The following is a 144,179-nucleotide window of genomic DNA, read 5'->3' as shown; positions in this document are numbered from 1 at the left end:
ACATCAGTGCAACATTATCACAGTGGTTTTCAGTCCTTGTCAGACTGCTGGTGTGAAAGTCTAACTAAGTTTAAAGGTCTCTCCAGGGAAAGAAATATGCTTTATCCTACATTTGCCACCCAAATTTTCCCAACGTGTCACGAGATTCACAAGGAAACCTGCTTCCTCCTTTGAAAATCTGGACACTTTTGTGCATTTCACCCTATCTTATCATTTTTCTATCTGCGGCAGCACAGTCCCTTCAGCAGCAGCAGCACCCAGCCCAGACTTGGTTTCTCTGCTCTGGCTGGGCCATGCACAGATATCAACTACGATCAAACCCATAAGAAATTTAGGCTGCAGATAATACTCACTGCGAAGTATGTTTCCTCCTCAATGCCTTGGTCAGCCTTTACAGGACCCTGGACATGTGTGTGTTGACATGGAGGAGCTGATTCTGGCCCTCTACCAGTACCTACATGCTGTGTCATGGCCACATGCAGTTAAAGAGCCAGCCCAGGTCTTCTCTAAGCTAGGAGCAGAATAAGGCCCCATTTGCAGCACTGAGGGAGGTCCCCATTCCCTCAGACAGTAAGAGAAAGCTGTGTTTTAGGAGGGGGTATCTACAGGTTTCAGCACTAGGCAGTCTCCAGCATTCAGGAAAACACAGAGAGGGAAGAAGAGCCTACTGAAATTAGCTTCTGCCCTGGAAAAAGGAGAGAGTCTTGTACTACTTTCCTCCCCTTACCAGAAACATTTGTCCAGAGTCCGCATTTCTTTCAACCCTGTTGTGCTTCTCAGCAGACAGGGTAATTTGACCCAGAGGATTTTGGCTATCTAAGCTATACTTAATCATTTGGCCCCATTACATCACCACAAAACAGTTCAAAATAGAGGACTCCTTTTAATAGATTTCTTGTTTCAGCTAACAAAAATTATTCAAACTTTGTTTTTAGCTGAGCTTATTAATGCAGGACTGTTTTTAAGTTATAGTAATTGTCAATAAAGTCTTTTATAGCAGATTTAACTCAGCATATTTTAGATCTTGCCAATTTGAGACAGTTCCATAAAAAGAACAGCAATGTTACAGAGTGATAACTCAAAAATGGAAAAAAAGAATTATTTAGCATAAAAGGAATTATTTAGCATAGTAAAAGGAAGTATAACTAGGAGTAATGGGAGGAAATTAATAAAAGGAATATATCAGTAGGGGAAAAAGAAAAACCTGACTGTAAGTCAGTGAGTTAACTAATATGAAAATCTCTAGAGAGCAAAAAGTGCCCCACTGCTGAGCAATTTTGAAATAACTGGCCAAAACATTACCGAATAAGTATATAGGCTGGAAACAATTCTGCACGAGTACAGACAGAAGACTAGGTTACCCTTCTGTCCTATACTTCTGAATTTTATGAAAGTGAACAAGTAAATTGATCTTTCTGATTGACAAATCTAGTGAAATTCAGAATCCCAGCTGCTGAGATGTAATTGCACAGCTTTTATCTTTGCCAACACTAGAAGAGACAAAAAAAAACAAACCCAAACCAAAACCAAACAAAACCAAAACCTCAAATGAAGACAAAAAAAGTAACTTTTTTGTACTTTTTTAAGTTGAGCATTTATTTTGCTGGTCTGAGTGATTAGTTATATTTGATGGTTTAGTTATCTAGCAATAATTTGTTCCTTTACTGACATTAAGACAATAAAAATTATGTGCACTAAAAGAATGCTGCTTAACAACTTAAACAGTTATTTATTTTAGTAAACATTTTTAACTGCAGCATAAAACAGAAAAGCTAAAATGCTCCTATATATACCTCAGAGTCATATCAAATACAATCACTTCAGAAAGTTCAGAATCAAACCTAACAACCTTCTGAAAACTGCTTTGCACAACACTACCAAATGCATTATGTTTATTTAACAGAATTTAATTGAGACAACACTAATGTATTTGTGGGTTTTAAATAACATTAAGTAATTTTTTTTTTTAACATGCACACAGTTTTCAAGCTAATAGCGAGTTTGCATACATGAAGCAAGGTATACCATACCTTTTAGACTGCGATAGCTGTTCAATAAAAAAGTATTAGACTGTTCTGATGTTGAGTCTTTCTGGAGAGCACAAAACTTTTGAGCTATTCAAAGACTGCTTTGATAAAGCAGGTAACTTATGTAGTAGTCCTTTGAAAAAATTAATTGTGTGATTGAAAATACAAAATAAAAAAAAAATAAATGGTTTCTGTTATGACTATCACACGTTTTGAAATAAAGATATACAATAATCAGCAGACTTGGGCTTAGTATTATTACATGTGAAAACATTGCAACAATTTTTTAAAACATTGCTATAATTTTTAACTAGCTCATACCTCATTCAGAATTTAAAAGAGATCTTTTTTTCTTTAGTTATTAAGTCTTATCTTAACCCACAAATTTACAACACCACACCGTAAATCCTTGCATCAAATTATTTTTTGAGTGCATCTGCTGACACACAGTTGATTTCAGTCTGATCTACAATGAAAACAGGGATCACAACAGCAATTTTGGCAGACTCGGACCAAAAAATGTTAACCTGCACAGCTGTACTTTTGTAGGATTAAACATGTTTCAGTTTACTTTTGTTGTTGTTTTGGCTTGGCATGGGCATATTGCAGGTCTGGTGGGGTTTGCATATGTTTTTTATTGTTTTTATTATGCAAGTTCAATTGCTTATACTAAACCCTTTGTTCACCATATATTTGCACTGATATGTGCTCAATTTTTAAGAATCAGAAACTGCATTTCTAGTTACAACAGAGAAATTAAAAAACAAATGCTTACAGAGCGCCTCTATAAACCAGAAATACTTATATTATACAAATATTGATGTTACTATTTAGTAGTTTTAAATAGCATAATTTACCATGTAAAATTATGTTTTATAGTGCGATTAATATTGCTAAAAGATTAATGCATTGATTGATATTGGAGTTTTCAGGATTCTGATTTTTTTCATTAAAAGTATGCTGCACATCAGGTCTCTTCAAACATGTAAAATTAGGAAATGGATTTTTAGATCTTCTTGGGTGTTATTTCATTTAATATAGAACATCAAAATACTCTAAGCTTTGCATGTAAACATACAGCTAAATAAACAAGTTACAAAGCTTGGGGGGGGAGGGGGGGGGAATCTATCCAACTTTAAATAAGCTCATGTGGTTTGAGATTAGTGTATTTTTTGCTAGGTATGAAATGGAAAGGTTTCTTAACCCAGCCATCCCTAACAATGTTGACAATTTTCAGGCTATAAAGAAACTGGAGTAACTAAAAAAACTTCCGTCATATTGCAACAAGAAGCTTATGATTGATTCATAAAAATATTTAAATTATTATCGTTTTGTATTTAAAATCTAATTCAGATATGTTTGAGAATTTCAGAAAAATTAACTTCACAAAAAAAAATAATACTGAGGTTTAAATTAAGCACTCATCAGAAATGGTTCACTGCAATGTTTGTTTTACATAATGCTGTGACTCACCATTTAATATATCAACAAATTCACTTGTGTAAAAATTGTGGAGAATGAAGTCAAAGTTAAAGGTACACTTGAAACAGACACTCTTTTGTGTCTAGGTGTCATGATATGCTAACAAGAATAGTGTGTTTGTACACTTTTGTATAAATTTCAATATCCATTCACCACTTCTGCCTATAGGTAATCAGTATGTGTGGAGATAGATAAAGTGTATTCTTATATGGATAGTGCTATTACAGTCACCACAATGCCTAATTCAATAAGACACAAAAATATTCAAAGAAAGAATTAACTCTTTGAAGAACCTGCTTCCTAAAAAATATTAGTGCGTGCACTCCATTACGGCATGCTTTAAATTCAATACTTTATCACTTCAGTTATATTCACCCAATAAAAAAACAGTGCAATGTAACTCTAGAAGCTGATCTTTTTTATATTTGATTTTTTTTTTCTACTGTTTGAAATATCATACCTTCAAAACTGAGGTAACTTGTAACAATCACACCATAAAATTAGGCAAGGAAATATTAGCTAATATTATACACATTTAATTTTAAATATTTATCTATCTATCTGGAGCTAAAAATTGCATTTTTAAATACCTCATTTTAATAATACAATTTAACTATAATAAAGTAATTTCAGAAATTAAGTGTTCCATAAAGAATCTTTCCTTCGGCATTTACAAAAAAGCCAATATTGTAATATTTCTCCAACTTTCTCTCTTTCAGTTTATTTTCTTAGTTTGGTTCTGTTCACTTCCCTTTGTTTTTTGATTTCCTGCACTCTCTTTATTTTATCACAAGTACTTTATAAAGGTCAGATATATAAGCCATGTATTCTAATTCTCTTAATTTCTACTTTAGGTACATGGGAAAAATCATATTATCACAAGTAATGTCCTTCTTTACACTTCAGCAAAAACAAAAAGCTGTCTCAATAAGGTACTGTTTCAGTACCTAACCCCTACCTAAGAAGGTAGATAAAGGGATCTTTTACAAGACAGTGCTGTCACTCAATGGCACATGAGCTACTGAAAACAGTGAAAGAGTAAGACTAGAAAGCAAAGTGTTAGGACTTTATCTCTTTTCTCTTTCTTGAGATCTACAGCTTATTAGAATTGTTTGATAACAAAGACTAAGTTTTACCCAAGAAAATAAAAGGCATCACAAATGTTTGCAGTCAGCTACAGCAGCTCTGCTGTGCAAAAAAGAATGAACTCCAAATCTAATTTATTTGTGTATGCTATTTTGTACCTTATCTGTAGATATAAGACACAATTTTCCCATTTGATTATGGTTTGTTTTTTTTCTCACATGTAAGTAAAGTCTTTATTAACAATGCAGAATTTTGAGACTAAGCTTGTACCTTTTCTGTAGTACTATAAGATTCAGAAGGCGAACTGCATGCTCATTCTAACAAGGCAATATAATAGGGATGGAGGGGAGAAGCAGTTTGAAGTCTATAGGAAGTTTACCATAAAATTTACATGGTCCATAAAATATAAGTAGCCACCATTTTGCTGTAATCCCAGAGCAGCAGCGAAATGGTGGTACAGAAGAAAACTGTCCTATCAGACACATTTTATCATTGCTTCTATCCATCACCACCTTCTTTCGCTAGCATGATTATCATTTACCTTTCTACTTCTTACAAGCAACACCCTAATTTTAGATTAAAAATTGATAGTATAGTAAATAGTTAAGGTGTAATTATCAAACTAAGACTGCAGACTACAGCAAGTCTTCCCCCCCCCCCCCCACCTTCAAACTGCAAAAAAGTACAGTATAATGTTTCTATCGCACAGTGATGAACACATCTCTTGGAAGTGCTACTGTATGAAAGCTGTATCCTAGAGGTAGAACACATGGTATGGAATATGGCTGATGCATTGGTCAGTATGGTATTTTAATTATTATGTTATGAAATATATGTAACAATCAAAGGACCAATATGGCTTAAATTATTTGGTTTTGATTGTAATGTACAGTGTTGCATTTTGTGAAATGTTTTATGTTTAAGTGAATACACATATTAGCATGCTCGGTTTTGAAATGTGTGTTAAAGCATTGCTAAGCAATGCCATCCTTTTTTCATTAATGCATGCTTCTTAGAAGGCATAGAAAGGAGTGCCTACTGGTACATCAAGAGAGAAAAAGTATTCATAGATTAGTGCAGGTGTATTCTGTGATACTGTGCTGTACATACTAAAAGAATTTGTAAAGTTTATCCTGTAATCTCTATAGAAGCACATGTGCTATAAGCTTTATTAACTAACTCTTAAATTTATAAATTTGTCATAAACCAGAAAAGCAATTACTGTAACATATTTTCTAATATTATGTTTGGTGCTTGCTGTTATAAATATGTAATGAAGTTAAAATGGATGACATTTTCAAATACGGTATGTCATAGGAAAAAAATGTTCCTACTTTTCAGATACCAGTTTAATATTCTAGATTACAATATCATATTTTAACTAATAAATCACATAACAAAAAAAAAAGTGTAGGTAATTTAACTGATAATGGATAGCAAATTTAAAGATTTTTGGAAAACTTTTTGAAAACATCCTAAAAGATGTAAAATGTGTTTGTACAAATTTGCAATTATGTACAAGTAAAACAAATGGCCTCTTAAGTACTCCCATTCTTTTCCGATTCAAAGCAAAGAGTATTTAGGTAACACTGCCACCTATTGCTTAAACATGATAGTTACTAAAATCTCTTGCAGTTTTTTTTTTTGTCACTCGTCTTTGCTGTTTTGACTACTACGCTTTCATTATTGCTAATAACTGAAAGAGACTTTCATATTCAAGGATGCTTAACAACTAATAAATGTCTGTCTTCAGTACTATGGCTATAATTTTTCAGGAATTAATGGAAACTTAACAAAAGAACATTTCAATAGCTATGTAAGTAAATTCCTAAAAATATGCTAAAAAAAGAAAAAAATCATTTTAAATATAAAATCCTTCCAGAAGGTGAACAAAAGTAGATTTTTCAAGCTATAGAATCAGAAATGTTGTAAAATCTAACTTATTGAGTAGATAAAAAGTGTTTAATGTCATCCAAAATAGCATTATTTTTGCTGACATTCTGCAAGTGGCCAAGCAAGTACTCAAATTATAAACTTAAATCTGCAGGTCTTTTAAGAACAAAGACATAAAAACATAGAAATAAGTTAGTATAAGATCAAACCAAATCAAACCAAACAAAAAATTACTAATTCCACATAGGAGCAAAAAACCATACCATCAGAATAATCTTTGCAAGCCTGGGGGAAAAAAAAAAATGTTTTCACTTCCTAAAAAAAAAAAAAAGTGAGAAACAGATATTTGACTACTAAATAAAGACAGTCATGAATCAATCAGTAAGATAACTGTTTTAAGGTAAAATGACAGCAGTTATATAAACTTATATAAGTACAACCTAGGCTCATTTACAGTGATACAGAAAGATTACTTATTTGAGAAGAAAATTTATTGTTGAAAGGCTTCTTTTTTATCCTCATATTCAGTCTGTATCTATAAAATAAGTTGACTTGACTTATTCACTATAAGGAAGTACCTGTATATTGTATAAAATCCCTTATATTTTCTTGTATAATTAGAAGAAATACTACAAATCCATTGTGCTTGCATCTAAAAATGTTCACAACCACTACACAGAATGTTGACATTCACCTTATCCTAAAATATCTCATTATGAGTCGAGTTGTATTTCTAAGATTTGTGAAATCATGAGAAAGAAGGTTGCATTCAAGAAGAGGAAAACTAGAAATAAAAAAAAAAAGAAAAAAGTGTGAGGTTTTTGTTTCATTTTGTTTTTCTTAACTAAATGCAGTATTTTAATTTTCAAAGTATTTAAAATATCCAAGGTAGCAGAGAGAATTTTAGGGGGGTTTTATAATAGCATTAGGAATCTATAAGAAGGCTAAATTTCTTATTATTTGGTATATTTTTTCTAGAAAGTAAGCACATACTTTCTGAAACAGAATTCAGAAACAGCATATAAGCAAAAACTATTCATGCAGTTAGACTCCCAATCTTTTTTCCCACTCATACGGTTTTACCCGATGATATTTTTAACCATTTCCTTGCCTCTAGAATGTTACCTCTCCAAACAGTCAGTTACCACAGCCAAATAGTGTATAGAGCTAATGTCAGAAAATGAATGAGTCCAAACAAATAGCTACACACCTATTTTTATATTTTCTGGTTTAATTCTTATTTCTACACTCTCAAGTCCAACAGCAATACAAGATTCTTGCACTGATGTAAAGTTGAAAAAAAAAACCCTGAACTTTTTTACCTCATTTTAAAAAAATGAATTTTCAACATCTGGAAATGTTATGTATTAAAGGAAAAATTTGGATACTTTTCAGATTTCATTAAATGTTAATGTACCTAAAACAATTTGGCACCAGAGTATTCAACCTTAAATTCACTCAGTACAGTATTATGAATTATTAGTGACCTAATTGGTAAACATTGATTTGTAATGTAATTACTTGTTTAATGCACCATTTTATGTAAATATCAGACCAAGACCTAAAAGTCTGATACTGTAAATAGATTTTCCTTGATGAAATACACCACTTGTTGCATACACTTACATAAGAAAATATCTGTTTGTTTTTTCCTTTAACAAACTTTCTTTTGGAAATTATAATATGTTTCCTAAACAGTTTGTGACAGCAAAATTTTCCAGGTACGTTTCCCCTGCCTCTTTTACTACCTAAATTCTGACATACCAAGACACAAATTCTATATAGGATAGAAAAAAAAAAAGTTTTAACTTAAAAGAATATTCAAAGAGAACAAACAGGAATATATTAAATCAAGAGTATGAAACCTAGGAGTGGGAGGGAATACAATGCACTGTTTAAAATCCAAAACATACAGAAGTAGCACATGAATGATTTGTTAATTTGTATCTCCAAAATACAATTCACACTTGCATTAAAACAATATTTTCTGTAGGTAATCTAAAAATCAGTACAGTTTTGTTCTGTTCTATATAGGGAGATAAATAGATAGGCACACACACACTGAAATGCTTCTGAAATGCTGGTGTGCTTTGCCTGTTAACATTTGCATGCTAAAATATACTGATTTCAGACAAAGGTACAACTTAATGCAAGGAATACATATAGCATAGGTGAAAAGCAGTATCTTCCTTGGTTATCTGCTATAGTAGACTACACACCTCATGTTAGAATGTATGTTAAAATGCAAATATGGTTATACTTCAATAGTTAGCATCATCATTACTTTTATATCTTGGCTTTACTAGATCATTGCTTTAAATGAGCATCACAAACCCAGTGGAGCTTTAGTCTCTACATTACATTTTCTTCATTATCATTTTCAATTTTTTCTTTTTCAATTTTTTTTTTTTTGCATGTCATCATTTTAATGTAAATCTTTTTCTTTTCAATAAAAAGAAATGATTAAGTAATCCTGCTTTTTGCATGATTAAAGATGACGGATAAGCTTGGGTGGATAAAAATCAAGACTCCTAACAGAATCTGTGCACCTCACATGACAGAATTCTTCCAGCTTGTTCAGTGCTAATGACAGGAAAAATTAGCATGTCTGTGAGTTGCCAAAAAAAGAATAAAAAGCTACCTTTGAGGACCTAGTCATATCTCTAAATTTTAAACAGTTGTTTTCCATAATTTTCTGCAATAAGCTCTGATGAATTGTTTTGAAACAGATTGATAGAAAAATCTTTGTTTAGAGCAATAATAGATGTTCATTAAATCTATCAGTGACTACTCCTGTGTTGTTTAATCACTACCTTTGTATCAAATGTAACACATTTAGAAAATAAAACACAAGGAATACAAGGATTGCTGAATACAGTACAAATCCAATGAAAAACAATGACATTTTTATTAGACAGACAGATATGACTCAGTTTTAAAGAACAGGAAAAACCTCGAAACTGCTGATTTTTACCAGTGCCTCCATTTTTTCAAGAGCCCTATGCAATATGTGTCCATCCTTTTCTGACTGAGACAAGAAAATTAGAAAGGGGATATTACAATACAGCACATACATACTGCTATCGCCTCTAGACATATGACCCAAAATTATACTGAGAAGTCTCCCTCTGACCTCCTGCTAACTAGCCTCTTGTGATTAATTCAGCATGTCCTTGAAAGTATCTGCTAGAGATCCTTGTTTTCTTAATTTAAGAGTTTCTGAAGCCCACCTATAGGTTCACTGAGGGTTTCTTTGTTTATTTACCTTTTTTTTTTCATCAGACGTAAGGCATTAATCTGTGAGCTGAGGTCTGCAGTAACAGGAAAGCACCACCTGCCTAAGCATTCGAGAAAAAGGACCTTAAATACCACAACATTTCCTGACCTAAGTTTCGTAGACATCTGTATCATGGTAACACTGCATTTCCCTTCTTTGACAGACGAAATTACTATTCTTTGATTCCTACCCCCCTCCCCCCCCCTTTTTTCTGATTATGTTCTGGATGGCAAAATTTGGGCCACAAAATGCTAATTTCTAACCTAACACCATGACAGCAATCACAGCCATCACAAGGATGGAATAAAGAGAGCAATCTAACATCCAGGGATATGAATTTCTGATCAGTGGCTGGCAGACTGCCGTGAAAGCTTACAGTAATCCCATTGGACAGCTAGGGTTGATGAAGCCTGGGAACAGGCAGCCACAATGTAGGTAGTTCACAATTGCAAGCATTTGTCCATAATTTAAAGCTATATGAGAAGTGGAGAGTATTCATCTGAACAACAAGCTGTAATTTAACTAGAGTAACATTTACACAGTTTTTAACCCATTATGTCCACCTCTTCTTACACTGACATTCCCTCTCTTTAATGCCTGTTGTAAACAAAAATCCTGCACATCAAATTAACATATATGTTTAGCATTTGCACAGCTCAGAATAATTTGTCAAGTTTAACTTTTAGTGTGCATTTGGCAGAAAATAACGTATTCTTAAATCCAAAGTCCTGACCATGTAAAATCTTACCGAAGCAAGAGGTAACCCCTGAAGTCAAGGGGCCCAGTCCTGCCACACCATCTTGCACGGAGTAAAATCTAATTTATAGACTGATCACGTGATTAAGGTCCTTTTCAAAGCAATAATGCCTCAATCATCCAGTGACATTCCCACCAGAAGAAAACTAGCCCCTGTTGAAGTTGAGAGGATCTGCAAATGGCAGATGCTAACAGTCTTTGAGCTCTGCCAGACGAAGGGGTTTCTTTATCAGGCCTTTAAACTGTAGCCTGAATTGTAAAATGTTGCATTGTGCTCAAAAGCCTTGAAATGCACCTTTCCACAGAACCCAGGTGCATTCCTCCTCCCTCTCCCAAATTCATCCTTCATTAATTGTCATTCGTCTGTTTTGTCACAAAGCCTTTGCTGCATGCATAGTGCTGCTGCCAAGATTTACAAGGCCCAGACAAGATGCTGAAGCTGTTCCCAGTGAAGATGTGTCTACCCAGACACGGGAGCACAGTGGCAACTAATGACACATAAAAGTAGGCAGGCAAAACTGCCACTGCTGCACACAGAGAGCACAGCACAACCATGAGTAAAGATTATCAGAGAAATGATAGAAATGTGAGAGAGACACACTTGCAAACATTTTCTGATTTCCTGTGGAAGCTGCACAGCAAAAGAGAGATTCACTTTCACAATAACCCCAGAAGCCATGGAAGGAGAGAAGCTGGACCCTTCAGCAAGCATAGAGACCCTTGCCAGTGAACAAAATGGGGCAAGTTTCCAGAAACATTTCACACTTATAAATTACTATTAATATGCACAGAAACAGTAAAAAAATAAAATATGCTAAGAAAACGCCAACTGCAACTGAAAATGTTAACACACAAAGAGCAACAATCCCAGGATCTGTCTATGAAGCTCAAAGAAAAAGTTATATTTGTCTTGGTTGTTTGTTAGAGACAGATGGTGCTTCAGGTTTAGTGCAATACTCCACAGCATTCTGAAAGAGAGGAAAATATCATTGCAGTGATATTGTGGAGAGACTGTGGAGGTTTTAGACACAGAACTCACTTTTTAAGGATTTCATCTGTTTTGGAAATTCAGCTGATTTGTGAGCTGGTTCTAAAAGGGAAAAGGGGAGGAGAAGTGGTGAAATTACTACTGTAGCCACCTGCAAATATTTATGTCCAAAATACAATAACTGGAGAGTGAGCTGTGTTTTGCTCTTTTCTTTGTTCTTTCTTTTGTTCTTCCCTCAGTCCTTTTTGCTGCTCTCCCCCTCCTTCCTCTTTCTGACTAGTTTCCTCTTCATAGCCCTTTGGTGTGTTTTCTTTCCAAATTAAATTTTCACTCCCATTTGTAAATATTGAATCTCCTTCCATCTGTTCCCTTTTTTTTTTTGCAGTCTTTAAATACATTCCCTGTTTTCTTATTCCAGTCATTTTTCTTTCTTCTCTTTTTAAGCTGTTCTCATCCTTCTTTGTGACCTTTTTCTTCCCCCATTCTTTCATGATCATCTCCAATTCATGTGTCTGAGACAGACTTTCAATAGTTTTCTCTCCTGTCAGCATCGTTCAATGAAATATATGTACAGCAGCTCTCTGATTTGAAAGTTGGGTCCTGTTAGCTTGTTAACGGAAGCACTTAACTGTAATGCAGGCATATTACTCATGATAGTACAGGATAAGAGGGTGAAGGAGATGGACACTAGTCCATGCTCATCCTGAGAGCAGAGGGTTCACACTGCATTATCCTCCACATGCTGAGCAGACCTTTAGGGACTAAGGAGAGGCAATCTTGCTATATAACGGCAAATTACAACTGTTTTCCATACTTCTCATTACTTCTAAGAATCACTTTCTCATGTGATTGTCCAACAGGCTTAACTGTGCACTTTAAGGAGTGTGCCTCAGAAAGTATGAGATATCAAAAGGAAATGTATGAAGGTGTGCTGGATAAATACATCGATCAGAATGGCACTACAGATTCCAAACAGTCTAGGAATGACTGTGTTGTCCCTTATAAAACATAATAGAAGATTTCAAAACTACCATCAACAGATCTGCATGCAATCTCATATTTGTTTCTTCCACTCTACCACACAACACAGAGTCAACAGTCAAGCTTTGAAGAAGCAGTGTGGGCGTGAGGGAAAACTATAGAGACTAAGTAAGTGCAAGACAGGACTGCTAAGAGTGGACTCAAAACAACATTCAGAGCTTGTTTTTTTTGGTGGTTTTTTTTTTTTTTTTTCCTGCAAGTGACTTAGTGGTTCCTGAAAGAGGATTTCCATTTTATGTTATTTGCATAATGTTTTAGATTTCTCTAGGTGCAGTTCACCTGCCTTTGGGCATGGCTTCATGAGCTCCTTCCCAATTCCACTGTGACTGGAGGATGCATCTATTAGCTGTTTAAGGAGAAAAAATAACAGACATTTGTTGGAACAGCTTCCACTTCCACAGTGTAACTACAAGTAGATCACCAAGTAGCTTATTATCGTCAAATAGTTCATGCAATTTATCACAAAAATGTTTGTATATACATACTGGATGACGATGAATATTTGATGATTGCATGAATAACAAATATGCATATACAGGCACACATATATGACAAAAAATCTGAATTACAGTATGTATAAAATCTGTAAAATTAAGCTAGGAATTGCAAAGCCGTTTCCAAGATCCAACGTATCATCCCTGATAACAATCCAAGGGAGCTGCTGGCACAGAAGACTCAGGCATGTTTCTGCACAGACACAAGAAGAAATGGGAAAAGCAGATAAAGGCTCAGACATTTCAACAGCTATATCCAGCAGTGATACCTATTTTCTTTGAAACTTTCCGTAAGTGTTAGAGTCTTAGTTCTCTCTCTGTTTAATGGGGAAGATAATACTCCCTATCCATTCCTCACAGCTATGTTGTCAGCCAAGATTCATTCACACTTGTTTAACGTAGTGATGGAATAAATATAAATGTTTAGATAAATACAGAAAGAAATATAGAAAAGACTGCTAAACACACATGTAAAATGTCATCCCCCAAAAAATCTGCATGGCTAACTTTTGGAATTAATGAGTGGGGACAAGTGGGGTTGAATGGCTGTTTGAACCCAACCCAAATCACAGCGGTTGCTATTGGCAACCACTGTAACATATGTCTGCTATTAACCTCCCAAATGCCTACAAATCTGAAGAAAGTGTAACATTCAAAGACTGTGCTTTTCCATTAATTACACAAAGTCCTAACATGAAAAGCAAGTTTTGATCTGATACTTTTGCCTTTCTCACCAGATGTTTTTTTCCATTGATTCTAACTTTAAAACATTCCGTAAAAGTATGCATGCAGAATATGAAATTTTAAAAGCCATTTCGGAAACAACTGAGCAAGAATACTTGCTCTACTTTGGATTCTTCTATCACTCCATTAAAGAAAAATTTTCTACATATTAACAAACAGCTTCTTCTTCAAAGCATTCCACAAAATAAGAAAGGTAAAAAAAACAACAAAGGTATCTTGCCTCAGATTACACAACCTTTCTTCTAGCCTGATGGTGGATCAATTCATTGGGGAAAAAAAAAATCAATTTAATAGCATTCCTTTTAATCAGGGTTTCAGATTATCATACAGTATTCTGTATTTTGTCTATTTTACTGGAGAAACCACTACCACAATCTTTCCTGTCTTTTACAACTTCCCTTTTCAGTACTGATATTGTAGTTGGCTTCCAATTATTTTAAGCGTGACAAAATTTCTAGCAAAAATTACTATAAGGCAAAATGCAGGGGCTAAAAATTTGTGAACACTCTCAATGTGATTCCAAGGCAGTTTCAGTGGATACAGATAAACTGAAACGAATAGTGTACACTGAATCATGCCCACCATGATGTCCACATGTATTTCTAAGTACAAAATTATCAGTTTCCTTAAGTACACATTTTAGCCTCCTTTCCATACAGGAAGTTTAATTCTTTCACATGTATTTTTGGTCTGCAATTCAAATACCACAGCTGCAGACCTTTTTATCAACGGCATACTTCTTTAATAAACACAGAATAAATACAGAGTTGATTTATCAAATAAATGTATACAAGGATGAATGATTGTATGTATCCATATGATGTATGTACACATAATATATAATAAAACATGAAGAAAAAATCATCTATACATCCACAACATGAACCCAATTTTTACAACACCCCATAGTGCTTTCAAATGTTTCTGGTTGTGTAAGGGCTTTTCAAGAACAATATATATCTATTTTTTTTTTAATTCATAAACCAAATAGTTTCCTTTACAACAGTTTTATTTCTTTTAAAATGATATCTGACTTGCTAATTCATGTCATCATTTAATTCAAATTTAGCCACCCATAAGTGACACCTTTACATGTTTGTAAAGCCCTACAAACCACAAACGTCACTCAGAGAAAGAGATAGAGAAGAGGAAGATAGAGGTTTATATACATCTTAGGAAAGGAACATTTCATCGCAAAACAGAAAATTTGCTGAAGCCACTGATAAAGCTGAAACACTAAATTCTTGTACAGTGTGTTTTATGCCTTAGTTCTTCAAGGTATGGTCAAGAACTCTATGTAGAAAATTCTGTTACAAACTGTACTATTATGCAATATCCTACAATCCTGCACCTGTTTTCTCCCTGTGTGCCATTTCTTTGACATCTGGGAAAGTAAAATAAAGCTGATAATATTAGCAGAATCAGTTGCATAATGATGCAGTTATCACCCATGTTAAGAAAATGCATTTTATTCCTGTTCTAGGTCAAGTCATTATGAAAATTTGTACACTTGACTAACAGAATAATTTGTAGAATGATGTTTGCCCTGGCATTTTGCTATCACAGTACCTCTAAAAGCCTGTTAAACTTCACAATTATATTTCAGTTCCTGGGTGCCACCGGACAGGTCATGAGAAGCAGACAAGTGAACAGTATTTCGTATTTCAACACTTGCAAAGAAAGTGTTCCCGAAGCTGTTGTCTCCTTTGTAGGTGTTCAAATGACTTTTCAACAGTGGATTGGCACAAAGTAATGGTCAATAACAGCAGTTTGCTGTAGGGCAGCCTTCCACTCTGTCACCATGGTTTCCAGAGCTGAGAGCCCCTTAAAAGTAATTTTCAGCAAATGGGACAAAATAAGGAATTGGATGTAAATATTCATTGTCCAGTATGTTAAATCCAATGCCAGAGATTCCACAACTGTACTTTACATCTGAGACCAGCATGGATATCCTGTCTTGTACTTTAAGTTTAAATAAGGACCATGAAAATGTTCAGCGTTTTACATTATTAAATGGTATCTAGAATGTTATTGTACATTATTATACACAAAATACAGGAATGTCACAGTTGACTAAATTCCTATCAATTATGAACTTAATTTTTACACACATTTAATACTTATCTCATTTCAGACTTTTCTATACTAAGAAATTTTCTTTTAAAGAAAAATGGTTTATACAGTTCACTTCCTGCCATAATCAAGGTCTTTCTAACCTGATATCTGAAGGTTATGCTTCAGTGAATAATTCAGTAGGTTAGTGAAACTGTGGCAGCAAAGAAAGTGCTAATCTTAGATGGAAGCTGTGAGGGATATTAAGAAACAATTGCAAAAAGTGACATATTTAATAGAGAAAGATTACTCTGTGCTACATCTATTTAATTTGAATTGAATAAATTTTGCCAGTATTTTATGAGATGCAGTCTGCAAATTATGTGAAACTTCATCGTGTCACTGAAGTCTAGAGGAAAGAATAAGGAGGTTTTTTCCCCCTCAACTATTTTATGAGTATTCTGATTTTTGAGAACTTCTCACTCTTTCAAAAGAAATTTCAAAGGAATTGGAGAATCATTCACTGCAGGACTTTATTAATTTGAATTAAGAAAAGAAAGGGTAGTAATAAGTAATAGTACTGAAAGATAAATAACAAGAGGTGATAGAAGAATTTTATGTAATGAGACTTCTTGAAATAACTGAATTCCTTCTGGACTGTGACTGAGTGAGACCAAATATGTTCTCAAGCTTTCAGGGAAAATTTAGTTTATCTAGTTGAGACAAGTCTGAATGTATAAGAAATTCAAGTGTGAAAAATGATAGGGCACAGTTTTGCCCTTAATCACTAAACAGATCCTTAATGCAAATCCAGTCCTGACAATATTTAAGTCTATGATCATATGATACCTTGTATGAGTAAGTGGAATAGAAATATTTTGCTAATATTAAAAATACTAACCTCACCCTATGTTGTTGTAGAGATAGAAATTATGAAAAAAAAATCAAAAAACTGCTCTTCTGTCTCTTCCAAGAAAACATTTATATTTTTTCCTTTCTATTACTGATTTTATTCTATTACTGATTTTATTCTATAATCTACCAAAGTATTAACAAATTAACAAATTATCCTGGGTCCTAAACCCAGGACACAGGGATATCTTCTTGACATATTCTTTCAATAATTTGCAACATCTAGTGAAAGATAACCAAAGTTTTAATGAGAGGATGGTGAGAAGAGAAGAAAATAAAATCATTTCTGCACACCAAGAAACATGTTGAGAAGGCAAAAAGATTCAAATTACTGTACAAAAAAAGGGGGGGGGGGTAACAAATGCACCATATGAATGTCTGTATTATTGAAGTTTATAATTTCACTTATATATTGAGTCTGCATTTTACTAATTATAGCATAAAAAGTAAGTCCTTGCCTGACAGTTTGGTCAGAAAACTCACTTTCCAGGAATTTCGAACTTTGTCCCTGCACCACCACCACCTCACCCCAAGTTATTCTGCTGTTCAATGCAAATAGCCTGAAAGATATAGATTTATTATGGATTTTTTTTTCTGAGGACAGCAACTTTTTCTTTTTTTTTAAAGTATTTTGTTTTTAAGTAGATGATAGACAAACAGAAAATAACTCTTGAATACTTTGGAAAGGTGCCAACCATACAACTAGCAATACATTTTGAAGTTAGGTTTTGCAAACTGTTGATCCTGAATGCGGATTGTTTCATATCTTCTTTTTTTCTAAGTAGTCACATTATTCAAAACTGAGAGGAGACAATAACTCCTTTCCCTACATGCCTTTCCCTTCCAAATGCAAGAATGGCAAAACCGTTAGAATTCCATACTACAGGCAAAATTGTTCTCTCTGATCTGCATGGTAGATTCAATATTCCCAATAGGAATTCTGTGCTATGTGAATAAAGAGACAAATTTCACTAATATTATGAAACATAATAATTTTAATATGCATGCAGTGGTACTGTTAACACTAGAATTTCTACTTTACCCATTCATAACACCCTTTGTCTGCTCCAAACAGGCAGAAAGGACAGAAACACATATTTATAGTGCATTTCAAACAAAAAAATCTCTTGTATGCATGATTAACCTTATACTGAACAAACTCATATATGAGCAGAAATGGAAATAGGATATGGAGCATTTCACCTCTATTGTAGGTTACTAGATCAAGTCTGGTTCAGGTCACTGGTAACCTAAAGATATTACAGCCTAATGGCAAGTTTGTGACCCACGTGAAATGAGCTGGAATTATTATATTCATGGAAATTCATTTCTGTATCACAAAAAAATCCCTACAGAAAACATACAGGACAAGCAACCTTCCTGGTAACATTAACTGCAAATAGTAGCTGCTGAATTGTATTAGTGATCGGACTATCTTTTCACTTCAAATGGTGGTCATACGAGAAAGCTGCAGTGAGAAAGCAGTTGAAGTGCAGGGAAGACAGAGAAAGAGGCAGAGAGGGGATGCTGTGTTTGTCTATGTACCGTCTGATATGTGTACAAAGAGAAGACTTCAGTCTCAAGGCCTGTCAGTTCAGCACCTTTCACAAGTACAAAATGTCATGTACTACACACTGATGAAATAAAAGACAAAGGTGTCAAAGGAACCATTACACTATATTCTAGCAATGATCAGAGGATCAACAGCTTTCCTTCTAGATTGACACTATGTTAAACTGCCAGCATACTCGGCCTGAACCTCTTCCTATCTAGACTACTTTATAACATGGGTGGAACCTAGTTTATCACAATAGCCTCACACTCTGCAAAGCAGAAGAGAAAGAAAAAATATATTTATTTCCCTTCTAGGTTATCTTTTGGCTATTTTTCTATGAGTGATATGGCTGCATACACTCACATGTATTTGGAAGCTTACTGTTTCTTCTGTTACCAAAAATAAAGGGTATATATTTGCTCACAATACAGATGCAATAAATAATCACAGTAGGTACAGTAGCACATTGCACTGAGAAGGCTGCTGATAGCTGGGGAAACGTTTGAAAATACCATCGTTTCAACTTTGCATTGTCCTGAATATTTGGCTCACAATGTATTTCTTGCATGAGCAGACTCTTCTGCAAGTAAAGGTAATTATGAAAGAGCTCTCTACCTCAGCTATCATAAATTGTGATAGCCTCAGAGATACCAGAATGTATTGCCCTCTGATCTATTCCACCCACAGTAGCTAGCATGCTAAGAATTCTCTGAAAAAACAGACATTTGAAAGATACTCCTACAGTGCTTCTGACCAGAAATGTCAGAAATTACTTGGTGTGACTTTCCGAACTGATACTCCAATTTGAAACCTCTGGATTGATAACTGAACTTAAATAATCAGTGTGAAAGAAAGAATTTTTTTTTTATTACAGTGGCCTTCACAACCATAACTGCTGCAGCAGCCGTGTCCATTTGTCAAGTTAGATTGCCACATCCAGTTAAAATTAGATTAAAAAGCTCTAAAAAGTTTAGATACTTGCCTTCCTTACAAATGTTTTTACTAGTTCGCAAACTTCCAAAAGCTTTGATTATTCAATGAATGTAGGCTAATTGCCTACAGGTCTCCCTGTATTACACTACTTACATAAATACAGTTCTTAGTCTTCAAAGAGTAGTGAGTTAGCTTTTACAGGACCTAAAGTAAAATAATATGTAGCTTATTCTTTCCCAGATGCACCTTTTTCCTGGCAGGAGATTTCCCCAATTCATTCCAGAAGCACAGCTATAATGCACAGCTATAATGATGGTTGACTGCTGCATGGAGCCTCCTGCTGCTGACCAGCACATGTTCCTGGTGGAACGACAGCTTCCCAGCCTCATGAGGGGTTACTACTCTTAGACTCATGTCTTAAGATAGGCAACCTAAAAGGTTGTTCAATTTTAATAGGAAGGAAGGAAGGAAGGAAGGAAGGAAGGAAGGAAGGAAGGAAGGAAGGAAGGAAGGAAGGAAGGAAGGAAGGAAGGAAGGAAGGAAGGAAGGAAGGAAGGAAGGAAGGAAGGAAGGAAGGAAGGAAGGAAGGAAGGAAGGAAAAAGAGAAGGAAAAGGAGTCTTGTCATTCCTACTACATCACCTTACCATGGAGAGATTTTCATCCTTTATTATGTTTGTATGCAGAAGATATTTATTTCTTTATCTAAAATTAATATTCAGAATCAACATGCATTGGAGAATGAGTGCACAGAAGCAGTGACAGTGACATCTGAACTGTTCACATAGCCTACCGTAGTCTTATTAGTAATTTACTTAGTCACACCAGGACAGTCTCAGCTTCACAGATTTCTTCATGACTGGTCATTTTTGTGGGGGCTCAAGTAGCTTTTCCAAAATTTTTCTCCCATTTTCTGCAGTTCTTTCAGCCATTATCCTGCAGGAAAAAGGCTTTAAAAACCTCTTACTTTTTCTTAAGCTTACAGGATAGTGTAAAGTAAAAGAAGAAAAGGACAGAGGCACTTTACTGTTGAAAAACGGTCATTTTAGAAGTCCTTCTGTGCTTCCTACTTTAGTCTGACCTACAGAAGTTCATCAACTTTGCCTGAACTTTAAAAAAAATGTCTAGAAAGAACCATGGAGATTGGAATGGATAGTTCTGATATGTACAATACTTGGTGCTAAATTCTAGCTGTTGCCATATGCAAAGAGCTGCAGTCCCAGTAACAGTTCGGAAGAGAAACATGTAAGTAGAAACACAACCCTCTGTCTCTAGACCAAAGGTGATCAGATATATTTATATTCTGACCTCTTAAATAAGAAATAAATGTTCAAGATTTGCCACCTAGACATGAATTGGCATGTGCAATGAAAATTGGACTTTTTCCACCTTAGACTACGACCATTCTGTATTGCAGGCTGGAGACACCCACCAGTACCACCTCACCACACACTATCATTGCCATTGCCTAAAAAGTGCTGCTGGTTCATCAACCCCTCAGATCTCAATGCTAAAGTGCAAAGAAGGAACCTCTGATACCTCACTGGCATCCTTGAATCACAGAATTTAAATATTTTTTCAAATGAGATGTCAAAAATCACCCAGTCTCTTTCTGAGAATGTCAAATTACCAGCCTCATGTAAGATCCAGCATCAGAAGAGGAATAGTATGGTTTACGCAGGGTCTAAACTACAGAGGACTTGATTAGTCAGAAGTACATCTCACATTTAATCACGAAACAAATGGGAAGCTAGTGCAATCTCTGGGGAATAGATGTTGATGCTGCTCCCACTAACCAGGTACATTACTACTTGTTGAACCCCAAGACTCCTAAAGGGCCTCATTGCAGCCAAGCAAGCCAGAGGTAGCAAATGTTTAGATAATGCCAAAAGATCTTCACCTGAAAGAAAATTTTGCCAGTCCTGAGTCTGAGATGGAAAGGAAATGACATGCTTGGCTAGTTCAAGTATCCCACAAACAACTAAAGTCTAAAAGGGCACCCATCATTGTGAATCTGTGTAACATGACACAGATGCTTCTGTTCAAATAATGGTAAACCTGAATCTGCTTCTGTCAACCTTAAGGGCAAGAACACTTGTACATCTGCCACACCTGACTTTTTATCATTTTTTCTACCTTTCAGTGACCCCCATAGTGGGTCTTGACCCTTTAAAAAGAGGACATGATAACTAGATGCTAAAGACTGGTGTGAGGGTGTTGAGCTCCTACTTCAATAAGCTGTCCAAGAGGAACACACACACACAAAAGGAGCTTTCTGAAAGTTAAGCACTGTCCTGTCTCAGGTTTTGGTACTGAACACTGGACCCACTGAGGTTTGCATAGAAGACAGTCAAATCCTTAGTCTCCGCCTGTTTCTGAATAATGTACTGACATTATGTATATACTAGGCATCAGTCTGTGCTTTACCAATTCATTCATGAGAGTAACTGTGAAGATGTAGCTTTTTTTCCCCCCCCTTTTATATACACACACCTAAGAATGCAGAAATATACACACATGCACGCATATAAACAAATAAGTGCAGGTACACAGTCACATCAAAATTCACAGTGAGGCTCACAATCAAACAGAGCATTTGCAAATGCTTAAAATGTAACATGCAGGCTAACTAGACATACAACAAAAGACTTCTGAACCTTTATCAAATACAAATTAACAGGAATACATTTGAATTGTTAAGACGAACATTGCCTTTCAAATGGGTATTCCCTACTTAGCATAAAGACTGGAAAAATACTGTTGCAGCTCCACCTAGTGGAAAAGAGGGGGGAATACAGCGCCAAGCACAGCCAGGGGGGCAGCAGGGGACCGATCCCTCGGGGAAGGCGAGACCAGGGTCTAACGGGGGCAGCGGGGAGGGCTCCCGAAGGGGCTGCGGTACCAGCCCCGCTCTCTGAAACCGTGGGCTGCTCGCACCCGCGTCTGTGCAAGGACCGGTCTGTCTCAATCACACAAAACGCTCTGTTGTGGAGACGAAAGATGAGAGGCTGTTTGCTTTCGTTTATTTATCAGGTGATGCTGCTTTGTCAGAAAACAGCACTCTTTAATACTGGCAGAATCATCTATCAAAATAAAAGATCAAGCTGCGAAAAAATAGATATGTTTTTAACACAAAGCAGTCTGAATTTTCATATAGGTTCAGAATTTTCCTCTGACCTGTGCCAGATTAAAGGTAAGGGTATTTACTGTGTATAACCTTTATCACAGCATTCATGTGTGCTTCTGTAAGACATTTGATTGCAGCAGAGCTCTTTCCAAATATTAATGTGTCACTATTGTATAAGTAGCTAGACACGAGTGAATCCAGGGGATGGTTAATGTGTTTCAGGTTTTTTTACCTCTGCCTGACATTCCCAAACTGACAAAATATGAGCATCATTATGTCATACAAATGCATCATCTCACCATGGCAGGACCGACTTTAGGAACTCTAGAACTATAGGCAAGAAAAAACAGAACCAAACCAAACCCCCAAACCCTTTCGATCCATATAGGTGTTATGCTCCATATCAGTTTTCTTTCCTGAAAGGCAGTGAACACAATGAATGCTTTCAGCTGAAACCCTTGATTTACTTTATTTTTATTATTTACTTTTCAAACGTTTTCTAACTGTTTCTTTCACAAGCAGTCTGTGTTTCATTGTGGCCCATTAAAAGCATTCATCTTCTAAAAAGTCATAGCACTCTGTTAAGGCCTACTGTGTAAGCAACATGTTTTGCTTCTGTATTTTGACCAAGTTGCTTCCCTATCCAGTTTCTCTGCTCCACATGTGACAGCCAGAACTGACCTCACATTTCACAGGGCTCTAAACTGCTGGTGCTAAAGACTAGGGCTTGAATAGACAACGCTCCAGCCCTGCTGCCAGAAAGGCAATCTGACACTGATCTGTTTCCCCCTACTAGAGGAGGCGATATAAAAGAGATCTGCAAAAAGAAGAGATATTAATGGACAACTGACTGCAAATGAGTAGGGCTATACTGCTTCTGCTTAACTTAGCATATCCATAGATTAATTTAAAGCAGTAGTATAAATAATCTCATCATACAAATAATTTCATTAATTCCCAAATATGTAGTATACGTTCTGCACAGTAAAGAGAATAATTGCAATTTTGTGCAGGTTCTTACAAAAATGCTTGGTACTGTATGGGGTAAAATGAAAAGAAAAAAAACCTTACTGCATGCGGTTTAAATAGCAAAAATATTTCAGATGTTGAAATTCAGGCTTGCAAATATTCCTGTTGCAGCTAATGGGACAGTTCACAGACCTTAAATCAGTATATTAGTATATATTTGCAGAACTGTGGCTCCACAAAAGCAACAGAAGGAAGGGATCTATCCACCAGAGTGATTTACTTCAATATTTGTGTCTATTCTAGTTTGTTTCTCCAGAGAATGTAAATATTTTTTTCCCAAAGAAGAAACCTGAAAGGTGCATAATGATTTCACTAAATTCACGTTAACTATACAGGGTAATTTAAGCAGAAAACATAAAGGCCAAACACTGTACACAGTAATTAAGCTCAATATTACAGGGCTGTACTGTAATAATTACAGCCAGCATTGCATGCGCACTCTGATAATTCACTTAAATTGCCTTCAGAACATGCCAAGAAAATCTCCTTTACCCAGACAGCAAAAAGATTGGGAAAAAAAAAAAGAGAGAAAGAAAAGCAAATTTGTACTTTTCATTTTGAAACCTCTCATTTTTTATTTCCCTATCTTGTCTCTTCTGGGGGAAAAAAAAAGAAAACAACCTCAACAAAAAATCCCACCAAAAAAACAAAACAAAACAAAACCCACCAAAAAACAACAAACAAAAAAAAACAAAAAAGCAAGCCCTAAACATAAACAGAGCTTTTGCTGCTGTCTTTCTACTAAAGCTTTTAAATTTAAGGAATAATAGATGCCTGTCTAGACAACCCTAAAATTGTTTTAGTTACTGATGTATGGATGACTGATAAATGTCATCTTTTCTGCCTGCAGTGCATTTTGCATCCAGTCTAGTGACATTTGTCTATAGCTGACCTGAGTCTGCATTTTTCATTTGCATTAAGTATTTAAATTTTACAACTCCAGAGCTTCAGGATTCACTGTTTACTGGAAAATACAATAGCATTCCCTCCTCCCCCCTCCACTCCAAAGGAGGGATGCTTTCTTTGCTTGTCACATGGCTATTTTTAATTAAACCAGCAGGGAAGATTCTAATCAGACAAAGGCAATGGAATTTGCTTCATACCTTTCCAAGTGAAATAATTATTAATTCCCTAGTTTCACATTTCTCATACAGATAAAATGAAATATGTAGCATGAGTAGTGATAGGAGGTTTTTAAGTATGGAGAGTTTTTTTTAAACAATGCAAAAAATATTCAGGTATTTTATGGTAAATGACAGTTACATGGAGATGTAAGAAGAAATTAATAGGTTTACCAGTTGCTTTTAAAATATGCTTTAATGTCTTAAAGTCTTTAGGCATGTAATTGCAAGATGGTGGAATTACCTCATATAGAGATTTCCATTGCAAAACAGATCTCTGTATTTTTACACAATTCTGCTAAGAAATGTTTGTTGCTGACTGCTTTGTAGTACATATGGTTCCAATATTTTACTGTGTGTGAACCATATTCGCCAAGCCATCATTGCTCAAACAAGGCATGCTTTTTGAACCCTTTTCATTATAAACATTCAACAACATTTTTTCATTGCAGGATTTTCTTACCAGTACTTTCACAAGTGTTACCAAGGTGAAGGCTGGAGGAACTGCCTTACTTTTTGTTGAACCACAGAAAGGCTTGGGTGAAAATATCAGAAACCTAAAGCACATGCCCAACTTTACATACATGAATAGTACCATTAAGGCCAATGGATTTGCATGTTTTCCATTAAGGGTACACATAAGTAGTCCACAATAGACTTTTTGTTCTACTAATAGTAATACATCTGGGTATCTACCCTACTACAAAAGCCTTGGGCAAACATTTTGTCTCACTGACTGATATCAATACAGTTCCTCGCAGCTTTGTGAAAGTCTCACTCCTACATACCATTTTCTTTTACAGAATTATGAAAAGGTTTCCCTTTGGTGTAAGCCTATCAAGACTTTTCAGCTTCTAAAAGGAAAGGCAACTATTTTTCCTGTGCCTTCCCTACATTTAGCAGAAGTGCATCAGTGTAAGACAGAAGCAGGGACAGAAGCACCTATTTTAGCCAAATCTCATCCTACCTTGAAGGACACTCCCTGTAGTTTCCTTGGTCTAGACAAATTTTGTCTTGGAAGTTTTTTTGTCAAACTATATCTCATTTGCTCTCCATTCTGCAGAGCTGGCTTTAATATTTTCACTTCTCCAGCACAAATTGACACAGAAACCCATCAACCATCAAGTACCCCCGCAGTCACAGCTGGAGTGGGAAGAAGAGTTTGGGGCATGTATCTTTCCATAAACCACTGTTGCTAAAAATACAGTTAGATCCTAGAAAACAGAGCTAAGTGGAAATGATTGTTGTACATTTTTAACGAGCATAGGGAGTAGAATTTTAAAGTGGGACTTTTCACCAGATGTAGTCACATAAGCCCTCCAAAAGGGTTCTTTTGAAATCAAGAAAACATATGCTCTGAGCTCAGAGGAAGTTGTAGCAAAAGGAAAACAGAAAACAGTTAACCTCCACCTTGTATATAAATCAGTGCAACAGATGTAAAAGTAAGTGTACATTTGGAACCTACTGACCCAGAACACCAGCACTGAACCTTTGTTTTCTCTCCTCTCCTGTACAACTTCATCCTGTGACTTTTGCTCACAAGGCACAGAAGACAGAGTAGTTTTGGTCTTTTGCAAGATTCACTGAGAGAAACATTTCTGCCTTGCTTCTAAGGTACCTCTTTTCCTCAGGAGAGGTGAGGAAAGGTGGCATCGTAAGACAATATCCAGTATTCAGGCAATCTAAGCCATCTGGTATTCTTAAATGCAGGATCAGGTATTGCTGGACCTGAAGGTGAAAAAAAATAAATAAAACAAAGAAACCTCCAAAATAACCCCAGTAACTACAAACCACTCTAGGATTGGCCTAAGTAGTCTCATCAACATTCAGCAGCAGTAAGATAGAAAAGAGGAGAAAAAAAAAACACCCCACAGAAGCATGGGAAAAAGGAAAGATAAAAGGAGTCCCGTATGAAGAAAAATGTGTTATTTCTTAACTGAGCTGTGGATTAGGAGGAGGAAAGAGGCTCTGACATGGCCTGCAGCTCTTTGTTTATAAGAACATCCTTCCAGTGATCTGAACCAACATCAGATGGGAGCACAAAACTACTCTTCATCTGTTTTCAGCATTCTGCCTCCTATGCAAACTTAGGGAGATACTAAGTGCACATTTGTGTGAAAAGGCTTGTTATCAAAGGCTAGGAAGAGATTTTATTTCAACACTTCATGCAGGATCTTTAAAATCAATGCTAGGAAACACACCAGAGGTTTTCAGACCCCTCTGGAGTGAAGCTCTCATCCTCAGCTTGCAGATACTATATACATCAAGGTCCTAATCCTGTAGTTAAGCCTCTGTGAGCTGCCCTTTGCAGTCCATCCCAGCTTCAGGAATGCAGAGACCTATAGAAAGATGAACAGCACAGCAAGAAAAGGTCAGACATTGATTTGGTTTCTAAAGCAGGAGGTCTGCATAGAAAACAAAACAAAACAAACACCCACCCCTTAAAAATACACATATAATTTTTTTTATATATAAGTACTTACGCATACACATTCTATTCAACAGAAAATTGGAACAGTTCTTTCAAACCTTCATTTATTTCCTTTCACTAAGAAGCTCTTCTCAAAACCTGATTTCCTTTTTAACGGACTAAGTAGCCGTTTTTCTTTGAGAATCTGATACACCCTACATTGCAAACTAAAACTTTTTCATTTGAAAATATTTGAAAATTGTCTTCCTATGACATAAAAATTATCACTCTGTGAGAGCAGACCCTTATCAGAAGGCTTAGATTTTAAGGTCCAGCTTGTATTTGATGGAAAAAATCATTACTAGAGAACAGTTTTGTTCAAATGAAAGTACCCGTGTTGCTTTAAGGATCTGGTTTTATATCACTGGCACAGGCTGAAAATCCTTCTTCTGAAACCACCTGCTTTACATCAATGCAAAACTAGTCCAAATTTGACTATTCAAACTTTTTCAGGAGAAATGGAACAAATATGTGTCCTTCTACAGAGGGCAGATTATTTTTTCCTTGGGGATTTCTGTTGTTCTGACTGCTGAAGGAGACAATTACTAGGAGTGTCCTCTATAAATCTCTCTGTTTATCATTTTTAGTTTATTTGTTTATTTTTAGCTACCCTTCTATCTCACTGGCCTTTGTAATAACAATAGGATATGCTTGACACCTGCAGGGAGATTCTTCATGAATTTCTGCATACCATGCATCCATTTATGTATATAATGCGGCATTTAAATACAGACATAATGCCATGCTATATTGGAGAAGATTGCATCCACCAAATATTTGCCTAGGAGAGATAGGAGGCTACATAGATGGAAGTTTGGAAATGACATTAAACGGACAGGTTGCAAATTGCTTGATCAATACAGAAGAGCAATGGAGAGAAGAAGCTGAAAAAGTCTATATCCTTTAGGGATAAGGAGGAATATGGGTCAGTGATGAGAATTCAATTGCCATAATAAAAGAGATGGAAATGAAAAAGCACAACTTTCATGCAGGGGCAATAATTGCCTTTGACTCCAATGGCTAGTGCTCAAAATAAAAAACAAAGCTATAAAAGCAGAAAAATAATATGAAAAATAATAATGAACATTTGGGTCCCACTGTGTGTGACTGCTCTCTCTGTGCCTATTTTCTACCTCTGCAAATCTTTTCCTGTGCTCAAACACATTTCTGGAGCTGGCCCACACAGTTTTTATAACCTGCTTCTAACAGTGCTAATATTTAGTACACATCTGCCTTCAACTATTGTTTACATTCAGGGATCTTCAACGGCTGTGCAAATGGCATGGATTAGTTATCCTCTGTTTGCAAATCAGGAAACTGAAACCTACAGTAAATTCACATGGTTCTATGGGAACCAGTGTCAGGGAGAGCAACCTGCTGCGGGATCCACTGTCAAGCTATCTTCAACCCCTCTCTCTAGTGGACAGCCAAGTCGCTATCATCAGATATGAAGGAGGGTTTTCTGCCCTTAGTTCTGATGGGTGAAGGACTGCCCTGGCAAGCTGTAAGGCTTCACACAATCTCTATCTCCATCTAGGGCTGAATGTCCTCACCATTCCCTGCCATTTCACACCATTAGCTGTATCATTCAATATAGGCTTTCATGCAGCATGGTCTTTTCAGCAAAAGCAGTGAAAATGTTAGAGTTCTAGCTGGAACCATGACTTAGCTTTGTATCTTTTAATTCCTAGATCCAGACAGTATTCTTTTCTTCCAGAGAAATTCATATGCATCACACACACTCAACTCCATGCATCACACACACTCAACTCCATGGCTATGACACCTCTTTGTCTTCAAGAGTGTGTCTTTCCTGCCACTGTATGAAACAGACATATAAAGTGCGAGTCTTAATTCTCACCATAAGAGACTGCTGGTATAGACTCCATTACAGTACAGCATCAGTCACAACCTTTATCATGCTCATCATAACAAATTCATAACTTACTTTGTGGACTAAAATTAGCTGAGTCTAGGTTCTTCCTAAAATGAAATTTTTTAGCCTGTAAAAGTTTTTCAATGATTCCCAAGTGTTAGTAGAGAGACTTATAAAGAGGGAAAAAAAAGAAAAAAGAAGACATATAGAATCATAGAATTATAGAATCATAGAATAGTTAGGGTTGGAAAGGACCTTAAGTTCATTAAGTTCCAACCCCCCTACCACCGGCAGGGACACCTCACACTAAACTATGTCACTCAAAGCTCTGTCCAACCAGGCCTTGAGCACCACCAGGGATGGAGCATTCACAGCTTCCTTAGGAAACATATTCCAGTGCCTCACCACCCTCACAGTAAAGAATTTCCTCCTTATATCCAATCTAAACTTCCCCTGTTTAAGTTTGAACCCATTGCCCCTTGTCGTACCATTATAGTCCCCTCAGCAGCCTTATAGGCCCCCTTCAGATACTGGAAGGCTGCTATGAGGTCTCCACGCAGCCTTCTCTTCTCCAGGCTGAACAGCCCCAACTTTCTCAGCCTGTCTTCATACAGGAGGTGCTCCAGTCCCCTGATCATCCTCGTGGCCCTCCTCTGGACTTGTTTCAACAGTTCCATGTCCTTTTTATGTTGAGGACACCAGAACTGCACACAGTACTCCAAGTGAGGTCTCATGAAAGCAGAGTAGAGGGGCCAGATCACCTCCTTCGACCCGCTGGTCAAATCAATATAAATCTATATAAATATAAATCTAAATGTTAAAGAAATTGAGAAACAAAATAGTTCCCAAGAAAAGCTGAATTTTGGCCTAAGTGAGGAACAGCTTATAGATTAGTTCTCAAACTTCACTTAGAAGAAATACAATAAATTTTTGTTAGCTTTTAAAACTGTAAACTGGTCACATCTGGGGGAGGGATGTGTGCACATTTAAAAAAGCTTATAATGCATAAAATTTTCACACTAATGTATCCTCTGTATTACCTTATAAAAGATGATAAAGGATGCTATACTGAATGAAATTCTCCAGCCTCAGGTGACATCACTGTAGTAATTTTTTTCCTTACTATAAATCTCCTCCTTTCCAAAAGATGCAGTTAGGTTTTTCCATAAAGCTTTAAGATGTATTTTTTATGTGAAACTAGTGACTTTGGAGTTCCCACTTTCAAAAATCCTGAAAGAGGTCAAAAAAATTAAAGTTCTTAGAGGTTGTTTGGAGATTTTGCATAGTTCGGTCAGGGAAAAGTTTCTGGTTTGGGCTAATTCTCAGTTGTCTTTTACCTCTTATCATCAAATCTGTTTCATCATGAAAAGCAAGAGGCATATAAAGTGCTGTTGAGTTGGAAGATGTTTACAATAATTTTGCACTGATGTGTACAGCTTAATGAAGTTTAGTGCAATAGGGAACCAGTCCCCTATCTTTAGCTGCAACAGCCCCTGACAAGGTGTGTGATTGTCATAGTTTAACCCCAGCCAACAGCTCAGTACCTTGCAGCTTTTCCCCTCCCCCTTGCCCTGGTGGATTAGAAGGAGAATCAGAAAAAAGGTAACATCCATAGGTTTAAATAAAACCAGTTTAATACTTGGAATAAAGGAAATAATAAAGGAAATAATAATGGAAATAATGGAAATAATAATACAATTAAAATAATAAAATAAAAAGGAACAGGAGAAAGGAATGGGACCCACGAAAACAACCAAAAAACCACAAGAGATGCACAATATAATCACTCACCACCTGCTGACCAACACCCAGCCTGACCCAAGCAGTAATCAGTCCTTTACAGATAACTCCATGCAGTTTATATACTGGGCATGATGTGCTGTGGTATGGAATACCCCGTTGGCTAGTTCAGGTCAGGTGTCCTCTCTCTGCTTCCTCCAAGCTTCTTGTGCCCCTCCTCACTGGCAGAGCATGAGAGACTGAAAAGTCTACTGAGCAACTACTAAAACATCAGTGTGTTATCAGCATTATTCTCAGACTAAATCCAAAACACAGCACTGTATCTGCTGCTAGGAAGAAAATCTACTGTATCCCAGCTGAAACCAGGACTAGCATCCACCCTTTATTCCATAACATTTACATCATGGTAAATGATGGTATATTTATATATGAAAATATATATATATATATATATATGAAGGTCCTATACTTTCCAACACATCACACTTAAGCACCATCAGCTTTCTTGTCCTTTTACGTATATATGCACACACACATATGCAAATATTACTGCTTTAGTCTATGGATCATCCCTATAAAAGTATGTTCAGTTTATGTATTCCACAGCTTTGGGCTGTCATGATAGTCCTTCAGGGCAGGAAAGTTGGTGTGTGATGTTGGATTGTTGCATTCTGAAGGCTGTTCTGGCTCCATCAGCACTGAACTTGCCCAGTTTCATCAAAGTTCATTCTTTATTAATCTGTATTACCCTTGTTATGACATCACAACAGGAGGTGATAATATACAGTGTTATACAGTAATTAATATAATAAGGTTTAATTCATTGGCTATTCTGACACAATTAAAATACCCTTGAGGTCCACACCTAACTTTCCCATCTGTCCACATTAACCACCATTAGCTAAGTGCACTCAGGTCCTTGAGCGAAAGTAGTCCTACAAATAGGTTTGCTTTGCCTGTGACAGGCATAACCCAGACTGTTTCCCCTAGCACATTTTTAATGTGCACTACAGTACATAAAAGTTTTGATTGGGAAGGGCCAGCTCAAATGGCAGATCCCTTAGTGCTGACTAACAAAGTGGCTTTCCTAAACATGCATCCCAAAGTTTAAAGGTCTCATCACCCATTGCTCTCAGTGTAGCATAAAACTGCCCTTTATTTTGGACTTTAAAAAAGCAAGTATGGAAGTCAAGTGGCTCTAATCAGCCAGAAAATAAGATTCCCTAATAAAACTATACTTTTTTGGCATTATTACTTCCACAGTTTTGTTTCCTATTTGAAGCTAGTCACGAGCATCTCCCTGTGGCTTTAATTTGTACTTGAACCATTTCTGCCTGCTAGTAGCACATTCCAGTTTGTAGCAGTCCAAGAAAACTAAAAGCCTAATTACAGGGACTTCAAAATCTCACACATATTACTTTCATCACCAATATATGCTCAGCTTTTTTAGGGAGGATTTATTTCTGTTGGTATTTTTATGGGATAATATCAGCCTTGTTTCTCTCCCCTCAGTTTAACAGGAGATTCAAGAGGCTTTACTTTCACCTCCCCAAAATATGGGAAAATCAAGTTGTTTGCTCCAGCAAAGGAGGATGTGTTAGTGCTGTGACAGTAAAGTCAATGGAAAGCTTAACACCGGCTCCAGCAGGGTCTGGATTCCACATCTTAACCAATCTGCATTTTACCTCTGTCTAGGTTCTTAAATATTCTTGACAGCATTGCATGGTAACTAGCAAAACCCTCGAGTAGCATTTAAAAGAAGTAAGATTTGATTATATTTTGTTCAGTGAGAACTATGCAGCCTTCGTACAACTCAAATACAAGTTAATGTCACTTTGCAGAAAAAGAAGGAAACCAGATCATTCGAATTACAAGATTGTTGATGGATTAATTTGTGACAGAAGAAAGTGAAAGTTAGGTGGTGACAGGGGGATTAGTTAACAAGATGCAGTAAGAATGCTAGGAGAACTGCTTTTGCTTTACAAATACACTAGACCTTTTGAAGATATTTCTAGCATGACAGATAAAGGGAATGTAGCTGCATTATATATTTAAATTTTCCAAAGGCATTTGAAAAGATATTGTACAAATGGCTTATTTTGAAAATAAAAGGCCATATGATGAGGAGGAAGCTGCAAAATGAATTTAACTGTAAGAAGAAAGGAGCAGACGAAAGGAATAATGAATATAATACACTTAAAGTGGAAGGTATTCTCCTGAGAAGTATCACAGAGCTCTGCAGGCTTAAACCAGGGCACCTGTACCTTGTTATTTAATCTATGTAATGCTTTGCTTATAGACTTTTATTTTATTGAATTGATAGAAATACTTTACAGGAATGTTGATGTAAAAATATTTTTTTACGTTATTTATAGTATTTATATTATATTTAAAGTATGAAGCTCCTTCCTTGATACCACAGAGATGGAAGAAAAGATTAACAAAGGCATTAGTATCACAAAGCCAGTATGTTATTGGTTTCATTGCTACAGAAATCTTTTCCCCTTCCATACACAGAAATTACTTTTCTGGAGTACCGTCAGAGCTCATCCAAAAACATGGAATCTACAGGAAAGCAGTGCCTAATGAAGTCCATAAACCAGAGGTGTTTCTTCTCAATTAATTTATTTCAGCCTTTGTGAATCACTGGCTCACTATCTTCATCCACTACTCTACTTCGTTATTAGATATCCATGCATGGAATTTCCATGGTCCTAGTGACCTTGTTCCTGCAATTTTAAAATTACACATGTAGGATGGGAAAAACACCAATATCCCATTTTTATAGACAAGGAAAAAGAGACAGAAAAACACATAAAGGGTCTGTCCCTTAAAAGTGACATGAAGTATTACAAAATGTAAGCCATCACCTAATGAATCCTCAGTCATTAACCCTCTGTGACAGTCATGAACCTAAACCAATTTGCCCTTTTGGAAATAAAATGACAGAAAGCACATAGAGTAAACCGAAGTCTAAAGCACTCATACCGAAGCAGGAAATCTGCCGGAAATCTGCAGGAATCAAGTTCTGCCACTGCTGGAGCTAGACCAAGAGTATTCAGCACATCTCTGTCAGTTTCCATGTCAGCACCTTAAGTTTTAAAATACTTTGCTTTCCAGTGAAGTGTAAATTTCTCTTATTGGAGTTACTCTGTCCTTTATAAATTATTTAGTAAGAAACAAGGGAGTGTCTCTATAATCCAGCAGTTTTCATCTATCACATAGAAGGTCTTGTGTTAGCAGCCGTGAGAAAAGCAGAACAGGGATCTGAATCCAGTTTTACCCATCCCAGGGAGTGATCTTCGCACTTACTCACTCTTGTGCTGGATGCATAAGTCAAAAATATTGCTCAAGAAACATCTGTTTCAGGTAAGTGTTTCATTAGTTCTAATTCTAAGGAACATGTCTGTTCAGGGCAAGTGTTAGCTCTCACGAGCCTCTGACCACATTTACCTACATGTCCTTGGACAGTGCTACTGAGGATGGTACCTAATAGCTATATAAAGCCTATTTTGAGAAACCCGAGAACTACTGGGGCCAAGACACACAGGATCAAAAATGGAGAAACTGAACCCATTGCTCCTAAGTCTGTAGCCTGTGTATGAGACCTTCGATTGCTAAAATGGAAAATGAGAGAGCATATTATAGTATTTCCTGTGATTGGTCAAAATGCAGTTTGTTTCCTGCCACCTCAAAATTCTGGTATTTCACCATCTTTTCACATTTGCTAGGTAATTTGGTTTCCTTCATAGTCATAGATTTGAAGAAAATGCTATGATTTACTGAACAACATAACGAAGTTGGGTTATTGGTAGCACTTGTAAAGAAGGACATTTCAAAGGCAATTGAATCTGGTTTCCTAAGTGGTCTGGAATTTCCAACTTAAATGCCATCTTGTTCTTCCAAGCCATGTTGCTGCAGGTGAGATCAGCAGAGGTGATTAAATTCTCTGGCACCTGATCTAATGGAAAAACCTTATTGACTTCAACAAAGCTGAGGCAGACATTAATTTAATACAAGGAAGTTCTTGCCAACTCAGTTCAGAAAAATCGTTCTATGCAAGCTCGAATTTAAACTCCTGCTTAATTATTCTCAAATCAAATATTTCATGCAGATATGAAGAAATTTCTCGGAAGAAAAATTGAACCTACAGTAAATTTTGAGTATGTCAAATATTAAGATCTACTGCTTGCTTAGGGCATCTGGACTTCAGTTCTTCTCCAACACGAATCATATAACTTCTTTTTTGTTATATCAGGGCATCTGCAAAATCCTGTGGAGGACAAGAAATTATGGAAGCACATTGGCTCAGAAGTTAAAAGAAAAAATTTGCTAAGAGTGATTGTGACTTCTAACGAACCTTGGACTGGTTTTTATTTTACATCTGGGACAAGATATACTGTCACTTTGGGTTCTAAAAAATTTCTGAATTTCACCTTGAAAATTCATTAATTAACAGAACTCCATGAAGACATGCTTCAATTTGTACTGTACCTTCAAATAAATATGCTTGTACCTGAGAGAAAGAGAAAACATACATGAGGTCCACAGTGAGCTTTTAACCATGTGTTCAAATGGCTGTTTCCTGTGGCCTTTAGGGGTCAACAGTGGTTGTGGTTTTGTTTTTTTCCCATTTTGGGTTGCCGGCTCTAGATTTAATGACCTTGGGCATGACATGAATTTTAATTGCCTGTTAGAGTGCACTGACATCTTAGGAAGGGAACCCAAAAAGCAAGACTATCAAAGCTCTCTTGTAACAAACTGCAAATGTGCACTAAAAAACAGGATGTGAATCAGCTTTATCAGCTTTTATTTTGGAATATGGGAAGTATACTAGGTACAGAATAGTTTTGTTATTAAGGAAAATGTTAATTACTGAATAGCAATAGAAATAGGATAGGTTAATTTTCGAATCAGTACAGATGCAAAATTGTTGATGTTGGCTTATTGCTACATGGAGGTGTTAGATGTCAGATCCTATTGATTTCATCTTAGATGTCTTAATTAGTCAATCCTATTGATTTTGATGAGTATGTCACAGAAAGTAATTACATTCAGCATAGTCATTTTCTATTTTAACATCTCTTCTCCTTCAAAAAGCAGACTTTTAAATGGCTAAAGGCACTGATACCAAGAAGGCAGCCAGATTATTTGGTTTAAGAATCAAACTAGACTCCTAAGACCACTTATCATTGCTTTGACAGTTTTTGAAACAGACCACCAGAGCTACAGTCAAAACTGTCAAAAAAAGTTGTGTTTCAATACCATTTCTTCCCCAAGGCCTGATTACAGTTTGGTATTCTTAACTTACTCATTGAATTTTCCCTCAAGTAGTCTTCGTGACTGAAAATTGTTGAGTTGTTCCATCAGATTAGCAAGAAGTGCTTGTTCTAGTATAGTACAGCAATGACAACAAAGCTCAACCTGTGTTATGTCACTTCATTCACTTTTCACTTCTTTTCATTTCTGTATTTCATCTCTGACAAGAACTTCTCTATGTCTTTGTATGATCAAAGTTAGGAAAGTTAGTTTTTGGTACACTGAATATGGATCAAAGAGTCTTTTTATCTAAAAATCTTGCATTTGTTTAAAATCAATATACAAATTTTATAAAACATTTCAGTTTAGCACAATCTCAAGTGCTGTTTGGGTAATTATTTAATTTATAATTAATCACATTTTACAGACAGAAGAAACCAAATAAAGTTTTAATTAAAAAAAAATGCTAGCTACACTTGAATGTATGTATATTTATAAAAATTATGAAAGTTCTCCAGAAAACATTTCTTTAGCTGCTTATATTTTTTACTGAGTTCACCCTAAAGTATTCTGGTTAAGGCCAGTTGTATATCAGTGGCTTTCCAATGTGAATACCAAAAGCAGGTCCGGAGTTTTAGGAGTTTAGTAGAATATTTTAGGGGTTAGAAACACTAATTTTGGAAGAAGAATTGTACTGAGATTATGAATATATATTTGAAATAAAAACCAGCAGCCTGATGTCATGAAGTTTTATTACAAAAATGGAGTCCAGTTTCAGAGGAAATTTCAGACTTAAAAACATTCCATGCCCATTCCTAAATTCCTTTTTTCCCTCACAATGTTGAGACTGGGGAAAGTAAAACAGAATATAAAATAGGCATGTAAGAATCAGAGAAATTTTTTTTTTACAGATTGACTCACTGTTTCGTTCATAGCCATGAGGCTCCTCTGATCAATCCTTGGAGCCTCATTGAAATAAAATCTTGTCCTTTCCTATTAGTCTGGAATTATCACTGATGAACTGTAAGGCTACTTGAGGTACTCTTCTTGCAGTATTACATGCTTGTTTTGAGAAGTAAAGGGCAAAACAGTCTAAAAAGATTCCCCGTAGCTTATATCCAGGACATTGTGATCTTGTGAACATGTCCCTGCTTTCACAGAAAAATAATACCACTTTTTCAAATAATTTATACGGAAGAATGACTTGATGGTGCTTCATGGAGAAATTACCAACACTAGAAGAAGAAACCCTGCATTAAAACCTTCTTAGTTGAGGGTATATTCTGGTCCTTTAAGAGGGTAATAGGTGGTTCCTATTGTGGTACTGAATGAATATTCTGGGAATCATGGAGTCTACAATATCTGCCAAGACAATGAACATCCTGTAAAGCATGCTGGACCAGTTTGATATCAGCAGTAATTGTCTGACTATGTAAACCTGTGCCATGTCTATTATAATAAATACTGGCTTATCATAATATCAAGACTGATTTTCTGAAGTATAAACTTATAACTTCATTGTTCAAGCATCATTCATTGCTGTGTTTGAATGTGGTGTGTTACACAATTATACTACTATTTTATTTTATTATAAAATTGGCAATTCCCTGGCATGGCATATTCTGTAATCTACTTTCTCTAGTATGTATATTTCCCTCTTAAAACCAGATGTTTTCTGGTTTTCAGACCTTCTGAGCACCTGCTGCTTTCACTGGTGTGAGCAGGACTGGTACAAGAAGTACGAGTCCCTCAGTGTCTCAAATATAAGGAAACAAACAAACAAACAAAACAACCCTGAGAATACCTATTGGCATTCAGTTCTGACAGAAATCTACAGGAAGTGTTTTGAGGGAAATTTTGTATTTTAATAATCTATAGCTTTGTTTTATGACACTTTTTCTGAAGGCCATTTTTGAATCTTGCTACATTCATACTCTGTTCCTGTATCAGCTTTTTCTTCCTTGAGATGCCAAATCTTACCCTTTCTTTTCATACCTTCAATGTTCAGATTGCTCCCCAAAGTCCAACTTGTGGAAACTGGCCATGAAATTCAATGGTATAATAAAGGAATTCTCAGTGAGCTTTGTGGCTACTATTTTAATAGTCTTTACATCTACTTTTTATTCAGGTGCACAGGTGTAATATGGTCACTTACATCTTTATAGATACTGTATTTATAAAGATACTGTATTGATAGTGTGCAAAATCTAATAAGAAATAAAGGAATTTTTGCATTTTAATATACCCTCCTGAATATCAAGAGTATTGTTTTATACCTATATCTACAATGAACAGTGTTATAGAAATGGAAGATCTCTTACTGCAAAATGACTAGGCCAGAAATAGCTTTCTGTCTATTACCCCCTGAGTTCCTTTAGGATCACGCTCACAAATTTGAATCTAGCTCAATGTGCAAATTAGGGTGATGGGCTATAGTGTGCTGAAATTTTATGATTGTGAGGGAATAAAACCTAATGTTTTCATGTGGTACAGTAAGCTGGATTTTCCCTAGAAGAAAGACACATTTATCTTATTTCGGATATCTAAGTTTGGGTATACATTAGATGCAAAATGGTACTGGTCCATGCAGAGACCAGTTTCTTCCTAAAGGTAGTGAAACAGTTGGAATAATTCAATATTCATGGAATGTTGTATAATTGATAGAGAATCAAGAAGCTGAACTTGCTAAAAAATCCTAAAACATTGTGCCGGTCTTTATGTGCATCTGACAGTCGATCAACATAATATTAAAATATATAAAAGTATAATTCGTGTGTATGAATAGTATTCTTATGGTTTATTTAAATAAATTCAGAAATACATATCTAAAATAAACAAATGTCTAAATTTTTTTAAATAGAACTTTTCTATAAAAATAATTCTGAAGGGTTTGAACATCAATATACATCAGAGTTCAGTTCTTTCTAGTAATATGAATTTGGTTTTATTTCTCTTTTAGATTGCTTTTGTCCCACTAAAGTGAATTGCAGCTGTGGGTTATTTCCTGTGTTGATGTGTATGACGGTTTTGTGTTAGAAATATGCATCTCAGTTTCATATTCATCTTCTATACAAATCTCTGGCCCATGGATTTCTTATGAAACATTTTGGTTGAAACCTAAAAAATTAGGTTATTAATATCCATCTGACATGGTTTCATGAATAAGACAAAGATCAAAAGCATCGAATTTAAAAAATCTCTATTTTATCTTTGGTCAGAAAGTTACTATGGAAAATAGGGGTTGTCAAAGGTGATACCGAACTAATGAGCAAAGTCAGAGACAAAATACTGCAAAACTGCAGGCAGGGGCTATGTGGACTTGCCTAATTATTGCAATCGCATGCATTTTTTAAAAATATATTTAAGAAAATCTGAAGTAGGGAAGACTGTGCCTTACATTAGGGCTCTGCCAAGTCCTTGGCTCCATCATGGTCTGACACTCCATGGCCACTGTACTGCCACAGCCCCCTCAGGGGGCTATTGGACCCCAATAGCTGCTGGCCATCAAGACAGGACACTAAGGAGTATACTAAGACCTAGAGATGAAAAGTGGATATCACATGGAAGTGGAAAATGGTGAAAAACATGTTTACAATAAAAATATCCCGCTTTAATGGCCAGTTCCTCTTTTCCCTCAAGGAAAACTCTTTTTTTGTTTTATTGCCATACGTTCCAAAGATAATAATTACATCTTCCTTCTCCTCTGCTCCTATTTTCGCATCACCAAGAAACACGAGCAGTGTTTTTTTACTTGTACTTTTAACTGTGCTGAAATTCACTTATTCATTCCTATTGCTCTCTTTTGTTTCTTACAGAGAGAAAGCCTGTTTACTACCTTCACCCTTATAACTTTTGTATTACTTAACAGACTAAAAAGTTTTTTTGGAAGACCAAATGTAAAACTTTCTCTTTTTATTATTTTGTTAATATGCTCAGGAGAACTCTCTATATAAAGGTCTGATTCATCAGATCACTTAATCCCAAATTTAAATCTTTCTGAAACACAAAATTAGATGGGTGTTCTTCAAGGTGTAATTTTCTTTTATGAAAGTGATGTGAGTTATAATAAAATGAAAGGACCATCAAACTGCTTCACCTTCTGTGTTGGGTTTTTTTTTAATTCTCTGTGCCTGAGAAGATCAATATACCTGTAAATTTCAATATCATTTTATACAGTTTATTCAGAAGAAAGACATATATTGTCTATCAGTTGCATAAGACCTAATACAAAGAACAACAAATTTTCTTGGTTATAGTTCAAGCATCTGCATGTCAGTACATTAAGCTGATTGACCTCAATGTGTTTATCTCTCAGTTGCTGTGATCCTTATTTTGCCTTGGTCGCCTCTTTGAGTAACACGTACAGACTAGGGTTGTGAAGTCTTTTGGCACTGATAGCATAATGATCTCCATCCTTTAGAGGAGGAATGAGCAATCTGTGGCCTGTGCTGTTCCCCAAGGCATGTACACTCCCGTGAACTCTGGAGGGTCAGATGGGCTTTTCCACTGGGAGGGAGAGGGGCCAAGGTCTGAAGCACAGTCTCACACTGAAACCCACAGTCTCACACTGAAGTTCACAGTGATGCTGGTGGAGTGCATGAGACCAAATACGTTATTACACATATCTAGCTCTAATTCACTGTCCCTTGAAGATCTGACTGGAAATAAAAATGTTTCCTAGGCATAGAGAATACGACAAGCCTGTAATGTTTAGGAGACGAGTAAATTATTGGCACGGAGGTGTTATTGGTTTGTCAGTGTACCAGCCCTGGAGACACACTGGCTCCTGATAACTTCCTTTCCTGATGTCTTTGTATTGCCACAAGTGACAGAATCATAATGATGCTCTGCTTCCACTAAACGCTTGCCCTTTTAATTTTTTCATGGGCAATTTGGCTTTATATATGTCATATCAGCTGTCCCAACTCCTCTCTAAATAGAAAATAAAATAATTAAATTAATAAAAATAAAAAACCAAACCCAAACACATAAAAACCCCAAATCCTTCATCCAACTCAAAGCCAAATCCCAAATCCAGAACTGTTCAGTGTTCATGAAGCTTCACGTCAGACCCTGAGTAGGGCCCTACGTACCCAATCAGTTCTTTCTTCAAGGCTAAAAATTGAACTTCCTTTATGAAGAAAGAGTAGAGGAAGATGCTAGGGCATAATGGAAATGCATTTCTACTTAGCTCCTGGAGGCTTTCTGTCTAGTTGCTTCAATAAGTGTCCACTTAGTTCTGGACAATCGTTAGGTGACAGAGCAGCAGTCTCCCTGCAATCTAAGATTTATAGAAGGCTAGTTTAGTGGTACCACACTTTATCACCATTTGGGGCACCAATACAAGCCTATGCTCTGGGAAAAGATAAGTGGAAAGAAAAGGATGTGTGTCAAACTTTTTATGGCACAGATGAATACATCTAAAGATGGAGTGCCCAAATATAAAGAATCATAGAATCATAGAATGGTTAGGGTTGGGAAGCACCTTAAGATCATCTAGTCTCAATCCCACTGCCATGGGCAGGGGTGCCTTATAGTAGACCATGTCACCCAAGTCTCTGTCCAGCCTGACCTTGAACACTGCCAGGGATGGAGCAATTACCACTTCTTTGGGCAATCCATTCCTGTGCCTCACCACCCACACAGTAAAGAACTTCTTCCTTATAGCCAACCTGAACTTCCCCTGTTTAAGTTTAGAAGCCATTACCCCTTCTCCTATCGCTGCAATCCCTGATGAAGAAGTGTTTCAAGATGCATTAACTACTACTGAAAAAGAAAAAAAAGTAAGGACAGAAGGGATTCTTTCAGTCATTACATACAGGAAATAACAAGCCCACTAGTCAATATTTGTTGCAGTGATTTGGCAGGGATGATTTAAATCACTTTCTTATTCCTTTTTTATCTCATCTTTCAAGTATTCTGGGGTTTAACAAATAATTATGAAGAAGGTAGTATACTGTTGTCTGCTATTTTTTCTATTACTAGCATGAACCAAGGCATTTGAACAACTAATTCACTGGGGAGTATTGTTCCTGGTTTGTGCTAAGTTCTGGTTTCTGCCCATTTGAATTGGTACCCTAAAGCATTTTGTAGTTTTATTGTTTGAAAAAAATCAGCTGCAGCACTATATTTACCTGATCACTCTCACACAGGACATTCAATCAGTAGAATTCATTCTGCAGCTACTTGATTATATTTTGGCAGTGGCAGTCAATTACACAATGACAATTGCCAGGACACGGGAACAAAACTGCATTCCCTAACAGGGAGGTCAAATGATATTTCAGCTGGTAAGTAGTAGAAGCTCAATTAGTACATGAATCATTTAAAACCAAATTGAACACCAAGTCGATAACATTCTTTTGGGAGTAATCTTGTGCTTGCTGAGGGACCTGTCTACTTAGCAAGGTAACCTCAGGGTTGCTCTAACCTGTGCCTGAGGGCTGGCCCTGCACACAGCAGCCCCAGGATGAGGAGAGGGCTTAGGTTAGAGCTCTTCCTCCCCAGACTGGACTGTGCACTTAGCCATCGTACCTAGAGATCTGGACCATGCACCAGTAATCTATTCGTTAGTCACTTCTTCACTATCCAGCAGCTTAAATCAAATGCCATGGGAACATGAAAATGAAACTATTTCTTTTAATATAATTGCAAAGGCTTTCTTTTTATTTTTTTCTCTTTTATTCCCCCCATAACTTTTGAACTGGCAGAACAAGTGCAACTGGGGTGTTAACACCAAGCTGGGACCAATTGCAGCCATCACTGCTCCAGCATGGGTCCTTTCTACATGTTCAGTCCTTCAGGAGCAGACTGCTCCAGTGTGGGTCCCCTGTGGGGTCACAAGTCCTGCGTCAAAACTGCTCCAGTGTGGGCTCCTTTCTTCACAGGGTGACAGGTCCTGCCAGGAGCCTGCTCCAGTGCAGGTTTCCCACAGGGTCACAACCTCCTTCAGGCATCCCTCTGCTCCAGGGTGGGGTCCTCCACGGGCTGCAGGTGGAATCTGCTCTACCATGGACCTCAATGGGCTGCAGGGGCACAGCCTGTCTCAGCATGAACTGCACCACAGGCTGCAGGGGAACACCTGCTCCAATGCCTGGAGCACCTCCTCCCCTGCTGCACTGACCTCGGTATCTGCAGAGCTGTTCCTCTCATATTCTCACTCCTCTCTCCAGCTGCAACTTCTCCAGCACGGTCTTTTTCCCTCTTTTTAAATATGTTATCCCAGTGGCACTACCATTGTCACTGATTGGCTCAGCCTTTGCCAGTGGTGGGCCATGCTGTAGCTGGATGGCACTGGCTCTATCAGGCATGAAGGAAGCTTCTCACAGCTTCTCACAGAAGGTGTAGTTCCCCCACTCTCCAAATTTTGCCATGCAGACCTAATATATGCCTGTCCTGCAGCATAGGTGAAGAATACCTAGTTAGCACAAACATACATGGAAATGCTATCTCGGATCCAAAGGCGGTTTGGCCATATCAGTGTATTATACCTTCAAGCTGAATGTTGTGCTTGCAGTAAGATAGCTGGCATGCCAGTGAGAGTTCAGAGGTGGCTCAGAGGCCACAATAACATCCTGCATCATTGAATATAGAGAAACAAAGAGGAGCTGAGGTCCCAGCTGCTGTCCTCAAAATTCTTCTCTGCCTAACACCAAGGTACCATAAAAAAGCTCTTACATTTTTACTTACATATACAGCCAGAAGCATCTTAACCTCCATAGGTCTGAACTGGATCAAGTGTCCTCATGGAGTCAAGAAAACGGGTGAAGAAAGAGGCAACCTCCTATTCTGCCATTTAGTTGCTAGCTCAGTGGTTAGCACACTTGTGAATTCTCACATTGTGGATATCTGGACTAGGAATGCTTAACTTTCTGGCTTACTGCCCACTGCTCAAATTCTCAGTCTTGATTTAGGGACTCTGTCCTTACCCTGCTTGGAGACATACTTTAAATGATAACCATGGCAGTTAGTAAGCTAAACGATGAGTTCCCTGTGTTATCCAGTAGGAAATATAGACAAGAGGTTTCATGCTTGTTGCTAAGTGGGTGTTTGCTTAAAGAGACTGGGTATCTCTAGTCAGGATGGATCCATTCCCAGGGCTGGGTGTTTGAGATAAGTCAGTCCCTTGAGCCAGGAGAGATTCTGTAGATGCAAAATTGGGCTGAGGCTTCCCCAGGGGAAAATATATCACCGCTACTATAAAGATCTCAGCTTACTCTTTTCAGTGATTTATATACTGCTAGTGTATAAACCTTTTTGTCCCTCTATGAACTGTAAATGGTAGCTACATTTTTTTCAGATATGACAGTCTTATGCAGTAGGCTATTTTTTTTCCATTAGAACACATGCCATTAAATCCATTATCCTTTCTAGTTTCTCTGTCAGTGCAATTTGTCTCTTTGCTTTGCTACAGTTAATGCCAATATTAATTAATTTTACCTTTAATTCATACCTCATATATTTTTTTAAAGTAAATGTAGAGCTTGTAATGAGCTGGACTGACAGATTTTTAGATCACAAGCACAGATCCTCAAAGATACATGGGCACTTAATTACTATTTAGTTACCCAATTTCCATTGCTTTCAGTAGTAGTTAGGTGCAAAAATACCTTGGAAAATTGGTGTTGAAGTTTAGATTCATGTATTAGCTACAGCGTAAAGTTCTCATTGCTAGAACCATTTTGAGGGGTACTGTGTCTAAAGGTGTTAGAACATGTAGCAGGCTCTCATAGTCCATCCAGCCATCAATATTACTTCAAGTATGTGAGTATAACTCTACTTGTGAGCATAGCTTTGCAATAGGACAAAAGTTTCTACACGGCTGGTGCCTGAGCAGTCAGTTCCACCAACACTTCATATGGAGGTGGACAGAGTTACTTCCTTCCTTCAAAACCAATGTCCAGGTATGTAAATCAGAATTTTCCATCTGTGATTAATTTGTATTCAAAATTACAAGGAGGACATAGAGGACATTTAGCTTGATCTGCATTTTGTCTTCTTACATTGTTTCCTGTGTACAGGAGAGAGAGCATTCATTCTGCTGATAGTAGTTGTGTCTTTTAAAATACTGTGGTTGAAGCAACAACAAATACTGCAGCACTGCAGTATTTTCCATTCTGCAGGATGGTATGCAGCGGCATGTGGCCTTATCCCTAAACAGCACAGAGTGCAATCACATTTAAGCATAAGCTCCAGTGAAGTCAGCCATGACTGAAGTTAAGCACTGCTTAAGTGATCTGTTGGATTGGGTCAGAGTGCTAAGCATTTTTTCAGATTATATCTCAAATGTCTTAGCAGCCTGAGGACATCTACCTCATGCTCTGAAGCTGTTTACTCTTACACACCGGGTTACACTAGTGAGTGATATTCAGATACTCTTACTTTATATATGAGCAGAGATAACAGAACCCTTTATTTATGCATCAGAGTTTGAAAAGCAAGCTATTCTCTTTCACAAAATTTTTCTTCCATCATCATTTAAACTATGATGTACCTCAATGTTTTGTACTGTGTCATAATATTGCTGTATATATTGTAAATATTGTAAATATTGCTGTAATATTTGTAATATAACAAAAGCAAAATGCCCAGTGCATGAATAAAAATCATTCCAACGGAGCAACAGCTTTAGTGGAGTCTGAGTTGTCTTTATTCCACAGAAAAAGAAGCTGAAGTTAACTCCCTTCAAGTAACAGGGTGATGTAGCCCTACAGACATGCTGGAGCAGGCACTCTGCTGCTCTCTTCTTGCATTTGGGGTCATCTGCACCACTTAGCCTCATTACCACGGGGGACATGAGTCACGTGGGACTGAGCAAGCACTCTCAGTTGTATTCCTCATCACCTGAAATGAAAGAATATTAAAGGAGCTTGACACTCTACTACAAAGGTCAACAAATAACTCTCAGTGTCTCCATATATAAAGCAAATGGCAGTGGACAATGGGCACAGCTTTGTCTCCTCTGCTGGTTGTAGGTTAAAACAAAGTGACAGGAAATAATGAGGTTTAAATTGGTGAATTGGCTTGTGTGTACTGAGGATTAACCTGTAATACACATTGCACCCAAATTACAGAACTTCACAGAAGGGCAACTTTAAAGCATTGTAGCAGACACTCTGACTGCAATGATAGCTCATTTACAGAAATACTGGTGTTCTACGTGACTGTCCTTCCATCACATGGTGAACTTAGATTATAATCTTAAACCACCTTGTAGTAAAATAGAGTGGTAATAGAAGATGAACACTGCTTAAAGATGATTTTAGTAAGGTGAGTGGTAGAGAAAGCTATGATCTGGTCGAAATGTTACATTTTTACTAATACTTCAGGATCAGTATTTATGAATGAAACAAAGCACAAAGAGGCAAAGCACTTTGTGGACTATGCACTTGTGCTTTTTTTTTAAAAAAAGAATGGGATGAATTAACTGTGCTGTTTGCATCCTTCCAAACACTGCCCATAACAATCCAGAAGTAGATTGCACAGAGAAAATGAGTGGAGTCATATGGACCTTTCTGTCACCATATATCTCCCTGTGACGTGATGAAGTACCATGCAGTCGCTAACATATTCAGAGGTTATAAATGGCCAGTACTGAGTACAGCAGCAGCAAGTAACAGAAATGACAGGATGTTCTGCATCCTCCTAATTCTGCTGCTATTTCCTCTTGCTCTTTCTAGTTATTCTAGCATGTACCTTTTTTTGCCCCAGGAATCTTAGCCAGAGCTCACATGAAATGGGGCTAGCAGTGTGACAGCACAAGTGCTATACGCTTGATGAGTTCAAGTATTCTTAGTCACAGGATTCAATATAAATTAAGCTGTAAATAAATAAGTACTCTTACTCTGGGAGAGATAAGATTCAGGTGAGAGAGGGGACAGAACAATACAATTAATAGTTATTACACTAAACAACCTTTATCACCAGCAAATTATATTACTAGTATTGAAGACAGTAATTTGAGCAAATAGTTCAATACACATGCTTTAGTTAAAGTAGGTCCCATGAGTCTATTTAGTGTGCTGATAGAGGTGTATCCTTTGGGTCTGATAGTTCCTACTGATTTGGGGTTTTTTTGACCTTTTAACAGCTTCATTCACCACCCTCACTCCCTCCAACGAGAAAGAGCATGAAGATGACACCTGACATAGCATGGTCAATTCCAAGCATTTAAAATTTGAAAAGAGCAATCAAAATACCAGCAATATTGACTTGTATAAAAAAATCAATAAGCTGAATTATTTCCAAATCAAAATAATATGTCTTCTGATTTTTCTGCATGTAAGTTTCAGTGTTTGATGAGATTGTCTGTTAACCATGATGTCTTGAAGCTTGCTCTAACCATGACAAAAGAAAGATTCCTATTCACATACTCATATACCTCCAGAAGCTGAGACACTGCAAAAGGCAATAGTGCTGTGCTAGTTCCTTGGCTGACTGCCCTTCTGTGCTCATCAAGCTTTCTTGAATCTATCCTCTCTAATAGGGTACACTCAAGTTTAACAACACTTTATTTTTTAAGGGATTTTTTTACCACTTTATCCCTATCTTCAAAGTGAAAATTTCTCCGTAAGCACGTTTGCTTACCTGAAAGCTGCAGCAGTACCTTCCTCATGGTCAGGGAGATATGTATTAGTTTCCTGCCCTCTAGAAGGACTCCATCCCTATTTTCATTATCAAATTATTTGTTGCTTAATGAACAGTACCTCAGGCTGTCAATCTCTGAAAGAGGCACAATGTCACAGGGACAGAATATCTGCCTCTATGTATTTAATCACACAATGCAATTTTAATCAACCTGCAAAAAAGCCTGCATTAAAATAGAGGACGGATCATGCTACAGTTAAATTGTGATTTTGCTGTTGAGATAAAAATTGGATATTAATGGTCATGTTGCAAAAGAAAAGTGCACTTCACAGTACATAAATTAAATATATAAAGTTTGTTATTTTATAATACATCTGTCTGCATATTTTAGAGTATTGTTCTGTTTTATTACATTTCTGATCAAGTCTAATGCTCATTAAAAAATCTAATATGACAATGAAAAATTTTATATGGAAAATCCTTGTCCTCTATTACAATTGCTATCTGCTCCACTTTTTGGAAACCACAGCAAATTAGTCTTGGGCCATGGTAATCTTAATTATATCTTGGAATAGATGATGTTGGAAATATATTGAATAAACTCTTTTGGTGAGATTGCCTTTGCCTCTTAATTCAAAATCTCTATGTTCATATGCTTACATTATTTAAATTACAAAAGGCAGGCATCTGAAGAATGGGATGCTTTGTTGGGCAGTCATATTCATAAAAATTCAGTCAATTGTGAGGGGGTCAAAAAAACAGCAGGGAAAAAACTGCTTGCTGATCAAAACGTAACATAAGCTGCACCATTTTGTTTAGGCAGCAAAATGCATTGACTAAACCTGAAAGTTTTATATGATCTCAAAACTGTGTTTCTATGAATCTGGCATACTTTCAGTGAGATAGCAGTTGTAACCCAGTTACTTTCTTTTAAAAAAGACATTAAATAGGGGCCATTCTAGAAAGTGACTCAAGCAATTCTGCAGATCAAGTGGCTGAGAAGGTGATAGACGAGAACATCCCAGCTCCAACATTTTTTTTCCTCCAAAGTTGCATCAAACTGAAATGTTGCCTCTGTACCCAACTATAAACTTGACCAAATTTTTATCTCTTCTCAGCCTGTAAGAAGTACAAAATAAAGCATAAGTAATCATAATGTATCAACTGGTACTACCACTTTGTAAGGTGACTGACTGCAGGCACCATAGCATTCACTGGGCCCTTGCTGTCCTTCAGTATTCCCAGAATGAGGGAACTTCCAGAGCTGCTTCAGGAAAAGTGGTCGGGACATGTGCACATCTAGTGCAGGTGATACAACTGGCAGGTTCAGCTGTGCCACATACAACAAAACATGATGATAAAAAAGGGATTGGTGACAGTAAGCACTGCCATGGGCTACACAAAGGGTCCTATTTCACTCCATGGCATTATGTTGTGAACTGCTCACGAAAAAACAAAAATTAACCAACTGCTCCAACTTCATCTGCTGTTTACAGCGTACAGGTGATATACTGGACACAAACCAAACCATATTGAGTAAAGCTGTTTAATCTTGCACCACCTCCACTGCAGCCGTTCTTAGAATCTTTTCATGAAATTGACAGTGTTATCAGATTTTTACAGGTCTTCTTTAGTTCCTTCTTTTGCTAAATCCCCTTCAAAGACTGTAGAACATCTTATTCTATACTCTATTAAAAAATTTTTACCTAACCAATTACTGTCTTCTTAACTTCTTAAGGTAATTTCACTCCCAGAGACACATCTCCCTGTGCAATCTTTGTCACTATGCTTCCTTGAAGACATTCAGATTCTAAAACATCAACTGCTTTCTCTTTGGTCAACTTAATAACAAACTGGCAGAGGGGCTTACATGGGAGTCCAAACCCCACAGAACCACTGAGCCTAATCAGACATTTGAGGTTCAAAAGTGTTCAACTCTTGCTACGATAAGACTCAAAGAGACCAGCCAGTGCTATTCAGATCTAAGTCAAAGACATTTTAAGTGTGGATTTCTAGCCCTTCTCTAATCTTGGAGCCGTGACTAAGCTTTAGAGGAAATTACACGCAATCAGACTGGCTAAAGGAAAACCTTCAACATTTGCTGCTGTTTACCTGATGGAGCACACCTCATCACATTAGGCATCACTGACATTCACCTCTGCAAAAAAAAAAAAAAGTGGTGTCAGGCCCCAAATCATTGGGTAATTAAGAGCTCTGTGCTGGTGCAAAGCTGCGCCATCACAATGTGACCTGGAGCAGCTATCATATCAGGCACTGTTAGTGAGGAAGGAACAACCTGCTCAGCCCCACCAGTAAATCTAGTCTTGATGTGACATCTGCACTTGGTTCAGATGAACTACCAGATAATGTCAGTAGGAATCATAACTCCACCACAAATTAAGGAACAGAGATCATTGTCATAAGAATGAATTTTAGGCATAGCATGCTTGCTCCCCCATAGTGGTGAGATTTATGCCCATCCTGTTTAGTGGCAATTAAGAGGTATTCTGCTGTTCAAAGACAATGCCTCTTGCATTTTGTGAAAGAAAATTGAGGTTCTCTTTCCCTGTGTAAGTCTTGATATTTCATTTCTCTCTTTAAGTTTCTTAGCCTTTAATAGTAATTTTTAGTTTATAATTTATAATATAATTTTAATTATAATATAATATTATAATTTATTTTATAATTTTGATTAGAAATTAGGCATGCATTTTAATTTTTATGAAAGATATTTTTGAAAATATATTTCCTGCAATTCATCAGGAATTTACCTTTACTCTTTTCTGTAATAAAATTTAGATTTTTACTTCAGAGGGTGGTTCATTTACACATAGACTTTTCAAATAATGATAATATTTGGTTATGCCATAAGACAATAAGGAAACAGAAGTAAGCAGAGATGACTGATTTCAATCTTGATGACAACTATGTTCTTTTTCTTTTTATATTACAAAAACAACAGAAGAGAGGGAAACAATTGTGTTGTTAATGCAATTACTTTAAATTTGAGGGTAAACTATGTTTTTAATTTCTTTTTGTTTTTTTTCCTATGGAGAATAAAGGGAAAGAAGAAAGCTAATAGCTCTACATCAGGGACAATATGAAAAATTTAGACATCTTCAAATCAATACAGAAGATTTTTGAAAACCTTACTGTAAAATCTGGAGCTAAATATTCTCTTACTATATACTTTAGCATAAGTAGCACAAATATCTGAGCTGACCAACTAGAAATGGTGTTATAATGACATTAAAGATTTTAGTCACAGACTGACATACATCCTTGAGGTAAAAATAAAACTGCCAGGAATACAAATATTAACCAAGAGCTGTAACAGATTTTCTTATATTCTGAGAATGCTAAATTTTTTCTCACAGAAGGCTCCTGGAGCTCATTAAATACCTTCACTCACATTCAAAATTCCTTACTTGGGAGGAATTTTGTATGGTAATTAGAACTGAAACTTAATACATCCATCTTGCTCTTTAAAATATACACTCATGATTCACCCTCTGGAGCTGTTTGTAAAGATGATTTATGGAAATCATTTAAAAAAAGTCCGTTAGCACTTCATGCCATTGAAGATGCAGGGGGAATTCCATGTTTTCTCCATTGTAGGCTGAAAAAAAAACCCAAATCTCTTCTGTTCCTTAAAATCATAAATTTCCTTCACCCAAATCAGCATTTACAACTAAAGGGCAAAGAAATCCTTTATCTAAAGTAATCAGCCACAGACACAAGTTCCTCAGAGGAACCTAAAGATCTCCAGCATTCAGAACTGGAGCTTCTTCCTCCCATGGAAACTTTGCCCTGCAGCTCTGCACTCCAGAGTAGAGTATACATGAGCATGTGATCAAAAGCAAACAGCCCAAGTCACTGTATTATTACCACCACCTGATCAAAAACCCCCAACTCTCCCCTATTTGGAATCTGCTCAAAGGAGGCATAAAACTGATCATAATCCTGAGGAGATACTGCTTATCTTCAAAATAATGTATCTGAAAAAAAGTCTTTCTGAATTTTTCAAAGTCTTTATCTACAAAATAAATAACCGCATAGATGCAACTAAATTAGCCTAAACAACAATGCACTAGAACAATGAAAGGGAGTGATTTGTTAAGGTATCCCTGTCTAGTGAAAAAAAAAAAAAGCTGTGAAACATGTGCTTCATTTTAAACACAGATGGAATTAAGCATGTGCTTCAGTTCTTTTCTGAGTCAGAACTAAAAGCTGTAGCTATGTAATACTTTGCCACATTACAGTAGAATCAACTAAAATGTTGCCATCTTGTTTTTTCATATGAATTCAATATCCTTCTCGAGCAGGGGGCTCCTGTGACAACCTCCAGAGGTCCCTTCCAACCTCAGCCATTCTGTGATGCTGTGAATACTGTAGAGATGAAAGCATGCTACAGTTTTGTATTTATTCATAGCATAAACAATACAAAGAATTGTCATTGTTTATGTAAATAGTTGAAAAAAAATGCCAAAAGAAAAATGTGTCATTTGGATCATTCATATTTCTTTATTTAGCTTTGATGGGAAACAGTCTAATTGAAATATTTCCAACAACCATTTAAATTCCAAATGTTCAACACAAAAACTTGGTATCAGATCTCAAACATATAAAGTTACATCTCATTATAATTTAATATTTAACAGAGCTAATCACTTCTGATTTTTCATAATTAGGTTTACAAAAATAATGTTACATTTATAAAATAAATCAGCTTTTCCCAATAAATTACAGTGGTGTTCTTATTCAAAAATGTAATATATCGTACAAAATAGATAACTTTTTGTCAGATGAAATACTAAAGCATATTTTCATCCAGTACATTTTGGCAGTGTGTGAAAACATTTTATTGTACTTTAGATCTAAAGTACAGTGTTAAAATGAAACCTATTAAGCTATTTATTCACAGTGCTTATATTAAGCAAGAATGGCCAACCTGCAGACTACTTTTTATTTCCAGTTAAATGTTTTTGGTCAGGCCAATACTGTCATGTTTATGCAACTGACTTAATTAATTTGACCTCGTAAAGTCCTGCAGATCCATCTTGAGTCCAACACTCTTTCTATGACAAGTCAATTTTTGAACTGCTTAGCATCTCTCATGCATGATTTACCTTTGTGTTTCCCCACAGAGTTTTGGTGGCCAACTTGTAAAAATAGCACAGTAAAGATTCCCCTAAAGTTAATGGCAAAATTTTGGTACTCTATTCTGTCAGAAAAACTCATACTAAAAGGGACTTGTAAAAAGAGAAATGCACTGATAAAAAATAAACACTAAACAACAAAAAGAAAAACACTCTAAAAAGCAAAAGGTGAAGATTAAGAGCTACTATCCGCAAACTTTACAAAAGCAACTATTTTAAAATAACAAAGAAACACAGCATCTACCCGGTGGTAGGTATATTCTCACTGAAGCCTTTTGAATGTTAAGGTCAGCTCAGCATTTACTGCATTGCATTCCCTGCCTGCAAAAACATATCTGAAGAATCACATCAGTTTGAGCAACTTTTAAAAGCCAGAGGTTTAACTACACCATCTTTGGATGCTTTGATTTATGCAGGTGTCTGGTTCAGGATGACCAACATCTCACCTTGAAGAATTTCTGACTCCACTATGTTTTCTCTTTGCAATAGTTCAGCAAACTGCAACATTTTACTCTGTTTTTCTGTATTTCTCTTACATAACTTCTGAGAAGAAAGTCTACTTTAAAAGCATTAAAGGAAAATCATTGCTGTCTGGAATAAATAAAATGTGCAAAGTGGTGATTTTCTTATGACATCACTATTGTATAAGCAACGGGTCACTTCATATATCATAATAGATTATTTTCACAAATTGTAAATAAGTTGTTACATGCCCAAGTAAGCATGTGTCACAAAGCTCCCTTTGTGCAGATCCACAGAGGGTCCAAATCTAGGTGGGTTATTATAGACTCCAGACACAAAACTTAGTTAATGTTGGATTCCCCTAGACTGAAAAAGGAGGAAGAGGAGGAGAAGGGAGCTTGTCATAGTAAATCAATTCATCCCAAGCTTCTGAAAGCTCTTCAAAATCCAGAGGACGAGTATTTGGTGCACTGGCTGTCTTCTGTCTTGAAATACCATGGTTCAAGCCAGGAACATCTGGAGCTGAACTCAGGCACATTGCCACTTGAGTTAGCAAACTCTCCCAGAGCTACCACATAACTACAACTTTTTTTGTAGTTGGATCCTGGAGTGATTGCTGAAACATTCATTCACCAGCTAGTTAGGCAAATAAACACAATGACCACATTGACACTAGGTAAATTAAACAGTACAAAGTCTATACTCCAGCCCTGAGGTCAAGTGACATGGTCTGGCCATATTCCTAGTTATACTTTCTGTGCCCCACATGAGAGGTGGCCATATCCAAAGCACATGGTGAGAAGTCCCTCAACTGGACCTGTTCCCAACGTGTGCCCAGAAATTGCTACAGAGAATACTAGTTTGTCTTGACCAAAAAGCATACCAGTCCTTGTTCTCATCTATATCTAGCAACATATATGCTAGCACCCATGCCTCAGCACTGTCCAATTGACCGATATAGACATTACTGTGGATACAAATTTTAAGAACTCCTCAAATATATTTGCCCATGGTATGCCCTCTGATTCATACAAACATGTAAGCAGGGAGGATTCAACTCTTCTTTTGGAATTCTACTTGAAAGCAAATCAAAACTTTTTTGTTAATGAGGTCGGTATTTCTGTCCATTAAATATTTTCTCCATTTTATTTGAGGCATGTCCTTTGGTTGGTAGCCTACTGTTTTACTGTTATTGGAATCTTGGATTTTTGCCTGATTAACCCTCTTCTTAATATCTACAATTCACAGCTAAATAAGCATTAACCAATTCTGTCACAGTGAAAATATTATATACATATCTAAACCAATAATATTAAGACAACTAAAACAAGAAATAAAAAACTAATCTGTGCAGTTACAAGTTCTAAAAATAATATCAACCTCTATACATATTTGTCAGACTGCAGTGTCCACAGTTAAAGTTGTATGCAGCAGTCAGAACAGTGAGTATTACTTTCCAAATCATGAGGTGTTTTAAAAAACACCTACAGTAGTGGCTGCTGAGGAATTACTTCCTTTATAATCCTGAGTTTTTAAATGTGCAAGTGTCCTACCAATTTATCTAGTGCATAGGAAGGCAGGAAGGCAGGCAGGCAGGAAGAAGGAAGGAAGGGAAGGCAGGCAGGCAAGCAGGCAGGCAGGAAGAAGGAAGGAAGGGAGGAAGGGAGGAAGGGTGGGAGGGAGGGAGGGCGGGCAGGAGGAAGAAGGAAGGAAGGAAGGAGGACAGACAAGGAAGGAAGGAGGACAGACAAGGAAGGAAGGACAAGTAAGGCAGAAACAGAAACATTATCACAATGGTTTTTGTTTCAAAATTGATTGTGGTGCAATAACTGAAGTCTGATTTGCAGACATTTTATATTCTTGCCCAGACCCTTGAGGAGGGGAAGGTAATGGAGTTTCTGGAGTTGCTGAAAAAGAATACAGAAAGAATTAGGGTTTTATATTCTGGCCCACTCGGAATACACATATACATACCACTGCAAAGAAATGAAGTTCTGTTACATTTGGCAGGCTGTGGAAATAGGATACTTTAATTATCATAATTTTTTGTTTATTAAAAATTGTGCATGTGAAAACAATGATATATCAGGATGGTGCTGATTTTTTAAAAGTAGATTAGATTCAGGTCAAAATGTCTTACTTAACACTGTTTATATACGTACATTTTTAATATGAAATTATTTTAATTCAGGAATGTTGATGAAATAACTCTATGAGCACTGACAGGCCATCATTCTAATTAATATTTTTAAATATAGAAGTGAAATATTATGACAGAAGGTTAACTTGCAATTACTTACAAATCTGTTCCGTATGTACAGGAGCAGACATGGAACTTATAAGGATAGTTTGGCCTGTTAATGGATCTTGGGCTAAGTGAGGATGTATTGGATGATGTAGATGACTGGCATCATTAGAAGTACCTACAAAAATAACATGAGCATATAACAATTCAAAAGAGCATGTCATTGCAGAGACTTTTACTTCAGTAATTACATTTCTGCAGACTAAATATTTTGATTGGCAATTTGAATAACTGCTTCTGGGTATTCATTAAACAATTTAACAATACTTCAACCATATTAAGTACTGTGTTTATTTGCACTGTTTTGATGGTATTAACAGTAGATTTCCTGAAATATTTGTAAGGATGCTTCCTTCTACCTACAGAATTGAATGTCTAGATATCCATCAATGATTGAGAAGTGCACAGCATAATCTGAGGCTGGAAGACTGAGTTAACAAGATGAGCAGCCAAGTCAAGAAGGCTTCAGCTAACAATTACATGACCCAAAGCTCAGCCAGCAAGGCAGTGGTCGAAGTGCTTGCTCACATCATGATTCCCTCAACATCCCAGTAGGCTAAATTCAATATAATATGACATGTACAAAGTGGTGAATTTAACAAGTTGTTTGCTTACCTCCCAGTAACATTTCTTGAAGCAAACTGTCTATTTTAACAATTCCAAAGAGTTTAACCAGTTGTATTTGCTCAATCATTTGCCAAGTGATGCTCTGGAGTGTAGGCAGTAGAAGCAGAAGTTCTCCAAATCTTCCTCGGGAGTCATACTGATGGTCATTAATATAATCCTCTAAACTGATTTGGACTTGGAACCTCATGTTCTTAATCTTCATTGGATTACTCAGGCCTTTTGCATCTGAAAAAAATGACAAAATCTTAAAGTCAGGCCAGATTATTATTTGGGAGGAGCACTTCACTATTTTTCATTTTATTCTTTTTCATCCATAGGTAACATGAGCAGATGCTACATCAACAAAAACTACTTTCAATATAATCACATGTAAAATAATTATGAGACATATTTTCAAAAAGATACCTGGATCAAAAAACACGATCGCTTTCAAGCAAGCATACTCATTGTCATCTATATGAATTTCCTGGAAGGGTCGGACTAATTCATCTAGAATCCGATTTGCCACTCGGCTGATCTCTACTTCGGTACTGTTGCGATGGATTATGTAATTGTTGCCTTAAAGAGAAAGAATACCAACACATGGATTGATATAAAGACTTTAATGTAATGTAGCAGATGAAGCCCATTTTCAAAATACATTTCATTTTGCTTAATCATTTTTTTCTTTTAGTATGTATCATACAAACCTGTTCTTTGTAAACAGAGTATGTGTGCAAAATACAGCTGTCACCCAGAAATAATTTGTGCATGTAAATATACCAACTTGTAAAGATTCTGATTAGTCCACAGCTCTGATGTCCATATTTGAATGCACAAGTATGGAGCAAGTCAGCCTTTATCTTTTCATAGTAGATAAATATAATGGCAAACTGATCTTAAAATTTCTCCTTTCTCCATTAAAATAATGTTGAATGATCAGGATTTGTCAGTGGACAAAGAAGTCATCTTCCAGAGGAAGCATCAGAAATGCTTCTTTTGCCAACAGATGCATCTGTAATTCCTAATCAAATTTAAAAGCACGTTAAAATTTTCAGTAAAGAATGAATTTGCCCTGCTCTTTTAATTTTAAATTACCATTTTGGAGAAGTCTCAATCATGGCATCTTAATTCACCTTCTGGCCAGAAATCATCTAACATAAGAGGTGAATACACTGTGAAAGCCACAGAGCTTCCAAAAGCCGTCAAACAATTTTTGAAAGAAAAGCTGATGCTTGTATAACAAGAGATCTATGCCAAAGTAACTCGTAAGCTTTACAGATATCTGCCTCTAAGTATTAGAACCTAGCCTTGGTGCCCCAAATTGTTTCTTCTTTTGGTATAAATGCTGATGCTCGTGACACTGACTATAATTTTCTAGTTATTATGTTATCAGTATTTCCCTTATTACTTACTAATCCCAATAAAACTACAAACATTTAATTCCTGTATTTATGGTCAGTAAAGGTGCATCTAGAGAAAAAAACTAGGTCAAGAAAGTAATTTGTATAGTTTTTAACTTGAAAGGATTGCTGATGAAAGTATTATCTCCAGATATTGCTTGTCCTTTTAATGTTATGATATGAATAAAAATAAAGTAAAGCTGATTTAGAGCTATAAGAAGGCAGGCCCAAAGAGGAAGGAGAAAAAATAGCAGAAAAATTCCTTTTATCAAGGAAGAAAGCAGTTTGAGTCTATATTCCATGTAGTCTTGCCTCACATAAAAAAACCTGTCCAAGAAGACTTACACATTTTCTCACAAAACAGCCCAGGTGCTGCACATGTTTCATGATGCCATTTTTGGGAAGGTGTACTTCAGCATGGCAGAGTGCTGTGTCAAGCAATGCTAACAAATGCCTCATCATGTCACTATGCACACAGTCAAACATCTTCCTGTTACTGTAACTCTCTGTTGTGTGAACGAAGGGAAGACGTTTCCACCATGTGATGATGTCCACTTCCCTAATAGCCATAGTCTCTTTAAATAATTCAGTGATCGAGCCATTTCAAGTGACCAAGAATATGCAGGCATGACTCCTCACCATGTCATGGATGCACCCATCTCCCACATGGCAGGGGACAGCAGGCGTGCTGTTTGCATGATGGCCACATGGCAATTGTCATGGCAGAAGTGAGAGGGCTCTTGGAAAAACGAGTTGCAAGGAACAGGCTATCCAATTTTTTCTAGCTTGTAGGGTTTCTCTGACTATGTCTGAAGGGCTCTTGAGAATGCTCCAGATAAATGGCTTTTATGAAGACTGAAATTAATACATCACCACAGGTTGGCTGCTCCTCTCTTAAGCAAAGGTGTTTTATGTTGTTTGGCAGGTTCATTGGTTGTTTTGATTTGTACTGTGGCGTATTTTATGGGACAAAGATGCAGAAAAGATAATAATGTAAGGAGACAATTTGGCATGAACTCCCTTAAATTATGGTTTCTGGTATCCAATAAACCTTTAGACATAGTAACTCACAGGAAACTATCCACCTGCTTTAGCTGGAATGAGGCATGTGACATTATGTCATTAATAGCTATTTAGCATTCACAGAATGCATTGCTTTGATTGTGCCAGAACAGCTGTTCCACTTTAAGTGATTACATGGTTGCTAATGTACTATAACATAATCATTATTAATTAAAACAAAACCCAATATTTACCTAAAAGTAAAATGTCCTTATATGCCATGGACCGTTTTGCTGCCCCAAGCAACAGGTGCTCCCCAGCATGTGCTCTTAGCAAGGCAACCTCAAGGAAAGAACAGGAGACTCATTAGATGATAAAGCAGTAAATTCCAACAAGGGCAAAAGAAATAAGGATGCCTATTATCGTAAGCATATTAAGCTGCAGGTATATGTTTAAGACTGTTAAGATTCTGATGTAAATTGTAAGTGAACATAAAAACCCTAACACTGAGCTTTAAGCAACCTGGTCTAATGGAAGTTGTCCTTGACCATGGCAGAGGGGTTGGAACTAGATGACCTTTAAGATCCCTTTTCACCCAAACTGTTCTGTGATTCTCTGTATTGTTGCACACTATAATTAAATTGTCAGCCTCTGTCACTTGTAGCATTTGGTCTATATTTTAAACCTACAGCTCTGCAAAATACTTCTCAATACAATGCTTGTATTTATTTTCTAGTGAATTTCCCAATGATTATTCCCTTAACAAAATTTTCTCTGGAATTTTAAGTTGACACTAAAGACTCTGATGGGCTTGAATGAACCGTTACAGTAAATTTGACAGTATCTATATATGTATATATGTATAGATATGTATAGATATAGATATATATAGATATATATAGTAATGAAACTATATGTTTCATTTTTCTCACCTTGAATAAAAAAATTATGCAGCACTTAAAAGAGCTTTTTCTCCAGCAAAGACAGATACGCTAAAACATCCACTACTGTCAGCAAAGAAGAAACCTGATTCATACAAGGAAGGCACTTACTTAAAAATGTCGTCATTAGTTTACTCTTTGTCACCTATTTACTTTCCTCTGTTTTTAATGCCTCTGTGAAACTTCAGCACTGGTCTCTGTTTCCTCAATGAACTCTTCTCTTGGCAAGTAATTTTTTTCTTCTGAATCCAAGCCAATACTTTATGAGTGATGTAAAGGCACACAGCATCTAGGAGTACTTAATGTGTTAAAGACTTTTCAGGCTCTCAGTAGAATTAACTTATCTGAGCTGGCCTGGTCTATGGTTTGTAACTCAGGCTGATTCCCAGATCAGGAATAATTTTTTCAAACCAGATGTTTAGTTATTTTATAACTAAATGCACAATGACCCTTAGAAAGAGGCTATCACAAATGAAGAAGCGTAATTTGTTTTAACTCCCAATACCTCTGTGACTACACTTCCAAGGTATGTAAGGTTCAGCAGTACTTCTCAGTGCTCTCCAAGCACTGCACAGGTGTTTTCAGCCTCTCTTTCAAAGCTGTTGCTTATTTGTTTGCTGTTTATTTGTTTTTAATTTAAATACAGACAGGAACTTTTTAATGAGGTCTGATCCCTTCTCTTTTCCTTCATGGCATCTTAACAATAAAACCAGCAATATTTTTGCTTGCCTTTGTTGCCCTTGAGAACACTAAGCTCATATTATGGTGGGTCTCCTGTGGCCTGAAACACCTTCATATTCCTGAGGAAAAGTACATGAGGAATGACTCAGTTTGAGTCTCAAACACAAGGATAACCTAAACTTCCTTTCAGGATTTTGTTCAAGAGACTGAAAGGGCAAAAAGAGAAATGAGACTATTTCACTTCAAAGAGATGTTTTCAAGCTGAATCAGATTTTGGTGGACTGGAATCAAGAGATCCTGAACCATGAATTAACCTCCTGCCCAGGCAGCTGGTGAGAGAACCGCAACATGAAAACACTGGTTCTGAGTGTGCAAGCACAACTTACTCTGAAGCCCTGTGTTATATTAGGATACGTTAGAGATGAGATGATAGATGAGACCTGTCATAAAAACTCTTAAGAATTTTCAAGGTTTGATGCTTTTTTCTTCTGTAGTCATTATATACAACATATATGAAATATTATTTTCTATTGATATCAGTATGATTGGCATGTGTTTGAGATTCTAATGACTTTTATACTTTGCAAATAGAGAAGATCTACTTCAAACTAAATTACATGCTGTCTTAAGCCATATTACAATGAAAGGTGGACATAAACACTTTGCAAAGCATGCAAAGCATGCAAAGCATGTCTTCTTTTATAAGTTTGGGTTGGTTTTTTTTTGATTTTTGCATGCATGTTGCTATCTGTGCCTCCAAAAGAATACAAAAAATGCAAAACACTGAAAGACATACTGTTTTTCTGCTTTTCTTAATGTGATGGACCCACATAAACTTCATCTGGGTTTTTTCTTAATATTTTGTGGTGTTGCCATTTTAAAACTTAAAAAAAAAAATTAAGATGGTGGGTTTACCATGCATCTCTATTTGATCAGACAAAAAAATGAGTGTGTAATCATAATGTTTAAATATCACAGAAATAACAGAACAATAATTAAAGTTCTCTCTTTGGTCTCTTCTTATACCTGGTCATCCAGTGGTAATTCACAGAAGCCTGGAATATATTTAGCCCATTCCACCAGGACCAAAAGTTGTTGCTTCATAGATTCACAGACATCACTAATACCAGCAATTTTCTTAACATTTATATCAGTGCTAGCACCGGGACTGGAGATTGAGATCTAGCCATAGTGAGAGGAAAAAAATTTACAATGTTAAATTTCATATAATTGCATTTTCACTGGTTAAGAGCATATTTAAGAAAAAATCACAGCAGTAATCATGCATACCCTTGAGAAGTTCCTTGACCATATAGTCTATTTGTCTGCATGTAAATTATACAATTTCACTTCTATTACCAGTGTGTATTACAATATATTAAAAATTACACTATTCATATCATAATATCTTCTCATTCAAAAATACTATTTTAAAGTATGCCAAAGTCCTTACTATTTGTACGGGGAAGGTGGGGTTTTTTTATTCCTTTGAAATGGTTGATATTTACTTCAGAAAAAAAAAAAAAAGAAAGAGCTCATAGGTCCATGCAGCAACATTAAGGGCAAAGAAAGAAAGAGACAAAGGGGTATCATGTTCTTCTAGTGAAAAGGTAAGTATCATTAAGTTTAGAAGGTAAAACAGGGGGATTTTAGTGCCTGGAGGAGAATGGTTTGTAATGATAAAGCAACAGTATAGGCAGAGGCCTGAGAACATTTCAGACTAAATGTAAAGGATATGAGTGTGCATTAGACCACCTGCAGTGAACAGTGTTCTGTGAAATAAGAAGAGAGCAGTATCTTTCTGGGCCTGAAGCTGAGGCACTTTCACATAATCACTGAGCCAAATCCTGAAATTCTTAATGTCTTTGCAAGGAAATGAACAAAACTGAGCTTGTATTTTCAGTCAGGCAGGAAAGACAACTTAAGATAAAACCAAGTTTGAGAATAAAGGTAAAAGTTTATATCTGCTATCATACCAGGATAAAAAAGAAAAAGATACCAGAAGAAGACAAAGATGAGGAAGAAAAAAAAAGAAGAAAAAGCAAGAAAAAGAAAAAGAAGAAAAAAAGAAAACAAAAAAGAAAAAAGAAAAAAAAAAGAAAAAGGAATATAAACCAAAAAAGATAAAAAATGAAAAAGAAAAAAGAAAAAGGAAAAGAAGACAAAGAAAATTCCAGGATTGTGGGTGCTACTTGGGTTGCCTCCTACCAAATCCCCTTAATTCACAGATCCATATTAAATCTCCCAGTGGGATTTGTGGTGAAACACCATTATCCTTCAGTGTTCAAATGGAGTTGTACTTCTTGAGCTAAAGCTCATTGCTTCCTACATAATTTAGTAGTCTAAAACACTGAAAACAGCTTAGATATCAATGGCAGCTAACCAGCTGAACACTAGTTCTCAGGGAAATACAGCAGCTAGGCCAGTGAAAAAATCCTCAGACACAAAATTCAAAGGCTGTCATGTAGGGAAAAGGTGAGAGGTATTGTCTTTTTGTAGACAGCACATTCGTGAAATCCTTGATGTAACCATGAGCCCATTTCTGGTGTGTTCCACAGATTGAAACAGCAATTGAAAATACTAAGTGTCATTCAGGTGAGAGCTACCAGAATGATTCAGTCTAGAAAACCATCAGTACAGAAAGACAGTAAAGAAATCCAACATATTTCATAAATTTCCAGAAGAGTACAAGTACTTACACAAAGAAGAGCTCTGATAGCAAGAGGCATTCTGATCTACCAGAAAAAGATACCACCATGCACCAACTAGAAATTAATTCAAGAAGCAAAACAGGCAGATCGCTTAGCTGTTACACTTAGTAAATCATGAACTTAATACATTGTCCTTCATTTAATATCTTTTAACCAAAGCTATGCATCTTTATAAATTGCATGCTATAGAACAAACTATAGAATCTGCTGAAATTGCTTAGTGAGCTGCTAGGGATTCATGTGATGACTCCCATGGAGAACATTATGAACTCCTAGGGTTGCATCTCCTTACAAGAATATGAAGCTATAGATTTCTTTTTCTATTTCTCTATTGCTTTAACCTCCTTGTCATTTCAGGGGTGCAACACTGGAGTCTCTGATTTCATAGAATCATGAACTAGCCCAGGTTGGAAGGGACCTCAAAACATCACCTCATTGAAGCTTTTTTTGTAAGAGAAGCCTATATGAGATTATCTAGCACCCTGTCCAATCACATCCTGAAAATCTCCAGTAATGGAGACTTCACCACGTCCCTGGAAAGGTTGTTCTAGTGTTTGATTGTTCTCACTGCAGAAAATTTTTTTCTTACATGAAGATGAAATGTCTCCTGGTGCAACTTGTACCCATTAATGACCTGATGAACATGATGATGTAACACTATATCCCTATTGTCCTGAGAGCCAACAGACACACATGCTTTTACTCCTACAAGAGTCCAGCGTGCCTCTCTCATATTCACATAATCCTAGAAAATCCTGGGTCTGAACAAGAAAATTTATAGTCAGATATGTTCCCCCTAGAAGGGATCTTCAGAGACAAAATAATTCATTTTCCTAATTTCAAGATGATTTTTTTTAAAAGGGATGAATGCCACCTTCTTCCTCATTTCACAGCTGATTTGTGACACTACTACACCTTCCAAGTCTCTCCTCAGGACTGAACTCATCCTACAGACTGATCTGATCAAGAATAAAACGAGGATCTAAAGTCTTTACTTTTCCATCATGCTAATGTAACCTCTTGGTCTTTAAGGCCATATACAAAGAGTGTATCTTTGTATATGCTTGGCATAGTAGGAACTATTCTCTCCCACTACAATATACCAAATAATAATAAGTAGAATAATCTTGTGTGCATACGCAAGATGATGTTTTAGGCCACGAATATACCATCTGAAAAGAACTTGGTGGCAGCAAGAGCTGAGGATGTGATTCTGTTTAAGACAGCTTTTATTCCTGTATTGGATATACCAGTTGGACATGATTAAGGACTAACTCAAACAAGCACAATAAGCAAGTTCAAAGAATTACTAAGGAGGCAAAGATAAGTATATTTTTCAGATTTCATAGGTATGAAGGTAGGAAGATCCATTACATTCACCTAGTCTGCCCAGACATGAAATATGTGCCAAAGACTATCACCCAGTAATTCCTGCATCAATTCTTTACAGACAGTTCCACCCTAAGCAAGATGCTGATAAAGGATGAGATTATAAAACATTTGGGGATGTATAAATCAGTCAGCATGAAATCGTAAAGGTGGCAGTTAAATTCTATGTAAGTAAGTAAGAGGTGCAAGAATGCAGAATCAATGACCATGACTTATCTGAGGCGCAGAAAAGGACTGGAGACTGTTCCATTCAGCAATTGATTGGACAGGGAAAAAAAAAAAAAAAAGAAAAGAAAAAGAAAATTAAGTAATTAAGTTCAGATGAGATAAAATTTAAAAGTGAGATGTGAATAGACTTTGCAGTTGGAGCACTTCTGTTTGAAATATTTATCATGTCTAAGGATATTAAAAATGGGATTTTCAAAAGAATCTAAGGAAGTGAGTGTCCACACCCCTTGGAATGTAATGGATTTGGACAATTTTTTCCCTAATGTTTTATGGGAAAGCCAGCCTCAAGGATAGCTAGATGCCACCAGCTGCCTGAGACAGCAAGTGATTTAAAAGCAGTAAGAACCATAAAGCTTTATTAAGAAAGGTGCCTAGGACATATTGTCCTCGACAAAGTAGAACTTTTTTCTTACTGACTTTAAGAACGTATTCTATTACCGATTCTTTCATTGGGAAGAGAAAGCTGGATACATCTTGGAAGTAGAAAATAAGTAGTTTTAATGATTACATTTAAGACAGTAAGAAAGTGAAAAGTACTTAACTTTCCAAAAAATGATCTTTAAACATTTAAACATAAACATTTAAACATTTAAACATAAAGTCATTAAACAATTTGATCTCAGTACCTGACGGGAGAGTGTCTCAGCTTGTGACAGTGTGCTAATAGAGGGGATGTTGCAGCCATCAAAAGTGTTTCTTCTTGTACTTATCCTGTCCCGTTCATTTTGTACAGCTGGAAAAGAATAATCATCTCATTTATTGACTTTTAGACATTGACACACAATATAATTTCATAATTTTACTAAATAACTATAAGAATTGAAAGGTGTGACATTCAAGAAACCCCTTTGTTTAGCTCTAAGTAATGAGGAAGGGTGAGAATACAAGATTATGGTCTTTATCTGGCCAGTTGGTCTATACAAACTATGTATAACTAATTGTAAATAGATATTGAATTATCAGAACTTTCGTGACCAGCTGTATTATAGAAAAACCTCTTTCTTCCTTTGAACTTGAACACATGCTGTCAGTTTTGTTATTTTAAACATTTTTTTTATTTTAAACAATTTGACCTGCTCAACAGGTCAAGTTGTACACCGACACCACTGACAAAATGTCTCAGTCAGAGGACTGGACTGAGGTATGTCCATCATATTTGAGAAATCATGGCAGTCAGATGAAATTCCCGATGACTGGGAAAAGGGTAATATAACCCCCATCTTCAAGAAGGGGAAAATGGATGACCCAGGGAACTACAGACCAGTCAATTTCACCTCTGTGCCTGGCAAAATCTTGGAGAAGATTCTAGTGTAAAGCATGCTAAGGTAAACGAAAAACAACAAGGTGCTTGGTGACAGCCAGCATGGCTTCACTAAGGGGAAGTCTTGACTGACCAATTTGGCGGCCTTCTATGGTGGGGCTACAGAACTGATGGACAGGGATAGAGCAGTTGATGTCATTTACCTGGACTTGTGCAAAGTGTTCAACACTGTCCCACACAACATCCTTGTCTCTAAATTGGAGAGACATCAATTTGATGGATGGACCACTCAGTAGATAAAAAACTGGCTGGATGGCCGCATGCAAGGAGTTGTGGTCAATGGCTCAATGTCCAGTTGGAGACCAGTAATGAGTGGTGTCCCTCAGGGATCAGTGTTGGGACTGGTCTTGTTTAACATCTTTGCCAGTGACATGGACAGTGGGATTGAGTGCACCCTCAGCAAGTCTGCCGATGACACCAAATTCAGAGCAGCCCTACGGAGAAAGACTTGGGGGTGTTGGTTAACATGAGCCGGCAGTGCGCGCTTGCAGCCCAGAAAGCCAACCATATCCTGGGCTGCATCAAAAGGAGCGTGACCAGCAGGTCGAAGGAGGTGATCCTGCCCCTCTACTCTGCTCTCGTGAGACCTCACCTGGAGTATTGTGTACAGTTCTGGTATCCTCAACATTAAAAGGACATGGAACTGTTGGAACAAGTCCAGAGGAGGGCCACGAGGATGATCAGGGGACTGGCGCACCTCCCGTATGAAGACAGGCTGAGAAAGCTGAGGCTGTTCAGCCTGGAGAAGAGAAGGCTGCATGGAGACCTCATAGCAGCCTTCCAGTATCTGAAGGGGGCCTATAGGGATGCTGGGGAGAGACTCCTCATTAGGGACTGTACTGGTAGGACAAGGGGTAACAAGTTAAAACTTAAAGAGGGGAAGTTTAGATTGGATATAAGGAAGAAGTCCTTTGCTGTAAGGGTGGTGAGGCACTGGAATGGGTTTCCCAAAGAAGTTGTGAATGCCCCATCCCTGGCAGTGTTCAAGGCCCGGTTGGACAGAGCCTTGAGTGATATGGTTTAGTCTGAGGTGTCCCTGCCCATGGTAGTGGGGTTGGAAGTTGATGATCTTAAGGTTGTTTCCAGCCCTAACTATTCTATGATTCTATCCTATGTATCATGAAGTCTGAAAGCTCTAATCCTGCTCTCCTGTGAGAACCCCTGAAACACGAATGAATCATGAAACTAAGCCATTAGTAAGATAATTTTCAAACATAAATCTCATCCTCCTCCTCAGTGACACTACATTCTTAACCAGTTTACAGAAGATTAACTAAATAATAAAACCAAATAAATGAAAAAAAAGGCACCAAAAAAGTTTCAGGCCAATAAGTTTTGTCTCGTGGGGTCCAAAAAACAATGCAGTTGAAAGGGCTTTGGATAAGGAATCCTTTAGCAGCACACACAGGGCTTATGACGCAACAAGGCCAACTTTTGTACTGAAGGAAGAATTAAAAAATTAAAGTATCGATCAGATTTTTTAAAAATCTAGATCAAGTCCAAGTTTAGGCCAAGGAGAAAAGAAAAAAAAAAAAAAAGAATTGCGATGATCAAATCTTTTTATTGCACAAGGAATCTCATGATCTTTTAAGAGCAGCAGCTTTATTTCCAAAGATGTTTGCTATTTTGTGAGAAACAATCTGCATTACAGAATTTAGGAGCAGTACCAAAAGCTTCAATAAAAACGAAAGAAAAAAATCTATTCACTTAATAGTTTTCAGGGTTTATCCCAACAATGCACATAGTTTATTCCAGAGGTGTACTAAGTTTTTGCCAAGGACACTCATTGATGTGCCTTTTATTGAGGTCACAGTAAGAAATGTTGTGCAGTGATAAACACAAAGCAGTAAATGTTCATGAAGACAGAAAACAAAAAATATAACCTTTTTCAAAAGAATGGAAGAAAACCCTATTCACTGAGTTTCAGCAGCTTAAGTACTACATAGGTAATTAAAATAAGTTTGGGCCTGATTAGCATTAGAAAAAATAGTCAGCTCCTCTGACAATCACTGGTAAAGTGCTGGAGCACTTTAAGAATCATAGGGAAATGCTTGTTTTCTCCCGCATATGTATAATTTTGGATTATTAGACTGCATTGTCTGTCTTGCTAAAGCTTTTTTGTCAGTTCAGGCTAAAATTGCCTTAAACAGAGACTCCATGAGGAAGGGGGGATATTTGCTCAAAAGGGGCTTGCATAGCTAAAGCTTTTCTCACCTTTGTCCTGAAGAAACCCATTTGCTAGAAACAAGCTGAGAAACTACCATAAAGACTCTGCTACACTTACACTATGAGACATCCACTGATGGTGTGGAGAGGTATATAACAACACACAAGCAGTAAAATTTACAGTTCAGTGTTTTAAATTATTTTAGCACTGGGAAGCCTTAAATAAACATGGCTTGGATGGAATGAAAAACTAAATTTATATAGGTAGTGAGACCAGAGGAGGCTGTGTGGAGTATATTAGGTTAAAAGTTTTGTGCAGGATACATCTTCACTTCATAAACAAGAGTCAGCAACATGCCTTATGGCAATGTCAGTTAATATCAGTGATTATTTCTCTGGTTTTGGGCTCCCCAGGACATGGGGAAAGTGAGCAGTGTCCAGCTGAGGGCTATGGAGATGTAACTCACAAGGTACACAAGAGAGAAGCATCTTTGCTTATATAGAAAAGCAAGGACCAAGACAAGAGGCAGGGAGTCTTAATTTCTGTAGTTTACAGGAAATGGGGCCGTTTGAGAGGAGAGGTTCTTCTTAGATGCACAGTGAAAGAAACAGAGGCAATGCGCACTACCCTAATTGCAGTAAAACACATTCTAATCACAAGGAAAAAAGGGTGGTCAAGCACTGGAAAAAGTTGCTGGGAGAAGTTGTGGAATGTCTCCTCTCAAATGAGGGCATAAATCTCGCTGGACAGGGTCCCAACCTACTTGCTTGAATCTAGAAGTTAGACTTAAATGGGGGCTAGAGTAAATTACTTCCGGATGTCCCTTCTGAGCTAAACTATTCTTTAATCCTGGGGCTTGAAAGTCTCTGACGCTTTGCATTTTGCAAAACTCTTAAAGCTGCTGTGGACACACAGGTTTCCCCTTTTCTTCATTTCAGATTGATAATACAATATGTTACTGGTTTTAATGGACCAAATTCCAAAAGGCTAAACTGTATTCAAGAGATTCACAAGCATTAGCAAATGCATTTCATGCATAGGCAGCGTAACACTGTTTAAACTATCCTCATCCAGCTGCAAGGAGAAAATACATTTTACCTCACACCAAAACTTGATCACTAGCAAAGCAGTGCTATAGTATCAATATAAAAGAGCATTAAGAAACAGCTTCCTTTTACTTAGGGAAGCTATGTATAGACAAAAAAATATTATAGACTAGTTACAGCACACGAGAACTGCACACTCACATCGCAGACTGGCCTTCAGGCAGATACACCATGCGCCAAACAGGTAGCAAATTTCGGGATGAACCATTTTTGAGTGCTTATTTGAACCAGATCAGGACGTCTTTTGACTCTATATCGTAATTGCCACTGAAGCAACAGACCCAACAACCTGATACAAAAATCCTCTGATACTCCTACTGCCTTTCTTTCCCTATTGCTCTGCTCCTGTGGTCAACTGGTTCTTCTACTTTGACAGAAGGATCACTGTGACATTGGCAAGTAACAATCTTCCCATATTAAGTCCTAGTGAGATCATAAAAATTTTTAATTAATGTGGATAATTCACTGTCAGCTGCCCCTACTGTTCTCACCACCACTTTTTTGCTTCCCCTGGCTTTAATTGCTTCAAACATTTAAATTTAAGGGAATAACCAGTAAATTTGCATTACTTCAACTCGGTAGAAGCAAAATCCCAGACACAGATTTTTATGATTCAAATCTGGTAAAAATTAAAATCTCACACTTTGAACTTTTCCAGGAGATGGCTCACCACTTAGAAATCAATGAATCTTGGTGCCAGGATTCACAGGTTAAACAGCTGCAAATTCATTTTAAACCCATATATTTGCTAATGCTCAGTGGTGAAAATTAGATGATGCATATTTCACCTCAATACAAGAGCATTTTTCCATCATGAAGTCATTATAGCAGACTTTCCACTGAATTTTTTGCTGGAGTTTTTTAGAATTTCTATTTCATTTTAAAACTAATTCAGGTTATTTCTCTTTTTATATCAAATAATAAATTACTCCATTACCTTCTTTTTTCATTCCTGCTCGAAAACACTTTTTTAAACGACAATATCTGCATTGATTCCTTTTGTCCTTGTCAACAATACATTGCCGGTTAAATCTATCAGAGACAAAAAGAGGTAAACGTATAAAGCATTAATAAAGCAGCATCCTGATTATGAAGAGGAAAAACTAACTAGTCTCGCCTATCATAAAAATGTCTACAAAAACAACTTTCTTCTTCTGTTGTTTTTATTTTTTTTATTAATTATTTTTGAGGGATATTTCATATCTGCTTTGTTTGAAGGAATATACATATATGTATAGACACTTATATGCATTGGAATGGGAAAGCATGGAAGATTTTGGAGTTACATATGTGCATTATTTACACTTCAGCTTATTTGTGAGATGTGTCAGTAACTGGCTGCATCAAATGGTGGTGGTGGAAAAAGGGAGGAGAAACTACAAATCGAAAAAAGAAAGGACCATCAAAGAAGATGCCAAGCATGGCTGGCATGGAAGAACCCTAGCCTAAACAGGAAGTATTAAACTAATGCTAATATTAAACAATGAAGGAAAAGTGTGGCAAACAACATTTCTAGTTACAAGTAATTCTTACAAAAAGTTTTCTCCTATAGTGATTTTCTGAACTCTCAGAGGTGTCTGTATATTTTGTGGACAGCTTAAAACTGATATATTATGGACTTGTGCATGAACAGAGCAATTTGTCAGACATAGTGCACAGACCTGTAGTGTGATAATTTGGGCAGCCAGACACCCAGAAATTAGCAGATAGCCATTCAGACTGACAGGGGGGCCATCTCAACAGACATCTGGAATGTGTAATATTGTCTTGAATAAAAGACATTTTTTTCCCATTATAAGATCATAAGAATATACCATAAAACACATGTTCATCAAAAATGCTGGTTAGAATTCAATGAGGAATTAATGAAAATACCCTGACATAGTTCTGAGAAGTCTGAAAGTAATATTTGCTTAAATTCATTAATTTAGTGTCTCTAGATGAACTTTTGAATTACCTGCATGTATAGACATGATTTTTCCGTATACTGCGCCTAAAGAACCCCTTGCATCCATCACAGCTTGAAGCACCATAATGTTTTCCAGTCGCTCGGTCTCCACATATTGCGCAGAGACTACTGACCCCATTGTCAGTGGCATTCATGTTGACAGTGTCTCCTGAACTGTCTGAGGGAGGTAAGAGCAACATATGTAGTTATGGAAAGTACTTTCAACAACCACCCTATGAAAATTTGTACTTAAATGGAGGCGCTTTTTTTTTGCCTTTTCTAATTGCTGCTTATTATTTATATAACACATTATATATGATTACATCTGGTTCCTGTCCAGATCAACACTTTCAGAGTTACAGAGATGTTAACAGAGTTTATGAAGTTCAAAATAGCAAGTAATTTTCTTGATCTCTTTCCAAATGAAAGGGGTTAAAGTGTAACTCTGCATGCATATATGTTCTTTGCTAACATGAAGAGGAACTTTGGCACAAAGCAGTGTTAGCTAGTTAGCTGGCAAAGATCTCTTGCATCGGTTCTTATAGGAGCTGGCAATAACTGGCAACTATCATACAAAAGCACATAGAATCATAGAATAGGTAGGGTTAAAAAGGATCTTAAGATCATCTAGTTCCAACATCACTGCAATGGGCAGGGACAGTCATGACAGCAAATAAACAAACAAAAAAAAAAGACAAGACTTTTTTTGGCACAATACTTGATGAACAAAGATTGCATGTTAAGACAACTAAGCGTTATTTCCTTGTACAAATTTTCCAAAGGAACATTGGTGCAGACTTTACTTGCATAAAAGAATATTAGCTATGTGATTAACAGTTAGTCACTGAATATTGTAAACAGTACTGAAGAAATTCACCTGAAATCAAACCAGACATATCTATTCTCCTTTGAGTCACACTGCTGAACTGATTTGTTCAAGGAAATAATTACAAAATAGCTTTTACTGTTATGCTTCTGGTTTTACAAAAGAAAAGCTGTTTGTATCATGCCCTAAATATTTGCAATTTTTCTGTCAGTGAGAGGAAAGAGTGCCATGTTAATTAGTTACTCAAACATGCATTCAAAAGTCAAGTACATGAGTTCAGGAACAGTGGACAGCTCAAAAAATAAAACTGTTCACACTGATACATACTATTATTCAAAAAGTACTACATCCAACTGAAATATATTATTATGCAAATATATTATAAAATGTTCATTGTGTCCCAAAAACCTTATAATTTAAACAGAATTCTTTAGACAAAGAGAGGAGAAAACACAATTTTTTTCTATTTTACAAAAACATAATTGGTAGGAATTATATTCAATATTGACTAAATACAAATGAAAAAGGTAAGAATTCAGTTCTGTAAATATTTTATTTTAAACCTATATTTTGTCATGACTAGAAAATTAATTTTAAAAATGGATTAGAGAATTACTTTAGCTAGAACAATATAAACCCTTTCTTTTGGAGTTTTGAAATTTCGATTCATAATGATACAGCAGAATAATTAAAAATACAATATGTAAATTTAATGGTGAAATATTTCATAACAATGTAAGTTGGGTGTATGTGTTAGGATATGTTTCTCCTTTTTGGCATTATTCAAAACAAAACATTTGGGAAATTCACATGATTTTTCAAAATTCTTTGACTTCAACAGCACTGCATAATCTGTCTGAATGTAGCTTTTTAAACTTCTCTGAATGTTAGTAATTAATTTAGGTAGCTAAAAAAGACACAAAGGAAAGTTCATAAGAGACAGCTTTCAGTTCCAGATTAGCACTGCAACTGCAAGACAATGTCTGTATAATTCTATAAGAAAATACTTAAGGTAAACTCAAAAGGAAACTCTAAACAGGAAAAGGCTATACCTAATAACTAATAAATAAAGTATTCACTTACAGTGAATAATCACCAACATCTGATGTAAAACAGCATAACCTCCCTAATCTGCTTTCACATTTTATGTACCATTAACAGATCTAGTCAGCAAAAAAACCCAAACAAATGACCATTGAATTCATCCATATTAGAACCAAAAGCAGAGAAATCATCTAAAAGTTGCATAATCATTGTCGACAGCTTCGGAATCACTTCAGGCATAAAGGTCTGTTTTCTCTTCCTGAATCAATAATCAAACCTATCTTTCTGTTTACTAAGCTTGCTCTAAAGTGACATCAGAAATTCAGATAAAACTTCAAGCCCAACAATAAAAACAACTTAGAACTTACTTAGGTTCTAATTTAGGCAGTAATATGTGGAAACGCAGAAGCTAAATATTTTTCCTCAAAATCAATAAATATTTGCTCTGCCTTTAAAAAATACCTATTACAGTAGGTCTATGAGTTATACTTTATGATACAATAAAACAATTTTTAAGTATGTTAGAAGATTTGGAAAGCCATTTTAGAGTAGCTTAATTTTCCTGATACTTTTCTTCACTTTAGTAGACTGGTATTTCTTTTTTTGTTGTTGGTTAATACTCAATGGCAGGATGAAATGGTGTGCTTCCGATTTCAAGCCTAACTTACTGATGCAATTTCTCAAAAATGTATTGCATTACAGATTCCACCTAAAGTTAAACTGTTACATTAGCCAAATGCATATAGATTTTCTCAGCTAAACGTTAGCCTTTAGAAAGCCAGTGTGGGTTTGTTTGGTTTGGTTTTCTTTAAAAAAAAAAGAAAACACTAGTTCATATGCACATATTTAGAAAGACTAGTTTAACATTTAAATAGATAAAAAATTAGTCCGACAATTAAAAACTAGGTATCAAGAAACAGTGGCTAATTTTTTTCACAAGTCCCTGGATAATTTTGTGAGTCCTTCCAAATGTTATATATGAAATACACTTTCGTGTCCAAACTGTCAATACTAGTTATTCATTTGTCTTACAGTAAATAGAACAACTGCTGAATACAACATCTTCTTCCTTTGATTAACTGACTGGTGACACTACAGTTCAGTTACTTTACTACAAAACCCCTCTCTTATTTTCCTTAATGTTAAAGAATTATAATGTTATTAACTTAAAATTAGTGATGAAGTCTAAAGGAACAGGTCTGTAGTTTAAAAACAACCCCCAAATGGTTTCTTAATAAAACATTTAGCTAACACCATATAGCATTACTGAACACTTTTTCTGTTAACTGGCTTGATTTTGCATCACAAAGCAAAACTCACCACTGCTGTTATAGAGGATCTGCATAGTTTCAAACTCCAGTGCCGTATATGTCGGATCTAAAACTTCACTGTAGTTTGCCATTTCCATGTCTAGTATTGGTTCTGAGAACCTCATCATTGAATGCAAAACTAGTGAAAAAGCTGCTCAAATGTATAACAAACACTCCCATTCTGTTTCACAGTGATAGATAATCCAAAGTTAACTATAACTGTGTCACTTACACGCTGTGATGGGAGGAGCTGGAAAACTGCTTCTGCATGCTATATTCTACCTGTGGAGGTTTTTTTTTTCTTTTATGATACAGTGCAAACCTTCCGATAATCTTGGAGTGCTTTATGGAATAACCTTATCAGAAGCTGCACTGGTTCCAGCTCTTGAGTGAACTCAAGGACACACAGGAAGCTTCCTATCTCCTATGCCCTGCTACACATTTTGCTGTCCATGTGGTATAACCAGTCCTAAACAAAAAACTCTGGTTCTTCTATGCAAAGAGACTGTAGGTTCAGATGTCATTTTGCTCTCTCTGTTCAGAACAATAAGGAAGGGTGACAGGATTATGGACTATCCTCATACACAAATCATCCATCATCATATTTTAAAAGACAGATGCAAACCCTCCCATTTTTACAACTGCTAGCATTAACAGTGGCAATGAGTTGGCTGTGTAGGCACACTGAACTGAGGCCTCAAGCAACACAAGCTCTAAAGCAAAGCCAGTGTCTATATCCCCATCACACACTGTGTCGCTGCAATGGCTCTAGGCAGTGGACCTTGCACACTCTCAGAAGGTGGCTTCCTGCTCTAACCTTTCTTCATACAAGATATCATAGCAGCATGTTGTTTTCAAGCACCATTCAGACACACAGGGAAAAAAAGTATCAGTCACTTTCTCTGAAAAGAAGAATATCTGGGTAGGTCATCATTGTTCATCAGCTGGTACATGTGCCCTGTACAAACCCACTTAAAAACACTCCTGTAAAACTGCTTCAACCTATGCAAAAGATAGCTGAATTTCACTTGCTAATCAGGTGCTTTTAAATGTTGGATAGCAGAACTTCAAGCGTTATTACTTCTCAATAAATTCTTTACAGAAACCTACCCTTGACATTGTTGAACAAGCTACATTAAAGTTTACATATATGGGAAAACTGCCCAGTTTATGTTTAATTAACAAGAGCTAGTAGCTGTTTATACATCATTGAAATTCATTTTAATGGAAAGAATGCCTGCAGTTGCTGTTCAGCATAAATACCTGCAAAATGGCACAATGAAACAACTCTCTGATTAAGAGATTGATGACAGACAAGCTACCAATGAAGAAGGAAAATTTACAGGGGAAGACCTAGAAAAAAAGCCCTCTGAAATGCATCCTTCTAATTTCCAAGTCCGCAGAGTAACTTCAGAGTCACAAATAATCCTGTCTCCTTGTGGACACACAGATGCAGTCTCAGGCCAGTCCACCTCCTTACTCCAGTGGATTCCAGTGGCTTAATTATGACAAGATTCTTGTCTAAGTCACAGAGGTATCTCCAAACCAAAGAGCAATTATTATCATGGTACTGCTTTCACAAATTCTCCAGATATTGAAAGCTTTCCACAGGCACTGCTGTCCTTTTCACCTACTGTTATTCCTTTTCCTTTAAACCATTCATCCATTATTATACTCAGTAAGATATCAAAAAACTGAAAAACTTCTTAAAAAAGACAAATCTATAAAGTTCTGCCTCCTTATGAACAGCACTTTTATTAACAACCAATGTAACTACAAATACTTCCTATACACTACAGAAGAAAAATAACATATCAGAATTTTATAATATACTTAAGTTTATCATTGAAATGTTAGAATATTTCATGCCTACGATCATGGAAAATATTCTACTCAGAAAGTATCATTTCACAGTACTAGAAGTACTCAAAGTTGCCTAGTCCTCAACCATAGCTAATACCTTTTTATTTTTCTTAAAGCAGCATATTTAACAAAACTGATACAAAGTTATTTGCTGACAGCTCATATTTGTTTAGGAAATCACAATAACTTCATCATCACAAGAAGGAATAATTTTATACTACTCACTGACTCAGTTTGAAAAGTTTCTTCAGCAGCAGAACTTGTATTTGCTACAACAACATTTTTGAATTTGTACAGTAATTGCTACATAAACAAGTTACTAGCTACATGACAAGCTATACATTGCATTAAATATGTTATTTAAAATAAAATACCAAGGTTTATATGTTAGATTGTCTTTTGTTCCTTAGAGCATACATTTTCATGAGATTTTCTGTAAATAATCTCTGGCTTTTTCACACCAAAATTTTATTCTGCACAAATAAAAACAAATCTAAAACTACCTGGATTTTATTTCAAAACCCCAGTCCTGACAACATTCTGGCATATGAGTAAATTTAAAATAAGTCAATGAATGTAAGATGGAAGATATCATCTATGACATGATCAAATCCTGCTGTTCACTCTGCTTTTAGCAGAATTTTTTCAGTGCTGCCAAAACAGGCCCCTCAGTGACTGCTAAAGAGAGGGAATGAATTGACCCTTCATGCTTCTGTCATATAAAAACTCGTTTCAATTGATTTTTTAATATGGAAAAATGTGCACTACAAGAAAGACATTCTTTATGCTTTTTTCATGTTTTGCTAAGGAAACTTCTCATAGTGAAATTTTGCATTCATAAAAATCTGCTTTCTGAGGAATTTTTGGCACGATGTACATCATGGCCAATTAATGTATACTAATGACTACTGTAAAATATTAATATGTTTAATATGTATAATTAACATTTCAGCAGTAGATCAGAATGCAGTCCTGTAATTAGAGCAGCTGAGGAAAGAAGCTAATGATGAGCAGCTTTTGGTCCTATGTCAATCCAAGCTCTGTAATGTCCACTAGTCTTCAGACCCCCACACAGCATATTTCTCTTCAGATTGGATACCTGCACTGTTTTCTAAATTATGAATGACCTCACAGCTTGGAGTATGAGACATTCATTCAAATTCTAAGTCAATTCATCTACAAATGACAGCCAAGAAGTATCAGACTGAAGTAAGCATAAGTTTTAAAATTGTATAATTACTCAAACTGAGAAACATTCCTTTGAGATAAGCAGTACTATAAACCTGAGTGAGAAATGTTTTTTCAAAATAAATTTTTCAGTAATTGTGAAGAAAGACAAAGCTACACAATAATGCTTTTGTTGATGTGGCTTGTCATGCTTTTTCTTTAAATCTGATGACTCTACAATCACATGCAGAAAGCATTCCTATTTTATCTTAAGACTATTAACTCTGTAAATTGCTCAGCTGTCCATAATAAATGTAATCATTCTATCTGACTGTGCTATAAAACAGAACAAAAGCTAATAAAATACAGGTCATTTCCATAAAAGTGTTCCTGTAAATAAAAGCAAACCTCAAACTACTATCACTACTGAAAAAGAGTTTTGGTTTTCTTTTTTTTTTTTTTTTTAATAGGTACTAATGTATCTTTTTAGCATTCCAGCTCAGTATGAAATGAAGAAATGTAGATCCCCAGAAGAAAGCCTTAATTTAAAGGTATTTTTTTCTTGTTTCCATGTTTTCTGAGTGATTAACACATCTTCACAGTATTTCTTGCTTTGCAAGTACAGTGAATTAAGGTGGACATATTCAGAAGGCATCCTATTTTTGCCAGTAAACTGGCATGTTTGCCCAGTATGTTGATAACACAATTTTCATGTGCCTCCCATCGCATTTGGTGGCACACACCTGAGATAGGGTACGAAGAAAGACTACTAACAAAACCTAATGAAACTGTATGAGCTGAGCCAGAACACCTCCTTATTACAGTAAAAGCAGACAAAGATCTTCACATTGGCCAACAGCAGTGTGCAAATTTCCACACGCCAGCAGGGAATCTCATCTTTGGCTTACAGAGACACACCCCCATGAAATACTAGGCTGAGGGTTCCTCAGTCTAGGAAGACTAGTAAGATACCCTCAGCACCATACTATCTAGCAAGATACCCTCAGTGCCAGGGAGAGAACTGACAGTCACCATCACATCAGCTCTGCTGCCACCCACACCCGAGTATTTCATAAATGGTCCATGAGTAATGACTGGGAAATGTTTGCTTGTATTCTAAACCATACAAAATTCTGACATGTTTGACACTAAAGAATTTGTAACACTGCAGTGTTAGTTTACTTGATGGAGATGTCTGGCTTCTTATTTTTTAAATAAAAATGTTAAAGTTGGATCAGATCTAAAAGTTAATGATAAAATCTAAATGTCAACCACCAAACTTCTTAGAAATCTTGGAAAATAGTCATTTGTGCTTAAGACCTAAACATCATGATGGAAACATGGCTATGATCACTTACAACATTAAAACATTACAGCAAGTGTCTTAACACAGCCATTCCATGCCTACCCACACCCCCCCCCCCAAAAAAAAAAAAAATCAGAGCCAAACAAGAACAAAATTGCCTTTGAACTGGTTAATGTTAAAAGATTTTTCAGAACAATTTGTGAATCATGAGAGCAAATGTACAGCTCAACTGCTTCCAGTAAGATGATCAAAGGCACCATCTCCTACACACTTCTCAAACCCAGCATCAACTATCAGCTTTACTGAGTAAATTTATGGCACTTAGAAGCTTCTATGCCTTTCATTTTGCATCACTTTGTCCTAAAAAAAAATGTGGTCAAATAATACCAGTAAAGCCAGTACCGGAACTGAGTAACAGGTTTTCATGGCACATTTACTAGGCAAGGTGGTAAAATAAGCTGCAACAAATCATGCTAGGTGAAACCTAAGTACAAACCTTTGTGGAAAGTCTAGGCTAAGCCTGTTTCCATTACACACATTTCTAGACACTTAGACCACCTCAGGCATCCTATAAAAATGAGATTCTTACACATATTGAATCTGCACCTTTTTTCATTTGAATTGGTGATTCATTATGTTGAGCACCACTGTATCAAACAGGAAAAATACACAGCTTTCTTTAATAAGTTATGATGAGGGTTGGTTTGGTTTTTTATTTTTTTTCATTTTGGTGTAACAGGGAACAGAACATTATTACAAAGTCTGAACTGTCTTTATATTTATGCTTTGAGCTTCATAAAGTATCCATCTCTAAGAACACCCAGCTACAACCTCAACTACCACGAATATGAATAAATTCAGAAAGCCAGCAACACGCCGGGCTTCTGACTTGTCAAACACTACAGACCCACCCTGTTCAGCAAATTTTTCAAGCTGGAAACAATCCCAAAATAGTTATGAAGATGTCAATGAGTAATCTACATCAGAGTTTCAAAAGTGTGTAAGAGATTTAATACTTCAAGTTCTATGAAATGCATCCACTTGGGTCTTTACCCTATCTGTACTTGAGGGGAAATACCAAAGGATTATGAAAGCTCTAAAATATTTTGAGCCTGAAGAATAGTTGCTGCAGGATAACTCTTAAGATAATTTACACTGGCTAAGGATACAGTCCACTTTCATATCCTCCAGCAGTTTTATTCTAAAAGGATACATGATTTATTCACTTTATATACCACATTGTCACTGAGGTGATATGTTACTAGCATAGCAACAGTAATATAATGGTGTCATATGCAAAGGGAAGATGTTACATCCATGACTTAAGCTCAAGGTAATCAAATCTGTCTGGTTTATCTGATTTTATTTATCACTTATACATGCACAAATACATCAGTGAGTACCTTGAGTAGCACCTCATAAGGTACGAGACGCATTCCAGTTTGCAAACTCTTAGTTGCATTCTCTCTTTAACAGAAAGGTGTGTTTTAAGGATGATTCTCATGCTGCATTCATTCACTGTCTGCACAGATCAAAATTATTAATATCTGCTGCATTTTCCAGACGACCTGTGCATGCTGTCATGGTTTACTGAAATGAGTGGTGTATCTATGTGTGGTGGTTCTGCAGCTGCACTCTCCAGCCCTTGATTACCTACCAGATTCAGGAAGATTTTTGCTATTTTTATTTCACATTATTATTATCATTATTATTATGTTGCACTGAATTTCTTCAACTAAGGAGAGCTGAATTACTCCTATAATAAATGTATGTCAGCATCTAATAACTTTAAAACTCTCCTGAGATTTCTTAGCCTACAACTTAGCATAGGACAGCCTTTCACCAATTAATACCACTGCTGAAGAGCAGGAAATAGTCCAGAAAAAGCCATCTCATAATCAAGAGGTCATACATAGACCATTGTATATAGGTCATCACAAAACATCAACTAGTAGCTGTGCAACTGCACTGATAGAAAGCAGTGTGTCTGGGTAATGAAAGTCAAGGTTGTGATGGTGCCTACTGAAGAAACACATTTATAGAAGATTTAGAGGGGTAGCTAATGGTGAAGTGGAAGCCTGATGACAGTGAGTCAAAAAGGAAGTTAAGGGGTCATCTCATGGCTCTCTACAGCTTCCTGAGGAGGAGAAGTGGAGAGATAGGGAGATGCTGATTTCTTCTCCCTGGGATCACTGGTAGGATGCATGGGAATGGTTCAAAGGTGTGCCAGGAGAGGTTTAGACTGGTCAATAGGAAACATTTCTTCACTGAGAGAGTGGTCACACACCAGAACTGGCTTCCTATGGAGGTGGTCAGTGCCCCAAGCCTGCTGATGTTTAAGAGGCATTTGGACAGTGCCCTTAATAACAGGCTTTAACTTGGTCAGCCCTGAAGTGATCACAAGTTGGACTAGTTGAAAGTTTTAAGTCCCTTCCAACAAAAACAGACTGCTCTGCTCTGCTGTGTTCTGTTCTATTCTATTCAGTCAGAACATAGTATGCCAGGTACAGGACATAGGAGGTAAAGACTGAGAACTCAGAGTAGTTATATTCCTTTATCTAGCTGTTCCAGGAGGCTGTCTGCAGTATATTGCAGCACATGTGGACATCAAATGTTATACAGATTTAAAAACTTGGTTTATACATACATATGTATGTGTATATATGCACACACAGGAATTTATTGTCAGTGTTTTTCTGACAGCTGGATTTTCCTCCTGAATTGTCATTGAGTATACCTACAAAAATGGATTTGACAGGGGGAAACTCTTCCTTCTACATACTGTGTCCTAGTAATTCTTGACATTGTATTGTCCATGTGCAGATTCCCTCCATAAGATAGTTGCAAATCTGCATTTTTCCACTTCAATCCATTCCTGTGCTTGCTTTGTGTCCAGATTAACAGTAAATTTGCTAACCCTATCTGGCTTTAGCAGGCACTATTGGAAAATTGTGCATTTTCATGAAGAGGAAGGATAAAAAATAGGATACTTCTGCTTTTTATGTAGCAACAAATAAGCCAGACTGTTAAGTATTTGACTCGCTATTAGGTAGACTTTACTGTTTAGTATTTCTATTTTAGCTTAATATTCTTCAATTCGTTTTATTCTTGAAAACTTACAATAGCCATGAAGCATAGCCAGTTTAGATGGCTTAAAGGATTTTTGTAGCATAGTTTTATGGTGGGTTTTGCTGAGTTACAGTTAAATGACTGGAGTCACTTGTTAATTATTTGCTTAAATCAGGTAACTCATTATTTTCTGATATACACAGGAAATTAATCAGAGACTTGTTCTGCAGAACAGAATGAAATGAGAAGAAAAGAGGAAGGAGTTCAGGTATAAGATAAAGCCAAACCATCATGATATTGATAAGCAAGACTAAAAACTCTTGTTCAGTCATCCCCAGGTGATTAGTAATTTCTTAAGAAGCCTTCTTGGCAGGTTTTTATACAAACTTGCTCATAAACAATGTTTTATATTACCAGTTAGATAAATTTTATTTACAAATTATCCACATTTATCTTGGAAATATTGCATAATGAGTTGGGTTTTTTTTTCCACAGGTAAACACCATTGCCTTTCTCATACACAATAAAAGAGTTCAAAAAAAGGTTAACCAGCATAAAGGTAAGGTTTGTTTGGTGCTTTTTTTTTCAGTTTGCCTAGAATCTTTTGTTTGTGTGTGATGAATTAATTGCAGCAAGTCTTCAAATTTCTATATTCTATCCTCTTCTGAATTATATTTCTACATACTGTTTCAAAACAAACTCAGTACATTTCTGCCTGTGCTAGTGACTATATAACTCATGGTCCTATGAAAAAGACTAATTAAATAACTAGGCAGAGAATTCCCATTATTTTCAGTTACTCTGTCTAAAATTAAAAATTTTAACTAGAGTCTAAACTGACTCATCACATTCCTGCAGAAAGAATGTTGTGTCAACACACCTGACTTGACTCTTCCAAGGCACTAGCATGATTATGCTTAGCTTGGCAACTTCTCTCAATTTTATTCTTATGAAAATCAGTTAATGGGAAGTTCAGAGCATGTTTATGAGTTTAAACAGAAATTATAACAAAAGGACAGAAATTTAAAAATATTACCCTCATGAAGGAACAATACAAAATTATTAAAACATTCTGTTTCAATGATATTTTGTAACAGCTCAAAGTATCAAAATTATTCAATTTTATGCATCAAATAAATATGAAGGGTTTTTTTAAAACAAATTAACTTTCGGGGAGGCATGCATTTAAAATACCCTGAATTTTAAAGGGATGCTTTCTGGTTTGAGAACAATAACATATTATGGGATTTAGTACTGCTGAAATAATAGTTTGTAAAGTATTTCAAAACCAACAATCCAAAGCTTCTAAAATATCCTAAATTGGGCCAAAGAAACCATTCCACTATGTCATAAACCAAGAAATTTCGTATTAAAATTGTATTTTCCTTAAGAGAACAACATCGTTCTTGGTTTCAACAAACATGAAACAACAACCATATCTCATTGCAAAATACAAACAGGGCTGTCCTGAGAATAGTGGAGGACCTGGACACTTGATGCCTTTATGGAAAGAGGCATCTGCATTGTACGTCTTATAAATTCAGATCCCAGAGCACATAAAACAGAATCTTCTAGAAGAGCTTGAGTCTGTTCTTTCTTGTGGACATAGAGATCCACTCTGCAGTTGGACAGTGTTTCTCTTTTTATTTTAACACATCAGGTGTGTTCCCAGGTAGGAATAGAACATTAGCTGTGACCTCCAAGAAATACAGACATATCTGCTCCAAACACATTTTTAACAGTGATTTTAATAGGCTTAAGATCAGTAAAAGTCCCTTTTAAAAGCTGATGATAAATATTAGAAAAATAAGGTGGGCTGCATCTCTCTGGTTAATAAAGCCAGAGCACTGATCAAGCTGAGCAGGAAAAAATGCATTGGCATGGAAACTATGAAAGAAGCGGTCCTGTGAAGTTGTGCTTAGCTTCAATCTTAAAAGTGGATAAGAGGAAACTTTGAGAAATGGACATAGGTGCAGTTACAGGATTATAGAATCATAGAATAGATAGAGTTGGAAAGGACCTTAAGATCATCTAGTTCCAACCCCCCTGCCATGGGCAGGGACACCTCACACTCAACCATGCCACCCAAGGCTCTGTCCAGCCAGGCCTTGAACACTGCCAGGGATGGAGTATTCACAGCTTCCTTGGGAAACCCATTCCAGTGCCTCACCACCCTCACAGCAAAGAAACTCTTCCTTATGTATGATCTAAACATCCCCTGTTTAAGTTTTAACCCATTATCCCTTGTCCTGTCACTACAGTCCCTAATGCAGAGTTCCTCCCCAGCATCCCTACAGGCCCCCTTCAGATACAGGAAGGCTGCTATGAGGTCTCCACACAGCCTTCTCTTCTCCAGGCTGAACAGCCCCAACTTTCTCAGCCTGTCTTCATACGGGAGGTGCTCCAGTCCCCTGATCATCCTCATGGCCCCCCTCTGGACTTATTCCAACGTTCCACGTCCTTTTAATGTTGAGGACACCACAACTGCATACAATACTCCAGGTGAGGTCTCACAAGAGCAGAGTAGAGGGGCAGGATCACCTCCTTCGACCTGCTGGTCACGCTCCTTTTGATGCAGCCCAGGATATGGTTGGCTTTCTGGGCTCAAAGCGTGCACTGCTGGCTCATGTTCATTTTCTCATCAACCAACACCCCCAAGTCCTTCTCCTCAGGGCTACTCTGAATCTCTTCTCTGCCCATCTCGTAGCTGTTCCTGGGATTGCTCCAACCCGGGTGTAGGACCTTGCACTTGTCATGGTTAAACTTCATGAGATTGGCATCAGCCCACCTCACAAGCGTGTCAAGGTCCCTCTGGATGGCATTCCTTCCCTCCAGTGTATCAACCGAACCACACAGCTTGGTGTCATCGGCAAACTTGCTGAGGGCACACTCAATCCCACTGTCCATGTCACTGACAAAGATGTCAAAGACCAGTCCCAACACTGATCCCTGAGGGACACCAATCATTACTGTTTTCCAACTGCACATTGAGCAACTGACCACAACCACAATAAAAATTATCAAGATACAATCTGAAAAGTTATATGTAGCTGCAATAATGTAGGTTAAATAGTCATGTCTACCTTAAATATCATACGTAACAGCTGTGTCTGAGTGGGTCTTACGGGCATCAGCAATGCCCATGTGTATTTCTTGGTTTTAATTTGTTCATGTAAGTAGGCTCCATCATTTTATCAGAAAACTTTGCATTCAGAAACATTATCTCCATATCTGTGACAGAGAGACAAACTATATTCCCCTTTTTATGAACAGAGAACCAAGGCAAAGGACAAATAGTGTTTATGACACCTGAGTCCGCATGTCCACAATATAGTCATCTGCATGCAAATTAGATATCTTACTTCTTTTGTATACGATGATCAGAAACAGGTACATTTAAACATTTTCATCATACCTATCTTTAACAGTAGGTTGAATTGAATCACCTCTCAGAGCATCCACTTCTTCCCACTGGTTGACTAACCAAAGTGCTCACACAAGCGCACAACCACCTAGTTAGGTGGAGTGAACCTACACAAAGGACTCCCCAAAATCTGAGAAGAGAGCTGAAGGTAGAGACTCACCTCCTGTACTTTTCACCTTAGCACTTTCTCAAAATTGAAAATATATCATATAGCCCACCTGTTACAGATTCTGAATGCCAGAAGAAAAACATCCTTTATCATATTTTAAAACAAATTCAAAATATTGTTATATTCCTAGTTCACATAATGAATGTTTGTTCCAACCTAAAATATGTTTCAGAGGGCCTGAGCTTCAGGAAGGGAGTCAGCCAAATTAATAATAGCCATGTGTACAATCATAAAATGATGAACACTATTCTAAATGAGGATTAACAAAATCAGGCCCAGGTACTTCTGTGTTTTATAAAAAATGAGATATATGTAGTATAATCCAAAACCAAGTTAGGTGAAGATCATTTCTCATAACAGAGAACAACAAAGCAAATATTAAGCTACCTTGTCTAAATGTGGGACAGCTGTACTGCATGGTGCTGCCTGCAGTTCTGGTTTGTGAATGTGTACCCAAGAAAAAGGAGAAGGAAAATAATAATGCAAAAAAATATTATTGTCGTTGCTTTTGTGAGACCTCACCTGCTCTTGTGAGACCTCACATGGAGTATTGTGTACAGTTCTGGTATCCTCAACATTAAAAGGACATGGAACTGTTGGAACAAGTCCAGAGGAGGGCCATGAGGATGATCAGGGAACTGGAGCACCTCCCGTATGAAGATAGGCTGAGAAAGCTGAGGCTGTTCAGCCTGGAGAAGAGAAGGTTGTGTGGAGACCTCATAGCAGCCTTCCAGTATCTGAAGGGGGCCTATAGGGATGCTGGGGAGGGACTATTCATTAGGGACTTTAGTGATAGGACAAAGGGTTAACAGGTTAAAACTTAAACAGGGGAAGTTTAGATTGGATATGAGGAGGGAATTCTTTGCTGTGATGGTGGTGAGGCACTGGAATGGGTTGCCCAGGGAGGTTGTGAATGGTCCATCCCTGGCAGTGTTCAAGACCAGGTTGGACGAGGCCTTGGGTGACATGGTTTAGTGTGAGGTGTCCCTGCCCATGGCAGGGGAGTTGGAACTAGATGATCTTAAGGTCCTTTCCAACCCCAATGATTCTATGATTCTATGATTCTGTTATTTCCTGAAGGGGATCTGAATATAAAATTCAGTCAAGAACGAAAAGATACAGAAGTGAAGTTAAAGCCTGGGCGTTTGTATGTCACCCAATAGTCAGTTTTAAAAGTCCAAACGGAGGAGCTATATGAAATACCGCTATTGACATGAAGAATCCTGAATGCATTCTTAATGCTTAATTTCAAAGACCTTAGAAGATCACTGAGTTCAACTTTCTCCTCAATCAGGTCAGTCCAGGTTGCTAAGGGCTTTATCCAGCCATATCTGGAACTACTTTGAAGGATGAAGACAGCCCAATCTCTTTGGGCACCCTGTTCCTCTCCTGGACATGGTATCCCTTGCTTCTCAGAGGGGGCATTTTTCTCCTTACCCACAGTCTGAAATTCTCCTGTGTGAAATTACATCTATAGTCTCTTGTCCTTCCACCTGCGCCACAGTGAAAAGCCTGGCTTCATCTTTTCACAAACCACCTTTAGGCAGCAGAGGCTGTTGTGAGGCCTCTTCCCCAAAGGCATCTCATCTCCAGGCTGAAATTGGGCAGGTGTTCAAGGCCCTGACCATCTTGATGGCCCTCCTTCGGACTTCACAGTATCACAGTATCACAGTATGTTAGAGATTGGAAGGGACCTCGAAAGATCATCTAGTCCAATCCCCCTGCCGGAGCAGGAACACCTAGATAATGTTACACAGGAATGCGTCCAGGCGGGTTTTGAATGTCTCCAGGGAAGGAGACTCCACAACCTCCCTGGGCAGCCTGTTCCAGTGTTCCGTCACCCTCACTGAGAAGAAGTTTCCCATTTTATCCATGCCTATCTTTGAAGAAAGAAGAGGACACAAGGGAAGGGAAGGGGCAAAACTGGATTCACCATTTTAGATGACATCTAACAACTGTTGAGTAAAACGGAGTAATCACTTCTCTCGATCCTGCTAATACAGCCCAGGATGCTGTTGGTCCTCTGGTTTCAGGATACACTACTGGCTCATGCTCTGCACTCTGTCTACCAAGACCCTTTGGTTCTTCTCAGCAGAGCTTCCCTGCATTCAGCTCCCTAATTCTTCCCCCAGTACAGGATTGTTCCACAACTGTCCCCCAGTTTTTCACTTAACTGAATTTTTATTCTTTCAGAAACACAATACCTTTCTATTGTGGCTAAATAACTATGGCATTCCCTATTTTTTTTTTTTTTTTTTAGATAGATACATAAATTACCATAAGGGACTTAGTTTGAAAAGACTCACCTATCTGTCTCAAAGAGTTTTCATTAAAATACTGCCATGTAGGTTCACTTAGCCAAAATAAGAAGTCAGACAGTCTCTTCCACCAGTATTTCTGGACACATTTCATAGAGCCAGCAAAACTCATCTACACCTCCTGCTGTCATTCATCTGACAGTGAATGGCATTTCTTCTTCCATCTGCACAAGGCGGGGATTTAAAAGCTGACATTATGGCTGGAATTAAGGAGTATTAATGGCTTGCCAGCCATGTTCAGGGCATGAGAATTTAGATCTTATGGAAGAAGACTAAAAGGAGCTGTTTTGCCCATCTGAGGGATGCAAAAAGTGAGAGGGAGTTTATTTCACAAATAAACCATGCATGGTCAACATCATAGAGGGGCTGGAATTATTTAGATGATAAAACAATGCTGCCATAACAACAAAGGCATAAATTTGAAACTGGCAAGTAGAAAGCTTCTAAACATGGCAGGGTTACAGCACTGTAACAAACTTCTATTTAGGTAGTATTGATGAGGAACCTAACCAGACACTGAGAGGAATTTATGAAAGGGCTGGTGACATCAGTCAAACTGATGACTCAGGAGATCTTTTCTAGTCTTATGTTGCCGAATATTTACATCATTAAGATTTGTTTTAAAAGTGGTCAGTGAACTATATCAAGTGTGTTTTTCTAATTATGAATTAAACAAATATAAATGACAGCAAGTTAACCTTAGTGTGATAAGCAATTAACAGAATTATGCTGTCACTGCAGCTGATACATAATTAACAACTGCTGCAAACGATGTTATCCATCTAATTTGCCCAGATTGGAGTAGCATTATCCTTAGGCATGTTTAGCAAGTTCTGCAATTATGTGCACTTGAGTGAAGTGCTCTTTCCTAATGTGTTCAAATTCACAAAGCTGTTATTAGAATTGCAAATAAGATATACATCAGCATCATTTCCTCTGCCAATCATTTTCTCTTCTTTGGAACTATCCTTGACAGAAAATTAAATTGTAACAATTCCAAAGGATGTTTGCACAAACTATGCAAAGTGGTGTTATATAATTAAAAAGGGAAAATGTGCAAAAACCATCCTGATGAACCAAGCAGGACTGAATTTAAAATGCACACGTTGCTGCTGAGTGGGAAGGAACAAGAATCATGGAGTTCACTGGGGTACAGAAGGAAACATTCACAATAGAACTTACTTAAGAAAGTGGAAAAGGGAAAAATATTTTTTGAAGTGGTGTATATTTAAGGCCCAGAACAGAAGAATACCTAATCACTCAAATTCTAATGAAATCAGTAGAAAAAATCATCCCCTTTCAAGACTGGGTCTTCAAGGTCAAAACATGTTGGAGCTGCAAATCCTCAATTAGCTCTTTAAAGCATTAAAAAAAGAAAAAAGAAAAAAGAAAAAAAAACCAAACAAACAAACCAACCCAAAACAAAAAATAATGTTTTCTGTTCACCTTTCCCAGAAGGATACTGGAAAATCTGAACAACTGGAGAAAGTCATAAGATATGGTGAGGGAGCAATTGTCCCACGAGGAGCACACACAGACTTGGGTGAATAACATAATTATACCATTTAACAAAAAACTTTGGTGTGTGCATAGCTTGCAGAAACCAAGCACAAATTTCTCCAGTTTCTGAGGTATTTATGTGGTTTTCAGGAGCTCATGACCTTTCCATCAGTTGCATCTCGAAATGTTCATCTTTTTCTGAGAGTTGCATGTGGAAATAGGACAGCTAGCAAGAAAGGAGGTTGGTGAAGCATGCAGCAAAACTTTACTTACATTCAAAAAAAACCACAACACTGTATAGAATCTTCAGTTCTCCATACACAGGTGAGGGAAGGGTGATTTCCTAGACTGTTTTTCCATCCTCTAGGTAATACCTGCAGCCAATAAGAGTAAAATAAATGGAATGCAAACCAACTATACTCCTAAAGAAAATTCTTATTTGGATTATAAGAGCTGAGAACACAGTGCTTTCACTCAAGGTACAAAGGCAATTCTGAAGATTAAAGAAACTTTGAGAAAACACTTAAGTCATCAGACAATGTTGATGCCAGATTTTCTTCCACTTGTAGAATTAAAAAGCATAGAATTTATACAATGTCTTAAAATACTATCTGGAAGGATTACATATAGGGAATAAGAGACAAAATGGTTTTTAAGAGTGTAGAAGTGTTGACATAGAAGCATATGAATAAAAGATTCCCAGCTCTTTGGATGACTCTAATGTTTAGGTTCTGGGTAAACTGCATAGTAAACCAGGTTTTGTAGTAGAAAAGCCTGAAAGAGAAATTTAATTTGACTATGTGGAGAGGGTTTCATGAAGGATAAAGGCGTAAAGGAAACAAAGGGACATTCTGTAGTAACCTTGAGAACTACTTTACAACTCTTGCAGCCCCATTGACTTTTCTTGGGTAAACTGCACTTTTAAATGCTAAGCTTTAGCTGGGCAGTAACTATATTTCTTTTTTTACTTTATGCATATTTATGTCAGAGTTACCTATTAATTCTATAGATACTGCCCTGGTTTTGTCTGGATAGAGTTAATTTTCTTCCTAGGTGAGAGGCTGAATGGTACATGGTTGCCAGCTGGGTTTAAACCACAACAATTCTTGTGTATGTGTCCTCTGTACATTTATAAGTAATTACTGAATCAAACAAAATATACACTGGTCACTCATAAAATTCTGAAATTTTTTTTTTCTGCATCCCAAATGTAACTTCATGCTGTTAAGATCCAAAAAAAAGAGCATGCTATTTTCAGGTTTTCCTATTGAAAAAATATGCATCCGCTAGCTTCAACTAAGATAATATTCCTTGCTTTGTTTTTTATTTCACTAGAAACCTTTTGGGTCATACATCGTTCTTTCCCTTGGAAGAAACTGACAACACAGAAAATCATTTCTGGACATCAGAAATGAAACTAACTTTCCTTATTTAGATGCAACAGGACTTTAGTCAAGAACAGAGATTCTTACAGTCTAAACTGTAGGTCTGCTGAGGAACTACATTCTTTATCAATCCTGTGAAACTGCAGTGCATGCAAAATAGAAAGCAGTAAAATTATTAGCCCATCAGTAATTCCTATCCTCAGAAGTGATAGTTACACCAATATACCAGATTGATGCTGGCAATATCAGAAATTAGAGTGTTTTATTTAATACTTAAATACACATATAATTAATACTTATCTGAATATTTTCACATTTAGACCCTGGTTAAGAAACATACTGTTTGACTAACTGTGAAGGAAAAAGCACTACTTGTAATGACACAGCCTCTCCCACTGGGGCCACTATAAAGACACATAGAAACCATCAGGTGTAGTGAAGTGAGGATGAAGCCTTGAAATGGATCTGTTATTTAGGTCCCTCTGTGCCTCTATCCCTACCCGTGCTTATCTATTCAAGGTAAATTAGTCTCTCCACCGTCCATGATGAGAAAAAGTTAGAATCTCTATGGAAAGCACACACTTTTTTATATACCTTTTAGCTCTACATTTTCAGAACTCCCTTACACACCTAATCCTACAGCCATTAGTAAGGCAATAAAATGACATAAAATGAGCAAACAGCAATAAAGCAATCATATCCCAGCATGTTTATTTAGTCGTGGTCCTTAATGACAGAGACCTTCGTACCCACTGATACCTGGAACTGCTACTAATTCTCCTGTTTCAAATCCCTGGTTGTCATTGCTCGCAGACTTCTGGCCAATGTTTTAAAGCCTGCTTCACACAAACTGTGAAGTAAAAAAAAACCCACAGAAAGAAAGATTAACTTTATAAATTCAGTCAAAATCCATTTTCTTTTAGAGCAACATTGAAAGAGTTGAATAAGGGAGGCAGAATGGCGGAAGTGGACAAGTATGAACTTTTGAATCTGACAGCAAATCAGACTTTCCTCTCCTGACAAGCAGTCAAATTTAAGCTGTATGAAGTATATCATATTGTGACCATTTTTATAATAATTACTACATTGATCTGTTCCTTTGAAACAGATCTTTTCAACTGAAAGAGCTATAGTTATTTATTTAGTATTTAAGTAGAGTTTCCTCTGTCTTTACCATTTACATTACTTTCTAAGAAGCTTTAAGAAGCATAGCTCCCATGAGAGGACACTGATAATCTACACTGACTTCTGAATAACACAGAAAGGTGTAATTTGATCCAGTGATTCCTACTGGGGATCGAAAATATGTGGTTGTCCTATGTAAGAATCCATTTTGATTTTGATTTAAAAATGGCCAATAACAATATGCAAAAAAAAAAACAAACAAACTCTAGGGACCAATCACAGTCTACTGATTGGTTACAGTTGCAATCACAGCCAAAATCACAGAATCATAGAATAGTTAGGGCTGGAAAGGACCTTAAGGTCATTTTGTTCCACCCTGACTGCCAGTACACCACATTGCCCAAGGCCCTGTCCAACCTAGCCTTGAATACTGTGAGGGATGGAGCATTTACCACTTCTCTGGGCAACCTGTTCCAGTGCCCCACCACCCTCACAGTAAAGGACTTCCTTATATCTAATCTGAACTTCCCCTGTTTAAATTTAAACCCAGTACACTTTGTCTTATCACTACAGTCCCTGAGGAAGAGTCCCTCTCAGCATCCTTATAGACCCCCTTCAGGCATTGGAAACGTTTTTCAAATAATATGCTCTAAGTAGAAAAGTTGGTCAAAAACTACTACAAGGGAAAATTTCCTCTTTTCATTTGAATTTTCAAGTGTCAAACAGTATGCTATTGTGTAAATATATTAAGTTACTTCCAGTTCAGATATTTCTACTTACACCCTTTGACCATTCCTGGTTGATTGTTTGGATTTTTTCCTATTTGTGAAGAATAACCCATTTTACTATTTTTAGGGTTGCCTCTTTATGTCATTTAAAATGCCTGCAGAGTTACTTTACTTCCACCCCACCCATGTGCTGCCTATATTCCAGTTTTTCTTTCCCAACATTTTTCTCTCCTTCCCCTGTCCCACTTACTCCTTTTCAGCTAATCTTTTCTCTCCTTGAATTTTTTTTAGTTTAATTAATTACCTAAGTACAAAAATAACTGTAAAAGAATTTTTATATATATATGTATATATATATATATATATATATATATCATGAAGACCCTAGACTACTACTGAAATTAGAGAAATTCCTTAATGGAAACATTTTGTAGTATAAAAAAAAATGCATCTGAACCTGGAAGAGGACATTGTTGGATTTCTTATTACATTCACTAAAATGTTAGCAGATTTTCTTCTTTGAAACCTTCATAACAGATGCTCATAAAATGCCCATGAGTACAGTTACACATTTCCTGTGACAATTTGAATGTGACTGGTCTTTGAATCACTTTTTAATCTGAAAAAAAAAAATCTGGATATATTTTCTATTTTTTATTCTTTCCTGGGTTCATTGTTTTGATTTTGGGGGGAGGGGGGGAGGGGGGAGGGAGGAGGTAAACTACATTTCCCCTGCTGTATGATACCTCTGTCGTATTACTCGATCGTCTTTTGCTCTCTCCATATTCTCTAGACTTTTCCAGAGATACTCTCATTAGCCTTTTGTCAGAGATATATTTTTTTACTACAGATTTCAGCAGTTCCTCTTCTTTTTGCTTTGGGAACCTGTTCTCTTTTGAGAAACAAAATGCACAAATGGGAAAGCCCAGTCATAAACTACCAACTGCTCAGAATAAACAAATTACATGACCAAAACAACATGTGATATATTTCATTAATATTGTATGCAAAACATACAACAGGTTGTGTTTGCACAAGCAAAGAAATGTACACAATAAACAGAAAAAGCATATAGCTTGGCAACATTCTTCAAATAGCATGCTCTGATTAGAAAAGTTGGTCAAAAACTTCTCTGAGGGAAAAATTCCCCTTTTCATTTGAATTTTCAAGTGCCCAAACACTGTGCTATTGTGCAAAAAAATGGCTTGCTGAAATAAAAACACAATAAAAAAGAGCTATGTGTTGAATTATTTCATTGAGCTAGGAACCAAAGTAAAGCACTGTGATAAATCACATCATTTTGCTTAAAAGCAGGGGAGAACAAAACATGCACAGATAGAGAAAGAAAAAAAAAGAAGAAAATAATGGCAGAAAACCAAAACAAACCCGTGCCCCTTTCAAGATGATTGAATTTTGTTTAATCCATATTTTACGCTCTGCTACATAATTTTACACTCTTGACAAACTGTCAGGCAATTGGAAGAGGGTAGGAAAAACATATGCAGCTTTTTGTCAACTTTATGCCTCCCTAAATTTAGAAGACTTTTCTGAATAAAGAAACTAAAAATAAATCAGGAAACAGTGTCAATAATGGGGTCTGAATTATCCAGCAATAAAAACCATGAAAACATTTTTAATATATTTACATAGAACTTTCATCAAATAAATAGTGGCAATGAGACTTGACTAGCAATGAAAAAAAAGAAGTGATTTGTAGCTGACTTATACAGATGACCTTTTAAAAAAAATTACACTGCCTATATATACTGTGGCTTGTTTACTTACATGTTTAAAATACTGTAAAAACTCACAGTTAAAATGTGGCCGACGTACTTTAGGTAATCTTAATCGCAAAAGTTGGCACTGAAGTCTTGGGTAAGCAAATATATTTGCATTAATAGTTACAAATTTAGTTTCCATAATGAAAATAGATGCCAACAAAATATACACAAAACTGAATGTCAACAGATTTATATTGCAATTTTATTTTCATCACATATATATGTTTTTTGTTCATACAGAGAGAAAAAAAGCCAAGTTTATGATGTTTGGCTTAGGGACAAATTTATGAAAGAGTCATAGAATCATAAAATAGGATTGGAAAGGACTCTATTGCGTGTTTAAATGCAATGCCAGTTATCTTTAAGGAAATGTGCTTATAAGTTAAAAATTTGAAAAACTTATAAAAATCTGTTATATAGAGATATAACTCTATATATATCTATATATATCTCTATATATATAGAGATATATATCTCTATATATATAACTCTCTCTATATATATAACTCTATATCTGTTATATAGAGATATAACAGATTTAAATCTGGATTTTCAAGGAAGAAAACTTTCAGAATTGTGTAAACATTCCCCATACTAATTCACTGGTCATTAGAATAACACCATCAGAAAGACCTGACAATAATGATAACTACTAGGCTAAGTAAAAAATTTGGTTAATATGTACAAATTTTCTGAAGAAGCATTCACAAAATAATGGCAGTGAAAAATAAAAAAAAAAGGAGGGAGAAAGCTAGTTCTCAAATCAAGAAAAATTTTCATTAATCCAATCATGAAAAATCCAATTCAGCAAAGTTAAAAAAAAGTCCTTTAAAACTTTTGCAAATTGTTTTTTTCTAACTACCTTTAACAATAGTTAGATGCAACACTGAACCCAGATTCATATTTACATCCATTTCTGTCAATTCTTGACCTCTTCTCTACAAAAGAATATATTAAGTCTAGAGTTGCAGCACAGTGCAGTCCACCAGCCTAGCTAACAAGATTAATCTTTTTGGGAACTTGTTACTACTGAGGAGCAGAATGATCAGCCAGCTTTTTTACAACCCCTGGATGAGATTGATCATGTTTCACCTTACAAGTCACTCAAGTCCCTGAAATTTTTCATTTTGTAACCCCTTCATGTTAGTCCTTATGCTCCTTATCCTTTTCAGTCTTATTCGGCTTTTGTTTTCCTATGTCAATGAACATAGACTTTTACACTCACTTTGACAAGTCCATTGGTAAAACCACTGATTGTAAGAGGTAGGTAAAAGTAAATGGCATTAATTCTACCAGAAGTGCTAGTAGATAGGTGCTGTATCAAGCCACTGTTCTTGATTTTCCAACATATCTGCATTAAGCTAAACAAATATGATCACACAATAAACTTCCAATATTTAACTGAATGTAGTCATAAAGTATACAACTCAGTAACCAAATCCACACACAAAACATGCAAATTATTGCAAAGCAGCACTACATCTGAAACAATAGCAACATGCTGTATCTCGTAGACAGTACTAAGGGACAAAGTACACGATCCCTTTCAATCTCAAAAAAAGTTGTATCATTTGGGATATTTGGCTCAAACAAGCCTGTGGAGAAAGCTATATAAAACTCTTAGTAAAACATAGAAATAGAAAAGCAAATTTTTTTTTTGCAAGAAATTGCAAAAAAAGCAAACTTCTAGAAACAGAAGTAAATCTAGAAATAGAAGCTCATATGAGTCTGAGGGTGATCTTCAAATGAAAGCTTGATGGCAAGTCCAACAACAGATAGTTAAATTTTACTAAGATCATTAAAAGAAATTGTGCAGCTGTTTTATGCCATAAAAGGGAAACTTTGCAATTGTTTACGCCACAAAAATATTTCTTCATACGTTATGGGCTGCTATTGATTTTAGTTGAAACAGTCCATTAATTGTTGGAAGACATGGCATAGAAAATACTGTAAAAAGCAGTAGCTAGTCTTCAGAAAACTGACTAAAATTATGAGATGAGAGGAGATTAGATGAGAGAAGATTAGATGAGAGGAGACAAATAGAAACAAGGAGAAACAGTGAGAAATACTAGCCTAACTATGTTCTTTAATAGAGAACACTCTGTCTACACCAGTTCCAAACACTGAAGGTGGTGAGCAAAAGGATCTTAGACCTGGGTAGAACTCAACAACTCATATTCTCAACAAAGTATCTGTGGGCAACCTGAAACCATAAACCAACAGAAGATCAAGTATCCCCATAAAAAGAGGTTGCAGAGATTTGTCAAAGTATTGGGGCACCTTAAGATGTAAATACGCACTCTAAGAGAACCCATGGCTCTTGATAATAGCTGGCCTCACCCTGTTTGAAACCAGCACACTGAAAAGTGTGATTCTCAACTGAAAGAGTAAAAAAAGGGAAGGATTGGTATTCAGAAGAGGCTGAATTCAGAATTGCTGGTATTCAGAAGAGGCTGAATAAGAGCAGGTATTTGTACAGTGACTTTTCCAAAGAGGATTCTCTCTTACATTTACAAGTACATGCATGCAGCCACAATATTCACTGTACCACCCTTCTCAAGAGGAAAGAGAACCAGCAATCACAACTATTTACGTTGGTTTTGATCACCCTTTTCTTTTTACTGGCAGAGAGGATAATGAGTTTACGGACTCCCCGTAGGATAACGTAGGCTGTATTTCACTAAACATCTACTTCCATCTTTTGATGCATGAACCCCTTTGAAAATCTGACCTCAGCCCTAAGTATTCCCTACAGAAGTATAATGATAAGACTTTGTATTGGCTAGACTTTTTTTTTTTTAGTTCATCGGTTTGCAATTCATTAAATTATTCAGGCAACCATAAATGATAGCAGGCAATTCTTATTGCTCAGTTCCAGGTGAAAATGAAATCCGCTTTACGAAAGAAAAGTCTTGGAAAGTACAAATATCAACTGAATAAACTTAAAATTTTTTTTTTTTTTTAGAACTCATCTCCTAAATAAAGAGCCCAAGTTTCTTTTTTTTTCTTCATTAATATGAATTTCATGGGCACTCTATGCAGCTAAGAAGTCTAAAATAAATACATAAATTTTAATTTAAACACCTTTAAATTAACTGAAATAACTGAAATTATTTTAAACATTTACAATTATTAACAAAACCCATTTTCCACCAAAATTGGTTTCCATGTATCTGAACTGCATGTAACTGGACTATCAGCCACATTCTACTATACTAAGACAACACAGCCAGTAGCAATTGAGAAAACACATTATACATAGCACTTAGTTTGTCATGAAATTCTAGATAAGTTAATGATAGATAATGGCTTACAATTCATGTGTGACTTATTTTAGCAAATCTCACTGATACAGCAATTCAAGCGCACTGCATCAAGCGAACTGCACTAAGTGTAATCAAATGGGCTTGCAGAAAAATCATCAGAAATTACAAAACACTTAATAAAAAAGAAAGTGACATGCTTAGAAGTCTGATGAACTCATTGTTCAACTATTTTAACACACCTGTTTTATTAAGATTTATGCTGTAGAGTTTGTGGAGAAAAGAACTCAAGTGTCAGTGTTTGTTATTACCCTGCTCCTTACCCAAAGCTATTGAAACTGCTACAAGGAACCTTTCCAGTATCCCTGAGATGTCTGCCATCTTGAGTGACATTAAAATGATGTGTAAAAGGCATCGATGGAATGCCTCTTTCAACTTTTTAAGTGGGTTTCCAGGTCCACATCCACATCTCAGATGCATCCTTAGATACCTAAGACGCAGATGCACACTAGAGTTGCCCTGTGGCAGCAGGTCTGCAGCAACAACAAATTTCTCAGCCTCATGAATCAAACTTTTTCAAGAAGCCCTGATGAAGACATGGAACAACAGAAGTCTGAGAAATATCTGTTTATCTGGACGAGTCTATGTGTGACTTCGTTAGTAATTTCCTTTCATTATGAAAGCTAACTTTAAACCTAATCCTAGCCCTACCCTTTCCTTTCTATTAAACAATCATTAATCCAGGAAAAAATCCCTCTATCTTAAACCTTGATAGCTTTGCTTCTTTAAAAGCATTTTTGAGGAAATTTGCCCAAGTATTTTTGGAAAATTAATGATACTTTGATATCTTGTTAATTTAGATGTTAATGTCTAAAATCACAAGCAGAAAGCATTTCAAATCTCCTGAGCCTGCAATACATCTTTGCTACATATTTTATTGGGATGAGGTCTGGAAGGGCACCCCTTGCTTCCCTCTCACTAGCCTTCCTGGCAGGAGAAGAGCTTTGGCATATGCTTGCTCTTTCAAGACAGGACAATCACAGACCAGGACAAAGGGAGCACACAACACCAGGAGGCCCACTGAGGCACACCCATGCCAATAACATATCCTTCGCCTATACCTAGTGATTCCCTGGAAAAAACTGCAAGCTTATTGTTGTGTGCATTCTCACAGCAAAAAATGCTTTCTATTAGACATTTAAAATTGTTTGGTTTATTTTTCATCAAGCTCACCCTGTATTACCACAGATGCAGCCCTTTTTAGGAAAAAAAAAAAAAAAAAGATAAAAAAAATTGCATGGCATTTACCATTTTCCGTGAGATTCTGGTCCTGCGATACAGGAGTGCAGCGTGACAAAACAACAAAAGCCTAGCAAGATATATTAGTAAATATGAATAATTCTGTAACATGATAATTGAAATAACAGTATCTTCAGATACCTTCCTACGTGGGATCATCATGAAACTCCTGATTTACCAGTATTATGTGCAAGAACCTAGTGTAGAAAAGCTGAACATATGAGACAGAAAACACTTAAGGTAGAGCAAGAAGAGTCCTGTTTCCCACCTTCTGCTGTCCTGTAGATGGCCTTCACACTACCATAGGAAACAACCTCACTGTTGATCACCCCAAACACAGCCCAGACACCTTAGGCTCTAGACAGCAGCCCTCACTCTGCAGCTGCTGCCAAACTGACCAGTGATAATGGACTCACCTAAAACAAAAAAAAAAAATCACTCTGTGATCAAAAAAAAACAGGTCACAAATAACAGTGGCTGGAGCACAGTCAACAAAAACACAGCATGTCTGCATTCGTTTGTGGTGGAAGATCCATTTTCTTATATAGTGCATATGATTTAATTTGTGCGGTTTGAGACGGTTTGGGAAGCACTGAACCAACCTGAAGTAAAAATACACATGCAAAAACCTAAACCGGTATTAGGGAACTTGAAACACCTTTTCCTATAAAAAATATAAATAAAAATTCAGGAAAATATAATGAGGCAGAAAAGATATTAGAATAAGATCTGTCTTAAGAGATCAGGTGAAACTAGCCTAATTCCACAATAAAATATAGCCCGAAGCATAAATTTTCCATTATTTAGTTTTCTCAGCTATTTTTATTCACCTAACAGCAATACAAATCTGTGTAACTGTGTAGCTACAGAGATCTCTAGTGTAATCTAAGTATATGCTTTTAATTAATAAACAGCAAACATAATAATTGTCTAAAGCTGAATTATTGGTTTTACATGATATTACCTGTCCATTCTCTTCTACAAAAGTACACAGGAACAAGATGAATTTCTTTGCTCTTCTGCTCCTGTTTCCAGAAATCTAAAGATTCAGAGCTTTTTAGACTCACCTTTTGTAAATTACATGGAGTTTGATATTATGTAGTTAATTCACATGCATAAAGACGGACCCTCCATAGACATGCCATCTTTGGTAGCAATGACCACTCCTCAATAGGAAAAATGTACTTTATCTAGATAAAGAGACTAAAACAATTCAAATTACCTTATTAGCAACAGGCCCAGTAAGTGTGCATCAAAATCTAACACCAACATACTATTTCTTCCAAGACAAAACATTACATTCACCAAAGTAAATTATCTGTAAGAGTACGTGTAACAGTGCCCTCTGGTGAGTATGTGCCCAAGCAAGATGCTTTCGTTATAAGGGTAAAGAGAGATTTTTGTGGTGGATAAATAATTTGGATAATTTTGCAAGCTGAATTAAGGTATAACTTTTCAAACCAGTACTAAAGTAGTTAGATGTTTTGAGATTCTAATTACTTATATGCTCATTTTTTTAAACATAAACTGTCTGAAGAAAGAGACAGTAGCCTTGACTAAGTGAAGATTTATGACTGCTGTGGGCCACATAACTACTTTTATGGTTGAGAATGTAATAGATCCTAAGCAAACACTGATAAGTCCTCTATTCTTCTGAGAAGTACCCACCCACCAAGTGTCCTGACATTGGAAAGTCCCACAGTTTTGATAAGAATATAAGCAAACTAACTGTAGAAAACAATTTCTTAAGTCAGTTGAAAACATTCATCAAATGTTTTGTGGGCAAGGGCTGTGTCTTCCTTCATTATTGGTCAATGATCACTGAATTTTCAATTCCACTGAAATGTGTAAATCCTCCTGAAATACATAATTATATACACACACTCATAAAATACACTTATATATATATATTTATACACGTATGTACATATAAAATCAGGTTAAAATATTAGAGATACTTGTTACTGAACCAAGAAGTAAAATTCTACTTTCAAAAGGATTGTCAAACACAACAGAAAGTATGTCATTTAAAAAAAAAAAAAAGTAGATATGAAGTTGTGCTGGTATTTGATGTCTGAAAATACTGTTCTGGTCTAGTTCATTACCTGCTATCTGGGATGAAAGCAAGAGTATCTTTACTGGAAATGTGATGCTCCTTCATCAATACCTCCCAGTGATCACATCTGCTCTGTGTCTGAAAGTACCCTGGCCGTTACTTCTAGCCCCTGTAGTACAACCTGAACTGTAGCAGTGCTCTCGTAAAGGCAGGAAGACCTAGGGAAATTACTAGAGCTGTTTGTATCTATGATGTTTGTACTGTGTAAGAATTAGAAAGTGAACTTCATGAAAATATTATCCTAGTCAACCTCTCTATATCTTACAACCACTCTTCTCACGTATATTAAATATGCCTCATCACCATCTTCCTCTGACTGTGGTGACTAATTAACTTCACTGTTTGCAAGGAAGGAACTTGGCAGTCCCAGTTGGTTGTTTAACAAACAACCAGCTGTCCCCAGAAGACTCAAAGGAGTCACTTCTAGCCAAGTTCTTTTGGGCCAGGTATAAACATCAAACAAAAATCTACCTCAGCAGATGGCAGCAAGAAGGAGTGGGCCAACAGAATCTGTACAATGTCATCAGCAAATAAAAAAATCTGAATTTTACATTATTTTGTAATGTTTGGTCAATTTATTATACAGACTGTGATTCCTACATTGGACACTGTCCATCTTGATCATAGCTCATGAGAATTTATGCTTTAGCCTCCTCTAATACATTTACTTAACACCTCTAAACACCCATCTTATCAGCTTTCCCAAAACAGAGGCAACAGTACTTTCAAAGGAGGACAAGCTAATTCATTTTACACACACACAAAACAAATAAAATATAGTTGTATATATGTTGTAAAAAACAACTAATTAAAACAGCTTCAAAAAGTTGAAAGTTCTTCCTCCTTTGCAAATTGTCATGCTGACAAACAAGTAGATTGAGTAAACTCTTTTTCAAAATCTAACCCAGTTTTGCCAGAAAATTTTACAGCGGAATATAAAAACAATTTGATTTATTTTGGCAAATAAAGAAGGAAAGAGGCTGGGCAAGTCAGGTCTCCAGTAGAAACATTAACTTTCCTGATAATACTTTAGCAAGCGCTAAAGATCCTAGAGCAAAGGCTACCTTTTTATTATGGTAGCAAACGGCCTTCAGCCTCATAAGGCCAACAAGAATCACTGTAATATATGAAAAACATAGTAATGGTTCAGATCAGTTTGGGGTCTACTCTGAAGTCTCAGATGTAGGATCAATTAGAATTCAGCAAATTAAATTACTAGCTTTTAAACCTTCCTATCATACCCTTTTGTATAGCTCAATGGATACTTGCGAATTAAGACAGCTGTCAACATAAGACTTTATCCAGCAGCGAAATGGAAGAGTGAAACTATAGTTTAAGATGTCACCATTTGCTTATGCAAGAGAACTAAGAGCTTGGTTGTCACATAATGTTAAGCATTCATCACTGGTGAAGTAATAGGTAGCTGAAATTACTAGGATGAGAATGTGGTTACCAGGTGCCACACTGACCATTTTGGTAGAATGAAAAAAAAACGTTATCCAGGGTCGTTGTAAGCCATGATGCATGGGAATCTAGGGCAAGTAACACAGAAATTTCAAAGCAAACAAACAGATATGAAAAAACACATTTCTGCAAGAAAACCTTAGCAAACTGAAAAAAAACTGACAAATTTGTTACAGTTCTTGTAAATTCAAAGAGATTTGACTGTAATGGACATTTGTTTCAGGTAATAAAAACAAGAACAGAATAAAGTTGGAAACACTGTCCTGCTTGGGGGTTCAGCCCAGGCTTGTTCCGCTTTCTACAAAGCTCCACATTCCCTAAGGTGCAGCTCACTCCCTTGTGTGCCACCACAGCTACTGCAGAGCCTTTGTAAAAGAGTTAAAGGCAGTTTTACTGAAATTAACTCTTTATTAATCAAAGACAAAATAATTCTCCCTCTTACAGCCACAGAGAGGAGGGGACAGTTACTTGGAAAGAGGAGAGCCCTGGCACTCCTGGCTTTTTTTAGCTCAAAATAGTGCATCTCTCAGTGCTGTGTGGCATGATTGCATCAAGCCAGCTTTATTCTCCTGTTCACAAAGGGGTACTTCACATGTCTTAGATCAGTCACAACTTGCTCCAGTGATTCTAAAGGAAAAAAACCAACCAAAAAAAAAAAAAAAACAAACAAAAAAACCCACCAACTTATTTTAGATTAAAAAAAAATAAAAATACAATGCCAACTGGCAGAACACACAGATTTCTTTGAGTGCTACCGATTTTCCTGTGCATTCCAATATCTCAATGTGCTCTGAAAGCAATTTTGCATAGTAAATAAAGTAAAAAGAAATCCACATTAATCTATTTATTCTTTCTTTAGCTGCATTAGACGGACAAAAGACAGTTTCCTTTCTTTGGACTGTGGGATCACACCATTACTATCCTTCAACACAAAGTTATGAGAAAACACAGGATGAAGGTCTTTTTTGTTTTTTTTATCAAGTTTTCATATTGTCTACATTTTCCATCTCAACTGGTTTTGTTCAAACTAAATCTAGTTCAAGAATAAAAAAGTTCCCACCTCATTTCCTTGAGAACCTAGTTGTTTTATCTACCTCAACAACTAAGCTACTCTGTCATTTCAATTTTCACATATTTTCTCTGTGTGCATTTGTTCTACGATACAATAAAATCTCATTTCTTCAGCCCACTGCCATAAACTACTGCCCAGAACAAAGCTCTCTCTCAAATCCAATCTCAAACAAAATGAAAAAGTGAAAATCACAAATGAGAAAGTGGACCACAACCAATCCTATGGGTCCCATTCCCACAAGATCTGTAAGTTATTTTGCTTCATCAAGTAAACCTGAACTATGGGGAAGGTATTATCTCCTCTCTCATTGCTGAATAAGAAAGTGTTAATAAAAATAAGATCTCCTTCCAGGGACATTGGAGTGTCAATGTTAACCACTGATTAGGCTGAAATACACTTCTTGATCTTAAAAGTGATTACCAGATAAAATATAAACAGCTGATATGTTATTGTTTAAATAAATGAGGACCTAGACTGTCACATATCTGGTGGAATTACTGTTGCTAAACTATGATAACTATAAATAGTAATTATTTACTGTAATGGTAACACCTAGAAGTTCTTTGTGCTCATCTGAGTTTTCTCTCAGACATATAACAGCCCAAGTAACCAGGAAGGCAACAAAAACCTTTATGTCATCTATACTTCTGCACAAAGCACTTAGCTGCAGAGGCTCTCAGAGTTGAAAGAACTTGTAGCTAGGGATAATCTTATTTTTGTTTCAAAATTTAGGACATTTATTGCACTTTCTCATGCTACCTGTTAAAAGCTTTGTAATTTCTGTCTTTAAATCTCTGCATGTGTTTTTCTTCTCCTGTTCATACAAAGCCTTTAATAGCTTTGTATGGAGCCCCACCTGCTAAGCCTCCCCAGGAACACTGTGATAGCTGTAACTCATATTATGAAGCTTTTCCTTCAAACAAAAATCTGGAAAAAAAAAAAACAAACAAAACCCTGAAGCACTTATATAGCAAACATTTATAAATGCTGGAATTGAGCCACTGGATGTGAAATTGTGACTTAAAAGGACTAAGCAAATAATCAAGTAAGGTTCTTTGCAGTTAGAAAATTCTCTGTCATATAATGGTGGCCTTAAGCAATTCTTGCAATCAAGAGCAAGCAACTGTCTGTATCCATACTGTGCTATTGTTGAGATACAACCTAGGCAAGTCCATACAACTGCTTCAGTGGAACTACATGCAAAGGCAGCTAGAATTAAAAAATCAGTTTCACACAATGAAAGTCTGTTTTAATGAAAACAATGGAATTAATTTTACAATGGTTTTTAAATTGGTGTAACTCAATGAACTGAATTTCAGTCAGCAGAGAAATTAACAAGAGAGCGTGCAGAATTGGTGCAAATATTCCCTCATGCCACATGATAACAGTGACATACTAATAATAGCATATTGTTGATGATGTTCCTAGAGTCTTTGGGACTACTGAAACAGTTTCATATTGTTGAAAAGATGTACTTAGAATTCTTAATTCAACTGCAAAGAGGAATTCTTATTAATAAAGCTGGGTTTTAATTATTCAGCAGAGATTTTAGAAAGTTAGGTTGCAGTGAAAAATTCATGATGACTTTTCAGGTTGGTACCTCTTTCTTGTCAGGTTTACCCTGATGTGATTTCATAAGTGTGCATATGGTACACAATGAGACATTAATGAACTTGACAAGCTGCACTATATTAAAAGTAAGCCTCTGACATGTATCACAGTATCACAGTATCACAGTATGCTAGAGATTGGAAGGGACCTCAAAAGATCCTCTAGTCCAATCCCCCTGCCAGAGCAGGAACACCTAGATAATGTTACACAGGAATGCGTCCAGGCGGGTTTTGAATGTCTCCAGGGAAGGAGACTCCACAACCTCCCTGGGCAGCCTGTTCCAGTGTTCTGTCACCCTCACTGAGAAGAAGTTTCTTCTCAAGTTTAAGTGGAACCTCTTGTGTTCCAGTTTGTACCCATTACCCCTTGTCCTATCGTTTGCCACTGTATATGTATACACACCTTGCAAGACATGCATATTTCTCTAACTCCTTCAACTTTCCCACTGCAATATTGTAACATAAATCTATTGCTACTATACCTGGAAAACACTCATTTTGCAAGTCTTAATAATTTGTTTATGTCTAAGTAGAGAATCCTTCCTTTGCGGACTCCTGCAAAGATCAGTTCTGAAAGCTCTGTTTCTCTTCTCTTCGAGGTCATCACCTTACTTCTTCCTAAGAACTGAACCTGAGGTCAGTCACCTATAATCTTAACAACCACACCAGCTTCAGTGGTGCTTAACTTTAACAACGTTAGCATATCTCCTTCTCCTTTGTCCCTGCTATTGAAGTAAGTTCTCATCTTACAAAACCAAAGCCTGAGATGTGCCCAAACAAAGCATCCCTTTCATTATTTACACCTTCTCTCTCCTTTTTCTCAACTTCTTCCATATTTCATAATTCCAGCACTAATCTGGTTCTCCTGCTTGTGCATCTCATCTGTTTAGAAACTGCCAGCTGATTCCTGAAACATGTTCTATATATTAAAATTTCCTTGGCAGACACCCAGAGTGTGGGTTGGTTTTTCACTTGGGTTTTTTTTTCCCCCAAAACTGTGAGGGGAACAGCTTATTCAGACCCAAACCTAGCAATGGAAAGCTTAGCAGATTTTGTCCCTTTTCAAAGATACCTCCACGCAGAAGTCCAACTCTGTTCAGTAGTTGCTATGACTGATGTCTGACCTGTGATAGTCCTGGCCAAAGCGATTTAGGTGCTAGAAGCTAGTCACTTCATTTCATTCCTTCCAAATGTAAAGTGGAAGAGCAGAGACTTTGGAAATATGCCCCACACACATCTTCACCAAATACATCATCTTGACTTCCATCTGTTTTCAATTCAACTACATCTCTTTCTGCCCTAAACCCAAGCTCTCCAGTCCTACAGATGTACAGACTGTAATCCACCCTCTAACACACTGAATGATGCTCCTGTCACACACACACACACACACACACACACAACCCAGGCATATATGATCAGCATTTGTACAGCAAAAAAAAAAAAACACCTTTGAACACTTTTCTTACTTATTAATACTATGTCTATAACTTGCACATACTTACCTTGATTTATCTAGGGCAAGGCAATTCAGATGGAACTGAACAGCTAACATAAACACAGAAGAAAAAGTATATAGTGGGAAAAATCAAGTTTTACCTTCATATAGGTTAAAAAAAAATCACAATTTTGCTTAAATAAAAATATGCATAACTGTTTTTTAGAGACACATGGGAAGTGTCAAATGACCTGTTTGGATATAGTTATCAACACAGACAGAATAGGTATTAAGGCTCAATAAACAGGCATAAAGAAATTGCTTGGGGAATCAAAAATGTGTAGGTTTCCTTCACTTCAACCTACTCCGTTTCTCAACATAGCTTGCTAAACCTTAATTATTTATTTAAGTAACAGTCTACAGTAAGGTTCTTACATGTGGGACATCATTCCAAAGTGTTCTAAGTGAAGTTCCTAGAAACTGAAAAACATGTTGGAGCAATCCTAGGCGCTACAGGTAGGGCAGGGAAGAGATTCAAAGCATGCCTGCAGAGAAGGACTTGGGGGTGTTGGTTGATGAGAAAATGAACATGAGCTGGCAGTGTGTGCTTGCAGCCCAGAAAGCCAAACATATCCTGGGCTGCATCAAAAGGAGTGCGACCAGCAGGTCGAAGGAGGTGATCCTGGCCCTCTACTCTGCTCTTGTGAGACCTCACCTGGAGTATTGTGTGCAGTTCTGGTGTTCTCAACATAAAAAGGACATGGAACTGTTGGAACAAGTCCAGAGGAGGGCCACGAGGATGATCAGGGGATTGGAGCACCTCCCGTATGAAGACAGGCTGAGGAAGTTGGGGCTGTTCAGCCTGGAGAAGACAAGGCTGCGTGGAGACCTCATAGCAGCCTTCCAGTATCTGAAGGGGGCCTATAGGGGTGCTGGGGAGGGACTCTTCATTAGGTACTGTAGTGATAGGACAAGGGGCAACGGGTTAAAACTTAAACAGGGGAAGTTTAGGTTGGATACAAGAAGGAAATTCTTTCCTGTGAGGGTGGTGAGGCACTGGAATAGGTTGCCCAGGGAGGCTGTGAATACTCCATCCCTGGCAGTGTTCAAGACCAGGTTGGACGAGGCCTTGGGTGATATGATTTAGCATAAGGTGTCCCTGCCCACAGCAGGGGGGTTGGAACTAGATGATCTTAAGGTCCTTTCCAACCCTAACGATTCTATGATTCTATGATTCTATGTTGGTCAAGACCTCGACTAGCCGAACAATTATTCCAACTTTATTTTGAATTTTATATCTTGATTTTTATTTTGAGGATCTATTGAAAAAAATAACCAAGCAAAAACAAAAACAACAAACAAACACTGAAATATTTATTGCTCTGGCCTTTATTTTGGTCAAGATTATTTTTTAAAAATTAATTTAAATAAACAGGTTGCTTAATTTAAAATTCCTAAACACTAGCTGCATATTGGAAATAAACATAAATAAATATGAAAATATAAATATATATAAAATATATATACTTTATAAAAGGTAAGAATTGTTTAATGAAGCACCTGTTAAAATATTTTTTTCTTACAACTATGTTTAGTATAGCTGCATCTGTTTTGATATTGCTGCACATTTTACTACATGAAAAAGTAGGTGTCACCGTACTTATAAGCATAGCAAATCTTATTTCTTCACACATTCATTACATATGACATTCAATATTTTTCTTACTCAAATAATGCCTATCTTCAGGTTTTTCTGCAGGTCATCATCAACCCCATCCTGCTTATTTCGTTTGGAGTAATTCCCAAAGGGTTACTTCAAAGAATTTCAAAGATTCAGTATCATTAAAGGTTGCCAGCTATGCATAAAAGTGACCCTTTCTTGCACTATAATCTGCTCAAAGAACCTCCAAACACTCACTGGAAGTTTTATATAAAAGTCAACAATATTCTTCTATGTTATATGGTGCCTTTTAGGAACTTAAACCCCTTTGCTTTAAATGTTGACTGTACCTAAGCATAGGGCCTGTTTTTAAAACAATTTCTATATTTATTCACATGGACCATCCACTTTCTAATGGGTGATTGCATAGAATCTTTAGGAATGCATTCAGAAATATAAGAAAGAAATACAGCACATGAAAGAAAGAAGGTGGTAGTGGCCTCATACTACCTACACCATACTGTGTATCATCACTAACTGTCTGACAAATCACAGTTTGACAAACACTGTTTTGTTCAACTATAAATGCAGGTATTTATAGACTAACAGATATGTTTAGTGTCATAAACATCCCCTTTGGTTGGAAAAATTAAATTAGATTCACTGTTTAATATTAGGTGGCTGGTTTTTCTTTTTCTTTTATTCTTTCTTGAATTACAAAGCTAATGAGGCATACAAAATGATTTTAAATTAATTTTAGAAAGGATGTAAGACTTGCTTTATAGGAAGGTTATTGATTTTCAACAGGAATCTAAATATGTCACATAGTAATAACAGCATTAAATGTTTTGTATCAGGGCAAGAACGCAAGCAACTTGCTGACTTGTATGATTCACAAATATAGAAAATATATATAAATCCAAATGCTGTATCTAAAGCTTGAGATACACTGCAAGTAGGTCCCAGTGATCTCAGCAAGGAGATATGCTTGTGCATACACAAGCTCCTCTCACAGTTCTGATATAACTACACTGACTCTAAGTTCAAGGTCATCTCAAATAGCCACATTAGGTCTGACCAAAAAATGTGTTTGAATTTTGAATTCAGTGGTATTAGGATCAGGACACAGATAAAGAGGCAAAGATGAGGATGCTTGTGTTCTTTGTCACACCAAATCCAAACTGCCTATGGAAAGCATTTCAGCTGAAAGAGATTCCTGCAAACAGCAGCTGACAAGCCACAGATTTTTCTTGTATCCAGAGAAGTACATCTTGACTTCCCAAGCATTACAGGAAACACCGAATTCTTTATCTAGCTAAGAGAAATGGAGCATCTTTAATTCTCCAGGATCACAGCCTGCACTTGTGGTGGGTAGATATAACCTTTCCAGAGAAGTGCACCACACAATCCATTTCAAAATTTTTAAAGCATTAGAGGGTTCACGCCAGAGCTCCCTAAAGTTTCTGTTTTGAGTTGTACTGGCCTGACGTAGAACAGAGTTCTTAAACCGAAAACTAGAAATCTACTACTTTGACTACCTAAAATTACAAGACAAGGAAGACAGAGAAGCTGTTTTCACAGTTACTTCCTAGAGCAGCTTCCCCACAACTATTTAACTACATTACTTTGTCCAACTGATATTGTGTACCAGGAGGAGTTTTCCTTCGTGACCTTCCTTATGCAGCTGAGGTTTAACAAGCACTCTGTTGGCTTGACAGGCTGTGCAATGTGGCTTTCATCCTCTTGTGGACAGCAACAGCTCTGCCTTAGAAATTCAAGGCTACCAAATGCAAAAGGCGAACATAAGGCGTTAAAAAGTTTGCTGCAACCTCATAGATGTGTTCTTCAGGCTGTTCACAGCTGTGCTCATTTTCTACCTGCCAAGGCTTTTGCAATTCATACATGGATCTTAATTTCAGAGTGCTCATTTAAGCCCTCTGGTACCACAGGATTTTGGGAATGATCATTGGGAGTGCTTTTCAATATCTACCTTTTTTCAGCTTCAAATACATCTTGGCAAATAAATTACTTGACCTATTGGATTAAAATAAGTAAAAAACGCACTGCTAAGCTCTGTACTAACAAAATTCATGGTCAAATTTCTGTTAAAATTTCAATCCCTTTCTCAGCCAGAGCCAGCAAACTACTTACCATTTCCTTGCCCTTGGAATATAAACCTATTAATTGAAAGTTTCACACTTTTGCTCCATTATTTAAAAGGCCTTTACAGTCTTGCTATTGGAAACATTACTATAGTGGAGTTGCTTATTCTCCTATTAACCACTAATCAATCATTAAACATGAGAAATGAGTTAACCTCAGTCAGTTTTTTGAGCAGGCAAATATCCCTATTTTTATGCCCTAGTCATCTTACTCTTTTTGTCAGGAAAATAAAAGATAGTTTGATGACAGAACAATTTGTTGAGGCACAGCTTCAATATTCTAAAACTTCAGCCTCAGTTCTCCTCAGAACTGACCATTCCTTTCAAAGGGGACAGCAGAGATAGCAGCACACCCCTACCTCAGCCACGGAAGTTCAACATCCACCATATCAATGCAAGCGTTCCCGTTACCTGGCATTTTAAGCACCTATCTCAGCCACGGACAAGGTATGTATCAATCCTGACACTTTTGTTATGGGGACAATGCCCTTCAGGAAAGGTGGGAGATTAAGTGGACATGCCAGCAGTGCTAATGCCTTGAGCTGCCGCATCTCAGCTGAGCCTGAAAATGGACGTGAAATGCATCAGCCTGTGGCAGGGAACTTGTACTGTCCTTCTCCACTCTTACTTATCTGCAAACAAGCATCTGAATGAATCCTGAAAAAATCTAAGAAGATGGACCCCAAGTTACCCAAAAGGTCAAACCAGACTTGTGTTCCTGTGAAGTACAGAATGTGGCTAGATTCTTAAATGTAGTATGGATTGTAAATTCCTGGGAGCTGGGGCTCTGATTCTTCCCAATTATGTTTTATTCCCAGTGCTGAATAACAGTACTTAAGGAAATACAGATCCTTTAAAGTACTTTTTATGTGAGATAAGTTCTTTTCATCTTGACTCACTTTAAACCAAAAACAAGCCATGACAAACAAACAAACAAACAAAAATCACCCACAAAGTTAGCCTAATACACCCACAATTAGCTTAATGCATTTTACATTTTTACAACTAAGCTTCTTCCCCCTAATCCTGAGGCTACTTTTTGTTCTTTGGGGAAATTCCAGTGGAGACTTCCTTTTATTTTTTACTTTTGCAGATATTGTTTTTTCTTTTAAAAAATTGCCTGGTTTTCCATGAAAGCTTAGATATCAATGCCAAACTCTTAAAGGGACTTGCTTGTATCCCTGTAATTTATCTAGAAAATTTTAAAATGAAACACAGCAAGAAAAATCTTATTTCAAAACTGAGTGCCTTCCTTTGTGGTTTTTTTTCCCTCTTACTATCATGGCTGAATTTATTCATATTACTATGATTAAATCAAAAATTTTGCCTTAAACTTATGTCAGACCAAGTTCTGGCACTTCAAAACTTAAGTAAACTAAAAAGCACTGCCTCTAAGTGTCCCTAAACCATTTGTTAAAATTACATGTTTAATATCAATATAAAAAGTCACTGAGCTCAGAAAGTCAGATAAAGAGAAAAAAAGTTAGAAGCAATAATATAGGGTAAGACACTGTAAAACATGAACTGAGACAAGAGGCTCAGAAGACATTAAAGCCTCTTTAAAAATGTAAATCTTTTTGAAATGTTTTGGATTTGCACATTAAAGTCAGGGATATCACTGTTCTCCCAAACGTCAAAAAGGATATTAAATAAGAATAATACATACCTATTATGTAGATGGTGTCTACCCCGAAAATCAGAACCAGCAGTAAAAGCTATACATTGTTTTCACTGTTTGCACATAAAAAGCCTATTTCCATTTTTGTGAGGACTAAGGAAGAAATAGGGATCAAAGTGTAACTGCCCAGAAATGATATGAATCTACATACACAGCCAACAACATACAGGAATGATCTCTATCCCACCTAAAAGAGTCATAGCGTGGCTACCAAACGGTCCAGCAGAAAAGACTGTTTTCAACTTCTCTAGCAGTTGGGAGCAGGGGACTAATAAACAGGTGAAGTCAGCAGTTTGGTGAACAAAATCCTGCCCATTTTTAAAATCGTAATTTCTCCCTTGGAAATACAATAGCAGGTGCAAGCCAACAACTGACTACATGCATGAGGTTCAGAAAGAAGACAATTAGTGTGTATTAATATGCAATCACAGTGTGGTAGTTACGTCACTTGCCTGAGCAGCAGGGTCTAGACCTCTACAGAGAGAATTTTGTCTGCTAATCTAATGTCAGTCTGACATTTCCTTGCAAAAGGAATTAAGTATAATTATCCTGAAGAACATAACAAAATATACTGTCTGCAAGACACTTTGGGGTGTGATTCTGAAACAGATGACAGAAACAGTGGTATCAGTAAAAATCATTGTTCTCATCATAGTCATCAATTTGCAACAAAACAAAACAAAAAATAAAAAGGAAGAAGAAACTGTGTAGCTGCAGAAGGCACAAAAAGTGCCTGAGATACATGACCCAATGGTGGTCTCATTGAGCAATCTCGAAGCCTCTGGACCAGCTCTAAGAGTATGAACTGGTCCACTTGTGCCCAGTGTTGAGACTCTACATCTCAGCAGTTAATGGGGAAAAAAAACAACAAACAAACCAACTTATTTAACAAAGAAAAAGGGAAATTGAATCTGCATAACTTTATGCCAATGAGGCCTAGTTTGGTTAGAAAGTAGCTGGTTACTGATGGACATTGCTGTCTCAGACAAGTACAAACAGGCTAGGGTAGCCTAGCAACCTCATGCAAAAATTATTCTCAGAAAGGGGATTCTCATTGCAACATTGCCACAGATGCACTATCAATTGCAAGCTGAATCGTATCTGTCATTTCAAGGAGGCTAGATCTCCCCTCTCCCGCCTGAGCTAAATCCCTGTGTTTGAGCAGGTATTGTCATACATACACATCAAGAAATCCTCTTCCATCACAGAACTAAATACAAGTAAGATAAAAATAAAAGTCTAGGGGCAAACTTTACCATGCTAGGGATACAGGAATTAGTGCTATTTGTATATGTCTGTTGCAGTTGGAATCCCAGCTAAACAGAAGGCAAGAAAAATCCACACAACATCTTGTATACTACTGACTGTAATGTATGTCCTTGTTGCCTGGATACCTCTAGTGAATTACCGAGCAAGGGTACGAGTCTTTTTCCTGGTAAGTATTAAATAAAAAAATCCCAACCTCCTACTCTGTAACAGGCAGAAGATGCACAGGGAGGCTTCCTGCGGCTGTGCCAGCTGAATGCCAGAAAGAGACAGATCAAGCCTTGAGAATTTTAAATCTTGTGGGTTGCCATGCCATGTTATGAAGTAAATCTCATACAATTCATCACCCAAGTTGCAGAAAAATAGTTCGAGAACTCAAAATAATGAATTCTGTCATTTCCAATAGAAGTGTGAAGGGAGAATTATGAATGAACCTTTTAAAAACACGTATGTGGAGGGAGATTGCCCTTCTACAAAATGAAAGCAGCAGGCTTCTATTTAAACGGCCCAATCCTGAAAGCGAGACCTTTCATTTTCAATTAACTTAAATTGACAATTGAGAAAGGTTTGAAAATGTTGTTGGAGCCCTTCAGTTTGATAGATTTCAGCTCTGACATTACACACAGCATTCTGACCTGATTTTCAGGGGGTGCTGTTTTAAAGTTGAGGATTTGAAATGAAAAATATTTGACTCAATCAAAGCTGTTGCAAGACATTCAAATGCCTTAATTGTTAGAAATGTGTTTCCATGTTTTTTCATCATGATACGTTATATAATGCATCATTCATTAAGATACATTAGAACCCAAGAGCCATGCCTTCCCACAACATTATTTTGTGTTGCAGTGATACTTTCACTGAGAAATTAAATTTTATTAGAACACATTACCATGTACAACAGGTAACTACCACAGAAATAAAGATTTTCTTTATATTCTAAAGCAGTCTACATTACTAGTCTACATTACCAGAATTATTTAATATTACGTACTCTGTACCAACAGGAGTCAACATAGGCAAACCAAACTAATTTTCACGCTTTATATTCGCTTTTAAAGACACAAACGAAAGACTTTAAAACAGCTGACCTACTTCCTTAAATAAAAAATGAGAAGAAAAAAATCAGAGAAAATTTCAAAAATTGCAAGCAAGAGATGAACCCTGAAATCACTGAGGAGTAAGACAGAGAGAGATCTCCGCACTGAAAGAGTCCGTTTATCAATTAATATATATAAACTACATTGCCCCTGCTACTTAACAGATATAAAAGCACAATCTGCTCAGCTCAGAACCCCATTATACCATATATGCCACCAATATACCGTATTAAATCAGTTGTGATTATTGTTGTTGTAATGCTCAATTCCCAAATAAACAAAAGCAATCAGACAAAAGTTGTTTTTTAACGTCACATGGGTTACCACACTACTAGTTTTGATTTCTACTTTTTCCCAGAAAGTCTCTTTCAATTAGTGACCTGCTAAGAAGAATCAGTATTTTCTAAAGTAATGTCTTGTTTCTAGTAGCCAGTGGAAATTGATGTGCATGATGCAGATTTCTACATAACACCGATGACATGTGCTGGACACCATTTTTCCACCCCAGACGAAAAAAAAAGCTTGAAGAGACAATATGATCAGTCTCTTGTAGTATTAAGTCCATACGCACAATATAAATTCTGCCACAAAGTTTGAAGCAGAAGCTGTGTCAACCACATGGATCGAGTTCTGTTCTTGCACTACCATAGCTGTTTGGTAAAGTCTGTGGAATCAAACAGGACTTGATTCAGAGACTCAAATTTGACCAAGCAATACTAGGCTATGCCTCGAGGAACGGGTGTAGCAAAGATGTGTTTATAGTAGAACACTTTTGTTAGGAAGCTGGCCTGGAGAGGATTTAATGCGCAAATTAGCAATAAACTTCAACTGGCCATCCAAGGAACTGGCTATTATAGCCAGGCCACAGGAATTCCATTTTCCTCGTTGTACCTCCTGTATTCCTCTCTGGTGGGATGCAGGACAGAGGGCAGTGGTAACTCCAAGCCACCTGAAGCTTTCCCCAATACACTGCCTAAGAGTACTTAAAATAGCTGTCCTGTAAATGCAAACTGGACCTCTGAAATGCTCTAGTTCCACACTACTGCTACTAAGGATAAAATTTTGAAATAGAGATATTCCCCTAGTCATATGAGAGAAGCTGCCAAGAAAGTTATGATTCGTATTAAGGAAACACAAAATCTGTGTTTATTGGAAATAGGTCTAAATGTGTAAGCTACTAAAATTAAACAGTAACACCATGAACAAATGTAACAGCATATTTATTTATTTATTTATTTATTTAAAATATGTGTATGAAGTGAGCCTTAGGCAGCCTGGTGCACTTCAATATGAAGAGAAGGTCAGGGAGATGAGTGCTGGGCAATGGAAATTGTGCTTTTAAAATTCTTTTTTCCTGTCAGTGCTTCAAAGACTGGAAGATAACGAGAAGTGTGAACTGTGTGACTACTGAGCATTTTATCCCTTTTTCCCTTATCATATGACTAGAAAAAAAAAAGGAAAAGAATGAAATTACTAAAATATTGTTCATAACATCTGAAAATCACCTGCATGTATATAAATGTTTTATAAGCCTCCTACCTAAGTTGTAAGAACTTCTGTTCTTAAGGAATATGGGGAATTACATAGCACTTTATAGTTTTCTTTAGCACTTAAGCAACTTGGGGACTTTGACAGCTGTGTAGCATAGTCAGTCTTGTACACTAACTCAGTTAACAAAGATGGTACTACAAAGTACCCTACTGTCCTTGATAAAAAATCACAGTAAATAAATGAATGTGCAGCACTGTACAAGAAAAGGCCTACATAAAGGAAGGTCCAATTTAACACAGCCATAGTTTACTATGGAACAGTATTCATTGTTGCAAATGTGAAAACTGGCTTTGAATAGTGTTATTGTTGCAACCTCCTGTCCACTTCCCAAAATGCTTGACTGTACCTTCTATTTCAGTGTACAGGAACAGATGTTCAACTCGCAGGTGCGAGTGACATCTGAAAGCTGGCCTTCATCAAAGGTACCCTGTAAACAGTGCACCTGCAACAATGCAAAAAAACACTGGAAACACTGCTGTGTCCACCTGCAAACCCCATCCTTTGCTTGCTTTCCCCCTTTCATGTTAAGACATTTTCTCCCTGATAATTATATAATTATGTATATAATAAGTATTTCAGGATTCTCTATCAAGGCATCCAGCACCAGCCAAGCGCTATTACTACAGGCAGCCCTTCAATAACAAATCTGCACAGTTCATTCTTAGGGCGAAGAAATAAATCAGGGAGGCAAAACTAAAAAAGACATTAGAAAATCCTCCTAAACCCGGTGCAAAGTCGTGATTTCAGCCTCCAAGGAGTCACAAATGACAGAGCACAGACCCAGCCTGCACCGCAACCGGTCCTCGAGCCACGGGCCGGGGCCGGGGCCGGGGCCGGGGCCGTGGCGGCTCGCACGGGCGCAGTAGCGCGCACCAGAGCAGCGCGCAGCGGAACTGTGCTGCGCTGGGCGGCCGCGTCCGGGACACGCACCCGTGACCCCCGCCCCGGGGCCTGCGCCCAAAGTGGTGCGTTTCTTCTGGAGCGCCGCGGGCGCTGACAACAGGGGCACGTGACCAGGAGTATTGGGGAGGGAAAAAGTATATATTATATATACATTAAAAAGTAAAATATGTATAACATGAAATGTCCCCAGGGCGGCTCCTGAACGCTTTCCCACGGGCAGGGTCAACTTTCCCCACATTGCACGCTTGCCCCCTCCGGCGCGGCGGGCTGCGCAGGGTGCGCGGGGCGGTGTCACTTGGCGGCCGCCGGCGCCTCCAGTTCCCGGGAACTTACCGGCGGGGCCGCCCCGTCCCTCGGCCTCCGGCGGCGCGGTTGCGGCTCAGGGAGACGGCATCCCCCGGGCTTCCTGCCTCCCCGCACCCCCCGGCTCCCCTCGGGCGTCCCGGCGCTGGGCTGCGTGACTTGTTTGGTGCGGCTGGCACCGTCTTTACCATATGCTGTAGAGGGAAGGAGGAGGAGAGATCGTGTGTATGTGGAGAGCGGGGAGGGGGGAATTAACTTTGCTCAATGGCGACAGTGCAGCAGCCTCAGCCCAAGCATCAGATCGATTTACTAAACAAACTGAAACGTGGGTGGGGATGTTAACCAGTAACCAGCAGCCTCAATGAAAACTGAAAGCCGCTCCTGCCGACACCGACTGGCCCTGCAAGCAGCTCGAGTCCCGCCGAGAGGCGGGACAGGCTCTCCCGGCCCGGCCAAGCTCAACCCGCCCCCTCTAGCCTGCGGCTGGCAGAGCCCACGGTGTCGCGTAGGGGCTTTGCCCCGCAGGCCCAGTGCCCCGACTCCAAAGCAGCGCCCCCGGCTGCCGGGATGCTACCCCTGCCCCGCTGTTTCCCCGGGGGAAGGGAAATACCCCCCAGGGCCGCCCTGCGCTGCCCCCGGGGGGGCAAAACCAGCCGCCCCGCAGGGGCCCCAGCTAATCGTGACCCCCGGCCGTCCTCAGCTGTCCTCAGCTCTCCGCCCTGTTCGGTAGCCACAGATTTACACCCAGACCTCAAGGATGTCGCTCCCTTCGCTGCACTGAAGCTGTTGGGAGGAGGGCGAGCGCCCCTATTTTAGTTAGGCGCCCGGTGGTATAGAGAAACAGGACCAAATACGGGGATCGCTGCAAACTCTGGGCTCCCTGAGCTGAAGACAATTCGTCGGTCTCTTAGGGAAGGTCGTGACACAAGGAAGTATTCATAAAATAGTAATTGTCACTGTCCTCCGATATTGAACATTCACAGACTCGAAACAATAATTAACGCCTCGCCTATGGTATCACCAGCTTACACCCACGGAGGCATTAGGAAGGAAGAAAATAATTCAAGGCACTGAAGGTGTGGTGTTGTCACTCCAAATATAATCCCGGGGGGGCCTTCTCGGAGGCGTGAGAGCAGGCTATTTGGAAGAAGTTCCCATGTAAGAACGCCTAAAGAAAGTCCCTGTGAAAAGGAAATGCCTCGCGTGGGTGCGTGAACGTGCCTGGCTCCATGGCACGCCCGTGGCAGTGATTTAACGACACTCTCACAGGAGAGCTCTACACAGGAAGGAAATTGAAAGAAAAAAAAAATATGAAAAATGTTCCCTTTCTCCAGTCTCTGAACGCGGCCGGTGACTGACTGGTTTCCCCAGTGTGGAGATCAGCGAATTTCCTCTACTTTCGTACCGGTGGTACCTCTCCATGTTGCAGTATCTCGTTAAGCTGGCCAATTCCTCATTGCCAGAGTTTGCCAATGGAAACTCTGGATCCAGTTCCTAGGTGGTTTCGATTGTCATTTGGAAGGAACAAAGGGAAATTTTCTTCACAATTCCCCCTCCCCCCCCCCCCCCCACGAACCATTAATAACCACTGGAAATAACTGCCCAGATAGCCACAGGGAAGGTGTAAATATAACCAAAGCCCTCCAGTGTTATTTCAAAGGTGTTTTTAAAAGACCAGTAAAAGTCGCGAGGAATACTTCTTCCTGAGGAGTTCTTGCCCATCTCCCGCCGCAGATAAAATACTGCAGGCAAGGGCAGCGCTGACAGTGAAATAAACGTTACTGCTGCTGGCTACAGCGCGCCTCGGAGCAATCCGCAGGCGCAAATACCCGCTGTAAAAAGCGACCGTCACTTACACGGGGGCTGGTTTTTACCCCTCTTCTGAGCATCTCGGCCATATGCCGTGGGCTAATAACCAGTTTTCTTGGGTGACTACAGAGAACTGGTGAGAGTTTATTTGCTGTTTTAATTAGAATAAAGTTAGCATGCTAAAGCCATGTGGTCATCTGCATCCACTGTATTTCCACACTTGAGTCTGGAGGGGGGCCGCCCAATATTCCAATCACCTCAAGCGTATAGAAACGTTATTATTATTATTTCTGTGGGAAAGGTACTGCTTCGTGCCAAAAGCAAATAGCTTGCAGAATAGTAAATGGAATTTCTTTCATGTGCGAGAATATTTGAGCCTATTTCTCATCACATAAGGCCACATTTGATTTAACCTTAATGTAACTAGTGGTTTTCATTTCGACTTCGGCGTTTCTTAAATGGTTTTTATGAAGTGGTTGCCTCTTTTAGTTATCAACGTTTTTGAGGTAGAGTGGGGGGCAGCATAGAGTCCCCTGACGGTCACCTCGCTGCCACTACTACCTCTGAAGCAGCATTTTCACGTGTCACCTCCACGATGAAATCATGCGACAGCCCGAAGAGCTGTGAATTGCCCGGGCGCCCGTCCCCGGGGGTCCCTCCTTCTTCCCCCAGGGTTGGGGGCTCCCGCCCCATCCAGTCCTGCTCCCCCCCTTCATCCGCTGAGGGTGGAGCACCAAGGCACTGGGGCAGCGGCGGGGACCTTCTGCCCAGGATTCCTGAAATCACTGGCTGGGCCATCAGGGAGAGGAGATGCCCTTTTTGCTTAGCACACTTCTCTCTAACTACGTCCCGGAAGGCAGGGCTAGGAGAGAGGACTGAAGTTAGGGGCAGAAACCTAGGTTGCCTTCTGCAGGGGAGGTAACGAATATTTCCAGGCGTTAACCTCAAGGGGGAAGTTCCAGGCAGTTCAGTTTCTGTGTCAATTTGGAGAAGCCCCTTTAAGCACCTGGCTGCTTCTGGCTGTGGCCGCAGCCCCTTAGTCCCCGCGGGCGCCCAGTGCGGTACGCTCCCGCAGCGCAACGCTCTGCCACCTCTGCCCGGGTCTGCCCTTCACCGACCTGCTCCAACCAGCGTTTGTCCTCCCTCGCCCGACAGATTATTCGGAGAGAGAAGGGGACCTGCCGGGGCTGACCTTGTTGGCGGCGGGGCCGGGGCGGGCAGCCGCTCATCGCGGCAATCCGCCCGGACTCCGCTCGCTTCATTCCGGTATCATTAACCCGCCGGTGAAGCAACTGTTTGTGTGCCCTCCCTCCCTTTCTCGCTCTTCCTCCCCTGGGCTGCTTTTTCCCTGTTACTGATCCATCTCTTGTAAATCATTTATGGGGAACCAGGCACTTGTCTCCTAGCAGGAGCTTCTCTTGAAAAACTTTCCCATCTTCAGGCAAGCGCGTTTTCTTTGTTAACACGACTGATAAAGGACCCCGACGTGCCTTCAAAAAGCATCTAAACGGCCGCCGCGAACCATAGTCACTTAGGGTCATGGGCTGCTTCTGGCTTTAAAAGCACAATACAGGAAACGATCAGGACCAAACCGGTTTAAAGAAACAGCTAGTTTCATGTGGTTACCTGAAACCGTACATGGGAAACGCGGTCTAATTTTACAGGTTCTGGCAGGGAGAGTTAGAGCTGGCTTCTGCAGAGCCCTTTCCCCTCCCCCTGATCAGACAGCACCTGGCATTCTGGTACTAACTAATGTCTCCGTGTTTCCTTGCTTCGAAAAACAGGGTCAGAGAGAAAGTGCGTTTTTCAAAAGAAAATGAGAAGCTATAAACACCTTTAAACTCCGAATCCTGAGATTACACCGGCACCACTCGGCTAGGAACCGATTTCAAGAGCTGAAATATTAAGAGACTCTGCTTTCTTTAGAGATTCTCTGGCTAAACTCTTAATTGCCAGGATTTCGTGAAAGATTTTCAGACTTTACGATCATTTATGATCCGTGCAATAAAAACTCGCTGATATGGGCAGACTGGTTCAAGGTGTAATGCAAAGATGTATTAGGTGCCCTTGGCAACTATCTGTGGGTGCTGTTTGTATTCTCCGAACACGCCCTTCACTGCAATGAACATTTCTGTAAACCGCGGGTTGGGTTGTTCATTTCCAGAGCTCTGAAGGTTCACACAAAAGAGCTATAGATTTCAGGCAGAGGAATCAACTGCTTAGAAACTAACTGTAGTCTCCCGAAGAGTTCAAATGCAAGTGAGATAATTACCCTTGACGAAAAGTAAACTTCGAGGGAAATCTATGCCTTTCCCCCTCATCAATTAAAAGCCCACGAGAGAGCAGATTTGAGTATTCAGAGCTGCAGTGCTCTCCTGACCCCCGTCAAGGCGGAGATTACATTACTGTCCGCCACTGCAGAAGGCGGAGAGGTACCCCTCGAATTGGAAGACCCCTCAGAGGGTATTGACGCTCCTCCAATGATATTCTATTTAGAAGTCTCACAAGCCAGCACCCCAGGCATTTTAAAGATTATCCCCCTAAAGATCTTTGAAGATTATGCTAATGACTGCAGATTACAAGAGTTTACTGCGAGAGCGAAGAAACAAAACCAGCCTCGTGGCGGTCGCCCATGGTAATTTTCCGCCACTCTTTTAAAATGATTTGCGGCGCCCTCCCCGCGGCCGTTCCCCTCATTAGCGGTGGAGTGAGGAGGGAGGCGAGGGGGGGCTCCCGCTGCCCCTCTGTGTCTGACGGTATGAAGGGGGGCTGCGCTTTTGAGGAGGCGGGGGGGGGAGCGCCGGGACGGACAGGGCAGCGGCGGCTGCAGCGGGGCGCGGGCGGCGTGGGAGACCCAGCCGTGCCACCTAGCGGCGCCGAACCGCCCTATCCACCGCTGCTGCGCTGCTGCCCGCAGACCCCTGCTGCTGCCCGCAGACTCCCCACGGCTGCCCGCAGACTCCCCGCGGCTGCCCGCCTCCTGCTGCTGCTGCCCTCGGCCCCCGCCGCCTCCGCCACCGCGGACGAGCGCAGCAGAACTGCAGCGTGCCCGCAGCTGGAGCGAAGCGGAGCTGCAGCCCTAGCCGGGAGCGGCTGCCTGTAAGCGAGAAACAGCAAAGTCGTGCCGCCTGCCGAAGTGTTCCACACGAGGCCTCCAATGTATTGCAGAGGAAAAGGAAATGATCGGCAGCCGAAAGACTTCATGCTTCCCGAATACTTCCTTCATGCCCACGCACCCATCTTGACCCTTTTACCCCACAAATGTTCATCATGTAGATAGACTGCTAAATAAAGTATAAGAACCCAGTCTCCGTCCTGTTTGTTCCACCTAACCCATGCCAGTGATACTGTTAACTTCTTCCCCGGAAAAAGCACATTTTCCGATCATGCAAATTATGGGTGGGGACACGTCATCATCAAGGACATTGTCATTAACGTAACGGTAGTGAGCATGTGGAGGTGCAAATCATGCTTCGCTGTGTTTGTTTTTCTGATTAAAAATCCTGCCAGGCTAAAGCTGAAATAAGGGCTCAGAAGCACAAACACAGTTACTGATACAATGAGAATATAATGAAAATGATTCTCCAGATGAAAACAGTAAGTGCATATTTGGAGACACTATTTTGATCTTGTTTAATGCAGGCCATGTTCATGGTATGCTTTATGCAAACTGCTATTATTTTCCTCCCAAAATACAGTCAAGATGCATGCATGAACAAAAGATAAAATGAAAAATACTTCGTAGCTATTGTGAGAACTTCAATATACCATATCTAAAAGCAGTGGTCATAGCAGATCAACGTTGTAAAGATTTGTTGCTTGGTCTGTGCTTGGGAAGTGTATAGTTCTATCATTATTTTATGTCATTCACATGATTTAGAATGTACCTCATGCTAATTTATAAAAGTGATCAGAAGGTTTCTATGCATGGCAATTTCCGTGGATACAAATCTGCTAGTCTACATGCTCTGTTCAGTATGGGCTATTCTGAAATGATCCTTACTCAAGTGGAGACATCTCCCTTTATTTCTGGGCATGCACTAGTGGCCTTAGACTGCATCCCAGGTCTTGGGAGATACCTTGGGAACTGTAGCGTAGGTAAACAGAGAACATTGCTGCTGGAAGAGATTTGAACAATATGAGTACACAGCAAAACTGCAACAGGTTGGAACAGAGATTAACAGCTCATGCATCTGATACACGAAGTAGATTTAGTTAGGGATGATTGAATTCAAAATGTAGGCGGGGCAAAAGAAGATCTTTTACTGATAAGTGGGCATAATTCACGCTGTGCACACTGATAAACAGAGTGTATACATTGATACTGACAGTGTAAACATGGCATATGAAAATCATCTTTTGCTGAGAATTGGGGATAATCCAGTCTCCATGACATCAGTTGATGAAAATTTCCTCAGTATTTTCAGCTGGGCTCTGTGGATAGCAAGCACCCTAGAAGTCTAATGAACCATTTAACAAATTCCATTTGTCTGGGTTAATAATAATGTCGTAAAATAAGTGGTCTGTCTGGGCTATTTTTATGCTCACATAGAAACAAAGAAGATGAGACAGTTCAACTCTGCTTAAGTGTTAAAGTGTACCAGCTATTTTTATAGCCCCTCAGAATGCCTTGTGCTTGGCACTGAATTAAAAAAACTACAGAACAGCTTAGGAGCACATTTTGGGTGCTAAATTGTTTAAAAGAATGTTTTTTAACTTATTCCAGTTTTAGATCACCACCTTTTTGATGGAGGTGCAGACTCATGTCAATGTTTGTAGTTTTATTTACTTTTCTTAGTTACCTCTTAAATTCTTCTTCATCCGTCCATACCATGGCAATTCACAGATCAGCAGCTGGGCAGTGCTGTTTTTGGAAAATGCAAGCCAACTCCTCCTGGCTGGTTTCAGTGGAACTGGGTGCATTTTAGTTGCTCCAACACAGTCAGCTCATGGCTCGGATGTCTAGTGCAGAAGAAGGCCTGAGTGCTGGCCACAGCAAATGAGGCCAAAGGGCTTGACAGGGGCGAGTGCTGAAGAGCCATGACAGTTCCACCTTTGCTCCAAGGACTTCTTCCTAGGTTATCCACTGTCTAGCTGAAAGCTGCCACCAACCGTATCACAATGATCCAGCTTAACTTTAATTATGTTGACTTGTTTGCTTTTTAATCAGATGATTCTAATAGTACTGGGTAGGTATGCAGTTACAATAGTGTTTGGGGTTCAGTGGTGGCAGTCGTTTTTCTTGGTGGCTGGTGCAGTGCTGTGGTTTTGACTTTCAGCCTGGGAACAGCGCTGATAACACCAATGTTTTTAGTTGCTGCTCAGTAATGTGTACTCTGACCAAGGACTTTCTGAGTCTTATGCTCTGCCAGGGAGGAGGAGAAGCCAGGAGGAAGCAGACACAGGACACCTGACCCAAACTAGCCAAAGAGGTATTCCATACCACAGCATGTCATGCCCAGTATATAAACTGGGGGCAATTACCCAAAAGGGGTAAATCACTGCTCAGTCAGGCTGTTTATTGGTCTGCAGGTGATGAGCATTTTTATTCTTTTCCCTTGTTATTTCGCTTATTATTATTGGTAGCAGTAGTGTTATACCTTAGTTACTGGACTGTTCTTATCTCAACCCGTGGGAGTTACATTCTTTCGATTCTCCTCCCTGTGCCTCTGGGAGCTGGGGTGGAGGAAGGGAAGGGGGAGTGAGAGAGCGACTATGTGGTTCTGAATTACTGACTGGACTTAAACCATGACAGACAGGAGATCTAAGAATATGGAATCTTATAAGGAAGAAGTTCTTTACTGTAAGGGTGGCGAGGCACTGGTATGGGTTGCCCAAGGGAATTGTGAATGCTCCATCCCTGGCAGTGTTAAAGCCAGGTTGGACAGAGCCTTGGGTACCATGGTTTAGTATGAGGTGTCCCTGCCCATGGCAAGGGGGCTGGAACTAGATGATCTTAAGGTCCTTTCCAACCCTAACTATTCTATGATTCTAAGAGGGGATATTACCTTCAAAATACAGATCAAAAGAGGACTGGAAGATTGCAGCAGAAGGTGAGTAGTTGTGTTTTGGGTTAATGTCCTGGGTTCTGAGTTGCTGGCTGGGCTTAAACTATGACAGTTAATTACAGTATTGGAGTTCCTGAAGGTATAACTTTAATCATAAAGTCATCATAGAATCATAGAATGGTTTAGGTTGAAAGGGACCTTCTAGTCATGATCATCTAGTTCCAGACCCATACCATGGGCAGGAACACCTTCTGCCAGACCAGGTTGCTCAAAGCACCATCCAACCTGGCCTTGCCTGTTTTTGAGGAACCCACAACTTCTCTGGGCAACCTGTTCCAGTGCCTCACCGCCCTCACTAGAGTAAAGAATTTTTCTAAATCATCTGTGAGAGGGAGAGCTGCTGTCTATCTTCAAGTTCTGAAGTGACCAAATTCAGGAGTAGGCTGTTTTACATGTACCTCAGCCTTCTATGTACTCATATAATTACCAAAGTTAGTAAGAATGCAGCTACAGCTGTGATTCTTTTATATTCCCCATACTCTGTACACAGCACAGCAACATTCAGATCAAACCCTATGTTAATATTTATACTAATAAGTATTTTTTTATTTCTATAGTAATAAAAAAAAGAATGTCATTTTAGTAAGTTTTTCTTAATACTGCTATTGAACATAGCTATAGATCCAGAACTCCACATTTACATTTTCAGTAAGAACTGTGTGATACAATGCAGTCTCCCTTACGTCTAACCTAAAACCTAATTACAGTATGGGCATTCTTATATTCTAGATGATGAACCTAAATTTGTGATTTATTTAATTTTTTTTCATGAAACTAAAAGCTTAATAAAGACTTATCATTGCTGAGAGACAATATATTTACCTGTAAAATAATTTGTAAACTTCAGTGACTAAGCCCAGGAAAAATGTTGAGGTCACAATAAAAAAAACCCACACCCCATAAATCACATCACACTATATAAATAAATAATTCCTAGCTTTCAGTGTATTTTCTCATACTGATTCATGCAAACAAGCATTTTCTCTCAAGGAATGGGAGAGATAGATGCACATTTTTGCCAGCTTGACAGCAGGATGTTTTACTGAAGTGCTCAGATTGTTTTTTGCTAGAAAGTTTCTATGTGCAGTTTGATAGCATGCTAACATGAGTGAATTTGCAAGTGTCCACCTTTCCCTGAGAGAAGGAAACAAAAAGACCATTTAAATCAGGATGATGTATTGGTTAGAAGAAATTGAATGCATCAAACTTATCACAAAATAGCTGGTTTAAGAGTTATTGGTTTGCCTCTGTAATAAAAAAGATGTAAACCAAAAGAGGCATGCTGGGAACATGAAAATGGATACATTGAAAGGAAATTCTCTCCCTAGTGTGGAATACAGTGGATTCTCTGAAATGATGTCCTTGGGGAACAGCTGCTTCTTTGTTGTCTATGCTACCGTCATCATGGAACAGCTGATTTGTCGTTGAGGGATGATCTCTGTATATGTTTATACATTTGTTTAGCTGCATTACTTCCTCTGCTTTATCAGTAGACTTACTGTGTGATATTTTGCCAAGTTTTTAGGCTTTTTTCTGTTCTAGTTCCTGATTCATGTATGGTATAATGAGATGTTTCTCGCACTGGGACAAAGAGAAGTTCTGGGGAGAAGGCCATACTCACGCAATAAACAAAAGAGGCCCCAGACTCACTGAAGAGGAAGCTGCATGCTCCACACAGGTCTAGCACACATGTGTAAGTAGACCCAAGATACATTTTTCAGGTGCTTGATAGAAACCATGCGCACAAGAACCTACTTTTCCAGGACCTGTGTTTCATCTGAACTATTGGTGTGCACCAGATCCATATTTTGTCACTGCATTTGAACCTCAGGGTGTGAGATTTGTACTATGAGGTGAATTTCAGACTTGCTTCTCTTCTGGAGCATCGCTGCTGTATACCCTTCATCATACTATACTGTATGAAACAGGGAAGGGTATTCAGAAACATGAATCTCGAATGAGCCCTAGAGCTGCAGAAAATTTCAGATGAAGCTTCTTGAGAAATCTTGCTCTCAAAAAGTCTCTTAAACTGACTTGTGAATGAAGAAAAGTGACCAAACCATTACCAGGCTGGAAAAAGAAGCAATAGAACAGCTATTTACATGTTTTAGAGTTACTGTCAGAGTTCAAACAGATAAATTTACACCAATTCAGCTATATCCATGTTTCATGTTACTTTTGGAAACTCAAATATATGTGAAGTAAAACACTTGCTGAAATACTTTTATGCAGCCCTCTTCTGGACCTCAATTACAAGGCTTGTGCTAGTCACAGAGGCAGAATATTTCTGTATGAACATAGCTTCATATAAGTCTTTCTGTAGAGAGATCCCCTCTCCTTGCTTTCATTCAAAATCCCTAATTGTAGTTATAATGCTTCATGGAAGGAAATATAGAGAAGAAATTATGTATTTTCATAATTTAGTTCCTTTGCATGCATCCTGATTTTGGCCGGGATAAAATTACAGTTTTATTTCCTTAAAAAGTGTTAGACAGCTAATAGGAAGAAAAATAACTGTTACAGCTGAAAACAGGACAAGCTTATGCAGTGCTGTTTTTTGAATTTAGTATAAGAATAATGCTGCTAACACACCGAGGTGTTTTAGTTGTTGATAAGTAGCACTTAAACTAATCAAGGACTTTTCAGTCTCTCATGCTCTGCCAGTGAGGAGGGACACAAGAATCCAGGAGAGAGCAGACAGGATACTTGACCTGAACTAGACAAAGGGGTGTTCCATACCACAGCATATCATGCCCAGTATGTAAGCTGGGGGTAGGTGGTCAGGAGCCATTGGTTGCTGCCTGGGGATCAGATGAGCATCAGTCAGCAAGTGGTAGGCAATTGTATGGTGCATCACTTGTCTTTCTTGGTTTTTATTCCTGTCTTTTAGTATTATGATTATTATTATTATTTACTATTTACTGTCCAATAGTTATTCATTATATATTATTTATTACTATTAATTTTACTATTTTAATTGTTAAATTGTTTCTGAACAATTAAAACTGAACCAGGCTGAGTTTCTTATCTCAAGCCATGGGTTTTACTTTTTTCGGATTCTCCTCCCACTCCCACCAGGGGGGTGGGGAGTGAGTGAGTGGCTGTGAGGTGCTTAGTCACTGGCTGGAATTAAACTCTGACAGCATGTAACAATTTCAACAATTTGAAGTCCAACTCTCTGCAGTAGTTTCTGTGGCTTATATTTTGTGAGAGTGTATAAAATGTAAACTATTTTATTTCTCTGTAAATGTCAGGAGAGTATAAATCAATAATAGAGTGGTAACTGCAATTAACTCATGTCACCCCTGTGCCTTCACATTAGCATCACTGAGAATGGTCTTACCCTTTCAGTGACCTCAGTAAAAGCAATAACATCCTTTTCTTCTAAAGTTAATTTTTTTAAGTGAACTTAATGCTCCTGAAGGGTGATAGATTGACAATCCTGTAAAGTGAAGTTCCTTATTTGGTCATTGACTACGGGTAGTATGTAATTCCACAAATTATCTAGTGATCCAACCCTGTCCCAGAAGGATAAAATGGAGTCTAGTACTTCTTCTTTTACCCATTTCATTGAGGCATCACAAGTTAGATGTCAGTTGTCAGGGTAGTTTCTGATGCAGTTGCTGTCAATTAGCCAACAAGAGTTGGAATTCCAATCTATTTTCAACAAGCAACCACACATTACTGTAATCGGTATTGACAGAAGGTAGATGACCATCACAGACCTGCAAGCGTAGGCCCTGTATCCTGTTACCAATCCCCTAAGCTGTTTTATTTGCAAAATGGCATCAAATAGCAGTTCAGAAGGCATCAGGAAATCCTTGAAACAACTAAGGCTGTTAAATGCAATGGAATAACCTGTTAAGCTGATAATAAAATTTTGAAAGCTTTTATGCTTACTGAGGAAAATTGAGAAAATTCAGCAAACAGGCAAGTGGAAGATAATTGAATTACTCTCACAAGTATATTTTCATGTATGAATTTTATACTATAGTATAGTGCTAATCAAGTCTGTGTGTATTTACCAGAAGTCTGAAAGATAATGGCACTGTGGGCCTTGCTACTGCAAAGATTTTTACTCAGTTGTCCTCTCTGCTATGGGTCTCAACCAAACAGAGGAATGTCTCTGTGCCTCTCTCTCCTGTCTACGAGGAAAATATGCAAAAAGGGTTTTGTAGGGTACAAACAAATATAGAAAGGTTATGAATTGTTCTGACATAGTGGCAATAAGGGAGTCAGATATGAAGCTGAGGTAAGACCATGCTAGGATTCACTCTTCAATGGTTGAAGGGTCTTTCTTTCTTTAAATACATTTGTAGGGAAACATTTGAAGAACAATTAAAATCGCACCTGGCTCTGATTGATCTCTTTGTAGGTATACTTCTGCATTTCTTTGTGAATATGGAGCTATTCTCATCAAAGTGTAGAGGAGGAGAACCGGAGCTGCATCTATGGTAGTGATCTGGTGTGTTGGTGTGGTTGTTTTTCGGGTGAGAGCTTGACATCTCTGTACTTGGGTTCACATGTACACACTCTAGTGCAGTGAGGACAAATTCAAAGGAGTTTTCTTCTCAGTGTCTTGCCAGGACACCATCCCCTATGCCCCAGTGGCAGTGTGGACATGAGGAACCCCTTGCATTTGACATGTACAGGGAATTTTGGCAGCAGCAGCAAAGCACTTTGGGGTGTTGGTACAGAAATCTTCACTGCATTGCCTTTTAAGTTTAGATGTATAGACACACATAGGACTGGCAGCTGGTGTGATCTTGACTGCCAGTGCTCATGCAATGTGGCCATATGGTCCTAGAACCATCGCAGACTGCTCAAAACAAACTGCTCTTTTGTCCTCCATTAGTCAGTGATGTAGTTGCAGCCAGCAAAGGGCTTCTCCTCTGCTTTCTGCCCCAAAGACTTTTGCCATGAACGTTGTCTTCTACTGCTGTGGTTTAAACCCAGCCAGCAGCGAAGCACCACACAGTTGCCCCCTTGCATCAGGATGGGTGAGAGAATTGGAAAAGTGAGAAAACTTATGGGTTGAGATAAAGACAGTTTAATAAGTAAAACAAAAGCCACATGTGCAAGTAAAGCAAAGCAAAACAAGGAATGAATTCACGATTTCCCATCAGCAGGCATGAGTTCAGCCATCTCCAGGAAAGCAGGGCTCCATCACATGTAATGTTAACTTGAGAAGATAAACATGATGACTCCAGATGTCCCCGCCTCTTCCTCCTTCTTCCACCAGCTTTATATACTGACCATGACATCATAAGGTGTGGACTATCCCTTTAGTCAGTTGGGGTCAGCTGTCCCAGCTGTGTCCCCTCCTAATTGCTTGTGCATCCCCAGTGTGCTCACTGGTGGGGAGGTGTGAGGAGCAGAAAAGGCCATGGCTCTGTGTAAGCACTGCTCAGCCATAACTAAAACATCCCTGTGTTATCAACACTGTATTCAGCACAAATCCAAAACATAGCCCCATACCAACTACTATGAAGAAAATTAACTCTATCCCAGCCAAAACCAGCACATCTACTTTTACGTGGAAAGTAAGGATTTTGTCTCCCATTTCAACCTTCTCTGAAAAAAGGTATAACCAATGCATTTTTTAGCAGGAACAAGTTTAGGTCCTTGGACTATATACCAAGAGATCTGGGTATGATATGAGTCAAAAGTCCTTTTTTTTCTACGGTTTTATGGGAATCAAACGCAAGAGGTTAGGCTGGAAATGACCTATGGGGATATCTATGCTTTCTACACCATCCCTTATCTAGACACTGAAGCAACAAAAGCTAGAGGATATATTGAACATACTGCACATAGCCAGAAGTGCTTTCCATCATACTCAAGCCCTACTGTTTTCTTTACAGTGAACTGCTCTTTGCAGCTCTCTTAAGGACTGAATCTGGTCTTTTGAAATGTGACAGGAGTAAATATTTTGAGGATAGGATGATGGGATTTTTTAATATGTTGCAGGGACTTAGTCATACCTTTCACAAAATATATTGGAGGATGTATTTCCAACCCTTGAGATAGCTTTTAAAACATTTCACCTTGGCTTATCTGGGTAAATCCAGTTACCCAGATTGCAGAATGCTGTTGTGCCAGGTTACACTGATGTTTTTCCTGTGGACTGCCTGTCTGGGCTTCCTTCAGGACATTTGCATATGTGGCATCTCTTCTTAGATTTAAATCCAACCACTGCTCAGTATGGCATCTCATTAATTGTACACTGGAAAAAAGAGAAGGAGAACACTGTGACCTGTGTACATGTAGTACTTAGTGAGAACCTAGGGAATTATTTAATGATTTGAATCACCTCAGATATTTCTTCTACGTCTTCAATGGCCCACCACATCCCATATGCCTGTAGAAATTGCTATAGGGCTCAGGTGGTCCCTCATTAGCTATAATCTAATTTAATTTCTTCCATCTTTATGTTGGAAGTACCTTCAAATAAAGCTTGATGGCATAATTCTCGGTGGCCATAATTAACAAACAAGGCAGAGGCAGGACGAGAACCCACATATGAGCGCAGAAGAGATCCGTATCAGTGGTAGACATTGCAGTGTTTACCCAGTACCAGCAAGCTAGTGAACTCAGCTGGCAGTACCCCCTGCAGGGACAAAGGTAGTGTTAATTAAAATCCATTATGCACAAAAGGGCCATTCCTAATGAGTACGTACTGATGGTTAGCTGTGCCTTTTGGATCTTCAGATACATTAAAAGTAGCATGAGAGATTTCTTTTCCCAGAAAGGGTTGTGAATTTTCCTGAAGGATTTTGATCTGCACCATTGCTTTCTATGTGGAACCACATACAGTGACAGGCAGAGCATGCCAAAGTATAACATGTCTATTAAAAATATCATAATTTTGCAAAAACTATTCAGCCTGAGTTTCTGAGTAATGTCGTCAGGTGGTACTCTGGAAACATGAGCATAGCTTCTCCCTTTTTTGCATGTGATCATAGGGGTCAGAAGAGATGGCTGCTGAAGGTCTCTTCCAATCTCATGTACTCTATGACTTTATGATAATTTCTGCATTTCTGTGAAGGACGACTAATAGCGATAAATCTATATGAGCTACAAATTAGTTAATTTCATAAGAAATTTAATAATGATGAAGTCGAAGGTAAAATTCCTTTTGCCTCAATGGAAACAAATTTGCTTTTGTGGTGGAACATGATTTTTTTTTATACTGAATGCATTATAGAATGTACAGGTAAACGTGACCATACAATTGCAGTAATTGTTTACCATAACTCCACCCTGACACATACTGACAGCCATAAGCATGCTTCAACTTACGGATCTTCTGTAAATACTTGCTCTGGTTCAGCACCAGGTCATACTGCAGACAAAGAATCCTATTACATTTGTCTTTATCTTTCTTGCTATGGGTTTGAATCTGTCCTCAGAGCAAGACCAGACCTGAGACCTGCAGCACGTTCTTGGACCCCGCATGCCAGGGTGTGAATGGTGTGTTTGCATGGTGGAGAGCTGCCAGGCTGCTCAACATAACCCTCTTTCAGAGCAGACTGCGTGTAGTCCTGGGTTTCAGAGAGCCTGTGACTGTGAGAAGGCAGGAAATTTATCTGGCTTTGAATAGTAATTTTGGGTATCAGAATATCAGCTGGTATTATTTATGGTCTTAGGAAGTTGACTGCTACCAAAGTTCAATGTGTTTTTGTCAGCTTCTGAGGGACACTCTGAAAATCCTAGCTGCGTGCCCCAGTATCCATGCTGTACACAGATGAGAGTGCTATGAAAGTCTAGACACAAGGATACTGTTAACAGGAGCAAGTGAAACTGAGAAATCAGCCTGTTTAATACGGTTTCCAGTGTTACATCCAGAATTTCAGGTTTCACCTTTGCAGAAATAACGTGCACCCTTAAAACATTTTCGCTGTTAAAGGTTTGTGAAATCAGTTGCAGTTTTGATCACTTGCATTTCTCAAAGTAAACACTAGATGGCCATGTGGCCTTTTTCTTCTTGCCGTGTTAAAACTTAATTACGAAAAAGCCCCTGTGGTGCTCTTGATGACTATAAATATTATCACATTAGGAAATTTCTCTAGAAAATTTAGCCCGTGTTAGACTGATTGCATCAGAGTCAGAACTACACAATTGTATACAGTACCTGATAAGTACATACTGTTTTCTATGCGATTCAGTAAAAAAACAACTTAAAACAATCTTTTTATGTAGAAAAGTTCCCGAGTAACTTTTCAAGATACGTGTTTGTAACTTGCTGTATTTTAACATAGCTTATTTTCACGAAGGAAAATTGATTGGTATGGGTGAACATTCACATATCTATATATTGCTAACCCCTAAATTAAGACCTATAGTTATCAGTCTATAAAAATATATGACAGTTTGCATTCCAAAAGCATAGGCATCTTTGAGAAGGAAAGTTATAGCAAACAAAAGAGTTCAGCACCCTCACACATTACTCTAGGATGAAGTTCACTTTATCCTCTCTGTCATACCTGCCTGGTTTTCTGCAACTGTAACTTCTTGAGATTTATTTGTAAAACTTGAATCATTAAGAAGGATTTGATGGAAATTATTATCCTACTCATGTTTCTGTAGAAGTGCTAAAGTATTCTTTCACTGAAAAGGCAATATTGTTCCAAAATTCCTAGTAACAAAATGGAACACTAAGTCCTTCTGTTTTTAACAGGGCCTTTGACTTCCAGAGATTGAATACCATTCTTGCAGATTCTTTTTTCAACCCATGCTTTCATTACCTCTGATAGAAATTTTCCATCATCTGGTTTTGGTTCATTTTAGAGTAAGAGGGAAACTTTATGAAAATGGTAGATCCGTTGCCCAGAGAACTCCTGGCCTTTAAAAGAAGAAATGGTAAAAAAAAGTCTTATATATAAATTGGAAATACCTGATAAGTCATAAAATAAGTTATACAGGAATTATGTATTGACAATTTCTTTCTTTCTTACATAGGCATTCAAAAAATCAACAACAGGCTACTTATTCACAGAAACATACTGTAGACTTTGGGAAGGCCTGATAAATTTCTTTGATGTTCCCTTCATCACTGCACATTCCATAGCTTTTTAATAATGTGAATTATTAAGTTCTATGAAATTCTCTTCAAAAAGTTATCCCTGCTTATGGAGAAGATGTGTACACCATCCGTGACTTCTTTGGCTGCAAGTTAGATAGACCTTTATTGCCAAAGTAAGGTCAATCCTGGCATTACTTTCTGGGATGAAAGATTCATTTCTTTCTTAGGATACTACTAGATACCTATACTAAATGCCATTAAGATGTAAGATCTTTATGTTCTTCCCAAAGATTTGAGATGCATATTTAAAGCCTTTTTTTTTTTATTTTAGGCTGATGTCTTGTTCTTCTTTTATGTTAGCCTCGAGTGGCAGATCTTTATTGACCATAAATTTCTGGCACTCATGTAGTGCAGATGCTTCACTTTTAATATTTGGATGGCAGAATACTCAATTGTATTGAAAGCCAAGGAATTAGATTTGAGTTTAATGCACTGCTTATTACTCTCAAAAAGCTGTTTATTTCAGGCGGATCAACTACGTATGAAAGCTGTTATATCAAACAGATGAGCAGTTCTCTTCTGTAGATAGAAGAAATCCTTGTTTTAAAATCTTCAGGGCACATACAGTGCTACCGCAGGTAGATGCCATTACCTTCTAACAGGTAGGTCTGGGCTCTGGGGTTTTGCTTGTTCTCAAAACGCATTTGGCAGCTGTAAGCTTTCAGTCAGATTCCAGTGCACTTCAGCAGGCAAACCTAACCTGCTCCTTGTTCAGTGCTGACCCTGCTTACAGCAGGAGGCTGGCCTAGATGGCCTCATGAAGTCCCTTCCAACCTGAATTATTTTCTGATTCCAGAATTTAATTTGTGTTCCTGAGAAACATTTTGAGGCTTTTTATTACTTCCTACCAGTTCCTACTTTATAAAGCTGTTTATGATTTTCTGCCTTTCTTGGGAGAAAGCAGAAGTTATGGTGGTTTTAATTTCTAAACTATGAAGTTGGTATCTAAGCTTACACTTATCCTGTGGAATAAACCAAGTTTGGAGCATAGAGTTGAGCAGTGGATCACAACTGCCCTGGCTATTTAATTTTTAGTAAACTCATTGACATAGTTTAGCCCCTCCCAACTAGGGCTTTGCTTTCCAGCTAGCAGACAGATGGCTGGATATTTTGCACAGATGGCCATTCCCAGAAAGTAGAGGGGATGTAGCCATCCTGTTCCTGGAGGGAAAGCGGATTTTCCATAGAAATGTGAACTGGACAATGTGAGTTCTCTTTGGGGCTAACCTTCCCCAGTCTAATTTACTATTAGGATAGATAAATTCTCATGTTTTGAGGATCATAGTGAAATGTCTGCTGACCTCAGATCAGGCACCAGACTTGACTGTAAGTGCAAAGTCATTTGCAGACATAAATTTGTAGGAGATTGTAAGCTGAGTTTCACTGATTGAGAAGTAGTGTGTCTTGTGGGAGCTGTTCATTTAGAAATTTCATTAAGTATGCAGATTTTCTACGGCTGGATACTTTGTTCAATAGTATAAGAGTTGTGTGGAAGTTAAGGATGTTCAATAACATAGAAATAAGCTTGTCTGACAGATATGTCTCCCTGGAAATATTGCTGATTGAGCATAACACATATAACTGTTTATTATATATCTTACAGTAGATGACTTCATGTCATGAACCTAGGGCACTTAAATAAAGCTCAGAACCTTACTAGAACTATTGTTATTAAATCTGATGTCTGCTTGCTCTATTAGGACAGGTGTTTCCAAGGCTGCTTTATGTTGCTTGTGGAGGAAGCTGTCTAAGAAGCACTCCACATCCAAATCCGTTGACTGCTACATGGTAGAACTGACTGCTTGCTTGCTTGCTTGCTTACAAGATCATAACTTTTTCAACTTCATATTCATTGGGTAGCTCACCAGACAGATGAGAAGTTGTAAAGAAATTTTGCAAGATTCTTCATTTTGGTTCAAAATTCTTAAGGACCTTTGGAAAGGTACCAGCACGTCCAGCAGCCTTCTGTAGGGTAATATCAGGAAGCTCTTGTTTTATCTCATATACCAGGAAAGGTACTGAAGATATAAAGACTGTCTGACAGTTTGACATGTTTCAGTAAGTTGTTTATAGACATGATTTTGAGTGGAACTATTTACTGGAACCTTCAGGTTCCTGATATTTATAGGATTTGAATTTACTTGCAGCAGCTTGTGAGTTTCTTGATTTGCAGAATCAATAGGTGGAAGGTTATGCTGACATTGCAGAACTGGTGACCTTTGCTATGTTTTCCCACCATGTTTATCAGCAGGTTTTGCTGTGGTCAAGTTCCTATTTGGATTAGACTCCTCTTTTTGCTAACTTACAGGAATAAAATGAAGCCTAACACAAGTCTTCAGAAGAAACAGGAGTCAGTTTTTCTGTTATATCCTTAGAATGTTCTTAATCTACATTTCCCACTTACTTAGGAATCAGAATGTGTAAACTGACAGAAATGCTAGCTTTAGGCACTGGCTTTGTAGTAAATTGATGCATAGAGCTCTTCTAAGAACAGTGGGGCTGGGTGTAGAATAGAAGTCATTCTAGCCCCAGGGTCTGGTAGTTGGACCAGGGGTAGTAGAAAACAGATCATGCATAGATCAATATGCAACATAAAGTAAAATTATAACACATTTCCAGGTGCTAACCTAAAATGTTCCTTGGTTAGCACCAAAATCAAAAGGTATTGTTTTTCTGGAAAGTCCTTAAACATACTTATTTCATCATGGGTGATATTTCCATGTTTTGTGTACAATGGTGGCTTTTTAAATCACTGACATTGCAGTAGATGGTTTGAAAAAACTCACAGTGTTGTAGCCATTGATTCCACATGGAATGTCTTACAGGTGTTCCCCACATGGAGGTCACAGGTTATAAGACAATAACTTTTAATTCCATAAAATGGATTACTTGGGCAGGTTTCCTGAGATTGCAATTGTTTCACTATTCTGTAGTGAAAGGGAGCACTTGGTGGTATTAGAATGTATATGTTCATCCTGAAGTGACAGCCTTAGCTGAGTTTTCTGAAACATCAGGAAATCAACGTTTTCGTGATCACTGACACCTCACATTTGTATTTTTTCCCCCCACTTTTTTCAGTATCTCACCATATGGTCTATATTCCACTTCAGGATGTATTGTGACAGATTTATTATCCTGTCTTAGCTGAGGGACTTTGTGAATGTTCCACTGTTATCAATTTTCTATGTTATAACCACATAGTTTGAAATCACTGAGCACACAAAACACCTTTTGGATATTCTTAATAAGTATTATACCACTTCAGTAGTGATGATGCCAGATGAAAATTTAAAGTTGATAGGTTAGAAACTAAGATATAAAACAAGCATCATCTTCCATATAAAAATAGGAAGGTAAGAATTCCACACTGCTGTGCCAAGGCAGGAAAATAAATCTCTTGAGTCTGAAATCCATCCCAGTTTGTTATATATTCCTCTAGTCTAAGCTGATACAGTACAGTGTATATACTTTCCCACTGCCTTTTGTGTTTGTGTGTGGGATTTCACTTTTGCTGTAAAAAAAATATTTTAAATGGTAAAATATCCTGAGGAAATAGTTTTACTTAGGTAAGAAAAATCATCTGCCTGAGAGGTTGCCTGAACTGATGGTGATGGGTTTGAATGAACCAGTGTGGCAAACCCATATTCTTGTGATTATAAAACCTGAGAGGATCCAGCCATAACTATTATATCACTAAAGAGGTTGGGAAACTTCTTTTTGCTCAATGTGTGTCCAAATTCCTACATAAATTAATGTAATTCTTGATATTCTGAAATGTTTGAGGCATGATTTGAATTTACTGTCTCAGTTTAAATAATCTTTATCAAATTAACTCTCAAACTAGTTCTGAGAACTTATTATAGACTGTCTTCTTTGCTTTACTGATTACGATCTGTGTTCCTTAAATCTTGGAAGTAAATTAAATTTTCCTGCTGCACTCTCCAAGAGTCATCTGAAGATATGCACCATGGTATGCACTGTTGTCCCAGAGAAGTACCCTGTGGGCAGGGCTGGCAGACTACTTCTTAGTTTTAATTGCATGTTACCAGCTAGTTACTACAAGCATTGCATGACAATATGTTGTCATCTGTTTTACATCCAAAGATTATAATATACCATAAATAATTAAAAAAAAAATAATCTTTTAAGTAGTAAGATTCTACTTAAAATGCTGAATCATGTTCATTTTATCAGTGTGGAAAGTCTCTACATTCAGATTACATTTCCCCATTCAGTGTTTAATGTTAAAATTTGTCAGTTAATTTTATGGTCTATTGCTGATTGTAGTATTCACCTTAAAAACAATCTAGTTTATGTTGCTATTTTTTTAGAGGTCATGATATTTGTCAGTTATTATCATGTAAAAAATAGAAACTCCATCTTCTCCTGTGGAAAAATAGCAGCTTTTTTAGCTGTGGCAAATTAAGGTCCAAAAGACTGTAATCATACATTGATGTAAGTTCATACCTATTCATTTCTAGTAGGAAGCATATAGATACAAAATAAGGAACAAAGCAACACTGCATCATATACCTGTCTTACCCACTGTATCCTACTTCTCTAGGAAGCAAGTTTTTCATAAACATTTTCTTCTTCAAAGGTCCTGTCCTCGGTCCTTTTCTGGTACGACTGTCAGCAGTAAAGGAAACTGCATTCATTATTTATACTGGATCTAAACTTTAAAATTATTATTTATGCCAAATTGAAGACTATTTCTACCAGAAAAAAAATCTACCTATGCTTTTTTCTATACCTTCAGATTCAGGCATTCTTCCTTTGGGGTCTCTAGAGTTGCAGAATTTCCTCATTTGTCATCCAGAGACTAAGACATTCATAAATGAGCCACAATCAAACCTACCTTCAGAGTAGGAGGAGCACTGGAGGGAAAGGACTACAGTAGCATCACACTGTATCTCTTGCCTTATTAGTTTTGCTGTTTCCGCCTCAATTATTTGTCTTTCCATCCTTTACATCTTGAAACCATCTAAAATTGAAAATATCCATGAGCCGCCTACTCATTCTGAAGTATACCCAAAAAACAATGTACTATCTCTCTGCATGTTGGTTTTATATCTTGTGTGTTTCCTGTCTTTGTTAAATTAATTATTATGGATTATGAGCGTGGATCAAATTCATCAGAGTGCCAAACATAGGAGCTGGGAAAGTTCAGGCTGGAAGGAACCTCAGGAGGCCTCTAGTCGAGTCTCTAGGTCAAAATAAGGTCAGCTGTGAGAGCAGAAAAAGGCTTTAAATGTTTTGGTCTTGAAAACCTGCGCAGCACTGCTGAGCAACCTGCTTCATAGCTTGTTTGTCCAAACAGTGAATTATTTTCCCCTTATGGCCAGTCTGTGACTTTCCTGTTTCAGCTCATGCTCATTATCTGTCATGCTCCAGTTATGCAGTGCTGAAAAGGGCCTTGCTCCATCTTCTTGTTTGATCTCTTTGTGCATGTGGTAAGAATGCTATTAGGATCACCTGAAGGGAAGAATCCCTTCTCCTAAGGCACGATTACCACCCTCTAACCATGCTATATGCTGTTGTCAAAGCAAATTACATGTCAAAAAAAATTCTGTCAGGGGCAAAATGAAACATTTGATATTGGGCAGGACTGAAGAACTGAGTAAGAATATGCTACTGTTTCAGTTTAGCAGAAGGGAAAGGTCTAAACAGCTATGGATTAGAGGCAGATGGAGACTGAGAGTCCTGTTGTGGAGGAGACTTTTACAGAAAGGTATCACTGCCTTGAGCATTTCTGAGAATGTCATAATCTTCATAAAAACAGGTTTGGAGAAAAGGAGTGGGAAAGTTCTTATGCTGCAGAGGATGATCTTTGTATTCTCTCATACCTGTAACTATCACACTTTGCAGGAATGCTTCCATGATGACTGGGGCTTTGAGCAACCTGGTCTAGTGGAAGATGTCCCTGTCCATGGCAGATGATCTTTAAGGTACCTTCCAACCAAAACCATTCTATGATTCTATGAGTAGCAGCATATGACTGTATTTCTGTTAGCTTGGGTTATCATATAATTTTAACTGCCTTTATATGTCAGTGGACACTGCCTGAGCCTTTGGTATTGCTGTACACTATCCTGATTTTGTATTTATGACTTTAGCTGACCTGTTTTTCCATGCATTGCCTCTTCAGTCTTTCTAAAATGGTCCCTTTCTACTGTTTCTGAGCTTCTGGCAGTAAGTATTTTAAGGAAATCTTGTGTGAGAGTGGGCGCAGACCATCAGACTTAATAGTTATGAACGGAGCTATCCTTCATGAAAGTGGTTGATTCCTTTTTCGAAGCTGTTTATAATTTTGGCCTCCACAACATCCTGTGGTATTGAGTTCCATGGTTTGATTGTCTTCTTTATGCAAGAATTTCCTTTTGTTTGTAAAATAAATTCTTTGCATGATACTTCCTCTTTGCCTGTAAAAGTGTCCTGGGTTCAGCAGCAGCAGTCATGTTTCTCCTTCTTGGTAGCTGGTGCAGTGCAGTGTTTTGACTTTCGGCCTGGAAACAGAGCTGATAATGATGTTTTGGTTTGGCCAAGGACTTTGTGAGGCTCATGCTCTGCCAGGGAGGAGGGGAAGCCGGGAGGAGGCAGAGACAGGACACCTGACCCAAACTGACCAAAGAGGTATTCCATACCACAGCACGTCATGCCCAGGATGTAACTGGGAGTTAGCCGGAAGGGCTGGGAGACTGCGGGGTTGGAGGAGGTATGGGTTGGTGCTTGGTCAGGCCTTGGGGGGCCAAGTTATTGGTCGGCTGGTGGTGAGATGTCGTATTCTCTTCCCTCGTTATTTCCTTTATCATTATTATCATTGGTGGCAGCAGTAGTGATCTGTGTTATACCTTAGTTACTAAACTGTTCTTATCTCAACCTGTGGGAGTTGCATTCTTTTTGACTCTCCTCTCCGTCCCTCCGGCAGCAGGGGGAGGGCAAGAAGTGGGGGGAGTGAGTGAATGAATTGCCTGACTGGGTTTAAAACACGACAAAAAGTTTTAGTCATCATTCATTTTTGTGGACTTCTGTCACAGCCCTGCCCAACTGTCTTTTCCTCACTGAAGAGTCCTAGTTTACACCATTTCTGTTCAGCTGTCTGACAGTACTGATTATCTTTTCTTTCCATTTTTTCTAATTCTGTTGGAATCTGTTCACAGTGGAACACGGTATTCAATATGTTAGTCTAATGCAGACCTAAACAATGGTATAAGAATATTCTTTGTTATATTTCTGTTTTTAAGGGTTGATGAAGAGCTCAGTTCCACATCTTTCTTGATAAGAGAACCTTAGAACTCTCATCAGCTGAAGAATGCTAAGATATATTTTTCCCTTCCAGTAGTGTTTCAGGTTTGTTCCTTTGCAAACTGCTTTGATGAATTCTATTATTTCTGCCACGTTGTATGCCTCTTCCAAAACTTGCTTTCAGTTTGATAAGCAAAACTGCTTCGGCATGATGGATGATTCCATGTGGATTGGTCAATCTATTCTATTATTTTCAAAACCTTGTTTAAATTTATTTCTGTCTCAGTTATTCTAGGAAATAGGTGTGTCAGGTTTTTCATAGAATTTTGTCTTTTAATTTCTTCCGTGCTACCTGAGACTAATTTCATGAAACTTCAATATTTTCCTCATACTGCAAAACAAATGTGATGTTTGGTAGTTTTACAGTATTTTATTCCAGAAATGCCCAGAGCTAGCCCAGAACTAAGATATCTCTTAGAAAGCTGGTAAAAACTAAAGCTAAAATAAAGGTTCTTCAGTCACACTGTGAAGGCCTTCTAACTCTTAGCCATACTGCTTCCAGGGAAACAAATCTTGCCTAGTAGCCCAGCCTACAGTGACCTATTGGTAGTTTTTAGACAGATGCACCTCTCAGAAGTTGAAGCATTACAATTGAAACTGCCCTACATGGTTTTCAGAATGTTACACTCGCAAGTATGGGAATGTTTAAAGCAGAACTTTTATTACCCTCAATATCTAAAACTAAACACAGTTTGGACAAACACCATCTCATCTAATCCCACTACAAGAGTGAGAACTCTCAAGCTGCAGAGGACTCCAGGGTAGGTAACAAGCCCCTCAACCTAATCACAAAAAATATTAATGCAAAAAGACAGACAGTTGTGACCTTGCAATCATTCAAAACTGCTGCAGATGCTCTGTGGCTGTTTTAATTAATGGGCTTACTGGGTCTTCTCTCATGAAATGATAAGCAGAATGTAATTTGTTGTATCTAAAAACTGGAGGTAGTTTCACTTGTTTTGTTTTTTTGGGGGTTTCTTTTTTTTTTAGAAAGTAAATCTATATTAATTTAGGGTTTTGGGTTTTGTTTATTTGGTTGGGGTTTTTTGTTGTTTGGTTTTTTTTTTTCAAAAACTGTTAAAGGTTTCATTCAATCCTATATTATTTTGGGGGGGTTTGATACAATTTTCACAGTCAATCAACTAGATATGAATTCATTTTACTTCATAAAGTGACTTGCAATCACTCAGAAAAATATCCAGGGATATTGTGGGAGCAGCAAGAATTATTAAAAATATTCAGTAAAACTAAAGCTCCCATTTTTCAAAGACGGAGCAAAAAAGGCATTTTAACTTGCATTTGACCCACTTGCATTTAACTAATAACATTAAATGCAAAACCACTCCCAATAAAAGTGGAGTGAAAAATAAGAATATGTGTATATAGGAAAAGGAAATTAATGAAAGGTCTTTAGAATTTCTAGCCCTATGTGGGTAAACAAGATAAAAACCCCAGGAGCTAAGCTCCACATGTTTTAGACAAGTTCTCAAGACGTTGAGAAAGTATACTCAGTGTTACATTTGCTGGTTTACTTTTTCCTAGTGTAACTGACCTATAGAGAATTCCCAGGGGATGAAATAGATTCTGCTGCACTTGTTGTTTCTTTTATAATCAGGAAAAGACACATTATAAAATGGCATAATTCTCAAAAGTTTGCTGCTCTAATTAAAAAGTGAATTTTCCCAATGTTTTGCCAAATAAAGCTCTTTTATGACAAATAACCTTTTGATGGGGAAACCGCACTGTTTGGACACCAAAAAGTAATTTTAAGGCTTATCTTGAGTCTGTGCCATGGTAAATATAGGTTAGAGCTTCTTGCCTTTCCTCTCTTTACTGAGGAATCAAAACAGCCATATTACAGGAACCAGGTTGTACAAATATTCTACTGTAAATGTAACTTCAGTTTGGTGTGACAAATTCTCTTCTAATGACATTTTTAGAAGGATTACACATGCTCCTACATTAGGGCAATAGTTCTATAAAATAATGTGGCACTGTTTCTATTAACATAAACTTCCACTGCTTTTGTTTAACTGCTTCTTTTGTTCTGACTTTTTTTTGTCATGTCTTTTTTTCTTTCTTTTTTTGTTTTTTATTTTTAAAAAAAACAGTTTGAGGCTATTTAGGCAAGTTACATTTGAACTGAGAATCTCAGAAAACTTAAAAACTATAAGGCATTTTGAAGACACAGAAAATGTAAATGTTGATAGTTATGGGCTCAGTACCACTCTCACTAACATTAATTCAACAGACTTTCAAGTAAATACAGTGTGAGTCTGTAAACAGTCTCTATTAAAGAACCCACAGGCAATACGCTAAAAGTGAGAGAAGCCATAGCTTCCTAACTTGCAAACCTTGGTCAGTATGGGGGGGTGGGGAAAAGAGGGTGTTGGTCTTTCCCTTAGCTTTGAAGTACCTAGTAAGGTATGGCAAGTTAAGTCAAATTCCATGTGAATGAAGATGTAATGGTGCAGCATCTCTCTTGAATGTTTTTAGTTTATATCCTCAAATTCCTTGGTTTGATTGGGTTCAGTCCTGAATAACAAAGTCCCTTACAAAATTAGCCAAATACAAGTCTGTCTTGACAAGATGCTGAGGGTCTCCTTGTGGTCACTGGAAGCCAGTAGCTGATGTCACATTATGAGAGACACGCAGCAGCTTGCAGATTTTTCTTTTGAGTTAATAAATGTGAAGTGCAGCTAGGCCAACATTAGGTAGGTAGCCCCAGGTCTGGGGATTGTTGGCAGCCCAAGGTGTTAAACACTTTCTGTGGGGCTCTTTTCATGTGTTGAGGAAAACATCTGTGATCCTTGCAAGCATGTAATGTTATTCCCAGAAATTAGAAAGCAGTAGGCAGCATCACAAGTGGTAGTGATTTCTCAGCCTGGTATATACACAATAAAAGGTAAGAGGTTGAGGTAGAAAATATTTTGACATCCACCTATGTGTATATGCTATTGTATTTCACAGGGTATATTGAACATCAAACTTCTCATGTCTTATTACCCCAAGAAGACAAGAATTGCAGACAACACAGAACTGCAAGTAATCCATTTTTATGACAAGTTACCAGTTTGAATGAGCAATAGCAAGCATAAGCCATTCTCATTACTGTATTCTCATTGTCCTCCATAGATATC

General features: G+C 37.7%; 1 protein-coding gene and 1 long non-coding RNA gene across 5 annotated transcripts; one reads left to right on the top strand and one right to left on the bottom strand.

Annotated features, from left to right (window-relative positions):
* Window positions 1-54,804: 54,804 nt before the first annotated feature.
* On the bottom strand, window positions 54,805-117,064 carry HNF4G (hepatocyte nuclear factor 4 gamma). Of its 4 annotated transcripts, none has more exons than XM_057426190.1 (11): window positions 116,803-117,064; window positions 89,145-89,245; window positions 70,885-71,053; window positions 69,865-69,959; window positions 64,960-65,066; window positions 61,032-61,187; window positions 58,638-58,725; window positions 56,405-56,557; window positions 55,988-56,224; window positions 55,368-55,490; window positions 54,805-54,974 (listed from the first exon to the last, which is right to left on the bottom strand). In XM_057426190.1, exons 3-11 carry the CDS (start codon window positions 71,028-71,030, stop codon window positions 54,856-54,858), a joined length of 1,224 nt encoding a protein of 407 aa, XP_057282173.1. In that variant the 5' UTR covers window positions 71,031-71,053; window positions 89,145-89,245; window positions 116,803-117,064; the 3' UTR covers window positions 54,805-54,855. The 4 variants fall into 4 exon arrangements, with proteins under 4 accessions (XP_057282173.1, XP_057282174.1, XP_057282175.1 ...); XM_057426191.1 differs by lacking the exon at window positions 116,803-117,064 and adding an exon at window positions 116,706-116,735; XM_057426192.1 differs by lacking the exon at window positions 89,145-89,245.
* On the top strand, window positions 81,645-91,220 carry LOC130608329 (uncharacterized). The gene is made up of 3 exons (XR_008974511.1): window positions 81,645-81,798; window positions 81,956-82,019; window positions 90,207-91,220. It is a non-coding gene; the product is annotated as an uncharacterized LOC130608329 (long non-coding RNA).
* Window positions 117,065-144,179: the final 27,115 nt, after the last annotated feature.

The sequence above is a fragment of the Pezoporus wallicus genome, unplaced genomic scaffold (assembly GCF_028554395.1).
Source record: "Pezoporus wallicus isolate ANWC-B61680 ecotype Strahan unplaced genomic scaffold, APGP_CSIRO_Pwel_v1 contig_4131, whole genome shotgun sequence".
Lineage (NCBI taxonomy): Eukaryota > Metazoa > Chordata > Aves > Psittaciformes > Psittacidae > Pezoporus > Pezoporus wallicus.
This window is presented reverse-complemented; position numbering and strand designations above follow the sequence as displayed.

Coding starts and splice junctions, on each gene's coding strand:
- HNF4G (XM_057426189.1), bottom strand. CDS start 74,183: ATGATGAGGTTCTCAGAACCAATACTAGACATGGAAATGGCAAACTAC. Junction 65,067..69,864: donor AGCAGGAATGAAAAAAGAAG/GTAATGGAGTAA, acceptor ATTCTTTTCCAG/CTGTACAAAATGAACGGGAC. Junction 56,225..56,404: donor GATCGTGTTTTTTGATCCAG/GTATCTTTTTGA, acceptor CATTTTTTTCAG/ATGCAAAAGGCCTGAGTAAT.